Source organism: Poecile atricapillus, chromosome Z (assembly GCF_030490865.1).
Source record: "Poecile atricapillus isolate bPoeAtr1 chromosome Z, bPoeAtr1.hap1, whole genome shotgun sequence".
Classification (NCBI taxonomy): Eukaryota; Metazoa; Chordata; class Aves; order Passeriformes; family Paridae; genus Poecile; species Poecile atricapillus.
This window is the reverse complement of record NC_081289.1, coordinates 54,927,861-55,072,039: the sequence shown is the minus strand read 5'-3', so window position 1 is coordinate 55,072,039 and position 144,179 is coordinate 54,927,861. Positions and strand designations below refer to the sequence as shown.

At 36.8% G+C, this 144,179-nt stretch overlaps 1 protein-coding gene across 4 annotated transcripts; it reads left to right on the top strand.

Annotated features, from left to right (window-relative positions):
- The first annotated feature begins 50,147 nt into the window (after positions 1-50,147).
- LOC131573184 (protection of telomeres protein 1-like) lies at positions 50,148-109,337 on the top strand. 4 transcript variants are annotated; one of them, XM_058826891.1, is made up of 21 exons: positions 50,148-50,537; positions 51,168-51,253; positions 54,668-54,801; positions 58,959-59,031; positions 60,306-60,397; positions 64,167-64,277; positions 66,020-66,067; positions 67,215-67,329; positions 73,882-74,012; positions 82,766-83,056; positions 86,911-87,066; positions 93,029-93,189; positions 95,286-95,374; positions 96,488-96,532; positions 97,039-97,195; positions 98,449-98,654; positions 99,812-99,947; positions 102,520-102,614; positions 104,144-104,235; positions 106,386-106,491; positions 107,507-109,337. In XM_058826891.1, exons 3-21 carry the CDS (start codon positions 54,679-54,681, stop codon positions 107,617-107,619), a joined length of 2,340 nt encoding a protein of 779 aa, XP_058682874.1. In that variant the 5' UTR covers positions 50,148-50,537; positions 51,168-51,253; positions 54,668-54,678; the 3' UTR covers positions 107,620-109,337. The 4 variants fall into 4 exon arrangements, with proteins under 4 accessions (XP_058682874.1, XP_058682878.1, XP_058682875.1 ...); XM_058826895.1 differs by lacking the exons at positions 50,148-50,537; positions 51,168-51,253; positions 54,668-54,801 and adding an exon at positions 63,448-63,610 and having other exon boundaries at positions 59,016-59,031; positions 60,306-60,461; XM_058826892.1 differs by lacking the exons at positions 50,148-50,537; positions 51,168-51,253; positions 54,668-54,801 and adding an exon at positions 63,448-63,615 and having other exon boundaries at positions 59,016-59,031; positions 60,306-60,461.
- The last annotated feature ends 34,842 nt before the right edge of the window (positions 109,338-144,179 follow it).

Below are 144,179 nucleotides of genomic sequence, written 5' to 3'. Positions count from 1 at the left end.
GGTGAGTTCAAGATGAATATGCAACATATTCAGCATATCCTACAGTGATTTAAATGTTTTTGATAATATTATTCCAATTTCAGCAAAGAGAGCAATTAAATCCTACAAGAGAACAAGAACATCTTTTTCCTTTCTTTCTTTCCCTTCCCTCTCATTAATAATCTATGGAATATCATAAACATTCAGGCAGCTTCTCTTGTAGGTGCTCCCAGCTGATGTGGGACACCAAAGGACCAGCAGAGTTTTAGCCAAGTAAGAAAAGATGACCCTGGAATTCCTGGCAAATGCTGTGATTCCCCTGGGACACAAGGAGACCAATTTCACCTTAGAAAGATAGAATAATGATGCTTTCTGCTTTTGTTCGACATACAGACTTGTTAATTTATGACTGCTGAATGATCATTGAAACTCCCACGGTGTTGATTCTTTGCTCTAGATTTTCTTCTGCATCACCTGACTTGCAGATCAAAGCAGCTAAGGGAAAGCTATCCTAGAGCATGTTCAGATCTCTGTCTATGGAGAGCTCCGATGTTTATGGGCAGATGACTGCCATGTGATCTCCAAAGGAGATTCTAGGTAGATCAATTTTCTGTTCTACACCTCCAGAGACAAAAAAAAGGTTTTGCATTAAGGTTTTGTTCTCTGTGTGTGTTACTTTTCTTTTTTCCTTGAAAAGCAATTGTTAGAGAAAATTCATCCAAGACTTTTTTCCTTCAAAGGTAAAGGCAGGTCTTAAATTTAAAAGCTGAGTATACACTAACTTTGACAGAAGAAAAAATATAGATCAGTCAGCAATCAATAGAAGAGTCTGGCCTTCTGTATTTGAATCCTGTAAGGCACTGTTCCCAGAGAGAGCTCCCAGGTTTGTTAAAATATCTCCCTCCCTCTATTCCTTCTTACTTTGAAGTAAATTTCTTTCTCCTGCCGTTACTGCTGTCACTGCTAAATTATATATGTCTTCGTGTTCTAAAAACTCTGCATCAGGCGCAGTAGTCAAGCACCATTTTCTTCTGTAGCTTACAGCTCTGTGAAACCCAGGTTTTCCTCAGTTTTCAGGTAATTCTGCCTCCCTGAATGTCTCACCATTTATTATGTATCCTCTAAAAAGAAGGAATATCTTCCAGTCAGTGTGCTGGAATAAAGTAGACTTGTTCCAATTCCACAATATTAGCCCCCAGCATGTCTTCCACAACGGAAGGAATTTCCATGGTTCAGAATCAAATTTAGGAAAATCAATCCAATTAATCAAGGTACAGTTACACTGTAAAATTAGGGCTATCTCCTAAAATGCTTAAATCTGCTGCAATATCCAGCATCTCTTTGGAAAATATAAGTATTTTCATTAGCTGATTCTCAATAATATAAAACACTGAAAAAAGAAAAAGTAAAAAATAAAAGTGTGTTGAACTGGAAAGGAAGAGTCATCTTACTTCTGCCTAAATATGATCTCAAGGTAACCAGCTAAAGTCCACAGTAAGCAGTGTAACTTTGACTACATGAAGCGGACCTGCAATCTTAGAAATAGAAAAATGTTGTCTTGGTTTGGTTTTGTTTCTATTTTGGTCTCTTCTTTCTGTAGTAGTTCACAACATAACAATCAAATAAATACAATGTCTGTTTGTCTATAATCATGTAACAAAAGAGTGAAAAACAAGATAAAGCAGGAAGATAATGGACTTGTACTGAAACCAACCAGAATATTTTTTAGCAATTCTATTCTAGATTGCTGCAGTTTTCAGAGTTAAGCAACAAAATCAAAAGGCCCTTCACAATATAGGAGGATTCTGAAGTCTTTGAGAGGTGGTTTACTGGAAATTGGGCAATTCAAGAAGTTCTTTGAAAATAGATTAAATGTGAAGTGTCAGTATCCATCTATAGATCTGCTACTAAGGAGTCAAAAAGCCATTTTGCTGCAAAAAAACCCCTAGCAATGTACGTTTTTTATCAGATCTAAATTCCACCAAAGTCAAAGTTTTTTGCACTGTTCCAAGTAGGCTCCATATCGAGGCCAAAGTTAAGGAAGAGGGTGCAGTCAGGACAGACATAAATGCAAAGTGCTCATATTGGGGAAAGTGTTGGTTTGGGCATAGAGACTGTGTTAGTGCCCAGCAATACTCGAAAAATGGATGGGCATGAACACATATATTTCCAAATATTTCCAAAATACAGCCCTAGTTTGGGCTGAATAAAATAGCTTTTTCCAGCTCCCTTCCCAGACAAAGAGACGTCTTTCTTTACTTGCAAACTGTCAGTCATGCTGCAGTGAGCACAGACATCATGAGTCACTCTTCTTTGAGCTCTAATCTCTGCTCATAGTGACAAATAAGACTCAAAAATCAATATGGTTCTGACTCCTCATATCTTTGGGGATTTTATTACTATATTTTTAATATCAAGTAAAGGTATTGCATGTTCTAGGTACAAAACTAGAGGATATAAAATTGTGAGTATAATTAAATGAAATGTGAAACAGCCTAGAATGTACCTGTAATGGTGTTACCATCTTGTTATAAAAATGTAAGCTAACTCCCATATCTTTAGAGCCTTTTTTAGGTTACTCATCTAGGCTTATGGCAGTCTAGTTCTCACCTTTTATAGGCTACTACAAATTGTAAAGCAAAACAGTGCATATCTCTTCTACAAGTCAGAAGATACATTTTATAATGTATATTATATACATATATCATATACATACATAATATGCCTTGAACTATAGTAAAAGGATCTACAAGTAATGACTTAATGTACAATGTCATCTCCAAAGGGTTGCTATCTTCCCACATTCATTCTATTATTGTCCAAAATGTACTGAACAGAAATATTAATTATCTTGTATATCACCTGTATACCTATTGAGGTAGGGACTTCCTTTGCTACTAGGTTTTGTGGAGATAGCTATTCCACTAGTTTCCTTTAGTTTGAAGCCTTCCTCCAAAACAGTAAAAGGAGGTCTGCCAAAACAGAATTACCTTCCAGAGTGTCAGATTTAAATATCTGGGAGAAATTAATATTCCACATTCTAACCAATATCCTTGCTTAATATGAGAATAAATTTCTTTTCTGTAACAACCACTGTCATGGGATCCCATGTAGTCTGAAAAAATACATCCACTTTGATTTTGGTTGTAGTTTCAAGAAAGTCTTACAGATCACCATCAACTGAAATACTTTCCTCCTGAAAAATTTCACTGAAAATTTTAAGTCACATTGCACAATGCTGTAACAGAAAATCAGTAGTCCTAATTAACCTGCAGATTTGCTACTATTTTAACTACTTTAGTTGAGGATAGAACTGTGCTTGAGAATGGAAATAATTACATGACCAAAAGTGACACAATTCCTGCTTTGTGAACATCTACATCAGAAGAAAAGCATTCCTGTAAAAGTATTACTCCTTTTCAGAGTTCAGTGCACACTTGGCTGATGGTACACTTTTACCACCATGGTCACAATAGTACAGATGGAATATGGAAAGATCACCTTAGAAATGCAATGTATTGTTTCTCTATTCTCCTCCTAGCCTTGCTGTATAATTTGATTATCTATCTTACATATGGTCTTCTAAATAATCAGTAAGGAAGACAAGCTAATTCTAAAATCAGATTTGATTTATGGAAATGCATCAGTTTCAATTCGAAAGTACCATTTATAAGTACCAAAAGCTGCTTTTAATTTCCCCTGGGATTTGAGTAGCCTTCAATTGCATTATCTCTTCTTCAAATGAGCAAAGGAAATTAAGAAAAAAAATAGTGAAGTCTAGTACTTACATTGAGTGCAAGGGTGGATTTTATTTTTATGAGAGGTAATTACAACGTTCATGAAGTAGGAGAGATGCGTGAGAAGAGTGCAACAGCAAAGCTCGATACTGCAACCCCTGCCAAAAGATCCCTCCACCTGTTAATCATTCTGCAAGATATTTCTAGTTTGGGCAAAAAGAAGTGAGGTGCTACGCTGTGTGAGTTTGATATAACATTGCTTCAGACACTGCAAGAGGATGTGTCAGCACATATATGAAAGCCATAAGTAATAAAAGCCTCAAATAATAATATATGCACTCTCTCTGTCATCATTATGCACCATCATTTACGGATGTCACCATGCATTCTTGCTGAGTCCTCTGGCATATGTCCATTAGGGCCATTTCATGTCAAGTAAGCATTCTCCTTCGTGGCACTGGTGATCCTTTCATTGCTCATCAGAGAAACCCACAGAAAGATCCAAAGATGATGGGTATCTTGGAAGCTGACTGTAAAAAAAAAAAAAAAAAAAATCCTAAAAAAATTAAAAAGAAAATACAAATTATGTGCTTTTGGGCATTTTTCTAAATGAATTTCAGAATTTGGAATGCAAGCATGGACTTTCTTTTCACGCTAATCAGAGAAAAGCTCAAACCCATACCCACTGTATAGGTTCGGGGTGTATGAGAGAGAGAGCACTTGAAAAGTGGATTTAAGGAGGGTTGTCAGAACTTTTGGCTTGAATTGCAGTGCATAAACTCTTAAAAAATCAATATGGAGTGACAGTAGTTAAGCTCTGCATTCAATGCTGTAACTTCTTCTCTGAATGTTCCCAGTTCTTAATGTTAGCAGATACTTTTCTCTGTTCAAAGGGTTAAGAGAGAGAAAAGGTGACTCTCCAGCCTTTACCCCCTAATATACAGCACGGCTGTGCAAGGTTTTAGGAACATTCAGAGAAGTGTAATCCAAAAAGAAGATGCTGTAGGCTAAAACTGCTGTTGTCTACCACTGCAAAGAATTTGCAAAGTGAATAACCCACAAACTGGACTTGCTGTATTTTAACTGACACCAGGCTAGAATGTAAAAGCATTTATTGTATCATTAATCTCCATTGGTAGCAAATATCTCTCTGCATGAGAACAGTGGTGAAAACACAATCACACAATTAGCATCTTTGCAATTAAGACCTAAAGTGGCTTTCAACGTAATCCAGGCTGATTGACAAAGTCAAGTGAGAGCTACTGACAGACCGATCATATAACCTGATTAATTTTTGTACAGGCAAAAAAAATTTTCTTACAATAAACGAAAAAGGCCATCCTGTCATACCAAACAAATTTTGGAGGTCTACATTTCAAGTGCTGTGTCAATGTGAGAATTCTTCATTATATTATTCATTAACTTTCAAAAACAGTAGGAAGAATTATCTAAAGTAACAAAATCTATATTTTATGATTCCTCCATCCAGGCTTGACACTTATGAAAAAGTTATTTCAGTTTTAAGGGGAAAGCTAAGATACAGCATCAGATATAAAATAACAAAAAATTATTTTCACTATTCTTTCCAAGCTGCATAGCTGCCTGCCTTCAATTTGAACTTTATGCTTGTACTCTGTTGTGGCTGCATCTTACACTAAAGAAGTGTGAATCACAGCTTATATTAAACAAGTCTGAATCAGTGCTGCAAATAGAGATTCGATCTTTTCTTCACAAATTCTGTTAATAAGATTTCTGGATTAATTCTGGCTGACATTAGCTGTCCTAAAGTTAGTGCTCTAGTCTAACCTCATTATCTGTCTTTCCTCCATGGTCAATGCAGCAGGAGAGATGCACAGATACCTTCACAGGCACATTTATAAGGTTTTCCACTGTCACCTGTCTGAGGTGGCTTATTGTCAGCAGAAGAGAAGCCCACCTGCTTAGCAGTTGTCAGAGGTGTCAGTGAAAGATGTTTGATCTGACAGCCAGGAAGCTCTGCAGAGCCCAGCTACACAGCCTGCCACTCCAGCCTTACACCACTGAAACCAGGAACACAGAAAAAGGATTTGGAGTCCATTTTTCACTTACTTTACACCATTGTAAGTCCATATGTCTTAACTAAAGTGCTACTTCTGACCTACTTGGGAATGTTTGGAAAATTCAGAAGATGGAAGGAAAAGAGGGTTTAAAGTATAAGGTTAAAACTAAGAAAATCTGAAAATACAATTAATATATTAAGCTGGTTTTCAGATTTTGCAGCAGGATACAATTTTACCTGCTTAAAAATGTATTTAACTAAACCTTAGTTAGTAACAAATGGAAATAATTCTTAATGTTTTTCTAAATCTTTTCTATGCAACTTTTTTGCATTTTTTCCAAATACAAGCATCATGGTTTATTAAAAGAGCTCCATCTTCTGGCAGCTGATAAAGAACAATGCATCATATATGAAGAAAGGCTTAAAATCATTTGCAGAGTATAATGAAAAATTGATCCTGAATAACAAATGTCTGTAACTGCATTCCACAGAGACTTTGTGACATTTTGATTTTATACTAATTTGTTACTTGTTAACCTTGATTTCTAACCTTTTGTCAGGAAACTTACTCATTATCAAATTAAAATAAAAGGGTGACATACTAGAACAATCCTGAAAAAGGGAAGTAAATTTATAAGCAAAAAAGTACTGAAAATTTATTTCAACTTTTCAGAATTATAAACAAATTCTTTCACATTTTGTCTGCCTGTCTTACCAATAGCACAGTATTTAGGAAAGGCAGTCAATGCCAAAGGAGGAAGATGGCATCCTGCACTTTATCATTTTTTATACTCATCTCATCACTGATTTTATTACTGAGGGGCTTAACCTCACTTGTTTTGTTTTTTTCTTAAGAGGGTGTGTTGGAGGAAATGTAAGCTGAATCCAAAGGCTCTTCTCCCATGTTCCACAAACAATTGCACATCTGCTTGATGTTACAGCACCACAGATCTGAAGAAAAATCAGTTTAGGAGATCATTTATCCCTCTTTAGAGTTTTTATGAATAGAATAGTTGCATTAACAGGTTGAAGGTTTTCTGTAGTAAAAAGTCTTTACATAAAGAATAACTAAAATGGTGACTAAAGAACCAACATCCATATTTTTAATAATTTCTGTGTGGAAAGAAATAACATGAAAATGATGAGAGATCGACAGTGGAATCAGTTTTTTATATGTCTCTGTGAAACTTGTTTTGTGTAATAACTTCCAAAAGAAAGTTTAAATATTTTAAATATTTGAAATGGGATGTCTGTGATATTTCCTCTTGCAGGAAGCGCAAAAGGAAATTTTGCATTTAAATTTAATGCATTAAAATTTAATGGCATTAAATAAAATGCCATTTTATTTAATGGCCACTTCATCATTAGTAATTAACTGCACATTCTGACAAATAGCATAAAAAGTGGCTTTCAATGAAGTAATTACTGAATATTCACTCTGAAACAATATTAGGAAGAACAGACAGGGGAAAAATATGATGTATATAATTAATCAGATTTTCCTCCCTGTATTTTTCTTACCTTTATATTAAATCATCTTTGAAGCTGTATTTATTATAGATTTACTTTAGAAAATCAGCTCCTTCCCAGTGACACCTCTAAAATCACACTTAGACCTATTAATTATTGCAGATAAACTAGCAATAAGGAAAACAAATTCAGATGAAAGTTTTTAAAGCTCTCACCCACCAGTAAGCTTCACAAAAATGAATCTGAGTAAAATTAACTTGGTTATTCCTGTGTACATCAAAGATGGAGAGAAATGTATACACATTATTTTATGTACTTAAAATCTTTCAGTTGAAACAAGTGTATTTAAAGAAAAGGAATTTTACGTAAGGACATTTCTGTCAGATATTCATCATTTTCTCTTTCAAATGAAATTTGTTTTGGTTTCAGGAAGCTATGAAGGTCTGAAAACTGAATATCAGTGAAGTATGTAATCATCTGGAAAATACTGGTGTAATGAAGAAAAGACATATTGTTCCAATAAAAACTAAGACCCAGGGTACATGCAGCATGTAAGAAAAATCATGGTCAGGAAAACTAGATTCCAGTGTTTTCTCTGCTGGGTAATCACAGGCATCTATTTAATTTTCCTTGTTTCAGTTTCTTCCCCTTGAAAAATGTGATAACATCATTTGCCCCTCTAAAGAGAATTCTGCTTATAAAAACTTATCAGAGAGGTCAGCCTGACTTAGTAACTAGAATATCTGGCAGACCTGTGGCATGTGGCCATCATTCCTTACTTGAAGCTGCCCTGCTGTAGGGCTTCTATTTGCTGCTCTCCAGCCTGTTTACACTGTCCTGGACTGAGGCATTGTCTCCTGAAATACGGCTTGAATAGTCTCTGTCACTTACTGTGGAGCCACCTGGGTCCAGAGGGATATGCTTTATATTAATTGTAATACAAATGATGGACCAAAAGAAATAGATCACAGTGAAATTTCAATAATTTATCTGTAAATACAGTCAGAAGACTGAGGGAGTTTAGGTGGTCACATGGCTAAAAATCAGGAAAGAGGACATTTTATGGCATACCCAAAAATGTCAAATGCAAGAGAAACCTCTGCCTCTGAACATATTTTTATTAATAGCTAAAAATGCATCTAATGAAATGTGATTTATGAAAAAGTCATTACCATCATCTCTTTCTTTATATTGTAGTAACATAATTTTCCCTGAAACTTGGTTTCTCTTGCATTTGGCATTTCTTTTTTTTTTTTTTTGCAAGCTCTCAACTTATTAAATACATAATTTTTTTCATGCAAATTATCTTTCTAAAATATTGTGCTGTGTCTTAACATCTGATGATGCCATAAGAGGCTGACCTAGAACAAAGGCTAGACAGAGTTAAGAATAAAGTAGGTGTTTATTGAAAGACCATGAAGGATACACCTTGGGCAGTACAAGAGCCTGGCCAGGGCTACACACAAGATGAATTTAAAAAAGGTCACAAAATGCATCACTAGTCATGAGGTCCCACATTTTTATAGTGTTTTTTAATGTTTTGGTCTATTTGCATACCAGGGTTAATTGTCCAATCACAGCTTCGGATTGTGAAGACCCATCCTTGTTTTCTGTCTTCAGTCCATCATTTTTTATGCTTCTTTGTGCCTGAAGCTTGTACCAATTGTCCTTGGTCTCAGTCTAGAAAAGGAATTGTTTTGTCTGCCTACCCTGTGAAGAGAGCTCACTAACACTTCATATGAAGCTCAGAGCTACACACCTAGGCAGCACAGAATATGAAAAATATGAAAGCTAAAACTTAAGGCATCACTTATGTCAGTTCTAAATCATTGCTTCTAAATTTGGAAATGACTGTGGTAATGTTAATTCTCCTTACTTTCCAGTAACCCACTACTGCTACTGATTCCTCCTTACAGAGCTGTTAAGGTGGCAGGGGAGAGCCAGTGCTGGCCCTAGGCACAGGAGAGCTCTTCCAAAGCTATCTTCTGAAGGAGAATCTCTGTCCCAATGCTCTGCTCCATCCAGAACCTGGGAACCATCACCCTGTCACAGGTTTAGGCATCCCTCAGGTAAAATCTACAAGCAATTATAAATTAAAATAATATATATGGAGTGACACACAATCCCTGTTCCACTTTACAGGTACTTACACAAGCCTGCTGCAGCCAATGTAGAGTGAGCTCCCCTACAGAATAATCAGGCTAAATCATCAAACAGGATTGGATTTTAGTTTCACACAAAACAGGCTTTCCCAGATTCCTCTGTGGCACTTAGGTGTCACTCTGGCTACTTAGAGTCTTAAAAGCAGGTATGTGAGTGTCCTGTCTGGAAAGAAAAAACTATGGCAGCAAGGATTAAAAAATGGAAGCTTGAGTATCATATTTTATAGAACTCCCATACTAAGGCTTTCTTTAGTAATAGACAACTTCTAATTTGTACATCTTTGATTAAGTCAGTAGGAAATCCTAGAGAGAGAGAGATGTGTTCATGTGTTACATTACAGTGAAGTTTTGTATCACCATATTCCACCTTCCCTTTTGAGCTGCTGTGAACTGTATGTTTAGAGCTCTCAACATTCAGGAGCAAAGATGGAAGAGGACAAAAATATCACCCCAGCCAAAAAGACAAATAAACAGCTGTCCTGAATAGTCACTGAAGAGCAACACCTCTATGCATGTCTGGAATCACACATACTCTCCTGCATCCTTCAGAAACAACATAACAGATCCATCTACTGAAATTCAGCATTTCTTTTCCCCATTATTTATTTAATTTTTATTACTGAAGCAGCATAATAAAGACAAGTTAAACCTAGAAGCTTCAGGGACCTATTTCACAGTGTATCAAGCAATTATATATTGAAGAAGATGAAATAACAGTATCCTCAATGTAACTTCCTACCCAGGGCCCGCAAAAGAAACTGCCAGAAGTTAGAAAATAATAAAAATAAGAAAATTAGGAAGAAAAATAATTATAAAGAACTATCCAAGACTTCCTTGCTTTAATGTTCTTTTCTTTGCATTCGTAAGAGACCTGAACTCTTTGAAAAAAGACTAATAAAGATCAGGCAGAACTGGGGGATGAGAGAGAGGGGGTTGTCATTTTTATTAAATAGAAAAGACTTATGAAGGATTAACTCTGCTATTTGTTATGCATGTTACAATATACTTGTATGTTATAATTTAGTTTATTTTAGCTTTCCATTCTCTACATATCTCTTTCAGAGAGAGGCTGTATACCGAAGATAAACAGATTAGAAATACACAGATACTGCAAATAAAGTTGTGCATATATGAAGAAAATAAACGTGAGGTTGACACCAAGAGAAAATATTAATTTGTCAGTAAATTTGTAATTGTAACTAGCCACAGATTTGGCAAGCAGACAAGAAAACATCCACACAGAGGCATTTCATGGCAGAAAATAAAGAAACTGAACTGAACAAGATAAATTGCACCCCATCAGCAAGCTGGCCAGGTATAGAATAAGCTTGTGGTCTCTGGCCAGCAGGAACTCTGGGCCAGCCCACACATTTGTTCTACTTCTGACAATGGCACAACCCTCAAAGAAATCAGAATGCAATAAATAAATAAATTAACAAATAAACAAATAAACAAATGTTAGAGTTGCTGTCAGAAAACTCAGCCTTGGCATTTTGTTAAAAGAACATTTTAGTGCTCAGCAGAAGACAGACATGCTGCTGTCTTACACAGCCTTGACAGGTCTTTATAGTGCTTTGAACACCAATTTAAAGGAGAAAAGATATTACTTATTTATGACAGCCCCACTTCCTATTGATGTCTGTACACAGGAGGCACAGGAAAGGGTGGTGCCTGCTGGTTTCTGCTCAGCTGTAAGGTTCCAAGCCCCTTGGAATGGAAGGGGCTGTTTTCAAACTCAGACACCACCCAGTAGTACAATGTGTTGTCACCCCCACCTCAGAGCTGAGGAACCATGGCCCAAGAAGCAAGTACATCAGCAGCTCTTGGTGTTGACACCAGAATTTTGCAGCTATAGGGATATATATATATATATATATATATATATATATATATATATATATATACACATCCCTATAGGGATCTCGAGCTCCTCTTAAATATGTATGCCTTCAATTTACCTTTCTTCCTACTGCTGGCAACAAGGTTACCTCTGAAACCGCAAAGGCATTTTCTCCTTTTTGGTAATCTAACCTGCTTTTGCTCATAAGTAGCTACTCATCTCTTTCTTTGAGGAACTAAGACCAGTTTTGGGCCACGCATATCCCTACTAAACACTCAAAAGTGTAGAAGGTAAACAGATTAAAAAATAAAAATTATCAAAAGAGGAAAATAATCACAATCACCCACAATAAATTACTGAGCCCCAGCTATATGGGAGCATTATGTGGCTTTCCAAGGGCAATAAAATGTGCTGTGGAGCCCTGTACTACTTTCTAAGCTCCCATGAAATACTGGACTCTGGAACACTGTGAGATGCCGAATTTTGTTTTCTCTAACAGTTGAGGAAGTTAGGGTTGACCTTCCTGCCACGCACTATAACCACCAAAAGGAGGCCGCCAGATATACTTTTTACAGATCATCCGACTGAAAGACCAGTAGAGAATATTCTCCTTTTTAAGTGTGGTGAGTAATATACATTACTAGAATATGAGTCAATTTAGACATAGCTGTGTTAACTTGCAATGTAGGGTTGACTTTCACTACTGCTGTATTAGCAAAACTAGGCAGGATAGAGGACTGACTTCCACCTGCTCACTCTGTCTCCATGCAGAATTCCAATTTATATCTTCATTAGTAAGGAAATTCATACAGTGTTTGAGTCAGATAAGGAGACTAGCACTTATCTCAATGCTACTATTTTATCATATATATTATTGTTGTTTGCAAAACCTCAGGCATGGATTTCACTCATAGTTTATATTTTCACCAGAAATTCCATCTAAATGCAGGTCAGAAAAGGGAAAATCACAGGTATGGTGTATTAGTACTATTTTTCCCTGGATGTGCATTGTTTCTGCTTCATGACTGTGATGTCCACAGCAGAAAACAGAGAAAGACATATCAAACTTCAGGAGTCCACGGGTTGCTATCAGACTGCACATGTTCTGTGCATTGTAATATATGCTGAACACAGCTGAGCAGGACAGCAGGCCTAGAGGAGACATCAGAAGCCAAATTATCACTAGTCTGTGTCAGTAGGGAATACTCAGATGATTTCTCTGCAGGTGAAATGAAAATGAACTTATCTAAATTTTTAACACATTTTGCATCTCCCTCAGATAGAAGAAAAAGCAAATTTACAGTAAGAATCATATTGCAAATATTTGAGCTAAGCCAGGTTAGTGACTGAATTTATTGGGAAAAGATTTCATTACAGAAGAAAAAACAAACCCCATAATTCTTGTTACAACTCCTACAGTGAAACGATTGAAGCTTACATATTTCATTGTACAATTGAGGACAAAATTCTCTTATACTTTCATATTGCATCATCCTTAACCATGCAAGACTTCCTTTTTTATTCACCACCAACCTTTCAACTATAATAATCCATTAGGAGTGGCACAGGCTTCTGAAATGTCTGACGAGAAAAAAAGAACAAAAATGTATTGTGATATTACTAATTAAAGAAAAGGCCACTAATTTCTTCTCTATGTTAGCCTATGTTAACTTTATTTAAAAATCACATTAAATTTTTAAGTTAAGAGGAGGCTTAGATATGCCAGCTTCCTAGAGTTTTCCTTGGTTCACTTCTTTCCTTTTTCTTCCTTAGTCTATGACTGCACTTTCAAGAAGGCTACTTTACAGTAATATCCTTCTAATAAATGAACCCAAAACAAGCAACTACTTCTCAGATAAAACCCTTTCAGTACAAAGAAAATAAAGTAAAAGGAGCAGAGGTAGCAAAAGCACTTGCCATTTATTAATTGAAAGTTTGATGGCCTCGTTTTCCTTCAAGACCCCTTTTTTATCTGTGGATCAGTTTTTTTTATTTAGAGTAAAATTATGCTCTTGGAAATAATCATGCAAACTGTATTTACACTGAAGTTTTTGCAAGTATTATGTAGTATCCTCATTTCAAATCCTTCTAATATGCAGAGTCTCCTCTCCAGACTCTACAAGCATCAAGAAAGTCTTGAGATCAAATTGTCTCTCTATAAAAACAAGATGAGGCAGTTTACCCCAGTGAAGACATTGCAAAACTCACCATACAGACTACAAATACAGGATTCACATTTTGGGAGAAGGAAGCTCCAGTGCCCTTTGTGCAACAATTCTGGCCAAATCTAGTCCTGAGAAACAAAGTCTTCTTGAGAGATAGATGTGTTAAACAAGGTCATCTTGATCCTTGCCTAGGCTGGTATCCCAAGCAGTACGAAACATCCTCACAAGCCTTAGGCCAGATTTTTCCTGTTAGTATAGGCAGCATCCTTCCTTGTAGCCCCTTCCATTCTGGGATCCACAAGCAGGCTTCTACTGTCACCAATCTGCCCAGGGTCTGAATCTTGTGATATTCTGTGATTGCAACACATGAAAAAGTAGAAGGACTAAACTCTGCCCCTAAAGTATTTTTAATAAATAGACTTCTCAGCTTCAGATGCACTGATAGACAGCATACAGCTTTCATTTCCCAGTGTCTCTGGTGCTCTCTCTCCTTTCCAAGATTTATCAGTATCCCAGCCTACTCATGTCTAACATTTTCATCCAGTCACTGCCAAACTTCTCTTCATGTAAGGTGCTTCCAGTGCACCAAACATTTCACTGATCATCTTTCATTCATTTAAAATTTCCTTTCAGGGCAAAATTACATTTATTTGTCTCAGGGGCAGTTTTTATTCATCCTCTGCTCTGAACACTTCTGCTAGTTTTATTGTTTGATATTGCAAGTTCACCAGATCATATAGAGATTCTTTAAAATATCACAAGTTAATCAGGGTCAACAACAAATAACAGAATTCAAGAAGGACTGAATATTGGAGAAATATTCAGAATATTAGTTGAATTCAATGCAGGTTATTCATTCCCAAAATTAAAAACCAAAACCATGGGATAAAAGGGGAACCGGATGAGGAAAGGACAATCAGAATAAGAAAGAGATTTTGCTGGCTTGCAGGTAGTTGAAATCTGCACATTCTGTCTACCTGAATGTTTCAAACACAGACGTCACTATTCATTTCAGAGTAGTTTGATTTCAGTTTACACTATGTCTAGTCCCTCTGGTGACTGGTACTTGATATTAATTCAGAGAAAAATTGTCACTCTACTGCCTGTTCTTTGGTGCTGCATGCCAGCCTGAATTTGGTTGTACTTCTGTGGCAGGTGAGTAAATCCTGTTTACCTATATCTCCATGGATTTGTGATACCTAATTACTGCTTTAAAAGCTTTCATAGATCACTGATTTAAAAAAAAACCAAACCCTTCAGCCCTCCTAAGAATCATAATAGAGTTCTCCTAATAATATCTTCAGTTTGAAATCCCTACATTTCCTCTGAGTAGAGCTGAACAAGAAAGATATTATCATTATGCTTGTTTTTTTGTTTGTTGGGTTTTTCTTAAAGCATGTAGATCAGCCAATTCAACCATCACTGTAAAATATATCCGGCATAAACTAACACTAGTTTGTTACCAAAATAAGCCTCTGTCAGAAAAATGTATTCTATATGAAGTCTATATATGGACCACAGAAACACTTAAAGTCACAGTAATCTGGCTCTTAACAAGCTGGAGATTGGCATTTGTATTGTTTTTTTTCTATTTTGCATGCTGAAACCTCTCTGCAGCTGGGCTCCAAAAAAAATCCTAAAGTACTTCAAGTGGAATACAAAGAAAGTCAAAACTAGATTTTGGCTCCAAAGTTTTACCAGTACTCTAATGCTAGACCTCTTAGGCCACTGGAAGTGTTAAGAATTAACTTCCAAGATTTCTACTGGGCTGCTTGGGAAAGAGTGGAAGGAAAAAGGAAAAACCAACATACTTTTCTGTGCTCTACCAGAACAAGGAGCCTTATCAGCAAGAGAAAATACCTGTGTGTATCCCAAGAATTCTGTTCATGGAAAGGAACTAGACACCATCACATTGGAGGAACCTTGAGCTGCTCTGTAAGAAATAGTTTCAGTCCTTCTTTTTTTTTTATTTAAAAAAAATAATCTAAAATCATCTTGTTTCTTCCTTTTGCAGTATGTTCCATAGATTTTTTTTTTTTTCTGGTTGGTATTGTAGGTTTTTTTGCAGTTACTTTTTATGTCTCAGTATTTTCCTTACCAGTTGGTACTGATTTTGAGATAAACTTTCTCTTTTGCTGCAAACAAGACAGAGTACTGGAGGAAACACACAAGACTCTGAAACAAACTGGTGAATTGTGGTGAGCTGGAAACTTCAGTCTCTCAAATCAAAACAAGTGTTTTTAAAAGTGTTAATATTAATCTTGTAAAGAGGAGCGATGGATCAAAATTTATCATCATACAGGTATATCAAAAACACTTTTTACAGAAGCTCCACCTCTATCAAATTATCTTCTACCAAGGGAAAAGAGCTTCAGAGAGAAAAAAATTTGTTCTGCTGAGGAGTACCAAACCAGTAGAAAAAAAAAAAAAAAAAAGATACAGCAAGTGTTTCGAAAACTATAAAATAAACCCTTAACAGTTATGATTGACTAGATATCTCTGATGTTATCACTGTTATGAAACAAATGCTAACATTGTTAGCATGACATAGTCATCTACACTAATTTCAAGAAAAAAATCCAGACAAAGAAGCAAGTCAGAAATAGAAAATGAACAGTGACAGTGAGCAAGAACTGGGCATGTTTCTGAGTGTTATGCTTTATTTGTACCATAATAGATGCTATCTGCAAACATAATTGTGACTCAAATTACACTTTATTCTGCAAAAGTTCAATCCCTTTTACTTTAGTAATCCTATTTCCCTTCCTAACTCTGTTAAATTCTTTAATTTGCTATAGACATTAAATCCATGCCCCAGTCTGGCTGGTATACATCATATAATATGCTATTTTACAACTGATGGACAGAAGTCCTTTACTGAATTCATTTCACAAGATAAATCAGGATATTGAACACAAGGGAATGCTATCATTTGACAAAATTACTTTAGTAAATCCATCTAGCTCATCAGACACCAAAGATGGTCTCTTCCAAAAAAAAATGTTTAGATAAGTGGTCATGTGCTGGGCCTCAATCCCATGATAAAGAGCCAACTGCCCATATATCAGTGGCTATATCTCTATATCTATATCTATCCATACAGTGTCAGTGGCATATCCTTAGCACCTTTACCACCTCTTCATCACCTTCCTTTTCTTACTGTTTTCTTTTTCTTTTTGTATATTCAGTTGGTAAGGGGTTAACACAGCTAACACTGAAATCATGTGGATTTGTGCAAACAAAGTAAAAGATTAAGCTGATCATCTTTCCATATATTTCTCCGTGTGTGCCCTATCAAGGATGGATTTTCTGGGGAAAAGAGAAATGTGGAGGTCATATAGAACAACCTCACAGTGCTATGCAGAAGAGGGTGACATTCAGCAGTGTGTGTGTATGTGTATGTTTGCTCACTGCTGCATTTTTTTCTTAAATTTAACTTATTGGAATTGAATTACAGTGACCTTTCTCTAAGTCATTTCTGACTCTCCTCAGTATGTAATATATGTGTGTGTGTGTGTATATATATATATCTATACAGACAGATAAATATTTCAGTTCTAATAACTAGGAGAACAAAATAGCCACTTACACAATTCCATTCCATGCCTGTCATTTCAGAAATACAAACAGTATGTGTCTTTTCTTACTTTCTTTTTCTTTTTTTTTTTTTCCCCCCCCCCATGAATATAAAACAAGACAGAGGAAACACATTTCCACACTGCCATCCACTGATAAACTCCCTAGGACTGTTATTAGCCTGATTCCATTTGCAGCCTGTGTGGCACGCTGCTGGGAGAGCTGACAGCCAGAGGAGGAATGACGCTTTGGGGTCAAATTCTGCTCTGCTACCCAGGAGAAACCGTCCAAGTAACTCTAGTGACTGTGAAAGCAGAGTGCATGTGTTTCCACAAAATCCCAACCTACATCAGCACACAATGTAGCCACTGAGCAGAGCATTTCTCTTCAGTAGACACAAAATTAATGTTTTCTGAGAATATTTTACAAATCACACTCATTTTCAACTATATTAGGCCAGCTACAATGACTGCTGAAGCCCACTAGAGTCCTAAAAGAAGCCAGCTTGAATTCTCCCTGGCGTCAGTATGTTCTTATGTTGTAGGCTTTCAAATGTTTTTTTCCTGATTTCACAGGTCTGATTTTACATTACCAGTCTTATTATGAAAGCTGAAATAGGAACAAAATTATTGTATAGCTGCTGAATAAAAGAAAGTGAGTCAAAAGAAGCAACATTGCTCTTAGGTCAGATCTCTCTTGAAGTTCTTCCTTCTGTTCATTAATTTCTGGCACTATTTCAAACAAGGAAATAAATGCGAAAGATCTCTCTCTAGTAAAAACCTCATTTATAGTATAACCATGTACATGCTTGTTTTTCTACATTTCTATAATTCTTAATTATTCAGCCTAACACTCTCTGTTTAAATACATTTGTTTCAAACAACAGCAAAACCAGCCCACTACATTATCTTGCATTTCTAGTAGAGTTTTTTTCTTTTTCATTTACAGCCTGTTTTCTTTCCATGCCAAGATTTATCTACAGTGCTGCTTGCAATCATTATTATGTGCAAACATCAACATCCCTGTGGGGCACTGCTGTAATGAGGATCAAGAAATTCCACTTAAAAAATGGAAGGGGAGGAAATGGGAGGTATTAGCACCACATTTTACTTTTAAAGATACTCCTCTGCCAATCAAAGGAAATCAACCAATGTTACTTTTTGTTTCCAAAAATGCATAAAAATTAACTGTAAGGAAAGCCTTAATTTAAAAAAAGAATACCCAACAGATTTAATTATGAGAGAAGACTGTAACACTTACGGAATAAATATGACACTATATTCAAACCTTTAATATATCCTTCCTACTCTAGAGACTGCTGATCTGGCCCCACTGCCACAGAAGACTCAGAAATTTGATTCTTAATGTCATAATCACAGCAATTAGCACATAGTGTCTGAATTTTGACAGTTTAGGAAGAGGCAGAAGAGTCTGCTAAGTATGATCTACTGAGAGGGGGAAAAAAAAACAGAAACCAAAAAACCAACACACAAACCCCCCCTCAAAACAAAAGAAACCTCCAACAGAATTAGAGCAATCCTGTAGAGCTTATTGTACATATGCAGGGGGATTGGTTCCTCTAGGTGGCTCAGCTTCATGACCTGTAGTGTAATTAGTAAACCCTGTATCTAGTAAATTCTTTCAGAAAGAGTTGTTTAAATACTGAGTTAATTTTTATCATCTAGTCAAAATACATGCTTGGATGACAAGTTGAAAATTGCTTGCAGTGTTTCTTGTGGGAGAACAAGAGTTAGAGCCAAGGGCTGCTGAGAACTTTCCCTTTGGACTTGAGCTGGTAACAGGGAGTAAATGTCATTTTGCTCCCTCTTTGTTTTACTCGTTATTTCACCTGACAAGGTCAGTTTTTTCAGGGAAAAGGGAACTGCACTACTGAATATAAAATTTGTAATAGGATAAAAATTCCCCTTATTATCTGAATGACATAACAATTCTTAATGTTCTATGGTATATCATGAGTGTCATCAGCCATTCCTACTCTGCATAGTTATTCTCAATAAAAGAACCTGTCCAGTCTGTATTATAAATGCATTTTAAAGTGTTTCAGTTTAAGGGAAATTGAAAGAGATGTGAGTATAAAAGACCATATTGTCTGCTTCCTTCCATCCATTTTCTTCAGCATCAGGCAGAAATGTGGATATATATCCATTTCTTACTTAAACTTTCTGCAAGTTACCTGCTTTGTAGCCTTTGGAAGGCTACAATACTGGTGCAAATTCTTACTGGTTAACAACCTTTTAAGGTCTATTATCAACTAGCACAGATCATTTCAGGTCCAAGGTTAAAGCATGTTATGCAAAATCTGCTACAGAGCAGGCTCAGGAATCAGGGAAAGAATATGGAATCTTTCAGTCTTCCTTTTTTATCTCCTTCTGGGTGCAATGGGGAAAAAGGAGCAAGAGACCTGAAATAAAATTGTGTGCCATTAGCTAAGATTTCGTCTCCATTTTCAGCTGTTGCAAAGTACTGCCTTGTTCAGCTTCTGCTGTTCACTGGGAGAGGACTGAGTATAATTTGGAATCATTTAGGGAATATTTTAAAAGGTTTTTTCTTGTATGCTGGCAAATCTGGATAATCAGATGGGTTTCACGGTTAAAATATTAGCTGCTTTGAAGTTCATGGAATTGGATTTCTTCACTTGACTGGAGAAATGGGAACATGCTACTCAACATGTTAGAGTGCACAAGCTCTGCATCTCTTAATCATTCAGCAGTTTCAGTTTACAGCAGCTGTAGACCCTACTTTCTGTTTAACATGGGACTAAATTTCCTTTATAGTGGTAAATACACACATATTCAAGAAATAAATTCAATAAGGGGTTGTGGTGAGCATACATCTGGTGAACAAAGATCTCAGTACAATACATTCAAACTCATTCTGGAAGCAGAGTTAATAAAATTAAAATTTCATCCTTTCCTTTATGTGTTTTTTTCATTTATAACTAGGATTTATGTCACGTAACTGTGTGCCTAGCTTGGATTTGCCAGTTTGCTCTAACCTGTGGAGATAAATGAGCACACCCAGAGAGAATTAATCCCATTCTGCATTAGAAATCTATTTTTGGCCATAATGCCCCACACAGAAAATATCTTCACTGACTAAAGAGTTGTCTATATAATCACCTTAGGCTGAACATGTAATTTTCACACAACTAAAGTTAGGTGAGACATATCCTATTAAAGTGTCAATGAAGTTATGTTCATACCATTTTCTGGGATGAAAGAAAATGGTTATCCACAAAATTCACATGTAGATTTCTGTGTTATCAACAAATAACTTGTTTTTAATTAAAGTTTTCTCTAGTTATCAAGGAAATGTTGAGACACGTACTTTAATGCTCTCCTCCACTTTGGAGGTATGTAGCCCTGCATTAACAATAGCCATTATTCTGACTAAAGCAAATTTATAAAAATTACTGCTCTGGATTCTTAAAATGTAATCTGTACAGTGAGGAATCATAGCAAACAAGATATGGACTCTCAAAGGATGGCAGATAACGTAATTTTGTTGTTAAAGGTGGACCTTAATTACCTTCCTGTACCTCGTTCTGTATAGTTATTATGGAAAAAGTCTACAACACTTGCTTTCAGAAATGTAAGCCAGGCAAAATTAAACTCTTAATTTCCCTTTTAGTTCACTTCAGCATCTGTAGAACTACAGAGCAGAATACAAATCTATTGATTGCTAATAAAAAAAAAAAAAAATTATTCTGCTACTAAACCCTCCAAGTAACATACAGTAATTTCTAGCTGATAAGAAAATCCAGAGATATCTTTTTCAAGTGTTATGCAATTCTATATGCAAGCAGTGTGTGACAGTAGTTCATGGTACTTTTCTCTTATTGCCAAACACAAAACAAGCTTCTTTCATTTTCTCTAATCTAGTCCTAAATAGAATATCCTCTTAAATGGGACTAACACTATCTGAGATATATTTACATTTTTACCAGAAGATTAAAAATGTGATTTGTAAGTCAAAAGATTTTTTGAAATTATCCCAAACAGTGTTTTCCAAAGCCATCTCATAGAGATTATGATTCTATTTTTATGCCAAGCCCTCTGTCAAATCATTTACGGCATCACTATAAGATTTCATGCTGGAAAGGAAGGCAGCAGTCCTTTTTTTGTGTGACAGACACACTAAAAACCTGCTTTTTTAGCTAAAAAATGTGAAATGTTTGTCATGTTATTGGCATGAATGTTCCAGTCAACACAACTCTGCAAAGATGATAACACCTGATATGAACAATTTCTTTTTCTGTTATGTTTTCTTGTTACACTCAGGTAATGTATGTTAGGTAATGCTTTCTGTGTCTGATCTAAATGGTATTTCGAGTTGCTACAGCAGACATTTAAGATCAAATTGTGATGATTCATAGTCACATGACTGAAAATACCCAGTTTGTTTTTTAGTACATGAGGGAGTCATGGATGTGGCAACAAAGAGAAGAAGAGGACCAAGAACTGAGGCTTTGAGATTCCTGAAATGAAATATGGAAAGAAAGGGTACTCTTTACTGTTTAAAACTGAAAAAAAACCCCAAACCTGATTAGAGTGTTATTGTCCCCTTCTGTGCCTACTAGCACATTATGTGTAAAAGACTTACTGCAGTGAGAGACTACACCCAGGGGTGAATATCTTCTCTTATTCTTTTAACCTCATGTATCTGCTAAAATACTTACTATGTTAATTCCAGAAGACTGAAAACTCTCAGAAGAATGCTCATGCATATTTCAAGCCTTCTGTCAAGAGGTGCATCCTCTCTTCTAAAATTATGTGCCCTGAGCTACAGAAGTGCAATTTTCATTTACTTTGTCTGAGGTGTGTCAAAGCGGTATAATATTCCATAATGCAGAATGGGCAAGCACTGTATTTCATATATTCTTGCCATTTCATAGAAAAAATGCACACAGTAAATGTTTTCTGTTGACTCAAGACAGTGAGAGCAAACTAGATGGCATAAAAAGAGACAACAGTGTGAACACACATTGCTGAAGCTTGAAGAAACGGGTTCAATCAATTCTTTCCTTTTTATTTCCTGCTCATTATGTAAGAAGCAGACATACCACACAGATCAGCACAGTGTGAATGCTTGTATTAATAGGTTTTCCTCAAAGTATGCTTCCAAAAGTATTAATTTGCTCAAATATGTGAATAGGGTAAATCATTTTAACAAACTAAAATCCTTTAGATTTTGACTCAAAATCCTATCATAGGTCATATTCACAAGTTCTAAAAGGCATACAACTGACAAGAACAAAGTGACACCAGCTTATGCCTGTTGAGCAATAATATGATCTCAATGGATAAGGCACACCTATGTGTTATCAACTACGAACAGAAAGACACCTCAGCAGAAATCCCTTAGTGGTCACAGGAGGCTGAGCACACTTGCAAAGTCTTTTTAATGGCTAAAGAACCCTGCAATCAGAACAATGCCACCATTTTTAACTGTTTTAGCAAAGGAGACTATACTTAGTATAATGCTGGGTCACTAGTGCTTTCCACAAAGTTCATTATTTATTTGTAGCCATGTGATGCAGGTATCACAGAGTTTAATACAGATTAGAATTTAATTACTACTTCAGTGTTTACATGCTCTATTAGTTTTAGTCCATAGACATGAAAAGCATTTGAATGTGAAAGAGTTTTGTCGCTGTGTCAGATCAATAATATTTGTATTGTAATGTGCACTCCAGTCTTTTGCACCAACTGATCATTTTATCAGAGCCTAAAGGAAAGATAAAGCCATGATCTTTGGGAAACAGAAACATTTTCATTGAGTGCATTAATGCTAAAGCAGAGAAATGTATTAAAAAATAGCTTTTCTACTTGAATTTAATGATTTCCAGTAAGCTTTATCTACCTTTCAGGTTATTTTTTTTTTTTTATATTTGAAGAATATCTTACAATATTTTATAAGATACAAAAGCAGGTGGGGATGAAAAATATTATTAATAGTTCTAATTATTTCATTATTCATGTTAATTTGGATATTCCTTAAAGATATTAAATCTTAAATCAAATGACTGACAGTGAGAAAAAGAACCTGGTCTTTGTTCCCTGAGGCCAAAAATAAAATCTTCTCCATTTCCAGGTGATTTTTTGGTCACATCTGACAGTATCAATGACTCATTTCAGTTTGAAGATTAGGAATTGCAGGTGGAGACCATGACTTGAAAGCTGATAATATGTAAGAAATTTCTTGCATTTCACCACAGCTGATGGCCAACTCAACAATCCAAAGTGAGAGCTAAAATAATCTAGAGGGGGAAAAAAATAATAAAAAGGTTTAAAAATCACTCAATAGGTACCAGAACTAAAAGGATTTAGTGTCTGAGATCTGAATAGAGGATCAGCAAGGCTGCTGACACTTGGCAGAAGCATATCTATGTTTGTGAAACTTCATATATAGCAATATTTTTTCAGCATATCACTGTAATGTTTCTAAAGTTACTGATTGCTCACCATGACTGAGAATAGGCATCGTAGCTGGAAGGGCTGAAGAGAAAGATGTCCTGACTGTCCTTTCCACCACAGTGAATGACGGCCACTATCCCCCACAGAGGGTGCATGCAAGTTTACACAGACCAGCAGGAGATACTTACTGAAGTGAAGGCAAAAAGGTTTTTCTAGACGAGTAAGGACAGGATAATGCAAATGAAAAGGTGATTCAATCATGTGAAAAGGAGATGTCTTACCACTGGGAGAATTTATTGAAGGATTAATTCTCTCGACTGTCAAAATCTGTGTAAATAGCTGAGAAAATACATAGAAAAGACAAACGCTCAATTACTAAATTGCTGAAGAAAGCTGTGAAAAAATCATGTGGTGTCCATGCATTATTTTACTACAAAGGGAAAAGAAAATCAGGCAACCAAAGACAGAGGAAATAGATGGACTGCAAGAGGAGGAAAATAATAAGATTTATAGGCTAAAAGGTGCTAGGAATACAATCTTTGATAGACTGAAATCTAATATACTTAAATAATTTGGTGAGGGCAGTAAAAAGCTAAGAAAACTTGTATGCTTTTCCAAGGAACAAAACAGAAGAATCTGAATTACTGCCATAGAACATATAAAAACATTTTACAAGCAGCAGACAGATAAGAATAATAAAACAGGGCTTCTGAAAAATATCTATTATTAAAGAGGTAGAAAGAAAAAGTGCTGAAAAAACATTAAGTAAATAATGTTCCAGAGAAAAAGGATTGAGCAGATGAAACTATGTTAAGCACTGGAAAATCACATAAAAAAATTTATCCAAGGTCTAAAATTAACTTTAAATACTACTGCTGTCTCAATTCCTATGATAGTTCATTTGCATTATGCAGAAGATTAAAACAGTCCTGAGAACACAGGGTGGAACACAGATTTCCTATATTGCACTGGACCATTCAATTGTTTCTTGTTCACTTTTTTGTGCATCTGGTGTGCTCTGAGGATCTCTGACCACTGGTTAATCCAGGTACTCTGGTTATGAAATAGGCACAGTTTTCTCAGAAGCTGAACTGCTTCTGTGCATAAGAAGGAGTCACAGAAGTTCAGTGACAGAAGTTCACAGACCTGAGGAACTCTGAAGTTCATAATGTTGATGCCAAAAGTGACAAGTTTTGGGGCATAAGCTTTCTTAATTACATGTACATGGTCCAGCACCATGTTCCCATTTTACCAAAAATCTATCCTAGGTGCCAAAGAAAACTCTCTGAATGTTATCTGGACTCAGCAAGATTTTAAAAAGTTTGTTGAGACCTTCAGCTTCACAAATCTCTTTATCACAGCAGAGACATTTCTTATGGGCTTTTGGGTTTCTTTTCATCTTCTCTTACTGGAAAATATGAGGAAAGCCAGAACACATTACACTTCCATGTATAACTTCTGCCCTAAGTCAACCGGCTTAGGTTGTGGAGAGGAAGAGTCTGAGGCAGAAAGAAGACAAAACAAATCCAATTATTAATAGCACATTTTATTAGACAGGTTAAGGAAATCAGTCCTGCTTCTCAAATATCCTACCTTTCTACTCCTGGCCTATTTCTAATGGAACACTTTGATGATTTATTTTTCAAAACAGAAATAAGAATGGTATATATTTAAGAGTGTGGTGCTCCTTTCTAAATTCATTTACAAGTGCGTATTTACAAATTTGAAGATATGTAAACAACTGCATGTTTACCTCAGGTAAAGCTAATAAATATTTAATGTATTTTAGAGCAAAATAACTTTTTTCAGGCCAGTGCCACAGCTGAATCCAATCCTTACTGACAGACTGTATTTTCACAATTATTTTTAAAGGTCTGTTTCTCTTCATTTTATTAGTGCATGATAAAGTCAAGCCCTAAGGCATCCAATTTCTGAGTTAAATGATGAAATATAGAAGTTTCTGAAGAGGACTAAATTAAAAAGACAGAAACTATGTTGGGAAAGAAAACCTCCATGCAATGATTTTTCTAGAGACTTGGGCTCTTACAAGGAGTATATAATAACTCTAAGGTGACAGTATTTTATTGACAGCCCATATGTTTTATTTCCATTTCTATGCCTTTAGTTGTACTAAGTACATGTTATTACAGAATGTGGGACAGAATATTACTCCTCTGAAGCTGTACTGTTTAAAGTCAGTTAAGAGACTTGATGGGAAACCTACTGAGAAAGGCAACAAGCTGGCAAACCAGCAGCAGCTCTGCCAAGGGTGGGAGGATGCACCCTATCAATCAAAACCTCTTCATGTTAGAGTTGCAACAACAGGGACAGAAATACTGTCTATCAGTATCAGACAGAAATACTGTCTATCAGGAACAGAAAAGCTGTCTATCATTTCGAAATATACCTCTCTGTCTAATAAAAAAAATGAAATAAGTAGTTGTCCCAGTTATAGAGGTAGGAGGCAGAGTTTAGTACTATTCCACATCATCTACATCATCTTTGATGGGCTGTCTCTCTAAGCACAGGCAGAAGCAGAAGTGTGGCTGCTCTTCACTTGCCTGGAGCTTGAGGAGAGGCAGCCTTCATCCAGGACTGCACTGTCATGGCTGCAGGTTTGCTGTTCACCATTTTTCCGGCTGGGTGGAGCCCAGGCCTTGAAAAGGCAGCTCCTGTGTGGAATGTTGTCATGTGGGCAGCCCCAGGAACCAGAGCAGTTGCAGTTCCAGCCCAGGAGCCACCAAGAGAGACCCTGCAGACCTCACCGGATGGGCACAATGGCAGCACAGGCTCCTGCTTCAGTGGGTGCTATTTTCCCAGGTTTCTTTTTGCTTTGTCTCTGTCTCCCCATCATCTGTCTGGCAGGGGCTGTGCACTGGCCTACAGAAATTCATTTACCACACTGTCTTCTTAGCTCTCTTGACCTGTGTGGGCTAACGCAGCAGCCTCCCTGCTCCCCACCTCTGTCTCCTTGGGGCCATGTGCTGTGGGAGCAGCAGCAGTCTTAGCTTTGTCCCACTGGTAAACGCCTTTCTGTGGGTAGGGCACCTTTTTTTGTGTACTTTTGCTATGTCTGTTGTTGTCGTTACTTGTGGTTTTAGTAAATTGTTGTTTTTAATATACAGCCTCTCAGTATTGTCCCTTGTCAAGGGGGGGTGGGGGATAGGTGGTGGATACCCCCTGAGGGTACACTGCTAGTGACTTTCATCTAAATGGACTTTATGCCACTGATCTCAACCCTCTGGTGCTGAACTGGCTGTTCAGTGAGTTTTTAATCCTTCCTCACTCTGTTTTTACATAACACAGATTTTTTCATGGAAGACTCCCATCAAAAGCCCTACTAAAGTCCTACTAAGTCAGTTGACATTAGTCAACTTTCTCCCTTCATCTACTGACCTGGTCACCTCACTGTACAAGGCTGACAGGTTGGTTAGGCAGGATTTGTCTTTCATAAATACGCTGACTACTCCTGATCATCTTCTTATGCTTTACTCTTGTGCTTCTAGTGACTCAGCACTTGTGGGTGCAACCACTCAGGCTGCATGGATTTCTGTATGTTCAGCTGAGTTCTTCTTAACATGGTCCTCTTCTGTCAAGGGTTATTCTTCCTTACTCCAGACTTTTCTCTGGTCTCAGGGGCTTGTGATTCCCAAAGACTGGTCTTGCCAGTCAAGGGTGAAAAAAAGAAGGCACCAAGTACCTTCCTTTTTTCCAAACCCTTTGTCTGAAGCTCCTCTTCCCTGTGCAACATTGGGGCCAGGTTTTCCTTAGTGTTCCTTTTGCTGTTTATGTGCCTACATGATCCTTTATTTTTATCCTTCTTATCCCTTTGCCAGATTCAATTCCAGGTCAGACTTGGCTTTCCTAACCCCATCCCTGCATGATCAGACAACTTTCGCAGAGCAGCCCATTCATGCTACTCCCTGGCACAGTGCTAACTTCCAAAGATGGAGCAGGTTGCCCAAGGATTTGTGGGGCTTGGATTCTTCCACCCCTCTGTGCAACCAGCTCTTGAACTTAACTGCTCTCACTGTGAAGACATTTAATTACCTCCAAAGGGAGTCTAGCTCCATTGTCTCTAACTCCAGCAGGGAAGACCTCACTGAGCCTAAAAATTTCAGATTCAGACCCCTCTTCCTACACAATATTCCTCAGGCCCCCAACCCTTAGTGGCCTCCACCATCTTCTTTCCAGTTTGCTGATATTTCTTTTCTACTGAAGCACCCAAACTGAACAATTGCAACAGGTTAATAACAAAAGATTTTAAATTGCGATCACCTTCAAAATTTTCACCCCTTCTGAGTATTTATCTCTATTATCTTTATATTATCTTTATATATATATATATATATATATATGTATTTAATTAAAGAAAATAATTTCTGACATTACTAAAGGAAAAACAGTGCTGACAAAGAGTTAAAAAATAATTTAATATTTCTAGCTAGCCATCCTGATCTGAGATGACATGGTTTGGGACATTTGAGAAACAATTTAATCTGGCAGCTGAACCAACAGTTTGAGGAAACTGAAACTTGTTAATTGAATTAGGGTAAAGGTGAAATGCTCTTGTTCAAATACCTCTTCTGCCTCCTCAGACTGTGAAATTCTTGTGCATCTGTTTTGTTTATTCTTTCCAACAGCCAAGAAAAAAGGAATGGACTGCAGTGATTTGATCATTTTAGATGCTTTCAGCCAATGCTGTAGGGTTCAGAGTCAGAGTTTTTATTTCAGAAAAGAAAAATCCAATAATTTAAGAAAGCTTTCTTTTAACATGATCCCTTGGAAAGTTTGGGCTTAGAATTTCAGGCTAATTGCTGAAACTCACAGGAACAAAATAAAGGGAAAACACCCAAACCTATGTGATTTGCTTACATAAAAAGTACTGACAGCATTATTAGTAGTGCTCTAAAATATAGCAATAAAAATAAAATGAAGTCATAAAAATATATGTTTAAAGCTTTAGCTAGACCTTGTAAACAAGATGATGCAAGCTTTCACATATTTTCTTCCTACATGTTACATTTCCTAAGAGGAGCTGCAATATTTTACAGTGTAATAGGCAGGGATTATAATAAAATGGTTAAAGAACAGTGTTTAAAATGCTAATTTCATATTCTCATGCTTTGTGTGAAGTGGGAGCCTATGTATGATATGCTGATGATGAGAACTTCCTGACAGCAAGAAAGATTTACCTATTTTTTTTTCAGAGGTAATTAAGAAACAAAGCAATAAATCGAACAACATTAGTACTATGCAACATTTCCAGGCTCTAGTCTGAGAAGAGCAACTTCTTCCAGACTATAATTGTTATTTATGACTAATCTTTTTCCCATAGAGCATAGCTAGGATCATTGATTCACTTTAGAACTTACCAGTTAACATCTCAAAGGAAGACATTTAAGCCAACAGCAAACAGGAATGATGCTGAGATGGAAATTATGTAGAAGAATTTAAACCAAAAGGGCTAAACAAAAAAATATAATCAAAGGAAAAAAGGAGAGTGTGTGAAATTTACATATTTGTTCTCACCTTCCAACAAAAAAAATGTCATATAACACCAGTTTTAAAGTCTGCTTACTCTTCCCATTAGATTTGACTGCTTGGTTCTAAAAACAAATCTATTGATTCTATGCTTAGATTTTATTCTGAGCAATTTTTTTGTTTCTCATGCTACAGAATTGATAGCACATAGTCTGGTTAGAGGATACACATTCACATTCCCCCTTGTATTCGTCTCATACAAACTGAGGTTCTTCAGGTAGGATGGGGAAGAGAATTGGAAAAATGAGAACTTGTGGGTTGAAACAAAGAGAGTTTAATAGGGAACGCAAATGTCACAGGCACAAACAAAGCAAACCAAGGAATGTTTGCCATATCCAGGAAAGCAGGGCTCCATCACGCATAATGGTGACTGTCCAAGACAGATGTCACCACTCCAAAAGCTCCAGCCTTCCTTCCCCTCTCTCCATATGCTGAGCATGACGCCATATGATCTGGAATGCTTCGTGGGATGGTATGGCTCTCAAGTCCTGGCTCTATCTCTTCCCACCTTCTTTTGCACCCCCAGCCTCCTCAATAGTGGAGTGGTACATATAGCAGAAAGGCCCTTGACAATGTGCAAGCACTGCTCAGCAATAACAAAAGCACCTCTGTATTATCAACACAGTTTTCAGCACAAATACAAACCACAGCCCCAAACCAGCCCCTGTGAAGAAAATGAACTCTACCCCAGTCAAAATAAGCACAGACAAATAATTTTGCAATAAATCACAGGAATGATAGGCCATTGAAACAGAATTCAACAGGGATTTCATCTTAAAATGAAATGAGAGAATTTAGATTTGGGACATGTTCTCCTCCAATCCCTTGTCTGAATAGTGCTCTGGGAGTCCAAACGCTTTAAGGGTATGAGCAGATCTTCAGGGTGCTCCTGGCCATACAGCCTGTTGAATTTAGCTTAGCAAAACTGGAGCAGCTGCAGAAATGACAAAGGCTCCCAAGGCTAAGCCCCATCCCTTGACAAAGCTATTGCTGAGCAGCAAGCCAGGCTGTTCCACAGGCTGGGCAAACCTCAGCTAAGGCTACGCACAGCACAGGCACCACTGCATCCCCACCAGCAGATCCCACACCCACAGTGCCTGAGCAGGGTGAGCACAGCAGGGATACCCACAACAGTGGGGTCCACCCACCATCCAGAGAAAGCTGAAGTAATGACTCAGTCTAATATCAGCCCAGAAAATCTAATCACCAGCTGGGGAATGATGTGGACAGGGCTGGAGACAGGCAGATGAGGTGAGACTAGGGGCACAGGCTTGAGCTGAATGAGACCTCTGGCTATGGCAAGAGTGGGTGGGTAGGGGTCCAATGCAAGGCTTGACAGGGCACTAGAAATGTTTCATAATGGGACTAGGGAGGCCCAGAGGAGGGGGTTTCACTGTTAGCAGGAAGAAAATGCTTTCAGCAGGGTCTCTAAACTGTCCTCCAATGTCTGTAGCAAAACATCCCAGTGTCTAATTAGAGTTAGAATTACCTTGGGTAACCGACTGTGAAGGAAAAGTAAATGACTGTAGACAGACCCATAAAAACAAAGAAATAATTAAATAGGTCCTTGTGGATGAGGAGCTTTTCAGAAAACAGAGCAGTGGTTGAGCCTATTTATCATTTGGTAGATGGTGTTCTGACTTTACAGGAAGAATTAAAGCCTCTTATTACCTCTCCCATTTTCAGTATTGATCCTGGTATTGTAAAAAACAGTGCTTGGATTATGATGCCAACCGGTTCCTGGGAAAGTAGACAGTACACAAACCATAAATTTCACATTTCCTTCCTGATGCAACAGCATTTCCCATCTTGCCTGTTTCACTCATGATTAGTGTTAGTTAAATTAAAAACTATTAAAACCCTGGAAATAGAGATTAAAAGAGATCATCCTGCTCTCTGATTCTAGCCCCCTTGGTTTCTGTTCTGTAATATAATCAATAAATTACTTTGTTTAGAGTTTGAAGTAATTGGTGTTTTTTCCATCACTATTTTTTTCAAAGGCTATTCCAAGCATTTTTTTGCATAGCCTGTAGTCAGGATGTGAAACTGTCAATACTATTAACTCTTACAATCAAATGTTCCTGACATATTTTAAAAATACATGGCTAATTTTATGACTGGTAATATAATTTTATTTATTTTATAAACAAAATGTTGTCAATATCTGAATCTGTGACAAGGAAAGACCATTAAACAGCTGATAACAAGGTCCCATCCTGTCAGGCAGTGTTGGATGATCAGATCACCATTTCCACAGAAGCAGCACTAAGCCTCTTTCAAAGGTGTTTATTAAGCAAGTTGAAAAAATGGTCTGATGAAAATTAACATCTTCACTTGACATCCACATAGCACTGAAGTGTTGTAAGTAATTATGGTAGAGGGAATCTCCACCTGACAGAAATTCAAGAAGAGTGAGTGTTTTCTGCCTGTAAGTTTTGCAACATTCTCCATTCCTTTCCCCAACTTTTCTCCAGTCTGTGGCAGAGATATGCCAATACTTGTCCAATAATGGAAAAACCATTTAAAAGACTCCTGTTTCCTCCAGCTCTGCATTTTTCAAGTATCTGACCATTGCCACTTCCTATTTATCTTTATGCTATTGTGGCTACCGCAGTACTCCTAATAGTGAGAGGAGGTCACTAGGACAGCCTTAGTACTGGTACTAGGGCTCTGCTGTGACAGCTGGTCACAAGACCAAGGAATAAACTCAGTATGTGAGTGCTCAGGTGATGGAATTGCTGTGTAAATTTGGATAACCTTAAGCGACTCTTATTCATAAGAAAGATAAAAACTGGCTCTTTGCTTGCCAGTATTATAGAAACAGAAATCTACCTTGGACAGTGAGGTGCCTCAGGGAGGCAAAGATTTAGTTTCAGATAAGCACTGTTAAAGTGAGAGGCATGGCTGTAAAGCCTGGCTAGTGTGAATTCTAAACCTCTGCCTCAGGGTATGTGCCCTGTGAGCCCTGGAAGAGTTGCCCCACCCCAGACCCCTCCTGGGGTGTCAGCCCGGGGGTTCTGATTGGGTTTGAGCCCCTGGGGTTTTTACCTTGCTGTGTTCCTGGTGGTCCCTGACCTTGAGCTCCTGGTTCTGTCCCTCAAAACCCATCACCCTGCCTCTGTTGGGGGCTCTCTATCTCTGGATCTGAGTTTGTTCCTGTGCTGAATAAATGGTTTCATGAGCAGAAGCCGGTCTCGTTGGTGTCCCATGCTGGTTCCTGGTAACTGTACCTTCTCTGGACATGATCCTGTGGCTGTAGAATGCAACATTTGACCAATTCTTACCAGAACTCAAGGGAAGCTGTTTAGTTCGTTGCTCATTGGTCTTTCATTGTCCAAGTATTAGTTGATACAACTATACTGCATTTTTGAAAATTGAAAATCCCATAGAAAAAGGACAGATTCCTGTACTTCAATTGACAGATTTAACTTTGGATATTGTGAGCTGCATCCATATCTCTCTGAACACCTGCAATTACTTTTCTGTCAGGAAATCTCATGTAGTAAAAAAACCCAAGAATCAATCACTAGGCTACTCAGAAGGGCTTGTAATAATTTATTTCTGGTCCTTAATAAATCCCTAATGTTTCCTCTTAGTGAAATCACAATTTTACATCATGAGAATCTGTAAATTACATTTTAAAAACCTGAGGTGAAATTCTGAGGGGATAGTTTTTCCTTTCTTATATGAACTTTCACTAAAAGAGAGATGCCAAAAACAGTATCTTCTTTTAAGAGATCTGACTCTCTCGGTTTTTTTTTATTTTCTGGTCATGAAAATTTCTGATTTTTTTACTAAGTCTGCTCCATCTGACTATAGAATTTGAAAAAAAAAAAGTCTTCCTTTCCCTATGTGTGCTGCTGTTGCAATTACCAATGCTTATCCTTTATATCAGCCATCATGAGATGTCCTACTGATTTCACAAGGATTAGTTATGTCAGTAATATGAAATGACTGCCTCTGTGACTATAGAGAATTTAAAAGGATGTGGTACATTGATTACTGTATGCTTTTAAACACTTCTTCAATTAACTTTATGCACTTCTTGCATTTTCTGATATTTTGTTGCATATTTAATTTACAGCAAAGTCTATTGACAACATTTTTTCAAAGCATCAGTATATGGATTTGGGTGATTCATGAGGGGCAAAAATACTAAATTCCTATGCCTAGGTAGTTACAGAGCAAAGTTTGAACCCCTGAAATGTAACACTTACAGTAACTTGAAGCAATAAAAGCAACTTTAATTTATTTCCTTAATCTACCCTTCAGCCAATTTTCTAAATAGGTAAGACCCAACTCACTTTTCTGAATGCAGTCTCAGATATTCTAGATTGCAAGAGATTAGACAGAATTTGATTGAGATCAAGTTCAAGATTAAGAGAAAAGAAAAATGAGACACCTGACAATTATGCTAGTAAATTAAATTTACTGAGAGTATTCCTTGGTCTTGAAAGAGGTGGTAGAAAAAAGCTTGTTTCTACAGTAGTAATCACTGTTATCCTGGGAAATTATATGGTTGCATGCAAACTATCTATTGGCAGTCCTCATTGGAACCTTTCAATTCCAGCATCATACCCAGGAATTCTTTGAGTAAGTTACTCATGGCACATCAAAAAAACTCTGCCAAAAACTCTAGCTGAAAAGATAAAAGCTTACTAGCACTGGCAGTTGTGTTCCAACACTCAGAAGCATCATTACATAGTATATAAAAAGCTGGAATTTTTTTGTCAAGTATCAGGATTGTATGAAATATGCACATATAAAATTTTATATGTACATAAAATAAACATATAAAAAATAAATGCTGTAACAACCATATGATGTGGCAACAGCTCCTGTGGCTTCCTATGTACACTGCAGTCTCAAACACTATGTTTATTCATCGCAATTCAATTTTACATCATCACCTTATATTGGGTTGATCTAATGCTGTTTACTTATTCACTACTGATCTCACACCACCCTTCTGCTCCATGTTCCAGCTGAGGAGCCCCCTGACAAGGGAACCTGCTGCATTTTCACTGGAGCAAACCAACAGAGCACACACAAAACAGAGGCAAAGCACAACAATGTTCACACATTTCTTTAGTCATACATACTCTGACATTGTTTACAGCCATTCTTCAATAAAATCCTCTAGCTCGCCATATTAGATCACAGAGTACTCTCAAGATAGTTCATTATTCAGCAGAACAGTACCTCACGTGGACAAGGCTGGAGAATATGGAGCTGAAGACTGGTAGCTATTAGCAGGATCCAAGTAGAATCTGTGATAACACAAAACAATGTCCTGTCTAGGTGAACTCTGTTGGTGTAATGTTAGCAAATATTTGCATGCATGGAGCCCAGCTGGACTAGATATATAAAACTGTTTCCATGCAGCTCCAACCAAATCCAAACAGCCTGGCTACTTGCAGCTGACCTGTTCTGTTATGCCCAGCCTTTGGAAGGTATTTTGATTGCACAGATCATGACTGATACAGGAGACTTATTGCAGGAGACTAGCAAACACTCCTTGAAAATAGAAAGAACATTACAGCTCTTGTTGGTCAAACCCAGTCATGATCATTTCCTGTAGATGTTTCCAGGTGAATAACAGACTAAACACTTTCTCAAGGAACAAGAAATTTTTGAAGACTTTGCAAACAAACTGCTTCATAAGTTACAGGCTGGGATAAATGTCATGGACCCTAAAGAGTGAAAAACCATCCTCTTATTTTAAAGCATTTTTCATCTTGAGGACAAAACATCAGGTCTGGGGAATTTATAAATTTCCAGGTGAAACACACAAACTGATTTACGGAAAAGCGTTTTGAGCCACAGCAGTTAGATTCCTCAAATTTGGTATTTCTCTCTGCTGACAGAGAAAATGTCAGGTGTACTAGCACAAATCAAAGTTCCTCAAGCAATGTTTGCATTCATGTCTCAAGAACAAAAGAATTTTGTTGCTACCCTGGGCTCTCTGACATATAACTGCACAGCAGGGCCAAGCACAACTCAAGTTAGTGCTGAGACTTGAGTCAAAAGCAATTGTATAAAAGATTGCAAGCAATTTTTTGTCCTCTTTGTGCCATAAATTGTCCAAAGACTTCTATGACTTTGTGAATATCAATTACACATCTCTGCTCACACATTCAAGTAATCTCAAGCTCATACTCCTGTCAGTGCTTTGGCCAGCACTAAAAGATCATTTATTGTCCTCTGAAGCATCACCATATATACGTTCTGCTAAGGAAAAAATCTGCTTTCTCTTTCTTCAGAGCCTGCTTTTTTTTTCTAGAAAAACTCAACACAGTTTTCAAAAAACTGATCTCTCCACTTCATGCAAGAGGTTAAATCAGTACAGAAAACATAAAAGAATTCCATCCCTCAACATTTTTATGTCACATCATGACATGCTACTTTGAATAGGCTGTATCATTTGATAAAGTACACTGATGTGGACAAAACTTAATTCCAGTTTAGAATTACATACAGTCCCAATTGATTTATATCTTTATATTCTTACTCACCCTCTTTTCCCTCATGTCATGGTTTTAATCCTAGCTGGGTGGGATTAAATGGATGCAGTGGTGCCTGCACTGTGCGTTGCCTTAGCTGAGGCTTGCTGCTCAGCAATAGCTTTGTCAAAGGATGGGGCTTAGCCTTGGGGGCCTTTGTCATTTCTGCAGCTGTTCCAGTTTTGTTAAGCAAAATTCAACAGGTTGAGTGGCCTAGAGCACCCTGAAGATCTGTTCATGCCCTGAGAGCATCCCAGTGCACAGTTTAGCCACATCATGAAGCCTGAAAGATCAGGGTGGGAACATGTCCCAAATCTAAATTCTCTCATTTCATTTTAAGATGAAAAACCTGCTCAATTCTGTTTCATTGGTGTTTTCTCACCCCCCCCCCCCCCACTGCAGTAAAATAGGGAGGAGAATCAAAAGTAAAACTTGTAGGTTGAAATAAGAACAGTTTAAAAATTAAAAACAACCCAAAATATAATCATGATAGTAAATAATAATAATAACGGCAATAAAAAGGGAAAGAAAAGAACAAAAAACTTATTTCTGTACAATACAATTGCTCCACCCACTGATTGATGCCAGACCCCATTCCTGAACATGGATCAAACCCACTTCCAGGTAACTCCCCCAGTTTATATATTGGGTATGACATTCTGTGGTGTGGAATATTCCTAGAACCAGTGTTATCCATGCCATTCTCATTCCAAGTCCAAACTACAGCACTGCATCAGCTAGTAAGGAGAAATTACCTCTACCCTAGCTAAAACTAGGGCATTCTAGTAATTTACGCAGTTTAGCTTCCCTTAACTTGTGTCATCTGTTAAAACAATGTCTAAGGAATGCAGTGCTCGGGTTGTTTATCTGGCCAGCAAAATAAGTGGGGTTTTTTGCTCACCCAAGTGCTTAAAGGTTCTATCCTCATCATTTTTATAACTCATACTCTAATAGCTTATTACTAAATATTTTCTCAAGGGGAGCCCTGAGTTTCCCTAGACCAGTGAGAATTTTAAAACATAAATCTTTGCTGCACAGGAATCTCTCAGATGTTGTTAGCTAGTTTTTAATGAAGATCTGCTACCTTCCAAACCTCATTCTTCTGTTGGGATTTAAAAATATATTGCACTGTTTCTAAATTAGTAACACTTGAAGCAAACTCCAGGGGTTTCCTTGCAGTTCTCTCAGGTTGCATCATAGAAATGTTAACTTTATGAACTGTGAATGGATTTGAGAAACTGACAAATTTGTCAAGCCTGAATTGGAACATAAAGACAGTTTTTTGATGCAGTAAATCATGTGAAAACTATTTCCAAGGAGCCTCTTGACAAGCTGTCAGAACAGTGGTTGGACAAGCACCAGGTAGCATTACTCAGGACTGGAACAGCGACCACAGTGAGGAAACATGCCATTTCATCTCTATATTCCAGTTGTCATATGAGAGAAAATATCCTTTCTGTAAGATTGATTTTATGTGCTAGGGCTCTACAAAATAGCTGCTTTAAAAGGTGCACATTCCCTAAGTGTAACTTCAGGCACAAAAGCCTAAACTGGACAGGTTCCCCTTTTCCCACAGTGGGCAGAGACAAGCTTTTCCAGAGACTCCTGCAGAGATCACAGGTGAGGTTCCTTCCATGAGTTCACTCTACAATGGCTCGTCTCCTGGGTTCTTCTCAGCCCACTTCTCTAGCTAGCTGAGGTCTTCCTGAAGAGTAGGTAGCACAGCCATCAGCTGTTCCTACCAGTTTTGCATCATATTCAAACTTGCTGAGGGTGCACTCTGTCCCCTTGTCCAGGCCATTAACGAAAATGCTTTGGGCAAAAATAACCAGCAGTTGATACTGCTGGTTAATTCTAACAACAAGTGTCCTCCTGCAGGACTTTGTCCTGATGACCACAGTTGGAACAGCTAAGAGATTAATGTGTTTTCTTTTCACTCAGACCAATTTTTGTTTTTCCTGACTGTTTTCCTGTTCTTACAGTTAGAAAAGACAATGGAAGTTACTGATTCTTACTTTCTGAGGATGTTTCTCTTCTTTGTGAAAAATTGTGAACAATTTTCAGTACTATTTTTAAAAAGTGTAATTAAGAGTGCACTGATTTAAAGGAAAAGCATTATGTGAGACTCATGGCCCCACCTGATAAGCTCTGATGTTTCACCACACCTAACATCCTCTGTCTTTCATAAGAGCCTTATAAAATTTTAAAATCTACTGTAGGAATATTCCTCTTTAGTTATCAATAAACTTAAAGGGCTAATTTTTAGCCTCTACCTTGTTTCAGAGCTCTTAACCATCTTAGTTTATTCTCTAGGGGATATTGTATAGCTTACAATAAATTGTAGATGTCTGGTCAGATAGTAAAATGTTAATTGTATCTTTTATTGGTTTTATAGCTTTTTGTCTTCTCCAGTTGCTTTGCTACCTTGTTCTCTATTTCAGTTTTTCATAGCAACTTTCTCTGATTTTCTATGTAGAAATGCCTATGACAGTTAAATAATTCATATACGGATTTTTCATGACTTTCCATAAACATCCATTAATCTCTGAAATGTCACTCTCTATACAGAGTCCACATCAATTCTCAGATCACTACATGCAACACCTGTTGATACCAGAGGAAGCTGTGCTCTGTCATGCATTATCATTTGAGATGGTACTGGTAAAATTTCCATTTTATCAGTACCACCCAACAAGAATTTCCAGAACAATCTGATTCCTGAAATGAACATAAGAAAGGAATATTTTTAATATTCTGAGTAGTGTATTACTTTCTTTTACTAGCACATCATGTGGGAAATCACTCTATATTTCAGTGGTTATTAAGTTTAGAGTAAGATTATGGTAGCAAATAGACTACCTATCAATCAACGTCTTGCAATTATCTTGCCTATGAACTTCATGATTGCCATCTCTGAATCTTTTTACCAGTGAGATGTGCAGTGCACTAAGAAAACTCTGTAGAAAGTCCTTTCCATAGAGGCCAGAGACCCTGGATAATTTTCCTTCTTCTAATCCTAAGAATTTCATGAAACTGCTATGAAGAATGATAGACGAGAAAAAAGGCATTTAGGTAGTGATGGCATTTTCAAGAGTTTAAGAGATGTACAAAGTAATTATCCTCAATCAGTACTGCAATCCTTATTTGCCTTTTTTTATTTCTTTGTGATTTCTACCATCATTTCATGAAATATACTAGCTGTGAGATATTTGAATTCTCTGAAATTGTAATTGGCTATTTTTCCAATGAAGGTAATATTGTACATTCTTTATTATGTTCCATATTTACACCTTGTTTACCATAATTCATGCCTTTTGATTTCTTCTCCCTGTTGACGTTTTCTCACAAGTGGACACTGGCTTCTGTCAGACCAACAAGAAAATGGACAGATGACTCACTAAGTAATTGGACTGCTGACCATGGCAAAGCTTAATTTGCTCTGTGTTAAAACTACCTCTCATCAAGCTCACCTTATTACATTGCTGGCCTTCTCTTGTGCTAGTTGTAAGCACTTACTGTCATTGGCTGGTGTTCTCCTCAGGACAACGAAGTGTGAATTCCTGATAAATCTCCTACTTGCTAGAGTAATATAACTAATAAATAAGAATAAAATTTGCCCATTCTGAAAGAAATTTAGAATTGGATGTCAATACAAATGAAGTTATCATTGTCTATGCATAACAGTTTCTGTTGAGTACCCCATAAATCAGACTAATAGCTAAAAAATACACACTTTATATATTATTTGTTTAAATTAAAAGCTGTGAGGCAGGCTGAGAAGAAAGAAATTATTAAAGCTGATGAGAGCACATGAACTTCAGATTTCTGAATAATCTATTCAGTTCTTAAAGAGTGACAAAAGGATGTGGATTTTCTGTTTGAAAATGCAATGTGGATAAAACCATTTGTGTTGGTGTGGCAAGATTTTGGGAGTGAGTAGTTGCAGGGGTGGCCTCTGTGGAAGAAGGTCAGTGATTGTCCTGCACTGGACACAGTCATTTCCAGATAGCTCTCCACCCATCATAGGCCAAAGATGATCCCATCACTGAGTTTGGTGTTGTCTCTGCAAAAATGGAGACTCTTGAAAGAGGAGGAAGGAACATGGAGACAATGAGGGAACAGAGATAGGTGGAGAGAACCTGAGGGAAGCAGCAAGAGAATACTGAGGTCAGAGCTGTTCCACGGCAGAGCATATATTCCCAAAGGCACAGAGCCTGTGGAAGGCTCAGGCCAAAGCAGAGGAAAAAAACAATGAAAGAGGCACCAAAAGAAACCACTATATCCTGACTTGCAAACATTGCCACCCCTCCACCACTGGATCCCTTGCCTAACTGAAAGTACCGAGTGAAATCTGCAGCTGTAACGAGCTGGGAGGTGAGAGGTGCCTCATGTGAAGCTTGGAAAACAGAGTGGTATATTTTCCTTAAATGTTTTAATGATTTTTTTATTGTTTTGCTTTTGTTTCTTAATACCTGAAAGAGTAATTAATTATTTATACTAATTTGCAATAAAAAGTTTGCCCTGTTTGAGTCTACACTGTCTGCCACAGGTTATCTTGAAACACGAGCTATCTTCTGTTCTGTTTGCTCTTCAGCCATGCTGAGGGTGAGAAGAGTGAGAAGGAGCTGTAAGAATGCTTGGCTAACAGCCAGGACCAGTCCACTACAGACCTTTTTGGTAATTATACTTTCCATAATGTTGCTGACCTCCTCAGTAGTCCCCCTTCTCAAACAGAAATGAACCTTGTTTACAGTAATCCACCTAGGTCACCGAGAAGCTAAAACTGCCATCCTCACTGCTGTAAGTGCTTCGGAGAGAGCTTCATATTTGAGACGATATATTCAGATATGTAGTGTTTGATCAAGTGCAGTGTTCTGCAAACTGAATGACAAAGATTTGCATAAAAATAGCAAAGAAATACTCATATTCACCAAGTTTGAGACAAATGTGATCTACATGACTCTTCCTAATGTCTTCCTGGAAAGGTGTCCTGTTTTCTTAAAAAACACTATCTTGGACATCCTCTCTACTGTTAAAAATAACAGCATTAATAAATATATGCAAATAATTTGACCATCATCATACTATTTCTATTAGCAGAAGCTGCAAGCTCCAAATTCCGTGTGGTATTGTGCTCCTTCATGCTTGACTACTTTCTTAAAGATGCAGAAGTCAGTATCAGAAAGCTTTGTCTATATTCAGTGTCACAATGCAGCATCCAACTGCAATTTTTCAAAATAATTAGATGCTTGGTTGAGCACTAGTCTTAGTCAATTCAGTTGAATTCAATTGTAATTATGATATATCAGAAAACATTGTTTAAATGCTTATTCCTTTTTGCCTGCCAATAATCAAATTATCAAAGAAATTTCAATATCTATTTTTGAAACTTCTTTGCACTTTGTAGATTTTTGTTATCTAAAAGTTACAATTAAACTAATAACATTAAAACACACAAACCACAAAACTGATTGACATTGTCAATATACAAAAAAGAACAAAGAACTAATGTAGCATGAAAATGGGGCAAAACAATCAAGCACAATTGTTTAGAATAAAACTAAATGGCAGCTCTCAAGCTCATATTAATCACATCCTATCAAATACAATGAATACATACTAAGTCACAAAAAAGCAACAAATTGTAAATATTTCAGTCTGAATGCAAACAGATTTCCATCGTTGTCTAGTGATTACTTTGAGTTCATAAAAACAGCTGAGAATAATGCTAACTGAGAATAATACAGCTTTAAGAGATAAATAAATTTAAAGTAAGCAAAGGTTTCAAGCCAAATCTTAAAGAATCATAGAAGAATAGAGTTAAAACAACCTTCAGAAGGTATCTTACCTATCTATCCATCTACTTTGAGACAAATCATCTAGCTAAACTAAATATTTTATTAACCCAGCTCAAAAAAATCCATTCAGTAATGCAGATCTCAGAAGAATTATTCCATGCCTCAGCATTAATTTTTTTTTGCTCAGAAAGTCCATCCTATTGTAAAATACAAATAATTCATTAAAGAATTTAAGGTTATTACTTCCCCTCTGTACCATGGACACACACACACACAGACACACACACAAAAATACTCTTTTTAAAAAAACCATATTTCTCTTTGTATACACACATGACTCCACATTAGAAAAATTTTAGGCTAAATAACCCCAACTCTTTCCATCCATTTTCAGTGGTCATGTTTCATTCCTTTCCTCATTCACACTGCCATCCTTCAGAATGCCTCCAACGGATCTATCGGGTTCTTTTCTTCAAGCTCTATGACAGAAATGTGATGCATTATTTCAGCTAATCAAAATTCCTGAACAGGAAGGTTATTTTATGTACAGTTGTGCAATTTGTTAATTTTTTTGGTGTTTTAGAATAGAATGACATGTCTGACTCGTATGTGATTCATTCCTTTCTTCTCTAAAGAACTTCTACCTAGCCCATTGTTTGTCCTTGTGTATTTACACTGTGACTATTTTTGTGTAAGTGTAGTATTTTTTGCTTGTCCCTTTTGACTGCATCTTATTTTTTAACCATTTTCTTCAATTCAACAAAATACTTTTGCAGGACAATGAAGAATCCATATTATCAGTATCTGCTATTATTTAAGAATCTTCAATTTACTATACTTCCTAGGTGTGCAGTATTTTACAGAGCACAGCAACAAGACCATTGCCAAGGTTGTAAGAACATACCAGCATATTCTCATAATTCTGCAGGACCTGAACACCTGCCCTGAGATTTCTGTGGAAATTGAGCCCATGTAGTACCTTTCAAGAGCTCAGCAGTTTGTTGTATAAGGTCTCGACACAGCTGAAAAAATCCTGATTTCCACAAGATTCCACGCAGCTTTAAGTCCCATTGAAGTCCACAAGAATATAAAGCATCTAGTACAACACAGCTGCACTCCAAAAACTGTGAGCAGCAGTGGATGAAATCACAAGCACTCTTGAGTTATGCTGTCCTGGTTCTGGCTAGGACAGGGCTAATTTTTTGCAGTAGCTAGGAGGAGGCATGGCTGGGACATATGGTGAAATATATTCTATATCACCTCATGTCATTGCTGGGAGCAAGAGAAAGGGACTTTCTTCCAAGGAGAAAAAGTAACTTCTAGTCAAAAAAAACATGGCAGAGGGAGCCCACTGGTATTGTCTGTTACTAGTTCAGTTTTGGGTTCTTTTCCATGTGAATAGTTTCTTTTATTGCACCTTCTGTCATTAGTATTGTTGCTGTTACTGTCCATTTTTTTTGTTTCACTGCTGTTTCCAGGAAATTGCTCTTATCTCAAGTTATGGCCTTTGACTTTTGTCTCCGATTCTCCTCTCCATCCCACTGCAGAGGAGGGAAAGGGGAAAATGGAGGAGTGAGAGAGTGGAGAATGGCTTGGAGAGTCTCGGTGAGGGCACTGAATTGAGGATTACCATTCCCAAGCCATGACATAAACAAATTCTAGAAGTAAAGATGAGTGCAAACTCATCACTAAGATGTTAGATACTAACATGGGGTTCATTTCTGTCATGGTCAAAAACAAATGGCATCTTTTGCCTCACTTTGAATATTTTGTCTGCTTCCAAATGTAAATTAACATTTATGTTTATCATGTTTTGGAAAATTATATTTCTGGTTTTCTGTAACAAATAAGTTCTTAAAAGTAATCATCTAGCCCAAGAAAATAAACAGACAAAAATGTTTGGAAGACTGAAGACAAACATCTTCCAAGTTATAAGTGTTTTTAAATAAAGTTGTCTGTTATTCCTGGTAGAGCAAGTTCTGTTCAGTTTTTCACAGAATGCTGAAGCTAAAAAGGTTAAGAACATTGGAAAGTCAAGGCTTCAGCTTCAGGGTACTGAAAAGCACTTAAGACTCTTTGAGTTAAAACTGAATTAAGGATCTCTTAGAAAACATTCAAAATACCTCAGGATAGGAGGTGAACATGATTAGTGTGACTAGATAAAGCCATTCTGTTTAAGCCACAAGTTTCTTCCTCCTTTATTTTAATTTTAATTTCATTTTCCTTTTACTTTTATTTTACTGAAAACCAAAAGAAATGAATCATTAAAAATGCATTGATACAAAGCTGAATCAAGAATTAAATGTGCATAGGGAAAAAACATGAAAAAAAAATTTCGAAATATCCCACTCTAGTCAATGCAGACAGAATTATCAGAACTGAGCCCTAATAGCTAAAGGATTTTTAAGAAAGAGAATAAATGGGTTTTGTGTTTTTGGAGAATTTTATATATCCCAAAAGATTCATATTTTAGTAAATTATAATTAATTTTATATATGAAAATTTTCTCTAGGCTGGAGAACTCAATGATGTCTGGAAAACTGGCACCACCATCACACAAATGGAAGCTAAATAACTGAATAGAAATAGGCTTCCCAGTAAAATCTCTTCCCAAGTCTCCTTCAGCTTCTTGACATATTTTTTTGGTTTCAAAGTAAGGAGCTCACTACATATTAAATTAACTCCAATTCTAATTTTCTCAGTGCATTTTGACTGCAAACTTGGTGGGGTGAAGACAGGCTCTTTTGTTCGCCACTACACTCTTAAAGACAATGATTTCAGTTCATGACAACACCTATAGATTTTTACAGTGAGAAAAGTGATGCCTGTGATAATAACCATAGTTAGACTTTCATTCTTGAAACGGAAGAACTTGAATTTTCCAGGTAAACCAGATCATAAGGAATTATATCAAAAGCATATTTTCTAAAGAAAAAAAAACCTCAGGGTTTTTTTTTTGTATATGTCATAAAAAAAAATTTGCTTCAGTTATTGAAAATAACAGAAGAAACACTTTAATATTTTACAAGTGATACATAAATAGCTTTTATAGAAATAGTTCTGTTTATCTGCACTCACACAATGACACCCTTTAATAAGTTCTTTTAATGAGTTTTTTTGAAAATATATGCCTGGATTCCTGTCCACTGTTGTCTACAATGGATGCAGACATAACCAAAATTCACATGCAATGAATGGATATACAAACAAATGCTCTGATATTAAAAAATTAAATACTCCAGTGATGCCACTTTGTTTTTAATTACCTTGTAGTTATAAATGTTCTGCTTTTCTCACATAAAAATCTTAATACATCCCTGGTTTTATTTCTGTGTTTCCAAAACAGAAAAGAAAAAAATCCAGTGCTTCTGAAGTGTAGTGTTTCTTTTTGTTATTTTACTAGGTTATGTGTCACACTAACTCATCAACTCTTTGGTAAATTATATAAATAAGATTTATTTTTTTTGCAGTAGCCTTCTTAGCCAGTGTAAGCTTATAAGCACCAGTGAAAGAAGCACAAACTTCTATAGCTAGTCAGACATCTGAGGCTTTAGAATAAAGAATAGTACTCCAACATTCTTAGAGCTCATGAGTATTTCAACTGAAATACTGAAAAACTACTATGCAAAGAGATAATAAAATTTCCATCATTGATTTCTACAGAAGGCTTTTGGGTACATGCCTTATTAGAAAATAAAATCCTATTGTTAAGAAAATTAGCTAAGAACACAACCACTGAGCAAACAAACTTAATGAGTGTATTAAATTTAGAAAAGAAAAATGTCTCATTTTAAAGAAGCATACTTAATGCCTGAAAACAGACATCTAATCTGCAGTAGCTGTGATGATTCAATAAAAATTCAATAAAAAGGAAACTTTAGAACAAATGAAAAGGCTAACATTGAATTCAAACAGTTTTGTGTCAGCTTCCAAAATTTACACTAACTGTAATAACTCAATATATTCTCTTAGCATTTATCTTAATAATGCTCAAAACCCCAATAAAGTTTGAAGTCTCCAGCTGGCACAAAAACCCTTTGCAAGAGACTCCATGTAACACATATCACTTTCTTTTACAAGCAAACTTGGAGATTTTCAGATACACTTTAGAGTTGCTGAACTACAGAATTGCCACAAGCAGATGTGTGTCCAGGATCACATTAATGGAGACTTTCTCCGTCCCTTGCCTACATTCAATCTCTTGCTCTTCCCAGGATCCTCTCCTATTTCTTTTTCCTTATCTCCTAGATACTGAGGAAAATTGTCTTCTGCTCAAAATGAGTCTTTCTTTACCCAATACTCCATTAGTGAGTTATTTAAAGCTGGCATGTTCCGATCAGGGAGCCAGTCATGAATCTGCTCAGTGATTGAGCTACTGACATATCATTAATATTCTCTGAAAGTGTTCCATGCTATCATATACAAATCATAACCTATACAATTTGGTCTAATAAAAGATTTATCCTCCTCTGCTAATCTTGCTTCTTAAATTATGATAACATAGCCATTAAATACGTATAAACATATGCTCTATTTATTTTTACACCCACATAAGTTACAGCCATGTAAGTGAGCTTCAGTCACACAGAACACTAATATAAGACAAACAACAAAGAATTGCTTATTTTAGTACTTCATATATACTTATTTCAAAATACTCAAATTCTGGTCTCTGCATTTCAGATTTCCCAGCAGTTACAAGAAGTCATGGATCTGACTGTTCTTTACAGAAGGAAAATCCTTTAACCACAGTACTTTGTAATAAAAAAGCATGCCATAGTCATATGATTTTTATTGAGTGACTACACTTTAATTATTTCTATAAAGATGCAATTAATCAAAATTGATTCCTGGAAATCATCTAGAAATTCTTAAATATTTATGCTGTAATAATTTCTGTAATTTTAATAAATCTGCATTTTTGACTTCTCCTAGCCTATCAATTCTAGCAAGCAATACATAATTTCAGATGTACTGCAAAGGATCTCTACCTGAATTTGGCTGGTATCCATAAAAGTTCAAGTGAAAATCAAGTGCTATCATCAAAACAAAGCAAAGGTAAAGGAGTAGAAAGGGCTGCATTTACGCTGTGAAATGTCTCATACTGAACTTGGAAAACATTATACCAGGCAGCTGCTAATGAAAATAGCCTATTGTACTCCTATAGGACAATTCTTTTATTACTGTTTACTAAGATATCTGAGGGAAATAAGATTGAAGAGGTAGAATTTTCAATATGGCTTAAGGACTTGACTGGTACTGCAATGTGTGGAAAAACATACTTGAAAAGCTTGCCCCGTTTTGGCAGGGGGAATGGATTTGGTTTTTGAGGTTGTTTTTTGGGGGGTTTTATTATTGAAAAAAAACCCCACCAAAACCATTAACTCGAGGCTAGTTTCTGGAACCCATATCTAGTTCTTGCCTCATTAAGACAGCAGTCTTCAAAAGCTTCTGTGACTAGTTATTGATTTAATGTGTAAGGCTCCTATTCCTCAAAGCTTTGATTCAAGGTCTTATGTTTCATACAATTTTGACGCACAGGGGAGACCTTTTGGTCTTGCTCAAGTGAATGGAAATTTTTTAGTATTTTCAGTGAGATCAGAATTTCAGTTGCACTTGGGGATTTCCAAGGATTCCTAAACTGGTTAAAAGCATGTGTAATTTACATGTGGACCTCACCCCAAAACTTGGGCTCAAGAAATAACGCTACCATCTTATTTATTCAAGGACTTTCATTTTGTAGCGTAAGCAGTTTATTAAAAGCCTCAAAGAAAACCAACATTAAGATCAGAATTATGGTTTTGGTGATTTTTTTTCCCTCTGCAGAGATACTATTTTCTATTATGATACATCTAAATTGCAGCACATTTCAAGATTGCTCCAAGTATGAGCAGTAAAAGAATACACACAGTTACTGGAACATTAAAAATAACTTTCTGATGTAATTCATCTAACTTCTTAAATTTCTTAAATTAAAACTAGTAACTGAGGAAGAAGCAAGGTTAAAATTAAAGAAAAACAGACTTCAGGCTAAATTTCTGGCAGACCCAATCGCTTTGTTGACATATAAACTAAGGTATTCTTTTATCAAAATCAAAATTTTGCTTATATACAGCTTTCTCTCAGGTTTTTCTCTTTTGATTATATACAGGACAGGACATAAAATACTCCAGTTCTTCTAGGTTTAAGACTACTTTATGGAATAAATTTAATAGTAAATTTAGAAAAAGTAACTGGAAACAGAAGCAGCAAAAGAGAAGTAAGAGGACAAGATCAATCAACCATTTAAATGACTCTGGAGTGGAACTTGATGTTTCCAAATTATTTTAATTTAATTCACCTATAAGCTTTCCATTATTTCACTTTACTGTAATTTTAATTGCAAAACAGATCTTTTACAGACATGAAAAAAGAAACCTAACAGAAAAGAGAAATGCATCAGTGGGCCAAAGCACATTTCCTTGGTGTATTGTTTCAAATTGCCCTGTTTTTTACTAAATGACATGAGGCTCTAAAAATGTTTAGTTCCTGAATGTATCCTTTACCACTTCATCAACTTTTTTTTGCTGATGAAGTTTTCTTATTGTTTTCTATATTGAAAACTATTATTGTAACATAAAAATAGAGGACATAAAAGAAGACAGAAAATATTCCACCAGAAACGTTTGCTGGACAGAACTTAATAGCCTAAAGATAAGTTTGATTTCTCAAAATCTTTTGATGGAAATAAAGGATGTGGGCAAGTCACGCTAACCTCAGCCTATCTGCTATAGCTGGCTCTACAAACGGCAGATCATTAGACCTCCATGTAACCAGCTGTCTTAAATTTTAAATTCCCAGCTCTGTCTTAGCTCTGACTGTGGGCTACTTTTATCACGTCTGTTTAACAAGGTCTTAATAATATTTTTGCTCATAATCAAGCATGGTACATCAATACCCAATGGAAGGTACAGGATTAAAATTTATTGAGAACTGTGATGATCAAAGAAGAGAAGCCTGTTCTAGAAAAGGTTGTCAGCGGTGAAAATGAGTACAAAGCATAGATGTCCCTCCAGAGGCTGCCTGAACATGGATAGATCCAAGCTCCATTTTTTGAATTGGATTTGAATTCTAAGTGTAACTATAAAACGCTCCAGAGACATAACTAACAGAGTTCCAAAATAGGAGGAGGGTTGTGAAAGAAATTATTTGAAGGTAGAGAGAGGAGAAAATTGTTTCCAGTGGGACTTTTTAAAAATTACTAAGTGATGAGAAACAAGAAAAAGAAAGCTGTCCCAGTTATTCAGGACTGCAGAGATGAGAAAGGAAAGAGAGAACATAGACTGGCAGCAAACGCATCTCTGAGGTGCTGGAGACAGAAAGCTGAAGTCTCGAAAGGAAGAAGCATCACTGTTGAAACGCTGAGCCACGAATGCTGTAATTTTGAATTGGCAAGCACTGCAAACGGGATCTTGGCATGTGTCAGTGAGATCTTGGCATGTGTCAACCTGCAGCATCCAAACACCAGCAAGCCCCAGGGACCCCGTGTCGCTGTCAGCGATGAATACTGCTTTCCAGAGCCATTTCAACAACAGACGCCAGCAAGCTGCAGGGTGTTCTTCTCCCCCGTATTTTTTTAACTTTCTGCAGGTGGCGGCTTCTAAGTTGGCCTGAACACGGACGCAACATCCACGATTTACCGGCTACCCCACATGGGCACTGAACATCCCAGGGAGGCGGGGGAACAGCCGGGAGCGGGCCCGTGCAGGGGCACGGCTCCTGCACGAGGGGCGGCACCGGCCCGGGGCACGGCGACACGGGAACACCGGGGACACGGGGACACCAGGACACGGCGACACGGGGACACCGGGGCACGGGGACACCGGGACACGGGGACACTGCAACAATGGGACACGGGCACACAGGGGACACGGGGACACCGGGACACGGGGACACCGGGACACGGCGACACGGGCACACCGGGGACACCGGGACACGGGGACACCGGGGACACTGCGACACGGGGACACTGCAACACTGGGATACGGGGACACCGGGGCACGGGGACACCGGGACACGGGGACACAGGGACACGGGGACACCGGGGCACGGGGACACTGCGACACTGGGGACACGGGGACACCGGGACACGGGGACACCGGCGACATCGGGGCACGGGGACACGGGGACACTGGGGACAAGGAGACACTGGGGACACGGGGACACCGGGGCACAGGGGCACGGGGACAGCCCGGCCACCGACAGCCCGCGCTTTGCCGTCAGCGCTTCTCCCTCACCCGCCCCCGCCCCGCGCCATCCTTCTGAAGAGGAGTATGACTACCATTCAAAAACAGTATTAAAGAAAAACAGACTTCAGGCTAGATTTCTGGCAGACCCGGTTATTGTTTTGTCGACACATAAAACTGAGTATTTTATCAAAATTCTGCTTATTTTTTTCTCCTTTGATTACATACAGGACAGAAAACCGCCAATTCTTCTAGGTTTAAGATTACTTTATAGAAATAATTTAATAGTAAATTAAAAATAAAAGTAACTGGAAAAAGAAAGAGCAAAAAGGAGAGAAGTTAAGACGAGAAGATCAAGTAACCATATATTCACCCGGAGTGCAACTTGATGTTTCCGAATTATTTTAATTTAATGTACCTATAATGTATAAGCTTTCCATGATTTCAGCTCACTGTAGTTTTAACTGATAACAGATCTTTTACAGACAAAAAAAACAGAACCAGAAGAGAAAAGAGAAGAGCATTAGTGGGTCCGAGGCCGTCCCGGGTCCCGGTCCCGGGTCCCGGTCCCTGCAGGACGGGTGTGCCCAACGCCGCCGCTGCGCGTGCGCGCGCAGCCCGGGCATGCGCAGTGTGCGGGCGGTGCGCGGGGCGGGCGGAAGTTGCGCAGGCGGCGGCGGAGCGGGACGGGCACAAACAAGGAGCGGCGGCGCGCGGGGAGCGGCGGGTCTGCGGGCCCGGCTTTACCTCTCTCCGCCCCGCAGCTGCCCTGCACACGGGCTCCACGGCTTTGGAAGTTCTTTCCGGGCACTGAGTAAACCGAAAGGGGGTTTTTGTTGGTTGGTAATACGCCTGTGTTGACGGTCTTGGTTTTAAGGGTCTCGGTTTCTTGTAACTGGTGGATTCACTTTCTGAAGCGATTAATTAATACCGTGTGACGTGTGGGATCTGCAGAGTAGCCCTGTCCTCCTGAGGCCGCTGCTTTTCAGTGGGTTGCTGCTTTCTACAGCTGAAGTACTAGAGTTGAGATATTAATGACTGTGTGAGAATCCCTTTTCCTCAGGTAATGTTTGATTGTAGTCTCTTGCACAATGTCAGATGAGTAAATTTTAATCTGAAATAAATTTTGTTTTCTTAAGAAACCTATTTGTACTCTAATGAAACTAAGTATCACTTTTGTAATTAACAGTAAGTATAGCCGAGGATATACTTCCCAAATAAAGACAAGTGCCCGAAGATCTGCAGCAATAGCAGGCTGAAGCCCTGCAGCCAGGGCAATAAGATGTGTCACAGTACTGACTTAATTTCTCCTTCTATTTTAGTTAATCTGACATGATGCTTTCACCTCATGAGAATTCTCAACTAATAAATTACAAAATTAGACTTTTGAAAAAAGTCTAGCTAGACTACATGCTTTGTTCGCTGATGGTCTTCTTGATTTCATTAAGACTGCTACGTGACAAAAGCTTTGTCCTGTGATGGCAGGTTGGGTTTGTGGTAGTCTGTACTGCTTATTCTGCTCAAGCTGCAAATGTTCATTTTTATGGCAAGCGTTGCGTAAAATATAGCAGGAATGTATGGCTGTGTCTACAAATATGTGTGTTTTTCTAATGAAGCATGACTTACTTCATAATTTTTTTAACTTTTGCACAGTTAGCCTGAATATTGCACGGACTAGTATTTATGTTTGCAGGGACTTCAAGTACCTACCACTGTGACTGACCACATTAATAAGATGCTGATGCTCTTGGCTATTCCTTTGTTCTTCATGAGACTTCGGTGAGGTTTCCTTCTGAAGTCCACAAAGTCATGTGTTTTATTCTCTTCTGTTTCCCAAAATGACATTATTCTCTTCATGGAATTTTTGTGTATGACTGAAGTATTTCTTGGTAGTAGGGAAAGGATTAAATTTTCTAGAACATCAAGGATAGGGCAGAGCAGCCCATAAGAGTTAAGACCATAGCAGTCCTCAGTGTTATATTTCACTTGAGTGATGCATATTGCATTCTCTTTGGGGGTGTTAAATTGTGGGTTACATCCTATATACAGTATATAGTCTACTTTAAACAGTCTACATTCTTTCATATAATTCTTTGTTAAAATTGTTAAGCTCTCTGGTTGCTCACTCTCCATATTTTTGTCACTTTAATTACTGGAAAGCAAAAGGTATTTCTAGTTCAGTCTTCTTGTTCCTGCTGTGTGTATGTGTTGTGTCACTCTTCTTCAAGGAGTGTCCCATGCTGCAGTCTGCCTTTTGTGCAGTCTCTGTTGTTCCTGTTTGGTTTTTTTTTTTCAGTATCCATCTTTATGTATAGCTCTCTTTACACCATTTACGGGCTCCTTAAGCTCAAGTTGGAATGATTCCTGTCAGTGTTAGTCAGGCTTTTGAGAGCAACAAAGGTATTTGACAGACTTATTTATTTTCACTTAGCTGCTCTCCAGAAGAGTTGGGAACACCAAGGACAGCCCTAACAATATCTTCATGTAGATTTTGTGAGCCACTGCTCTATCAGTTTGTTTTGGAAAATTTACTTTTATAACTCTTAGAACTGGATACTCATCTTTGGTTTTTAATTGCTGAGAACAAGAATCTGAAAGCTGCAGAGATTAGCAGTTAGAACACATGACCTTAGTTTTATATATATAGGAGTTTAAGATCTGTAAAAACACCCCACTTGTTTTCTACTAGAAAGTTATTCACATAAATTCAAATTATAACAAAATATAATTTTGTTAATATAATAAATATAATGCTCTGTGTTCTTAAGACATCGTCATGGGGAAAATAAACAGAAAATACTATTTTTAACTGCTAAGTAATGTAACAGAGAGAAACAAGATTAAAAAATTGCTAATCTGTTATGTTGTATTGTATATATACGGCTAATACTGTTGCTGGGTGAAGACCAATATTGCTGATTAACTTTGAAGTTGACTCTTTCTAGGTGGAATAGATCAGCTTCTCAGTCTGCTAGAATAAAGTGTGAAGTAGATACTTTGAACTGAAAAGCTGTGTAAATCTTCTAGTTGCTCTTTTCACTAGAGACTTGAAATCCTAGTAGGCTAATGACAATGCTCTTGTGGTTTGATGCGTGTTTGAAAATATACAGACAAAGGCATCGTTTTTAGGCTCATTTAGTAATGTCTTACAGAAACCCTAACTTCTAATACCTCACTAATCAAAGCAGGAACAGCATCTGCACCTTTGTAGCAGGCTTTTACTTCTGAAACTCAAGCAGAAATTGAAACCTGTCTGGTGCTGTACATCTCAGCTCTGTGCTGTCATAGGTTGATCCTGGTTGGAGGCCAGGTGCCTGCCAAAGCCACTCTTATCATTCCCCCCAGGAGGACAGGGAAGAGAAAATACAACTAAAAGCTTGCAGGTTGAGATGGGGAGATCAGTCACCATTTACATGGACAAAAGAGACTCAAAGGAATTTAACTCGCTGGTCATCAAATCTAAAGACCTTTCCCTCACCTCTCCTATTTTCTGGGCTTAGCTCCACTCCAATTTCTCTACCAGTTTCTCCCCCTGAGCTGTGCAGGGGATAGAGAATGGGGATTGTGGTCAGTTCATAATGCTTCATTTCTGCTTCCTTCCTCCTCATGTAAATTGGAAGCTAGGAAAAAACAAAAGATAGTCATCCTGTGTGTGCCATTGCAACTGAGACATCCTCAAACCAAAATAAAGATATGTCATGAGTGACTGTGACTTCTTGCTTATATCTGCTAGACAAGAATAACAGCACTGGGGGGGTTTCTTGAAAAATGGGGGAGGAGAAAGAAGGGTTGCTAACAACCAGAGAAACAGTCATGAGTTATTAGTGAAGTCTGGTATCTTTGGATACTGGAGTAACAATAAGGTAGATTTTTGAATTTTCTGAAGAATAATGCACTTTTTAAAAGAATGCGCATAATTTTGCACTCTGCACCTCTATGTGCGGACTTAGGTTTGTAACTTATGATGGTCATAAGAGAAGGTCTTCACTGGTCTTTCCATTTTGCAATGCTTTCCCAATTCCATTATCACTGAAGATTTTGTAGGAATTCATTCTGCTTAGCACTGCAAAAGCTCTTTTGAGCTATAACTGAATGTAGTTTAAGCTTTTACTGAGTAGAATGCCAAGTTTTTGTGTCCGTTCAAAACTACAGAAAGTATTTTCTTTCCTGTTCTTTACTATCATATAAGAATTGCTAAAACTGTTTGAAATTATAGCTGTGGCAATAATGCTGCCATCTGGATTTTCAGAAAACAGAAAGCATTTTTTGCTTAGTTTATTAAAACTTACTGGAAACAGAAGATTGATAATGTTGTGACTGTTCTGTAGATACCCACTTGAAATAAAAATTGTACTGTAAAGACAAAGATACCCCCAGAAGAAATGAGATGACAATGTAATGAGAAAATACACCAATAGCTTCTTATTGCTAGATCACTTTTTTCTATTATGTGTAACTTCACTGCAATAGACTACTCTTTGAAGCTCTCCCCTATTCTCAGCATTATAACACTGTCACTATTAATTTATTTCATTGACTTTTAGCACAATGAGGGCTGACCATAGATGACACAGTCATACATTCCTTATCTTATTCCGAGTGCCTGCCATGCTTGGAATCTGTAGATACCCATCTTATATTTTTATTATATTTTTCATTACTTGATTCATTGATGAAAATTTTTTGATCTGTACATAAGCATCTTTTGTTCATTTTAAGTTAAAATGACAGATGTTTTAATTTCTTGCAGTCGAATTTTCTTCTAGGGAAGAAGCTATATATGGAGACTGTCTTTGACCTTGTGCTGGGGAAGGAGTCATTCAGAGTCTTTGCATGGTTTTTATCTGCATTTCTACATAAAATATTAACACTGTTTACATTATTCTTTGCATTGATATGCATTTCTATTTATTTATATGTAAAAAAATATTTTATTGCCATTTATGGTGTTTTGGAATGTTTGAAAAATCAAGTAATTTGGATGGCAGTCTATTTTCGAGGAAATGTTACTTTCTTCTTGGTTCTTACAATACTAAGAGATGAGCCCAGTCCACCTGAAATAGTTTTACATAATGAAATTGTCTTGTTATGAAATAGGAAAATATTCCCCTTCTGACTGAGGTGCAACTTCTAGTAACTCTTCATTTGAACAAAAGAAGGAGCTTCAGGACTCTTTTTCTGATTCTTGTTTAGATAAAGCAGCTATGCCTGTTCAGTTGCTGAAAATCATTAAAGGACAATCTGAGATTCCAGTACCAAGCCATTTGCAGAAGGAGAATTTGCAACATTTGCAAGAAGGCTGTGATCATGCTAACAAATACATTCAGGTAAACTGACCAGTAAAAAAATTTTGTCTTGCTTTGAAATAGCTCCTCTTAACATTAGCAATGCACTTTTGTATTCCAGCTCAGTTGGTGACTTTCTGCAACTTGTGTGTCTTTGTGTTCATCTGTTGCATGTCTTTTAGCAGTGGAAAATGATGACTGTTTTGAACCTCATTGCATGTTGCTTTTACCTTCATTGATTCACAGTCCTGTCCCTTTCTCTTATGTTATCAGACTAAAATTTTGTAGGAGTTTATCTTTTCAGAGTTTATAAGCTGTGGACCAGTTTAAAACACATTAATATGCAGAATGCATTTCTTAAAATGGAGGGATTGTGGGAAGTTAAGTGGTATTTTGTTTTAAAAAAACAGTAATAAGCACTTCAATCCTGTTAAAGATCAGAGTAAGTGAAATGAGAATAACTGATTTCAGAGTAAGTAAAAAACTTCTAAAGTAGTTTTCCTTTTGTATGAAATGATGCAATATCCAGTTTTATAAAAAATGTTTGTAACAACTACCAGGATCAAGGCACAATTAGGTTTTTTATCATTACGAAGTGTGCACTTATATTTGACAGTAATCTTAAATATATTTCGGATTGGAAATACAATCCTGCAATACTAGTGAAATGCAGAAACAACCTTTTCCATGCCTAAAATAAGTATTTTCGGTAAAATGCAGTGTCAATACTTGAGTGTGTTCTTTTTTTATCCTGTTTAACTTTTTCTTGTCTGTGACTCTGAGAATCATTTTAGGTATCACTGATGCTAATGTGTCAGGATATCAGCATTAATTCAGTCTTTCTTTCAATCTGTTAATTAAAAAGAAAAAAGGGAAAAAGTTAAGGCAATCTGGTTCTGTAGAAAACCTAAGTTGTCTTGAATCCTTAAAAAAATGGCATAAGCATTTTAAAAATACGAGCTGAACTGATCTAATATATTTCTGTATCCGAAAAAACATTTTTGCTACTACAGCTGTATATTCTCAGTTGCAACTCTAGTGCTTATGTGACCCTGTGATTGAGTCTATTCATGAGAAGGAAGCTGGCAGAAGACTATCCTTATTGCTGGAGAGAGGATAATTTTCTGCTGTTCTCACTCTGCACTGGTTCCTTGTGGTGTCAAATTGATGCCAAGAGTGGTGCACTTCAGTGTAGCGAAGGAGCAGAACTGCCCTGTCTGGCAGCAGGCAGCAGTTGAGTGGTGTAGGAGGTGATTTGATTGAGAATGAGCCTCCCTCAGGTCTTGTAAAGGAACAAATGGAAACATCAATAACCATTGCTGCTAGCAAACGGGGTTTATTCCTCAGGGTGTAGTTTTCTGTCCCTGTTCACCTGTATGATATATAGACTTTCCTGCTTTGAAGAACTGTGTCTGCAGGCAGCTCTGACATGGAAGAACAGGGATACTTGTTCAGAAGAAAGTAGTGAAGGAGACAAAAATGCATTATAAGTTAGAAAATCTTTCTGCCAAAATAAATATTTCTATTTGGAAAGCAGAGCAATTACTACCAGACTATGATTTAAAGCATACATGCCGTGCTCTAGCTGATTCTGAAGGGAAGAGTATGTAGAATGTCTTTCTCAGGCTTCTGCCTTATGTAAAGAGAACTTCATGCTGCTGCTGACATGGATTAGTAGGTGACTAAAACAGCTTGGCATAAACAGCACGACTGAGAGTTGATAAAGCTGGTGCTAATGCACCATTAAATGTGAAGGAAAATCCAGTTCTGCAGGCTGAGCTTGAAGTGAACCTTAGAATGCACTGATGTTAGGTTGTTTTTGTGGTGACACACTGTCACTCTAGACCAGCCAAAATAGGGATCAGGTCCTGCTTTGACGAGGGGGGAAGGGCAGGGGAGGATTTTTATGAAATGTGTTCTGGCAAAAGCAACAAAAAACATTTGGAATGCTTCTGTCTGACTTGTGTGCCTCAGTCCTTTCATTCTTCTGCGTGTTTTTATCTTCCTGGTACCTCTTTGAAAATGGCAAACTTCAAATTGGTAGAAAAACAGCATAAGCAATATTTGTACCTCTTCAGTCATCATGTTCATTAACTAAACATGATGCCTTCTCCTATTAGTTCATCATCCTCTGGATTTTGCTGGGGCAGATCCGAACCAAACCTGAAAATAAGCTGCCAAATCAGTTATAGAATCAAACTGAGGGAGAAAGGCCTTCTCGGGAAGGAGACACATGCAGTAGAAGAATTGTACATGGTTGGTTTGAGAGTGCATCTAGTGGCATGTGGAGTGTTTTGGAAAGTTTGCTTCTGAACTCAATAAGCAGTGCAAGATTTATGAGGGAAGAGTCAATCTGAGCAAATTTTGCTAAGGTAGGTTCTTTTGAAGTTTGAAGCTCGAGATATTCAGGCATGTGGGGAAGGCAGTGGGGCAGTATGAGGAAACGGGTAGTAGCTGGGGAAGAGAACTATAGCTTAGGTGTTTGGAATACAGAGGAAAGTGGAGAGGCCAGACCATTATAGCAAAGAATGTGATCCCAGAATTTGAAAACACTTTGGAAGATACTGGGATTTAAAGGAAAAATAAAAAGTAAAGATGGTCAAAAAGCAGTCACTATCGCATCAATGAATTCAACTTTTAAAGTAGCATGCTGGTGCAGATTGAAATTTCTTACTAAGAAAAAAATGCATACATACGTAAACACTGAGTGTTCCTGAGGTGACTGTTTCATTGCAAAGACTTTATGACAAGAAAAATTCTGTAGTTTATTTACCTGTGACAATTCACAGTTCACAATTTTATTTACCTTTACAAATCACAACAATCTCAGCAAGAACAAATATAGATATATGTGTGTGTGTGTGTATATATATATATATATATATATATATAGTGAAATTTTAAACAAAGCTGTAATTTTGAAAACAAGTAAGAAAGCTTTCTGTTTTTACAGGTAAGTTCCTACCTTTCACAGGGAAGACTAAAGAGTTTTATAAGGAGACGTAATTATCAAAATATTTTGGAAATCAGCATCTGTAAATAATGTTGAGGTTTTGTGGACTGGTATTATTTCTTTATAAAAGAGGTAGTAAAATCTTGTTGAATTTGATTTGAATTACTCCTCAGCACATTGTATGACAAATTTTACTGTGAAAGGCCTCTGGAGTAACAATTCACTGCTGCATATTTTATCCTGATTTGGTTTAAGCAAATTACTAAAGTAAAACTGTAATTTACCTGACTGTCCTCTTAATGTTGCATTTATTGATATATTGCCCTGCTCTCTTTTTGCAAGAAACCTTTTAGTCTATTTTTGTGTTGTTTGTTTAGCTTTTTTTAAACATTTTACAGAGTTTGTTTTCAATATTTTTATTTTTCTTTATTGAACCAATTTTTTTGGTTTTATCATTGAGAAGGTAGCAGTGCTTTATCTGCCATACTGTGAAAGAATACACTTGACTGACATTTTTGGTAATGTAGATGATAACCATATTTCTAACTAGAAGTGTTAGTTCTAAAGAGGTGTTAAATGTTAACATTGCTGAAGTTGCTGATATTTGCTTCAGTATAACTTCAGCTTCACAATATAAAGAATATTTTTAATTAATCATTAAATCATAGCATCTTTTAGAGCATTTGTATTATTGCCAAATAAGTAGGACATGACAGTTTCAAACCTTTGTAGTACTCTTCTCACAGCTGTATTTTTTTTACAGAACATTATATATCTTCGTATGCTTCTATTATATCTTGACTGTGATTTTGTTCTGATATTTATGTTGTAATCCTTTGCCAATATTTTTGGAGAAATTTCTCTATGTTTTAAGATTTTGATCACTACCTCTTCAGATGCCTTTCAGGTTTTGTACTAAAACTCTAGCGTTTTTTGCTATTTTTGTAATAAAAGTTGCATGTATAGTTCCATAGCTACTGTCTTATTTTACTATCTTATTTATGTTTATCATCTAGCTGTAGCATCTAAATAGTATTGACATGTAATACTTTGTTATATCTCCAGAATGTTGCTTTTTAGTGCTGTCTGTAGCAGTTGGTTTTTTATTAAGAATGTAGATGGCAATTTAGGCTTGTTCCTTAAATTCTGCCTTTATCTTAGATGTTTCAGCTGTGACCAGCATTTCAGTAACTTAGAGGCATAAAGTCTTAGTTCACAACATTTTCTTTTATTTTTTGCTTTGTAGGGAATAGTTACTCTTTCCTATCCATTAACAAAACTCAGAGATGGAACAGACTTTTTCAAGATTGTTCTTCAAGGTACTGCATTTAAATACACATTTTGAATTTATGGTATTACATCAGTAGTTCCTGTTTTTGTATAGTGTTCAATAGAATGTAAGATTTAAAATAGTCCCTAAAACTGTTCATTTTCTACAGAAAATTTTAAGATAAACTTACGCCAGGTGAGTTAATGGAAACAATACAGTCTTTATATTTCAGTAGGCTTCTTGTTGCATAACTTTTTAAAAGAATGTCCTGGAAATGTATTAGCTATATGTATAGCTTTAACAATGTATTTTCAAACTGCTTATCATAAGAAGGACCAAGGAAATTGCACATATAATAGTTACCATATAATATATATATAGCATATACTATGTAAGGGCACATTTAGTATAGGTCAGTATTTTGATTAGCAGCAAAATATTTGTGTTTCATTCTGTTTTAATTTAAGCACTTAAGGAAATTTCATCTGACTACTCAAGTATTTGAATGTCAGTAGCTAGATTAGCTCTTTGAAAGACCCAAATTGTTCATCATGTAATAAATGATGCAAAAAAATAATACATTCCCTTCCAGCCTTAAGCTTGTCATCCCCTCCAGTCAGGAAGGTGGAGGAGGTAATTTGTCAGGGGTCTGCTGCCTCCTGTGCCTGAACAGCAGTCCTGGGGTGTGCAGATCCTGCCTGGTTCTGCGTTTGTGGCTGGTGTTTGCAGAGGTGATGAATTTCTTGGGACCCTAGCCAGTCTCCCTGCTGGCTCCAGGGTTCTCAGAGGGGTGCTTAATCTCCTGCTTAACCTCCCTGAGTCTTGCTGATTTCAGTGACTGTTCAGGAGAGGAGAAGTTATGCACATTCTCCATGGAAACATAAGTTTGCACATCTAAATTTTTGAAACAGTAAAAAGTAGAAAGCTTAAAATAACAAAATGATTTCTGCTCCAGTCCTCCTGGGAGGCTATTAATTAATATTTCTGTGTCCTAGAATATCTTAAGTCTATAATAGATTGTACAATAGGATCTGTGTTAATGTGACTGCATAATATTTCCTTTCTAACACTATACATTGAATTATCCAACTGGAAGTTTTTTTAATTTCTGTTTAATTGTTCACTGGTGTACAACATTCACATTTTAATCCTTTTACAAAGAATATTCTGAGCTACATACCTGTAGTTAGTACATTTCCTGTTTGTACATTAATTGAAATGTGTTAGACTGTTGATCAGCTTGTTTTGTAAATCTCTTTCCACTGCTGTTTAGTTTTGGAGAAGGTATAGTGATTTGAATCACTTTTGCTTTTTTTCCTCTAGATTCGGATGACTTGTGTTCCCAGATCAACAGCATCAGTGTTTTAATATATGGAAAAATGGCAGAGGATTGTGCAAAAATTATACACCATGGGGTAAAAAAACCACCAAAACATATATACATATATATTCTTGTCATAGGAATTGTTTTTCACAGATGTATGTTGACTTCTTTTCTTGTCTTCTTTTATCCCTAAAATTAGAAACAGTCTGTTCAATCCCTTCAAATCTATAAGTACAAACTAGAAAGAAAAAAAATGTATTTGCTTATGTAAATTGTTTCTCACACTAATATTGAAATAAAACAATTCTTTTTATCAGTGCTGTTTACCTAGCAAGCAAAGGATCATGAATATGGATAATAGAGAAGTCACTCATTTATGTTCATATTTTGAATGTTTTGCCATTTGATAAAATATGTTTTACAATTAAATTCACTTAAAAGACAGTTATACTAAAAGATTTAAAAAAAAAAAAAATTCAAAACTTTCCATACAGAGTTGTTTTACTGACTTGGTGCCAGTGTCTTGCTTTGTCAGAAATAAAAGTTTGGTTAGATTAGCTCCAGGTAAAAGACTTAGACAAGTCAGCCTGTGAGTTTCTGAGACAGTGTTACCACTAAAGAAGGAAAACAAGATAAAAACAATTATCTCAGTCTTTTTATAAGATTGCATATCAGTTTATTGACATGTCAGTATTAGCCAAATATGAAATTTAATTAGTATATGATGCATTATGAGCTGATGTTAGTGCTTTTTGATTTGTGATACAAATTCACACTAAATCATAGGATGGTTTGGGCTGGAAGACACCTTTAAAGGTCAGCCAGTCACAACCTTCCCACCACAGGGAGGGACATATGGGCAGGGACATATTTCACCTCATTAGATTGCTCCAAAGCCCTATCCAGTCTCACTTGGAACGCTTCCAGTGATGGGGCATCTACAATCTCTCTGGGCAAATTACAGTGTTTATACAGGTTTTTTTCCAAGGAATTTTGAATTTTGATGGGGAAGCTGGGGTGGAAAGTTCCTGAACTAATTTGCTAAATGTGCAAGCTGCAGAATCTTTTTAAATTTAGTGAACAAATCAGTTTTGTCCTGATAAAAATACAAATGTTGAACAAGGCACTGAGCAGCAATTAGAAGAAAAAAAGATCATTACTAAAGAGCTGGGTAGAAAACTACAACCCACAGGCAACAACCCTTAGCTGAGGTGCGTTAAAATCTCAATTTGTTCTTCCCCAGTGAACTGAGCCTTCGTGGTCTTCCCTCATGTGTCAAATGAGATTTTAATTTTGGAAGAATATGAATATGAGACAATGATTTGGGAAGCTAGCAGAGTGTCATAAAAAGTCCCATTTTTTAGCCATTTGAAAATTACTTCAGTAAGGTCTAGTACTGCTTATTTGCTGTATGCCATTTCAGATTTTAGTATTTTTTTAATTTCCATATCATTCTTGGCATACTGGAAGAAATGTAGCTAAGTAGCTGGGGGAGGAGCTGGCAATTTCCAAAAATATGAGTAACCATATTGTCTCCTGGGAGTCTTCTCGCTCTGTAAGAGAATAACCATCAGGAAAAATATTGTCTTTCCTGTATTTCACACTTTCTGAATGAGGAAAATAGAAATTTTTTTGCCATTTAAAGATGTTGGTTTGAATCTCATCGTTTATTTATGCAATGCACATCTGTTGACATGAATATCCACCAATTTCTATAAATAGCTTTGATTCCCAAGCCAATTACAAGATCTTCTTAGCTAAAGGTGAAATGGAAACTAATCTAGTTTGAAAACTAATTAAATATCAAGGCACTGTGCAAATATTATGAAAATTTTTTTGCATGTCTAGAAACTGCAAGTCACAACCTGTCACAGTTGACTGTGAATTTGTAAAAAATCTGAGAGTGTATCTGTTCTTTCTACCTGTAGAACTAGATATTGAGGTTAGTGCTGTCTTCCTTATGGAATTGCACAGCCCTTTCACAGTCTGAGAGGGATTTTGTTTGGTTTTTTTAATGTGGTGCTACATATGGCGTATGTATTACATGAGAATAATCATCAGTGACCTAATACTACTCAAAATTTTTTTCGTTTATTGTCAGCCTGTTAAAGGGCTGAGTCTGTGTAATTCTGAAGTTCCTTCTGACATATGAGAAGTTACCTGTACAGAGCTCCAATCCTGACTCAACAGTCACGTCCCAGAATCTTGAGCAGTCTACGTTCTATTAAAATGCTGAAATGGGAAGAACTTATAAGCAAGGCATAACTTTTTAGGTAAATTTGATTTTACTGTTGAAGGAACATTCTAGTTAGCATCAGCTAAGAGTGAAAGTCATTGTACTAACATCTGATTTTGACAAAATTCATGGAGATTCTTGAAGTTTTTATTCACGTGTTTCTGTGTCTGGAAAGACTGAAACAACTTTCTTGTATGTTAGTAGGACAGTGTGTTAGTGGTACAAAAAGAATACTGAGTGTTCTAATTGTTTTGCCATGTTTTAACTTAGCTTTGACTTACTTTTAGGTTTATATGTTATTATTTAGTCAAAGTATACATTGTGACACTACCTGAAAATCACCATGCCCTAAGTAGTTTCATTGTGAATTAAACTGTCTGATTAAATTTATATTTTCTGCAGATTTTTTTCCCCTAAAGTTTTAATAACTACATATATCACTGTCACTTAATCTAGAAGCCTTTCTTTTTCTTGCATAAGACATTAAGGTTTTAGATCTTAAATCATTTAGCATAGCATTGTCAGATTGCTGAAATAGCAAAAAAAGTGCTGTTATAGTGCAATATTTGGCTAAAACTGTCAACTTTAATCAGAAAGCTCTTTTATTTGTTGTAATCAAATAAACACATGAAGAAAAGTTATTCAGTAAAAGTTTATGGAAACGCTTTTGGTAGAAGCTTAAGTAGAAATAGGCTTCCAAGTCTAATGTGTTTATTGGAATGGAGCACACTGGCACAGGCCAGCTAAACAGTTCTGATAACAGGGGGAGCTGACTATAAAGAAGCTTTACATTGTATCAGATAGCTATCTTAATAATCTCTGATTACCTAAAGATATTTAATGTATTTTCTATCTTCTCCTCCTTTTTAATTTTTTCTTTGTTTTTTTCTTTTTGATTTGGTGAGGTTGCTGCTAAAACCATGAGCTGCTTCTGGGACTTGCCATGTACCCTTTAAATCCTCTTTTTCTTGTTCATTTTGTGGTGTCTGAGGAACTTTGTACTGACATGAAGATAGAGTTACAATTGCTTCCTGTGCCAGAATTTCAGCAGTGATCCCAGAGAAGTTTGTAAGGTCTCTTTTGCTACCAGAAATCTGCCTCTCGATTGAACTACCTATTTAACCCTTAAGGAAGATGTTGGTCCAGCCAAAACGGAGTTTATAGGAGAGTTTCTTAAAAGTACAGCTGTAATTCAATGAGAAAGGAGCGCTAAGAAAAAATGTTTTATCACTGTTGGTCTGACGCGTGATTTCTTTTCTACTTTAATTAAGCTAACCAGAAAGGAGTCAGTCTTTAGTGTATTCAAAGAGGAATGATTCTCTTGCTTTATTCAGTGTGAATCTTCCTCCCTAGGCTTTGTCAAAAATAGCATTCAGTTACAGTAGCATCATGGGTGTGAAAATTTTAGCAGAATTAAAAAGGAAAGCTTTCTGGCATTTGTTGTAAATATAAATTCCATGAGTGAAAGAACTAAATTGAGAAACTTAAAGACAGATTTTACAATTTGTTCAGGATTGTTTCTTCAGTGTCTTGAGACTTCAGAGTGAATTTTCACATCATATAGTCTTAAAATAGAGCATGTGTTGGAGTCTGTAATTTTCTGTTTATTGCTCTGTTCCCATAGGAAACCATGATAGTTGCAGGATTTAAGGTGATAAAATTGCCTACAGCGAGAGAGGATGGTAGACATGAGTGTCATCTGGAAGTTTCTGAAGAAGCTGGATCAGCCATTTATGTATGTGCCCAACTTTTTTAATTTCCAAAATGCTTATATTGACATTTTGTTTTATAATAGAAAAAAAACAATAAAACCTATTAGAAACTGAAATGGTACATATTATTTTACCATGTTAATCAGGAAACATGTCACGTTTGTGTCTGTGTGCACATGTAATTTTACAATAACCCTAAACAAATTATTTTCCAGGTAAATTTCTACTTGTTGAGTGCATGAATTTGACTTTAGTTGACTTTAGATAGATTTCTAGAGTTGTTTCAACTACTCCTGTGCATAACACATTTCAATAATGCAGACAAGGCAGAGGGTGCAAGAGTGATTTCAGGTCTATAGTTTTTAGTTTTCTCTGACCTATGAGTTTGTACTGTTTTAACACAAATCATTAGTTGTTGCCTTTCAAATAGATGGATTGCTGTAATCTAAATTTTGTACAGAGAATTGTACCCGTTTGTCCTGAGTAGAATATTTGTTTTTATACCCCTCTCACATCAGTTCTGTTTAGTCTTATCTGTACAGGTGTTGTCTAATTAAATCCTAAATTTAAGGAAAAAAAAAATCTTTTTTTTTAAATCTCAGGCACTTTTGTTTTGGAATTGATTTCTATAGGTAATTAAAACTTGGCACACAGCTCAATGAGAAACAAAATTATTTAAAATGATAGTGCAGACTGATTCCTGCATTCATTATCTGTTGATGATGATGATATATAGGTAAAAAGAGTATTTTTCATTGAAGATCATAGATAGCAAAACCACCCTGAGTCTGAATAGGTGTGTGTAAACTAAAAGTGTCTAAATTTTAGAATCTACCCAAGGCCTTTAGCTGAGTATTGGCAAGACCTCAGACACTGTGCAGCCCCCTGAATGCCTGGGTTGTGCTGTTTCTCTCGTCATTGACCACAGAATGGAGCGTGTGGCACTTTGCTTGGTGAGAGGCGTATTGGATGCATAATAACATTCATACAAATGACTTCATGTCTGCTTCATTTCCTTAATCATAACTTTTCACTTGGCTGTTTAAAAGTAAAATCAGTTTCAGGGATGCAGCTGAGGTGGAGAGCAAAAGCAGATGCCCAGCAGGAGTTGGCAGTGTGGGGCAGGGAACAGCTGTAACAGGGGCTCTGTGGCAGGCTGGGAAGGCAGCTGAGCGCTGTGTTCCTCACAGAGAGTTGGGCTTTTCATCAAATCACCATGATTAGTGTAAGGTCTTTAAAAGACCTCACATTGAAGATAAATCTGGCTTACAAGTAAAGCTCAGAAAACTTAGGAACTATCTTTAAATACAATTTATCCCATTTTGGTGAATTTTTTCTCCCAAAGGAAAGTAATGAGTCACTGAGAATAGGTCTGCTCTAAGCATTCACATCTACATACATCTTCATGTACAGAACCTTAAACCCATTTCTGGTCTATGTTAAGCAAGTGCATTTTTAAGTTTGTGGCCTCCAACTTTCAAATGGTACTCTATTAATGTCACCTAGCATATTCAGCTACATGGCTTTAGAAAACGTGTAGTTTTTTTGAAGAAGCTTTTGTCTGAGTGTAATTGCAGTAAATACTTTCTTTTCTTCTGTAGCTAAAATTTTACTAGATTCACATATGATTCTTGTGGCAAAAATGGCTGTAGGGCTGGTTTGCATTTCCTTACAGTGTTGTATTTGCTTTAAAGTTTTCAAATGTTGTTATATTTGCAGTATTATCAATTTTGTAATCAGAAAGTTTGTTATTTTTTCTCCACAGATTTGCACTAAACCAGGAACAACTGCTGCTTCAGAAACTGCATCTGTGGTGAGTTTGTATTTGGGATATTTTTAAATCACGAGATTAACTGCATGTAAATAAAAAGGTGTGGAATTCATTTTTGTTCCTGTTTAATTTACTTCCGTTCTCTTATCCCAGCAGTCATTAGCTTTTACTTTTGCAAATAACATACCTGGAACACAAAATAACATTTGAAAAAAGTAGTACATTTTCTATACTTGCATTGTTCCCATCTTGATCTCCAAACGCACTTCATGTTGGTTTAGGAAATTTGAACTAGAAAGCTAACTATTGGTCTAAATAAGATTGTATGCTTGTAAAAACAAAAAAAAAGAAATATTAAACTTCCTTTGTTTTAAAATCAGACTTCCGATGCTGGTCTTAACATTTGTTTTCTGTTTGGAACAAGCCTTTATGTGTCTAAATTAAAATTCTACAATAAGTAGTCTTTTAAAGACAGAGGAACTGGTTTGCAAAATTGTAATGGTCTTTATCATGATTTTAAAGATTCAGTACCAATGGTGATAGAGCTCGTTTTGAATTTTTATTTACAGTCTCATTTTTTCAGTATAGTACTTGAGAACATAAGTTATCACTCAGTTTGAGAGAACTTGTATTCTTTAAAAGAGTCTAATCAGCATATATTATAACCTTAAGATGAGAGTAGTCCTTAAACTGTAGAATGTAGCCCTTAATTTCTCAAATTCGACAGAATTGTGGTTTTTTAATCAGATGTGCACAGTGGCTGTGAGACGTAACCCCCGCACCAGCCCAAGACAGGGAGTCTGTACAGTGACACTGCCAAGCAGAAATACAAAGCCGATTATGTATGTGCTTTAAAAAGTTCTCTGGATGGACATGTTAAAATGGATCAGTAAAAAAGTGTCTTTCATTGATCTTTATTCTAATGACTTCTACTCACCTGGTTTATGTATCGAAACTTACTCAATTAACTGGTTGGCTTATTGTAAGAAAGATGTAATCCCAGAAAGAAATTAAAAGTCTTGTGTGCTTTCTGAGTCTCAAGTGAATAAGATACAAAGAAATAGATAATCTTTATTTCTTTAAAATTCAATAACTATGTCTGAGGATGAATGATGTTAAAAGGCAAAATTCTCTGTGAATGTTTGAATAATTTTTTCTTTTGTTCCCTCATTGTATCATGCCTTTTCAGTCTGTTGCTCCAAAATATGTTTATACTCCCCTGAATCATCTAAAAGATGGAACTATAGTGAACTTGTATGGCATTGTGAAATTCTTCAAGCCTCCATATATTAGCAAAGGAACTGGTATGTACTACATTCAAGACATTTGAAATCTCCTCCAGCCAGAATTGTTCTTATTATGTTTGTTAAAAATGAACCAAAACAACAAATTCACATGATCCTTTAACCATAGTTTAGACCAGCTAATACCAAGGAAAGAGAAAAACTAATAAATAAGAGATACCAGTCAGTCCAGGCAGATAGGTGAAGACAGCAAATTAAGAATGTTTTTAGAGGAGATTTGTCATTTGTCCAGCTACTTTAACAAGACTTTGGGCAACTGAGGTTGTGGAACATCTTAATTAGACAAGTGCTGATTGCTGGAAATCGTTAGGGCAGCCATTCTTTCCAGTTATATAAAAACAGTGAAGTTAAATGCACCAACTTTCGAAGTAGCATGTCTCTGAAGCAGCTAGGAGAGATTTCTTTTCTGCTGAGTCATTTGCCAAGTTAATCACTTCAATTTCTTAAGTAGTAGAAATTTAATAAGGAAAATTATTATTTATTTAGCAACTAGTCCTTGCCTAAATGTAATTAATAACTTCCTAATATGTCTTCCCTGTATATTTTCAGTTGACATTATTAAAGTAGCACAGTGTAGCTAACACTAAAATAGTATCAGTAGAGAACAGGGATGCAATCTGATATTTCTTATTTATGAAGATAGTTGTAATTCACTTGCTACTTTATAATGGAAATCTCTAAGACAGTTTTAATCAGTCTGGGGTTTTGAGTAAAAATATTCACTAATCAGTCAAATATTTTGTTGTTGGTTTTTGATTTTTTTGCACTATCCAGAGTGACGATTGCTTGAGAGGGTACCAGATGGTCAACGATTGTTCTGCATTGTCAGGGCACAAAGTGGGTCTTGTCAGAAAATTTTGTGATTGCTTTAGATCTGGCCCAATCCTACACCAATGCATTCTCTGTCTGACACAGTAATAATAGAATCATATAGCTTTTAGCTGGTGCCCACTGGAAGCATGGAAAGTGGGGCCACTGTACTTTATCTACATGGGTCTTTATTCACTATAGAGGTACTTTCTGAGGTATAAGATGCTGCTCCTTCTTACACATATTAAGGCTTAAGGATGAGGCCTTGCTCTGTGTTCCCATTGAAGGTGGGTACCACTGGACTGGTGCCTAATTTAATTGGGTTGGTTTATATAATCTATAATTAAAAGTTCATCATTTCCATTGCCATGATTGCATTAGATGAATGTTAAAACACTGATGAATGAAATGAGTTTTCAGTACGTCTATAAATTATTTATTACAGATAAAGTTGTTTTAGCTAAGCATGCTTTTGCTTGAGGCATATAGTCTGAAATGTCTGTATATGAGAGCGTTATGAGTTCTGAAAATGTCCAAGAAAGTGCTTTGGGTCTTGCTTGGTACAAGAGACAGACGGGATTTTGTCTGCTAGAAGATCTGTTGGAGGTGTTCAAAATGATATTCTAACTTTCCTTCCCCAATAGTATAAGAGTCTTAAGATATTTTAAATTTTTAACAAAGATGATATTCTCCTCTCTCCCCTCCCTTAATCTTCAGGATATCTCAAGTACTTAACCTTGAGATTTAATGGAAAAGAGAAGTAAATAGAAGAAGAAAGAGCCTCTGTCTTTGTAGAGTCCAATTACATAGATTATGTGCTTGACCATGAAAGTTTTGGGACGTTACAACGTGACACCTACTGCTTCCCCAGCCCTTTTTTTCATGTAGATATTGATCAATATTTTCCATAAAGCAGGGAATAATGAAGAATCCTTGCTGCTGGTTAACAGTGTCACAGAATTCATGTCCTGTTTTTCTGAGGAAACCTCCATGTAGCATTTTATCATAGATGCATTCAGTATATTTATATGTCACGTATTCAGTTAAAATCTCATCCTACCTAGACATGCATGTAGATTGTAACTATTTTATGTTTATGAAATATTTCTTAGAATCAAAATTAACAAAGGTTAGCAAGTTGTAAAAGATACTTCTAAAAAGCTTGGCGGCTTCCAGGTCAACAGTTTTACGTGCCCAAAATGCAGGTTAAGAATCAAATCAGATTCTTAAAGAATTTTTGAAGCCCTAAGTTTTATTTTTATTTTCAGTTTTTATTTGATCTTGAGCCAAGTTCATCAAACAGCCCAAAATTTGTTTAAAATTATGTAGCTGAAAGAATGAACTCTAATTTAAACTATACCATTTGGTTAACTTGAACTACAATAGTCAAATTTTAGCAAGTAATAGCAAACCAACTTTACAGTGCAAAGCAAACCCATCACAGAATGTTGTGGTATCCATTTGTGAGGAAGCGAACTTAAACCTGTAGGAGTTCTTCCTTCAAAGTATTGTATTCCATCTTGGGGGGTTTCTTCTGAATCAAAATGTTGAGGATTTACTTAAGTTTTGCAGAACAGAATAAAAACAGTTGCAGAGGTAAAGGTAGCAATTTAATTTCTGGACCCCTAGAGATTAGAATAATGTTTTTCCTTCTGTTCATAGTGGTTTATATGCATTTCTTTTTTAAATAACCACTCTTTCTTATCTTCAAGTACAGAAGATAAATAAAAGATATTTAGAGGAATTAATAACAATAGTAAATAGTTGATTAAATAATTAATAGGAATCTCAAGACAGTTACTTTGATCTGCAGTTTAAAATTACAGCATTGAAACATCTGTTTAGCCAGATGCTTCTGGTAGTTACCACATTGTCTCTCTAAAGTGTATCACCATGTTAGAAATAACAAGCTCTAGTAAAACAGTTTGGTTCTTCAGGGCTTTTTGTTTTGGGTTTCTGCAAAATGTATTTGTATGTACATATATATACACACACATAGAAGTGTGTGTACGTTTTTATTATTTTTTCCTGTCTTGTTGAAGTATAAATGGTAAATTAACTAGGTCAGCTTCTTGGTGTTAGTGCAGGCACTTGTGTATTGAAAGGCCTCAGTAATTCTTGAAAACAGTATTAAATGTTTCATTTAGTTTTGAAGAGAGAATAATTTGCTACAATAATCTCTGCCTTTTTTGTGTGTATTGAAATAAAAGAAACAGAAGGCAATCTTTAATTAGAGTCTCTGACTGCTAACAACATTGCCCAAAACCTTTTTATCTCTTGGAAGGGTGAAGTTATTGGTTCAGGGTAGTGTGTTTTCCACTAAATGTTGTTGAGAAATAAATTTGTGATTGCCCAAAAGGGGATGTGTAATTAGATCAGTGCTTTCCACCATAACAATTTATACAAGCATATTAGTCAGGAACTGCTGAAGTCCTCAGTAAAACTATAATAAATATTTATTCAGTAAATTCTAAACAACTTGTTGGTCCTACAATATCAATAGCTACTAATCTGGAAAGCTTTTTTAGCGATTCTAGTTTTCTTAGGATGACTGAAAAATGAGTGTTTACGTGAAGCTGTGGGGTTTGGGGTTTTCATGTTTGTTTTTTATCTATCTGTACGCACTGTGGAGAAATGCTGGCTTTCTGCTCATGCTAATAACCAGCATAACAGAGATTTCCATAAACGATTAGAAATGCTATGGAATTGTGAAAGTTGCAACCTGAAGAATGAACCTGGACTGTCATGATAGTGGAGGCAATTGAGATTTTCAGTAACTGTTAGAGAGCTGCAAGAGATTCCTATTTCAAACTATTTAAAGGACATGGAAGCCTGACAGTCAGCATTCTCTATGCAGACAGTGTAACCTTCTCCTATTTGGTAATAGTTGTGGATTTTTTTATGAAATGAAATAAAGAACTCATTAGAAAATTATAGCAATTGTATTTTTAAAGAACAGTAAGGAATAATCTGGAAGAATATAAAAAGCATGTAAGACACATGCAGACTATCATGCTGTATTTTCATTTAAATTAAACATGAGTTATGTCTCCTTGTTTTTGTAACACCAATTGTGAGATATTACAAGCATTCTTACAGGTAGCTGTCCATGGCAGGTGGTTCCTCATGTAATGTTAAGCCTAAGTGAGAACACCCCTTCATAATAAATAAATATATTAAAAAAAAAAAAAAAAAAAAGTAAATGAAGTTTGTAGTTCTGTGTAGTGTCAGCTGAAATTCAGTGCTTTTACTGAGACAGTATAGTATGAAAGTAAAAAGTTATGTGCAGTAGCATATAAATTTGCTGAACTGTGCATCCATTGTGTAATATTTTTAAGTCAAGTTATTGCAAGTAACATCTACCAGTGGTAAATTTTTTTTAAAGAAAATCAGTGGATTTTTTTTAATCAGTGGAGTGAATTTCTGTAGTAAGGGAAAATTGACTCCAATATGTAAACTTCCGTTATTTATTTATTTGTTAGCTTGGTAATGAAGGGATTTTGCTTTGTTGGAGAGTACATTGAGAAAAATCAAAAGTGTGACCAATGGCATTATATTATTTTGTTTAACTCTAGGATATTATTTAAATTCAACAATTCTGTTTAGTGTTTGACTCACTATTTTTTCAGAAAATTAATTTTTTTCAGTGAATTAATACACTGATCTATAATGCTAGTGTGGAATATAGGAAACAATTTTTACATTTCAGCTGAAAAAGAAAATGTGGCATTTTTGTTTTAACCTTCAAAAAGGATTTTGCTGAAGGAGGATTTCATTTTAAAAAGTCTATATGCTTTGTTCTCAAAGACCTCTATTGTAATTAGGTTTATAGAAGTGATGTTTTGAGCTGAGAGTAAGGAATGGAAGACTAAAGTCACAGAGACAGAGAACGTCTATTATGTAGAAAGTGTTTCCTGGCTATGTAAAGCAAGTGTACTGTTTTATACTGCTCTGACTAGGATGATTATCAGTCCTATATGATTATGCTAATTACACAGAAAATTGAGGCAGTGTGTTAACTTCTACCATTAAATAGGCAACTGCACATGTATGAAGCTAACTAGGTTGTATAATCACAGCATCAAAGAATTAACCACAATTTTAATGTGGAATGTTTTTGCTGCTTTCGCTTGATTCTGATGTTGGATTATATCAGTGGACTGTAGCATGTGATTCTACATCCCCAAAGGATTGTAAATCTATGAACCATATGGGTTTTTCTTCTTAATTGCTCATTTTGCTCATATTTGCAACAGAACTTTTAAGTTAACCTCTAGAATTCATACCCAAAGAAATACATCAGTCTGTGGATTACAGTAGTAGATACTTGCAGTTTCGTTAGCCAGTGACAGAAGTTTATTCTTGACATTCCTAGCATAGAATTTCAAAATTGACTCTATGTGGACTTTGTGCCTTTGGTGGGAGTGTGGAAAAGAGTGATCTCAGCAACTTTTGAATGCAAAAGATGATAAGTCATCATTATTGAGTCTGTGTAAAAATTTTGGGAAGGATGAAGAGTACTAGTTTTGTTGAAATACAGAAGGTTTTTGTATCTGTAGGCAAAGTTTCATTTCTTGGTAAGCCTTCACTGGATTTCTTTGACCACTTAATTCACTCAAATCATTAGGGCATTTAAACTCTAAGCTTAAATGATAGGAAAATTTAAGGGGATATGTGCTGGAAACAGAGGAATATTTCTTTACATGCATGTATTTTAATCCAGTCTTACATACCTGTCTTTATGTTTAGGGAATCTATTCAGAAAATTTACATATAAAAACCATCTTTTTATGACTGCCTTCCTGTAGCTTTTTTATAAAAGGCAAATCTGTCAGTTTTACTGGACTGATAGCATTCTCTTTCAAAGCTGTCTAGCATCAACTTAAATGTCTTTGTAATGTGCATGATGGGCATTTTATTGACTTTGTTTTAGAAATACAACACCTTTGTTCAGTTCCTAGCTATATAAACTGGCATAGTGTCATTATCACTAGTTGCTTCATAGAGTTACAGCTCAGGGAAACTGGGGGTTTTGATAATTTAGATTTTTTTCTCTTCTGTTTGTGTTTTCTTTTTAAGAGATGGTTTCTCTATGAGAGCATACATGTTCTCTAAGCTGAAATGGAAAATACAGGTTTCATTTATGTCATCCACAAATATTGCTGTATTCTGGGCTGCATTGTTATCTTTGTAGCTTGTTTTGATTTTACCTTTTAGATCATTATTAGACATGAAATTCCATGAAGTTTAAATTCAGAAAGGCATATTTCATATTTTTACTCTGTTCTTCTGGTATATATGTCTATCTTGCATATTTTGTTGAAGTGAAGGATATGTAATTTATGCTTTAATTTCCTTGTAGAACTCATTACCTTGCAAAATAAGTCTTAGAAAATTATTTTATAAAATTGTAGATATGCTCCTCATTTTGTAGAACACGTAATTGAAACATGAAAGAATAGGATACCTGTTCCAGACAGAAGAAAAAGGTTTGTGTGTCTTTGCACTCAGAGCTGTGCTTAATCACACATTTCATTTTCATTTATTTGGGCTAATTATTGGCAAGATGGGCCACACTTCAGTTATTATGATACTGTAAAAAATTAACTTTGAAAAAGTTAATATTTAAAATGTCATAGTAGAAAAAAATTGCCCAAAAGGGTGTTCCTTCCAAATTTGGTGTCTATGTATTAATAATTCCATAATGCCTGTTACTCATCCAGACACTTTTATATTTTACAGATTATTGCTCAGTTGTAACGCTGGTGGACCCATCAAATGTGAAGTTAACATGCAATCTTTTTAATGGAAACGTAGATTTTCTACCAAAAATTTACAAAGTTGGAGATATTGTTCGATTTCATAGAATAAAGGTACGTACTAGGATGTGCAGTGTTTATGTGCTTGCTTTTCTGCAGTGAGAGGACCACAGTAATAATTTAGTTCTACACATGCAGAAATTAACTCTTGGAGACACTGGATAAAACAGCTGATTGTTAAAACAGCTATGGTTATGGTATGGACCAAAACTGAAAGTAAACAATGACTTTTTTTCAACAACAGTATTTATTAAACTACCTGACAAGAAATCATGTGGTACTTCTTGGTGGATAGAGTTTAACTGACATAAATTGGCACATTTTAGTCCTGTTCGAGCTGATAGAATTGAGGAGTTTCTTTAGGTCTTCTATTATGGAGTAGTTTAGGTCAGCTGGAGAATTACTCCAGTAAAGCAAATCAGTCTGGGCTTGTTAGTGTGCAGTGTGCTCCTGATGCTGCTTCAGTGTTACCCTGCATTACTTCCTATCTATCTGTATGGAAGGGCATACAGGAAACTGTTTATAGCTCTGATACTGCTTCTGCTGGCTGTTTTTCTTATGCCTGCTGCAACTGTATGGGGAGGAGGAACCATCCTACAGGGACTGAATGGAAGTCTTGTAGTGCTGGATCATACATAAAGAGGTGCTTAATAGGACTGAAGATGTGATTTTACCATTAATTATAGCAGAAATTAATAAAGATAATGAAAGAGGCCGGGGGTGGGGGGTGGAAACAAGAGCCCAGTTTGCATATCTGAACACTCCTAGTGTTCTAGGAAACTTGAGAGATGTAGGAAATTTAGGATTGTACAAAAGGATGATAAAAGGGATAAATATCCATAGTCCTAAGCATGTACATTTTGATATGCTGTAGCAGGAGAACAATGAACAAAAACCCATGACAATAAATGTAAAAAGTAGTAAGATTTAGCCAGTATTTGAGTTTCATACTGCTGAGATTGTTAAGAAAGAACTTGTTAAGATTCAGAAACAGTCCAAAGTTATTCCTCTATATTATAAATATTTACCATTGAGAGAGAAATTAGCTAACCTATTCTGAGTTAGTATAAGGTTTCTCTGAGGTCATCTGTATATATAGTAAGAGTAGAATTAAATTGTATTATTATATTTTGAAGCTTGTGATGCTAATCAGTACTTGAGATGTGTTATCAGTCTTGGAAGTTCATGAATTTGACTTCAGATGGGAAAGTCTTACACTAAATTTTAATATTTTCTCTGAATCCATCAGGATGAGTGTTATACACATACATTCATTTTAGAAACTCAGTGGAGATAAAAGCTTGTTTATTGCTTCTGAAACAGAGTATGTATTTTATATATGTGAAAAAAAAAAGTAGAAAGGAACTGGTCAAAAAGAAGAATTGAAAAGTTGTTTGGCTGTGGTAGGTCAAAATTGGATTTCTAAGTACACATAAAGAAAATAAACAAGACCACTGTCAGGAAATTGATGCATGCACCCTCTTTTATGCAAACATAGTAATGTCTAACTTCTACTATTTATTATTATCACAACCTTACTAAGGAAACCTACTGATACAGCCTGCAGGTAAGGGACCTCACTGTTCTGATTTGGCATCACTTTTTTAGGAGATCATTCTAGAATCCTTGTCAGTTGGTACTTATATCATTCTCCTGGATGATGTTCCAGTATTTAAAGAGAAGGTCTACCAATTTGCTTCTCCTATTTTTTTTATTTCATCCTAGTTGAGCTATTCTAAGTAGTTTCCAGTCCTAACAGACCTCTAGCTGCTCACAATCTATGTCTCTTCTGTATCTCTCTTCAGATGAGGTCAGAGCTTGTTTAATTACTTTCTAAGTGAAAATGATCTAGAGTTACTAAGATATCTTTTTCTGGATGGGAATGTTCTGGTTACCCCCAACAAAGAAACAGGTATTTTGGAAGTTTTCATATCTGATCTGAACAGGTGTAAATCTGACACAAAAGGCTGGTGTCAGCTTCTGGAAATGAACTGGGAGAGGGAGGACTTCTTTGTCTTTCATCCATGAGCAGCATAGTAGGTATGACTTCTAATTACACTTTCTGCAGTTCTTCCTTCACTCTTTCCTGCTTTTGTATTCAGGCCTTAATCACCTTCTCTCAGCTTGAATGGAAAGCAAGCCAGGGTAGCAGAGGCCATAGTCTGTCAAAGCTGTGCTTATCAGTGGGGACATAGATATACACAGCCTGGAGAGCATGTGTTCATGTTCTATCATTTGAGGGAGATTGAGGGAGCAGATGTGCTTTTGAGGGACTTCCAGGGAGTTGACAGTGATAGCAAACACATTTTAAAAATTACTGCTCCCAGTTAACACTATTGGCTTCTAATGGATAACTTCTCCTCATAGTAACAGAGGTGTTGACAAGATCTAATGGTCGGAGCTAATAAGAATTTAATGAAGAGGATTCTGCTGGAATTATTTGGGATAGAGGGTAATTTAATTTGCCTAATATTTGATGCAGGGAAGGAAAATTTAAGTGTGTCAGTAATAAAACTGGAAAATTATCTAGTTTTAATTACATTTTTGTTAATATTTCTTGAAGTGCATCTTTATGCATGGCATCATATGATGATTTCTCATGAATTACAGAATTTAGTGATTCACAGTACTGTACCCAGGCTTTCAGCAACAATCAATGCTCTGCAGAGATTGTGGAAGACCAGCCCCTCATCTCCCAATATAAAAGCCAGGCTGTGATCTATTTGTCTAGTCTCCTTCAATCTTCATGTCAAAGGAAGAGTTTTCTTAGGTTGATTTTTCTTGGACATTCTTGTTTATTGTTTACTGTGAATGCTCTTAGTATCTTAGAAGTCATGCCTAATGGTGCACTTAAACTGCGGGAAGAGGCAATCTGCTGGAACTGGCTAAACCTGCAGTATTTTACCCTTCCTTGACTTATGAATTTTGGCTGGTATTCTGCCTTTCATAAAATACTTCAAACCCTGCCATGATGATAGAATAGTTAATTTTCTCATTGGCTTTTCTCTAGTATTCCCTATTACTTCTGAGTGATTCACAAACAAGAACTTATTTCCTCACTTCCAGTGAAGAGAGCTGGTATTTGATTTCCATTTTAATGTTTGAGAATTGGAAAAAGTGAGGCACATTCTTATTTTGGCATTCATCTTGTTCGGTGTACTCTAGTACAAGTACAGTGTAATTGTTCAATGCAGTCAGGATGTCCAGGATGTGTTCTGGTCAATCTTTTTCCTGATTATGTGGCATTGCAGAGCTGTGTGGTTCATGTGTAACACTTAGAGAATGAAGACGGAGACAGTGCATGACTTCACTTGCATGACTTTCTTGGCATAATGCAAATTCTGTAGCAACTACAAACCCTTAATTCTCTAGCTTTTTGTCATAGTAATCCTGATGCTGTTCTCTTCTCCTACTTTCATTAACTTCTGTACATAGGCACCAGTTGCTGTAACAAATGAAGTAGAAATTGTAAAGTTGTTCCTCTCTTACCTAGACAGTACTGTTGCATCACCACTGCACTTCTCAAGTCGTGCACTGTGTAGGAAAATGTTCTATAGAAAAATAGGGTCATGGGGGTTACGGAACATGGTATCATAACATAAATGCATCATGAGCTGAACTGAGTTTGTACAGGCATCAGTAACTGTCATCTGCTAAACTTGGAATAATTATGGATTATAATCCTGTTGTTTTATCTTTGTGATTAGATGACAGAATAGGAGAATCATTAAGATTGGAAGTTAATTCCAAGATTATCATATCCAATCTTTTACCAAAAACCACCATGCCTAATGTAGCATCCTAGATCTGTAGAATAAAAAAATGCAGAAAAAACACCAGGAAAATCAAAATCCTTGCATGCTATTAATTCCATTCCATATTCATCTGATTTAAACCCTTTAGATTTACAATGTAAAAGCATAGTCTCTTTGAGCAAAAGGATTTAATAGCCACCATGTAGAGGGTTTTTCCTTTCATAGATCAGTAGATTGACAAGTATAAGATAGCTGTTTTGTTAGTGAGTTTCTAAGGTGTTTACCCACAGAGGAGGAGGAATCTGAATGTCGAGTATATGGAGCATGGCTTCATAACAGCATAAAAGTATCACACTCCCTTTTTTGTTATCTTTACCAGTTCTGTTCTGTCTCTCTTCTAGTTCATCACTCTCCTAAATATAGTAATATTTAAGATAGCATTCATTCCACTGTGTTACTTACTTTGATCTTAAACAATCTGCTGTTATTTCCAGGAGCACTCTTACTTTTTACTTAAAATGTACTTTTGCACTTAGCTAGCTGTTTCCTTGTCTCTTTATATTCTGTCCTTTAGTTTAATCCAGTTTGTCCAATGAAAGTTGATTTCTTTCCTTCTTTCTGCTTAATGAAATATAGAAGGTACTGAGAGAAATACACAGCTGAAGTATCTGCTCACTTATTCCTGGGCAGCTCTAGCTGTAGCTGTCAGGTTGATAAGGATGGGGGTGAAAGTCTGGAGCTTGGTTATACAGCTTGGTTATACAAATATAATGAACATTATATTTGGCAGAATATAGCTCCCAGATTCTTAGTGTCTTCTGAGTAAATGTGGTCCAAATATATAAACGTGGCCAAAATTAGGTTTGAGACTTTCTGCTAAAAAGGATTTTGAAGAGTCAGGGTGTTGTCTGTTGCACTGCTACCCAGTTTTCAAATTCTTTTCAAAAGAGTGGAAGGAATCAATTTTTTTTTTTAATAAGCAGTTAGGAGATTCTTTTTAATACAGAAAAAGACTTTTTTTTTTTTTTTTCTCAGAAATATCAGTATTACTATTGCTTTTGGCTCCCCTTCAAAAATTCTGTAAGGCATGCAACTCACTTTGAATGGAATTTAAATTTTAAAAAAGTATTTTTCCTATAGTAAATAATGTCAGGAAATAGTGACTGTAGGCAGGGATAAAGTGTCTCTGTAATTTGAAGTCTTTGCAATTTGCACATACGATTTTCATATCCGTATTTTTGGTCAAGTTACTGGATCAGGTTTTAAATATGCAGAAGATATTCCAAAATAATAATTTTTTAGAATTTCCGTAAATAAATTATGCCACTTTCTCTAAGGAATATTTCTAAAGCAGTATCACAGTGCCTTCTGGCTTTTTAAGTTATTAAACCAGAAATTATTTCAGCTGGCCTAAGGGTATAAACTATTGCATACAAGTTTTTCCACAAAATACTTGTATCTTCAGGTGAATTGAATTGGTAAACAAAATACAGTGTATTGCTCATTTTCTTCTTTCATTTGTGTTTCCATTGCTACAGATGTTTCTGACAATCTTATTTTACAGGCTTCAATTCAGGAATGCTAGAGGATAAGCTATCATTTATGGTTCTAATATCTAGATATGTTCATCATGTCTTCAAAAAATCATTTTACTTCCATTTGACTGTCTTTGTTAATTTTCTTTCAGAAGGTACCTGCAGACAGTTTTGATAGTTCAGTTTTCTTCTTGTGATACTTAAACATATTCAGAACAGTTTAATTTATACTTCAAATGACTTCTCTATTTCATTAGTAGCTCTCTGTTCATACAGCTGGAGGTACAAGTAAACCAGGATTACATTATTAAAATATAAGAAAATATAATCAGCATCCTGTATTATCCAAATTTGTTTAGACTATTTACTTAAGATGGGAGAACATTTGTAAAATATAATGAAATGTACCAGATGCATTCTAATGGGTTTTTTTCTGACAGGATACTTTCCTTCATACAAATATCATCAGTGACAATAATAAAAAAAATAAAGTCTTCCTTCTTAGTATAAAAACATGTACATTAGCTTGGTATATGTTGTTTCCCTAGGCATTTTTTGATATTCTAAGATGATCTGTGACTGCAGTGGTTTCATAATAGTCCTTTGCTTCTATAATTTAACAATCAGTTTTGATGGAAAACTACCTTGGAGATGCTATTATTCCAGCTTTATACACTACTTACTATCATACTTTTCCATTTAGTGAGATGAATAACACCATCTTCAGTAAAAAAAGAAAAAAGGATGTATTTTACTTTTCTGTAAATCTATTTATAAATATTTCAAGATTTGCTTCTTTTCAATAACCATATTCAGGATAGTGTTGTACCGCATAGAAATCAGTAGAGTTTATTGTCCATGCAGTTTGTTAAGGTGACATTTCACCTATTGTTCTTCAGTTTACAAAAACTATGCCAAAGACTCCTGCAATATGTACTGGAATTTTCTTGTTTAGAACAAGCCAAATGCATTTTATCTGCTCCATTGTTGTCCCAGAGGGTATTTTTATTTAGCAACCATTAATTTGAAATTATTTTAAAGTTTAATGGAATTTTAAGAGTGATACCTGTCTGCCCTGCTTCCCTGTTAACTCCCTGCTTCACCCTCCCCCACCAATTTTTTGAAAGATATATCCATATCCTCTAGAAATGACACAAAATCTACCGAAGGGGAATTGTTGTCATATGTAAAAGTCCCAGATTGACTCTTTCGTAAATTTAATTCAAATTCAAAATTGTTTGGAAGATACAACATGTTTACAGTATCAATGCTTAACTTAATCTGATATCTACTTAAGAGTGCCATAATGAGAGAAAATTTGTCCATAGATCTTGTTCATTTTACACTCCAGTGATCCCTCATCACTTTAGCAGTGATTTGTTTTTAAAGGACAGGCCCAGAGAATTTCTGTTAACCACCATCTGTTCCATGGGTCCAACATAAGTAATTTTCCAGCTGTGAAATACTTCTTTCTGTAACCTATTCTACATTTTCTATTCCTGTTTCTTCTGTTGCTCACTAATATTGTCGAATTCTGTTTACATTTGAGAGGACTCAGTGGCTTCTCCACCTGCCTGCGACTGAGGACATCTGGTTTTGTTAAAGATCACTGGTAATTTTTTCATCATGACAGTTGAGATTTACCTTGTTACATATTTTATTTCTTTTATTTTATTTTAGAATTGCCTTTTCCAACATTAAGGCTGATTTAAAATTCACTAAATGAGGATACTGGGAGATGTCAGAAGTACAGTATGTCAGCCTCCTGAATGCTCAAAGCATGACATGAAGGATTTGGAAAGAGAGGAAAATAACTTAAGGTGAAAGTTGTCTCCCTGGGTGGTAGCCCAGGGAGACACAGTATTTTCTTTCTGGTTTCGTGGAAGGCTTAGAGCATTCATAGGAGACTAGTACACAATTTTTACTAAGAAAGAAATCAATATATTTTTATGATGATTTAAAAGAACTAGTGAAAAAGTAAATAATAGGTAAATTAGAAATTAAAACACTTAAAGAAACATTTGACATTTCAGACAAGATACAAAAAATACTCTTGAAGTATATTTTGATACAGGATGAAGAGGTAAAAGTGATGAGAGTTTTCATCAAGTTTCATTCAATTGATAGCAACTAAAGTAAATCTGTGCACTTAAATTAGGTAACATCTTAGAGGGGAACATGTTTTTTTCCAGGTCATTGATAATGGGGGGCAAAATGATTATGAAACCATGCATTTTCCTTATTTGTCCTTTGGCTTTTCTTGTATTTTCAATATTTAAACATAAAGGTTAAAAGACTGAAGCTTTTCAGTGGTTCACTGAGGAAGAACTACATCCTGAATTGATGTGCTCCATTGGTTGAGTCTGAAGAATGCTTAAGTAAATCAAAGTTTATCTTAGAGATGACCCTTAATGCATTTATGCATTATGTCAGAGTAGCAGGGATTAAAGGAGTTCTGTCACCAGGATTGAACTGCTTTGTTTATGAATTTCCAAGGTCAATGAATGCCTGATTTGTGTGCTTTTAAAATTTCACTATGTTTATAAAACACAGGCCTAAATCATTGGCAATGTTTTGCTGTTTAGGACTTCTGATACATATTGCATGTTCTGTATTTCAAATCTGTGGGATTTTCAACCATTTGAAAACTGAGCCCTGGGAAGCTCATACTAGACAGTCTCACAATTGCTGTGTTCATGCGTGTTACTGCTTACTTGGTAACCCGACATTAATTGAAAAAGAATGGGTCAAAAAAGACTGTTTCAGATTTCAGGATAATGAGTCATGGAGTGCTTTGATATAGATAAATCTATAATTGCAGGGAGCAGTAAGACTAGACTGGACCCTTGAAGGAATGCTTCAGACTTTAAATACTATGTTTCATATGGCAGCAGATGCACAGCTAAATTAGCAGGATTTAGGAGACCTGCCATGAGCAGGGCAATAGACATTGAATAATTGTGATAGCTGTATTCATAATTCAAGGAATGAAAGCTCATCACTATTTGCTTTATAGAAAAAAAAAATACCTTCTTGAGCTGATATATTTTTTTTAGTTCCATAGTATTGGGAAGCAGTATTGGTGAGGGGCCAAAATCAGGAATCCAGAATAATTTTGCCATTACTCTGCTGTGTGGCCCCTAACAATTAATTTCTCTAGTGCTTTAGTTTCCCCTTTTATAAGGGCAATTCTTATCTGTTCCCCACACAAATACTTTGATGTGTGCAAATAAAATACTCTGCAAAGATGATGTAGGCATAAATGTTACAGGTAGTTATTAGTCTGCCTCTTCAGAAATTTCTTGTGTAAGGTTATATTTCTGCTTATACATTTTGTTTTCTTGTTAATATTAATTTTACCTTTTTGTTTTGTTTTTATTTTGACTCTGTTCTCCCAGTAGAACCAGGAACAGAGGTGATCAATGGTCCATTGTTCCATGCACATGATAAAGCAGAAATATATTTGTTTTTCCATGCAGTGCAAACTGTTTTTTTTCTCATTCATATTTTATTACAGATCAGGGAATACAATGGACAGATGCAGGGAATTAACAGTGGGGGATTTGCATCCTTAACATTTGATGGAACTGTAGGAGCTCCAGTAGTTCCTCGAGCTTCTAGCAGAGACTACACTTTTTTGGATGAAGAACGGAAAACAATAGAAGAATTACGTATTTGGGCAGCCAGTAATATTTCCATCTCTGGATCAGCAACAAAATTGTCTGGTGTTGAGCCAATGCTGTTCTTTGATCTCACGTGCCAGCTGGTAGGAAAAGCAAAAGTGGATGGATCTTCTTTTCTTCTAAAGGTAGACTTCCTTTTTAAAAATAATTTGTTAGGTTTATTAAGACATTGTGATATATTTTTTAATAAAACAGACATATTAATTGAAATAATATTATGTAGATAAATATTTTTAGTGTAAGCAAATCTGTGATCTTTGGCTATTTTGATTCTATGAAAACAAAATAGAAAGCCCAGTTGTCTTTGATTACCTTGTTTGGTTTTTTAGAGAGGTTTATTAAGATGGCATTATATAGATCAAAATTTCATGAAGATTTGTAGATAAATAAAACTTGTTTAAACTTGTTTTCTAGTTAGCAGCATTTACTGCTTTTTTTTCTAGGTTTGCTGGATATGATTAGTTCAATAAATAGCACTGCCTAAAAAAGAATGAATGGATTATGCTATCATGATGGATTTCAGGTAGCTTCTTTTAGTTACACATGAGCACTTTGGGCATCAATGGTCACTGAAAATACAAAATGCAAAGTGCCATGGAACAAGAGAGCAGATTCTAAAGGTGATCCTTCACATTAGCTAAATAGAAAGGAGGTCTCCATAATATTCCTAGTTTTCGTTCCAATGTATCAGTCTGGTGCTATTCCAGAATTCCTCTGTATTTATTTTTTACTTGACTGTTAAAACATGAGTAATTACAAGCGGTTATTTTCCACTTTATGGCTTCATAAAATAATGTATTGGTTCTACTGTGTTAAACTGTATTGTTAGAATATTTTTAGAAATAGCACTTGGCATTATTCCTTCATTGAAGCAGCAAAGATTTTTCTCATACAGAGCAATGCATTGCTACACAGAAAAAACCTTAAGTGCATGCTGTAACATATTCTGCAGCTGCTACAAATATTTCCATTTAATTATGCCTTTTGAAAGAGATGTCAAATGAGACCCAGTAAGTTTTCATTACTTTGTGGACTGTAATTAAGTTGTTCATTAATAAGTGTATCTTCAGCATTGAGGGACCTTCTGCAAGGACGGAGACAAGTCAATTTAATTCTTAAATTATTATTTTTTTTACACACTTTCCTGTGTTGTAACACCTGAAGTCGATTTTGTCACTTTTGTGTAGTAAAGGTGATTACTTTGGGAAATCTTAGGATAGACTTATGAAGGTAAAAGCTTGAGGTCAAATAATGGTACATCAATTTTTTACCATAAAAAATTAAATACTTAAATATGTATTAGAATACATTGGACAAGCTACATTAATATTCTGTTGCTAATTTCCTCCATTTTTCAGCAGTGGTAAAATCCATTTCTGATATCAAATACTGGTTGTGATAGAAAAGAAATGTTTCTAAATACTTGTAGACAGAGCTCTGATTATTTTCTTGATTTGCTAAATAAAAAAAAAATCAAAACAGCCGATTCAATACCAGCTCAAATTGAGTGCTCATTAAATATTGTTTTATTGTATTATTTTGTTATGCATTTTATAATTATTATTTGCATTTTTTTATTCCAAGTATATCAGGTAAATTAATGGTTGATTATACTATAAAAAAATCATTATTATTTTAAGCATTGATCTCATGTACCTAGTGGAGAGTGCTTCAAAGACAACTGAAATGAATTTCAGCATTTTTGTGCATCACCTGTAGCATAACTTTTAAATTACACTTGATAAATTAATTCCTATTTGCGAGGCAGTAGAGTTGGACAAGGCATAATCACTGACCTGTTACTGTTTACCATTTTATGAGAATTTTGTTATTCAGACTGGTGGAGACTAAAGAATACACACTAGGAATTATTCTGTCATTAATGCCTTTTATAAGAGTTTTATTATTACTCTTTTCTTCCTTTCTGTCAGTTAAATTGTGTACATTAAGGTAAGTTGTACAATGAGCATATTCTGCTGAAGACAGAAAGATATTTTGTCTCTCCCATTTCAGTGTTTTCCTACCATGGTGGTAAAATGTTACCACTAACTTTTCTTTAGCTCCAGTCTGTTCATGACATAGAACCATTTGTTGTTTTTCTTTCAAAATTAATTAAACCAGTTTTGGATTTTATTCCAGTATTTGTTTTTGAAACCAGCACCTTTTGAAACTGGGATGTTTTCATGTTTTGTGGAAAGTAGAGCTGCCAAGCTCCTGAGGCAGAGAGCTTTATCTGTTTTTATATTTGTGCAAGAAAAAACCCAAACCCACTAGCTTATAAATTCCTCTAAAAGGTGCCCTGGTGCCAACCCTGTTAGTTCCTCTGGTAAAGGACATTTTAAAACTAAGTCACTGTCCTTTTCTTCTGATCAGGGAGCATGCAGGTTGTTTTAATCCATTTGTCAGATCATCTCTCCAGTGTACAATTAACAAAGTGTCTCAAGTAAAGCCAGTTGAAAAATAATGGAAAACTTGACAAACATAAGATTCTTTACTTTGTCAGAGTGACTAAATTTGTAATATGTATGCACTAAATCTGTTTTCAAGCTGAGTTCTGGAAAAGATGTGATAATTCAAGCAATAGACAGCCTTTCTTTCAAAGGTGGTTTTAAGTATTTCATGGTACAGGATCAGAAGATAACAGGCTTTATTAAATCTATGGCAGCATACACCACCTCATTATCTGGGTCCTTCAGAATTTACTCTTATTTGGCAACATAATTTGATGTCATGGGTCATTTTCGCTATGAACAGTTTTCCCTTTTATATTTTGATTTTGGATGCATATTCAATGAGTTATTCTTAGTGCATTTATACATAGCTTTGCTGATTCTTAGATCTTTTCCTGTGGGCCTGTTGATCCAAAGCAGTTAAGCATAAGGGGAAGAAATCCTTTAAAAATTAGGCTTTAGTGTCTTTTTTTCTTGCCGTCTGCAGTGCCTAACTCGTGGGACAAAGCACCTTGATATCACAAACTATCTGATAACTGGAAAATAGGTTCTTCTGTTGAACATACATGTATGAAATCCTATGAAAAGTGGAATTTTAGAAGTATAGTCCAACTGCTTCTAGATTTTTGTTTTACTATGCCAGTATATCAAACCATTATTTTTGTGTCTTTGAGAAGAGTGTATTTTCAGCAACTCAGGAAATTAGGGTTTACAGAATAATGTTTAGGTTAAGAAGTAAGATTTTGTTTCAAGGTGTTAAGCCTGTCAGTAAACTTATGTTTTCACAACACTTTGATAGCTAAAAAATAACTACTGATGTTTCAGTACTTGGAGTGTATCAAGTATCAGCTTTATGCAAACAAGTTTTAGAATTATTGTTAATAAATACAGATTAAGTACTGATCTTTTTCTAATATGTTCTGGGTAACTACCAGTGTATACTGATATAGGGGTCAGTAAATGCTGTGTACTCAGTTTTCACATACTGTGGCTGGAGTGGTTAAAAAACCCTACATCAGGATTAAAATGTTAAGTGCAGACAGTTCTGCATATGATGAATTCTGATTGTTGTAACAGCTGACCCTAAGATTGTCTCAGCTGCTCAGACCGTGGTTCCGAGAGCAGCAAGGCTTAGGGTTCGATCCCCATGTGGAGCATTCACTTAAGAGTAAGACTTGATAATCTTTGTGGGTCCTTTCCAGCTCAGAATATTTTGTCATTCTGTGCTGATGATAAACAGCTGAGGTTTAGCTAGAGCTGTTATTTTTATTTTTTATTTAAATATTAAAAAATGCCAGGTCTTAGCAATTGATTATATTCTCTGTTGAGGTGATTTTATGCTGTGTAAGGAGTAATAAATTAAAAATCCCTTAAAGTCTAATTCAAGTATTTTAATGGCTTTTAGACTGAGACTACAACTAAGATCTCTTATTGTTAATAATTTTTTAATCAAAATAATAAAAAATAAGTTGTTAAAGTCTGACTCTAAAGTATTCTGAGCACATTGAAATAGTTCATTTACATTGCAGGTTTGGGATGGCACTAAATGTCCCTACCCCACATGGAAGGTGCCTGTGGAAGCAAAAGATCTGGAAGGGGAAAAAGTTCTTCTTCATCAGCTGAGAAATCTAGCAGTGGACATTCTAGTCTATGATAATCATGTACACCTGGCAGAATCACTTAAGGTAATGCACAGTTTGGTATTTCTCTCTTTTTGTGGCCTGTTTTCTGCTTAAAAGTTGCTTCAGAGAATGCATCAATTCAGTTCTGTTGTAATTAGTTTAATGTGCCTCTTTATCTTTTGCTGTATTTCCCATACCTTTTATTTGAAAGCAAAACTTCAACATGTGTTAAACAGGCTCATTACCCAAAAATTGCCATGAAAATAGTCTTCCAATTAAGCACTTTCCAGACAAGGAATATAATAGATAATACAATGAAAATAACGCACTCAGAAAATGTATTCTATGCTTTAGAATTATTTTTAAATTATACGATGCAATGTTAAACCTGTAGTCCTGTTAAACACCCTTAATTCCAAAGTCAATAGAAGATTTTCTGTTCTATAAGTTTCTGCAGTTTGCAGTGCAATCTCCATTTAGTAGGTCAGTAATGTTGATTGTGCATAGATAGAGAAAACAACAACATAATTAAACATTAGATCTTCAGCAATACTGCCATCTTGCTTCAGAATACAGGAACTTGGCAAAGAATGCATCTTTCATTTCATGCCTTGCCCTCTACACTCAAGATTGTTTTTAAGAAAACGTTTACTAGAAAATAAAGAGAAGCAATAGCCTTTTTTTTTATGCTGAGTCTATCAGCAGACATGAAATTATTTTGATACATTAACACCCATTCATAAGTAAATTACAGATAGCAAAGTAAGTGCAAAATTTTTTTGTAAGAATTCGTAACAAAACTGACAGCACTATTTCATTTCTTACAACTTCTCTTCCAGAACTTTTCTCCTGCTAACTAGTGTAAAAAAATGATGTTCTACTGAAATGGTATGTTTTGAAAATGAAGGAAGAAAGTATTTTAATGTTAATAAAACATATTTTCTTGAGTAGCTGATAATTCTTCCTTTATTATTCTCCCCCATTTATATTCAGGAATTGAATCACATACTGAATATGTGATACATGGGATATCTTCATTCTCTCTCTCAATTTTTTGTTTCCTATCCACTTGTTCTTTTGCATTTCTGAAGCATTTTTACCTTTGCTGGATACTGCACTGTATAGTAGAAGATTTAATAATTTCAAAATAAATTGCTGAGAAACCCCCTTTGACTTCTTGTGGGTGTTTTTCTCTTTCTGGCTATGTCCAAAGTTGCAGTAGTTTCAAATTAGATAATTTTTGTACACAACATTTTAGTTGCTTGTCTTAGTGGAGTTATCAAAGAAAAAGAGCTGATATGCTGACAATTAAATTTCAGAAATTTTTATTAATTGCAGATTGTAACATGTAGAATTAATTGTATTTCAGAGAATATTTTTATACCTATATATATGTATAAAAATGTATATACATGCACATATATATATTATAAAATTTGGGGGAAATTCTCCCTAAAATGCAGAGTTTTATTAAAGGCTTTTAAATACTAGTGGAAATCATGTCATATTATAAAAAAGCATAATGAAAATATGTATAATACTTTATTGAGTTCAGGGTCTTGTTACACAAAGCTATTTTAAAAAATTAATTTATGTAGCAGTATAGAACTGGCAAGTGTTTAGTGGATCCACATGTGCCTTCCCAAGTCTGATTAGATATTTTGCTAGTTTATGGTTTCAGAAACAGTTTATGGTTTCAGAAGCAGTAAAAAGTGCACTATTTTTTGGTCTTCTACACTTAACACTAGCTCAAAGTGGCCTTTTTCAATGTAAATTGTTACAAAATTGTTAGGTTACACTCTCACCTCTTGTTGTGAACCATTTACAATAACAGTTGCAGCTTGGAAATGATGTTTTATGTAGGAGCAATCTGTTTTACACAACCTTGATAACAAGAGGGCCAGATTAAAAAAAAACCAAACTGAAATACATGTTCTTATTTTAAAATTGTATCTGTAGGTGCATGTTCAAACAAGGAATCTCTGAGTAAGCACCACACCCCAGAGAAAGTGGGTAATATATTACAGGGAATTTTTGGCAAATCATGGAGCACAGTGCCAGGGATATTGCTGCAAGAGTTTGTTAAAAACTCCTTTTTTATATTGACTGTCCAGAGAATGCTGAAAATATGAGCACTTTATCTCATTTTCTAAGACAACTAATACTTTTAATTTTCAATGGAGGGAACTTTAGTTAAAGGTATGTTGAAGGTATGTTGCAGGTGATACTGTAAATAGAATTTTTTCCCCTAAATTTACTGGCCTCCCTTTCCTGTTGGGCAAGGCTGTGGTTTTTCAGCATTTGGTGCCATAACAGAGCACAAAGAGAATTTTCAGAAATCTCATCTTTGAAGCAGATTATTGCCTGGGGCATAAGGACAAGGCAAGACCTACAACTAAGCAAAGAAAATGGTGTTTACCAATTTTGCTTGAATTTCCCTCTTCCTCTGGCAATGTACCTGGAGTAGATGAGGCTTTCTCATTGCTGTAGGAACCCCTGGAACAGTACAACTGTCTGGAATGTGGTTGCTCCACATTGTTTAACCTCATGCCAGTTTTCCAGAACTTCTCAGGGTTCACTGACTTTACTGTGAAGTTTGAGAATAGGTCTATGACATGGGTTTCTCCATCTGGGGCATTTTGCTTGGGTGGTAAGCATCAAGATGAATGAGTGTTAGTGGTCAGCACAGTAGGGGTCCAGCAGCCCACAGCTGGTCAGAGGTTTCCTGATTTCTGGTTTACACTGAATATATGATCCAGTGCATTTCTCTTCTGGCTTGATACCATCAATTCTGTGTTGCCATGCATTTTATGGATAATGCAATTAAAACAAGTAACCTTGCGCATGCATACGTGTCCTAGTCTGTAGTTTCACGGTGTTTGCTTCGTGTTACATATCTTCAGATGTAGAATTTGTCTATTTTCAGCTGTCTCTCCTATGATATGACTATCATGTCATGTCTTTCATGATAGTAGTTTGACTAAACTAAGAAGTTTGTTTTCCTAGTGGTGGCAAAGTCACATTTTCAACACACAATTCAAATGAGTTGCTACATGGATACAATGTCTAGTTTCATATTTTTCAGACCTAGGTAGCATTCCTTCAACCTGTGAGTTGTATTCTCCCCACTTCTGTCTTTTTACTCATTGAAAAAGGAAAAAACTCAAAAGACATCACTCTTGAGTCCTTCAAACTCTTAAATGGATTTGTTATTTCTTACTGCCCAAGATGGTGCCTAAATGTCTCATTTGCAGAAAGTTGTGTGCTATTTACTCAGTAAAATTGGACTGTTGCTGCAATAAAAATGATGACAAATCTCACTGAATATAATCAACCATAAATATAGGCAAAATTGAGTGCAGGTGAATTTGTTGGGTGATTCCTGTAGATAAAGGCAGCTTCTTGTGTGCCTTTTTGGACAAACATGAATATTTACCTGCAATGACACATGCTGTTGTGAATTCACTGAATTCCAGTGTGATTATGAACACAACCCAATATGTATTGAAATAATTATGAGAATTTCCTATGCTGGAAAGTTGTTCTAGTTAACTAGTTACAGGGACCTGCATATATGATTTATGCATTTCAATTCTCTTTAGCCTTAATATGTATTCTTTAAATAGTCATATTTGAATTAGACTGAAAATAGGGTATTAGTATATTTTATATTACTGCAAGAAATGTTTTTATTCACTTTAATTTCACTTTTGAATGAACTTCCTCTAAACGAGGTAGGTCATAAACAGAACTGCTGTAAAGTCAAGTAGTAGCTGGGTTTGTACTAGATTTTAGCGATGGCTCTGTAAATCATGGTGTTTAATGTAGATCACAATTTCTTCCAGGTCTGGTATATAAAGAGTGCAGTCTGCCTGCATTCGGTAAACAATACAGAACATTTTAATACGGTAACATTTTTATCCATAGCAGCCACATTTGCTCTCTGCTGTTACAGTAAGCAAGGCTGCCTCCCAAAGGAATCCACAGAAACAGCATTCTGTCCACCCAGGCATCTCTGGGCTGACATTCAGAACCTTACAGACCTTTTTCGGTATTTGGCAATGCTGATTATTATGCATCTCTTTTTTGTAGTTCAAAGTGATATTAAAATACATAAAATAATAAAATTTTCAGAAAAGGATCTAATAAATATATTCTTGGCTTCTGAGCTCTCCTCTCTCTGATACTTAATTTTTTGTGTTCATACTAGAGAAAATATTTATTTTTTATATACTTTTTTTAAAAAGACAAATAAATTTGTCAATTAAACTTTTTTCTCTTAATATGCATATTACTCTTGATGGAAGGGAAGTAGTTTGACACTGTTTTATTTATGTATGGTTATTCCATAAGCATAACTTAGGTGAGAACTCTTAAAAAAATTTCTCCAAAAGCATTTCTCATAGTCATTAGTCTTATGATATGAGTGTCCTTTGCTTTTTTGGATATTCATAATTAAGTAAAATCAGCATCTAGAAAGGAAAAAACAAAAAGTCTTAGGATAAGCCTCTTAACTGCCATCTAAATGCACAGGCTGTCCTGGTGGTGCTTTGAATGAACAAAATGAGCAGCCTACTAACAGTACAGATCAATTAAAAGTCTGGTAAGAGCTCCATGCCAGAAGCAAAATAGGTGCAGACTGAAGTGCACCATTATGTTCCTGCTGCCTCAGTTGAAAAATATGCTGCCTTTTTCATGTGTGATTATTGTTTAAAAAAGTAGTTTGATACCAGCATTATGTAGTCATAGTTTGTTCCTTGATACAGAGGAGGATTCTAGACACAGGTTGCTGCTCCATCTGCTTTTATGCATATATACATGTGTTTAAAAGTGTTGTACTGTGACATGACCAATCCAATCTAATAGGAATATTTTTTCAGTTTCCACTGGTTAAAGTTGAGGCTGAAATACTACTTAATAAATGAACTGCTGTAATATTAATTTTTATTGAAGTAAATTTAAATTAATTTCTCATTCCTATCAGGCTATTTAAAAGATGTTTAGAATTAATATAAAACCAGGTTGTTGAGTGTATGTAGCTTGTCAACTATTATCTAGATGTCATATTATAAATTAAAAAAAAAAATAATTTGGTAACTGTGTAATTGAGACACCATGTTATGTGCCTTTAGAACATTTGGCTTGGTTTTGGTTATTTGGTTGGGTGTGTGGGCTTTCTTTGGGGGATAATGGGAGTAATATTTTGAAATAAAAGCAAAGTTATAAAATGTGTTCAGTGTCCACCACATCATAACTTCATTTTTAATAGGTGCTTGCATAAGTTAGCATAAGTCTGTTTGTGTAACTTGACAAAACTGTTTCAGAAAACACAAAATCATTCTAAGCAAAACAGGAAGCATATTCTCCACGTACCTGAGGAGATCTAACAGAGATAGAAGTGCCAAAATCTTTCCATTTCTAATGCATGTTTTCTTTTGTTCTGGTGCTAAAAAAATGTTACCTGTAATGTAAGAGTAAGATACGATGGAGAAATCTGAGTAAGCAGATATGTACATATACATGTGAACACAGTAAGCCATGCACGATGATGAGCAGGTCAATTGCTGAATGTGATCATTCCTAGGACAAATCACAGGATGTCAGTCTCTGTGGGGCTGTGTTGGGAATATAGAAGGCAGATTGTGCCCGTGGGAATGGAGTGTTTGATCTGTCTTCTGAAGTGTGTTTGAGAATTAGATTTACCAAGAAGGCTTATTCTGGTTCTGAATCACCCTTTGCTGCCAGTAATGTTTTCTGATAAAGCAAAATAAACAGATCACACAGAGAGGTTTTACAGTTTCCGTACCTGAAAATACTTAAAACCCATCTGGAAACAGTCCTAAGAAGTCTGCTCTAGTTGACTCTGCTTTGGGCACAAGAATGAGGTAATCGCCAGAGGTCCCTGCCAGCTTCAGTCATTCTGTGATTCAGTTAAAACAGGAAGGAAGCTTCATGAGCACTAGAATCTTCCACGTAAATAACTAACTTTGTGTTATCAAAGTGGTTGTTTTTTTTTTCCTTTCAGATTGGAAGTTTTCTGAGAATTTACAGTATTCATACGAAACAAGCAAGTGCTGACAATGAAGATGTCTCACATATAGAATTTCATCTTCATGGTGGCACTTGTTATGGTCGAGGAATAGGAGTCTTGCCAGAAAGTAACCCAGATGTTAAGGAACTAAAAGCGTAAGTACTATGTATGTGTAGATATTTCCTTTTCTCTAGGTTACTCTTGAAAACGCTAGGCTAATGTAACAGCTATAGAGTTTACAATTGTAAATGTATCTAAGAATCAGAAGCTCGAGAACAGAATGTCTTCAGCGCCACTAAGATGAACATATTTGGAGGGATAGGTAAGTCCCCCACTAAACCATATCTCTAAGTGCCACATCTGCATGACTTTAAAATACCTCCAGGGACAACGACTCCACCGTTTTTCCTGAGCTGCTTTTTTCAGTGCTTGTCAACCCTTTCTGTGAAGAAATTTTTCTTAATACCTGATGGTAAACCTCCCCAGGCACAACTTGAAGCCATTTCCTCTCCTTCTGTCACTTGTTGAATGGGAGAAGAGGCTGACCCCACCTCAGTACAACCTCCTGTCATGCTGTTGTTGTAGACATAAGTGATAAGGTCCCCCCTGACCTTCCTCACCTCCAAGCTATAGCATCCCAGCTCCCTCAGCTGCTCCTCACAGAACTTGTACTCTAGCTCCTTCACCAGGTCCTTTTCTGCTGAGCCTCTTTCCAGCCACTCTTCCCCAGCCTGCATGGGTTTGTTGTGACCCAAGTGCAGTTCACCTTGTTGGACCTCATACACTTGGCCTTGACCATCAGTCCAGCCTGTCCAGAGTCCTCTGCTGAGCCTTCCTACACTCCAACAGATCAACACTCCTGCTCAGCTTGGGATCATCTACAAACTGACTGAGGGTGCCATTCCCTCAGTCACCTTGTCCTCATCCTTGGTAGATACTAAACTGGCCCCTGTACTGACCCCTGGGGAGCACCATTTGAGTGGCCACCAGCTGGAGGTAACTTCATTCACCACTACTCTCTGGGCCTAGCCAGTTTTTTACCCAGCAGATATGCACCCATCCCAGCCATGATACCCAGTTGCTCTGTGAGAATGCTGTGGGAAACACTGTCAAAGGCTTTACTAAGGTCCGGGTGAACTACATCCACAGCTCTTTCCTCATCCACTAAGCAGGTCAGTTTGTCATAGGAGGAGATGAGGTTGGTCAAGCAGGACATGTCTCATAAACCCATGCTGGCTGTGTCTGATCCCCTGGGTATCCTTCATGTGCTACATGAGGACGACGTACAGAGGGTGATGTGCTCCATGACCTCCAGCACTGAGCTCAGGCTCAGTAGTTCCTATTGTAGAACTACAGGCCTGTAGTTCCCTGGATCCTCCCTCTGACCCTTCTTGTAGATAACCATCTGCTGTAATTTTCAGTCTACTGGAACCTCCTCACTTACCCAGGACTGCTGATAAATGATAGAAAGTGGATTTTTGAGCACTTCTTCCAGCCCCCTTAGTATCTGTGGGTGGATCCCAACCACCCCTTAAAGATGTGTGTGTTTAAGTGGTGTAGCAGGTCAGTGACCATTTCCTCTTAGGTTATGGAGGTTTCATTTTGCTCCCCATCCCTCTCTCAGCTCAGGAGTCTTGATACTCCAAGAATAATTGGTCTTACTATTGCAATGGAAGTAAAGAAGGCATGAAATACATTGGCCTTTTCCTCATCCTTTGTCACTTGTTGTTTCTCCCAACATCCAATAAAGGATGGATATTTTCCTTAGCCCACCTTTTGTTGATGATATATTTGGAGAAGCTATTTTTGTTCTCATACAGCAGTAGTCAGATTTTGGCACTTCTGATTTTCTGCCTGTGTAACATCCGTGTAATCCTCCTGAGTGATCTGCCACTTCTTCCAAAGTTATAAACTCTATTTTCTTCCTTAGGAAAGGCTAAGTAACCAAAGTCCAAATTCCATTATCAGGAATTCTGTTTCCAGTAGTACATATTTCTTTTGGCACTCTTTTGTGTTTAATGTTCCAGAAGTGATTTGGAAAGTGTCTCATCTGCATCATTAATATTACCTCCTGAAACTTCTGGCTCAGTTGATTTTTATGTCTCTGCTGGAACATTTATGTCTGAACACCTGTGTATTGATAATAAGCAGTTTTCTTGTAAGTGTCTGTGTAGTCCCATATATATATGTGTGTATGACAATATATAAAAGATTTCTCTAGTTCATAAAATATTTGGCCATTTATCTTTAGATTTTTAGAATCTGTGGATCTGACAGACAGTCAGGATATGGAAAGCACGTGTTCAATGGATGTGGACAGCACTTTTGGCAATATTACAGGTAAGAGCAACTGAAAGCTGATTTGCACTTTAATATATATATGGTCAAGATAAGGTCGCAGTTACTGCTTTTCTGTGTGTGTAATGCTACTTTCGCATTCAAAGCCTTAGAGAATTCCTTCAGTTTATTAGGCTGGAAATTTACATTACTCTTTCTGTCTTCCAGCACAAGCATTTCATATTACATGGAAAGATACTTTCATAGGAGTTAGTAATAAATTCTTAAACACAGATGGTGTTTTTAATTGTACTGTATTAGATCACAAAGCAGAGTTATGGAAGTGCCTCCCTCTAAAGGGGGATTCTGCAGGGGCAGGCACTGAAAATGCTACTAAACAGCTGCCTGTTGAGGAGCCCTTCTTAAGCCATGGGATGAAAAGTTGTGTGAGATGTATGTAAGGTGCACTTCCACAGAACAGTGATATCTTATAGACAGTTCTACAGACCCCACATTATTTTCTGAATGGTACTTTTAGCCCAGGATAAGAATAACTAAAAGGGAATTAAACTCTAAAGCTGGTTGGACATAGTCTGTATCTTTGCTTCTAGCTTTTAAAAAATCTGTGTTACTCAGCCATTATTAACATAGAAACATAGGGAAGTTCTAAAAGGATGCAAAAGTCAAGCATAAATAAATGCTTCATGTCCAGTCCATAACTGGAAAAAATTGCACTTATTTGCTGCACTCTCTGTGTGTAGTAGAGGTTGTTTAAAGGGACCAGGCAGTCTGTATTGGTATTAGAATAATGTATTTATGTTCGTGTCCAGAAAGATTACAGGGGATGTATACAATTTATGTCAGCAAGTCATTCACAGTGTAATTCTGAAAAGTGTTCACTGTAATAAGTATTCCTATTTAATGTATATGCTAACTTCCCCTCTAATATATTAACTCTTGGTATTCAGTGTGTGTCTCCTGCTTACTTTTGCTACTTTTTTTTTTGTTTGTTGTTGTATTGTTTTCATACATTATTGGGATTTTCATTTTCATTTGTTCAGCTTTTGGTTTTGTGTGTCTTTCTACCTCTTTATCTACCTACCTGTTTGTATGTGTCCACATGATAAAAAAGAAATGAATGGTAGAAAATAATTATGAAATTCTTCTTGATTATAGATCTTGAATTGCACTTACAGAGATGTCAGCAGCTATCTGTTACAGGTAGGTAACATTTTGACCTTAAGGTGAATTTTAACTTTTCTAGAGAACAAAAGTAGTTTTAAAACATTATCTTAAAGTTTATTATAGGATATATGGTTATAGTTAAATGGTTATCCATATATGGTTATATATAAAGGTTATTATAGGGTTATAGGAAGAGCTATTCTGAGAGTATAAATTCCAAGATAAATTCCATGTATATTGTATTTGGTTTATTTGTTATTTAAAAGAATAGAGCATATTTGTATATTCTTCTTTCATTTGGTTTTTCTACATGTTGTATTTCTGCACCCTGTACACCATACTCCCTCAGCCTAATGTGATTTATCTTACTGACTGTAATAACAAATTGTGTTGATAAAACTAAGGCTGCAGCTGGGAAGGAAAGAAAAGTTGGAAATTAAGGAAAAATGCATACCTGTGATTGCTATTTCCGGTATTACAAATATTACAGTGATTAATAGTATGCATGGTGCTTTTTCATCTCTCTTTGTATTGTTTTGCAGTATTAACAGATCATCAGGATTTGAGTAACACAGAACTGAAAACCATAACAAGCAGCACAGCGCCTCAACAGTATCGCATTAGAGCAAAGCTGAGAACTTATAAACCCCAAAAGCTCCATCAGTCTGTTAAACTTCATTGTTCCAAATGCAACTCTTTGTAAGTGTTTCACACATTACAAGTAACTAGGAATTGCTCTGTATGTTTTGGGATGCCTAGATTTTCAGTGATTTTTTTTTTTTTTTTGTAAAATGAGCTGAATGTAAATGTATATCATTTTGTGGAAAGATTTGAAATGCACTGATAATAAGTAGGATTTTTTTAAATAATGAGATGAGTTCAATTTACAGAATCTTTTGAGTGCTTTCAATACAATGTTTTCTTAATTTGCAAATGCAGCAGTACAGTTTTTTTCCATACTATAGCTGTATAGAAGTATCTCAAGTATTTCTTTATTGAAGTTTTAAAATAGGGTATTCAAAGAGGTATAATAGTCTCCAAATGAATTGATAAAATATTTTTGACTAAAGTGCGTCTTCCAGACAAAGCATCTTTTCTGGATCCAAAAATACCAGGGAAATCACACAACTTCAGGCCACTCCCGTGGGTCCTGTCACTGGTCACCACAGAGGAGAGATCAATGCCTGCCACTCCTCTTCCCCTCACAAGGAAGTTGTAACTACAGTGGGGTCTTCATGCTGAACTGACCAAGTGACCTCAGCTGCTGCTCATATGGCTTCCCCTTAAGGCCCTTCACCATCTTCATTGCTCTGCTTTGGACACTCGGAGATCTTTTATAACCTAATTGATTCCATAATATTTGTGTTATTTGGGTGGCCTGCATTATTGCTTCTCTGTGTATGACAAGTGGAAGTGCAGAAAAGGTGCATTCCAGCAGGACAGGATAGAAACTGTGTGGTGCAGAGTTGCAGATTTTCCCTTGGCAGTACTTACGTGGAACTATTCTGGTCCTGTCCTTTTTTTCTTTTTTCTCCATCGGTTTATGCAAAGTCAAATAGACTAAAATATGAAATTATATAAGTTGATGTAGTCTTTTCACTCTAATGAAGCAGTATGCATTTTGTGGCCCTTTTAAGGCCCAACTGAAATAACAGAAAGCTGATAGATTTGGCTTTCCATGGATTTTCATTAGTGTGGTATGTAGCCACTAGGCTGCCTCTGCTCCTAGGTAAGTTGGCATATTACTTAGCATATTTATTAACATGGAAAGCCATGATATACTACATAACTCTAAATGTTTAAACTGATAAAACAATTAGGATGTTTTTCCTGTATGTGTGTTAACTTATGACTGTATTCTAATATTTGTTTGGAGTACTGTCATCCTTGTGGGTAGATTGCCTAAGGAGGGGCTGTTATAATATACTTACTCAATTTGGAAATGGTTTTAGGCAAGAAGTTCCAGATAAAGATGACTTTGACTCCATTTTACGCGGCTCTGCCAGTACTGCCCCAAACCGAGAATTACACAATACATCCTGGTATGAATCTGTAACATGGACTACACAAGACCGGAAGCAGAGGGAAATAGCCATCCATTTTGTGAAGCATGATGAAATGCTTCAACATCCTGAAAACACCTTGCTTATGATAGAAGGTAAATTACAAATATACCAATTCTTACAGCACTGTGTCCCCTCTGTGTATGTACAGAGTAAAGATATGTTGAAGTTGTAGATGATCATAAAGGCATCTTCAAAGAAAAGAAAAACTGAGCTGGAACTATAAGTTGCTGTTGTGCAAACAGGAGATGGTAATCTGTGAAGGTCTTGTAAGATGATTCTGTCTATTTTAAAACTATGCCAATGTTGTTTTTTGTTGATTACACTGAAATTAACAGTGAATGTCTTTTTTTTTCTAGCTGTGCTTACTGGTTTTACAGTGCGATTTAAAAACTTGCCAAGTCTTCTAAACAGGCCTGTTTTTAGTAGTGGTGTGGAAAGTTTTGAAAGGCTTCTCATAATACAAGCGTCCAGTTAAATTTGTCAGCCTCTGGATGTCAGTGTTGTTCCAGATTAGTAGAGCTTCTCTCAGTGTGAGTTTTTTTGGTTTGGTGTGGTTTTTATCAGATTTTCTCAGGAAAAAGAAATAGCCACTGACCTTTAAACAAAGCAATTTATCAAGAGTACTATTAAGGAATTTTTATATAATAAAAATAATAAATTGCATATAGCACCATTCAGAGTTCAAAACAAAATCTTCAATTGTGCTCAAGTTAGTGATATGAATAAGCGAATGTAAGTCAGGTGGTCCTTTGTGTGAGGGTCAATGACAAAACCCCTTCTGTTTTCTGCTTTCTTTTATAATGGATTAGTTTCCATTTTCCTAGAACAGCTGAGCAATATAACTTGGTCAATCTATTTTCAGATATTAAAGTGTCAGCAACTAAGTATGTCTGTGTATGGATATGTGCATATAAAAGGTCAGTTTGGTTGCTTTGATTTTTTTTCTAAGAAAATGGCTAGTAAAATTATAGGGGTAATTATATGAAAGTGATGTTAACTAAATACAACCTCTTCATTGCAGTGTTAGCTATGAGGAAGATATTAAGGCATCTCCTTTGATAAATGTCTATTTTTGTTTCTTCATTGAGTCTGTTGTTGAGTAAAAGTGAGAAGGTATTGGGCTATTTTTTGAGTTTTCAGTAGTGATATCAATTATTACTGAAGGCCCTGAAATCAGCTGAGAAATGTAAGTTGTTCAATTTATTTCTGACTACTGTTTAAGAAACCATGGTTATTTGGTTTTTAATAGGTGGAACTCTGAAAGAAATCTGGAAGCTTTCAAAACGATTTAAGTGTGTTATCCCTGTGAGATCCACAGAAGATGATCTTGAATTATTAGATCTTTCAGCTCCTTTTCTTATACAAGGGAATGTCAAATATTATGGGTAGGTTAAAAGTATTTGTTGATATTTCACTAGCTGCTGTAATAGATAACATTTTCTTCACTAATTCAGACTGCAGTACTTGGGAAGCGAAGACTTCGATGTAAAATATATAGCATGGTCTACAGTACTGACATTGGGGATGAAATGTGGTATCATTTGATCCCTGGTATCAGAGGACTGACTGCAGTTTGGCTCTTGATCTGTAAATCTGAAGACCTTAATTACACAGCACTCCAGTTCCAGTCTTGTCTGTGGCGCATAGGCAGGGCAGTGGGCTGTAGAAATGGAAATGCACATGCAGTGCAAAGTACCTAAATACCTCTTGTAGTCCAGATCTTCCATTTTCTGGTCTCACTTGGACTAAAGTGAAAACATACCTTGTTTTCAAAACTGTATGTTGGGGAGTTTTAGATACAAATATATACAATATAACAGATAATATTTAAGTAGAGATACAGAAGATTATCTCAGCCTGTCAATCTACCACTCATTTTTAGTGTTGGGAAAGCTTAAGTTTTGGAAGCAGTAAGGGATTTTGGACAGCTTTTCGTTACCATTTGTAACTTAAGATGATCCACAGCACTGCAAAGTGCCTTACCTGTTTGTGGATGTCATTCACTGTAGAGATGACTTCACTGAGTTTCTGAATTCCACAGTTCCAAAGCTATGGAATACAGTAGCCACACCTAGGTGTGGTATTTGTGATCTGCCATGCAATGCCATGTTCCTGCTCAGTGGGAGCTGTCAGCAGTATGTTCCCCCAGTAGTGCCCAGCAGCATGCAGCTACTGAGCTCAGAAATACAGCCTCCTCCATGCAAGCTACTGAGTCCTCTATCTCAGCAGCTCAGGCAAAGCACAGTGCAGTGGGGCACTATGCTAGGTCTCCAGGCAGTCAAAAATTTTCTATGCAGAAATATTTCATGTTTCATGTGAACCCTAAAGTTTCCCATAAGGGCCGTCCATAAAATGAATATAGGTAATTGTTTCTCTCTGTCATATATAGTTTTGACCTTTCCAGATATTGCTGTCTACAGCTTTATTTAAATAAAGGCAGTATATGGGTACTCCTCTTGGGACAGGATCTTCACCAATACAAAGTATTTCTGCTTGCACTTCCATAATCCATGTATTTCCCCTGCTATATGCAACTCACCTTCAGACATTGTTCTCTCTTCAAATGGTTGAACTGTAAAAGTAAAATGGTTTATAAGATATTCCATGGGTTGCTTATAGGATATTTAGGAAAGAACCTCAAAAGTATGCTGACATTTCAGAGCTATGTTTCATGCATGTTTCTATTAGTGGCATATACTTTGCTAAGAAAAGATTCTGTTTGGTAGAATGAATTACATGTGTATGCATTTGCATGCATATTCATTTATATATAAAAATAAACACACACTGCATATAAAAAGCAAAATTTGCAGTTGTTACTTTATTGGAGTTTGAGTTTTTTAAAGGAAAAAAGTGACTTGACTATATCACTTAAGCAGTTTTATTGATTTGACATTCTTTGCATATAATTTTAAACAATAATAGATGTTTATTTCAAATTCTAACTGTAATATACTAATACAGCAGCTTAATTTAGAACAAATAGTTTTGTTCTGTAATTTCATTCCATGAGGCAAATGGGAGCAATTTTGAAAACAGTTCCATACTTCAATCCACTTGTAGCATTTGCTTACTATGTTACATGTAAAATTTATAATAATTGGTGAAAATACACCAGTAATAAAATAGACTTTTTTAACAACTCTTAGTTAATATTCTCAACATAGGCAAAGCTAAATTTCTCCTGTAACTCTGTAACGGGTTTAGAGCAGGCTACAAGTTTAGATTAATTTCTGCTTTTACAAAGTGAGAAGTAGTGGCATATGAGCGTATGTTTAGTAATGTAGTGATCTTAGAATCATAGAATGGTTTGGGTTGAAAGGGACCTCTCATGATCAGCTAATCCAACCCCCTGCCTTGGGCACAGACACCTTGCACTACACCAGTCTCGTCTTGAACACTTCCAGGTATAGGGAATCCACAGTGTTTCTGGACAGCCTGTTCCAGTGCCTCAACTTCTTTGTGAAGTGTTTCTTCTTTCTGCAAAATCTACATCTACACTCTTTCAGTTTAAAAATATTGCTCCTTGTTCTTCACTACAGGCCCTGGTTCAAAGTCTGTGTCTTACAGAAAGAGAGTCTTGTCTCTGTCTTCTCTCACTTTCTTCCCTTTTATATATAGAAAGGCCACAGTAGGGTCTGCCTGGACCCTCTGTTTTCAAGGCTGAACAACCCCAGCTCTTCAGCCTTGATGTACAGTTTTATTCCTGTCTGATTACTGAAGTGGTCTTTTCTAGATTTATTTCTCCTCATGGATAGTTCAAAAAAAGCATTAAGGGATTTTGTTTTGCTCCAAAGCTAGTGTGTCTGGTGAAGTAGTTGCTTCAAGCAGCAATATAAATACTTCTGCACTTCACTGTGCAAGAAAATCAGAGTTTTGGTTTTTTTCTGTGCAGAACAATTCTAGTACAAATACATCAGTGTTTGGTTAGTCTCAATATCTTGTTTTAAATGCTAGGTGCAAGCAGTGTTCAACTCCAAAGCCTATGAAGAATCTAAGTTCCATTGCAGCAGAGCAGCAACCATCATGGGAGCCAACTGAAATTGCACAAGGTAAGCTAACATGATACTGTCCTGAAATACTTTTGTGCCTTGGTTCTGGAGGGTCGATGTGAAGTAGTTTGACTCGCAGTTCTGGGTTGCAGTTTTGTACAGAAAGCATATAGTTATGGTCGTGTTGAATATGGTGCTGTAAAATTCATTCACCTTTTAGTAATCAAAATAACGTAGTTACTTTTGAAACTATTGCAGTATGAATTAAAGGATTTTATATGTTGACTAGTTTCTTCTACCATTGGCATCAGTAGTAACGCTTATGATAATACAGATGTCATGAATTTTTGGTTGTAGATGTTACTTTTAAACTTGCAGTCCTAGAACTTAATCTTGCTTTTCCTTTTGTAGATACTGTTTTTCTGACCTGAAGAAAAGACAGTCTTATTTAGTGACTCATGCAAGTTAGACTTTTATCTTCTCTAAACTTCATTTTCCAGAGAGTCTGCAAGAAATAAATGAAATATACCACAACAATTACACGTATTCTGTGCTTCATGTGTTCCTTGTGTTACTATATGAAGTCAACATGTTACAATGATGGAAATTGAGTTTAAAACTATACAATGCATTAAGGAAAAAGAATATTTGCATATTTATCAATTCATGTTCTAACATACTAAATTGGGATATCTAGCAATATATAAGTTTGATAAACACTTTCTAAAAGAAGAAAACTATTTGAACAATACAGTGATTTTCTCAAATAAATTTTCATAATTGTATCCTGTTAAATAATTGTAAAGTAATATATAACTGCCAGTGATTGACATTTAATTCTCAAAGTGAAAACAATATTAATTAATGCTTCCTGACAGTTACACTATGTTATGTATATCATTCTTCTATTAGCTGTATTTTCAGGCTAAAGTATAAACCTGCAAGTATATCAGATCAATTGAACATAAAATGACTACCAATTTAAGTAGGTGTACCTAGAAAAGACTGATGCTGAGCTGTACTAACTTTGACTGTTTCAGTTATTTTGTTTGCAGCATAACAGTTACTGCTGCCAGTGATGTGGTGACTGTAGTCTTTTACTTACACTGAAATACTTACAAAACTGCCAGCAAAGTTTATTTTTTTCTGAGCAAGCCTGGTAGCTTTTACTACATCATACCAAATAAACTCTTTTTCCTCAGAAAATAGTTTTCAGGTGGAATTTGTATTACCATTGAATTAAGAGCACCTCTCCTTTAATCTTCCATGGATAAAAGAACACAGGACTAGGAGGATCCTACTAAGGTGGGATCTAAAATCTAAGAAAATAATAGCTTTTTGTTTACTAGCATGGGAATAAGTACTTAAGAATCTTTGTGTTTTTATAGGCTCATCTATTAAGGTGTTTCTAGGAAAATTGCAATGTGGTCTCAAGAGATAAATGACATTTTGCTGTCAGACATCAGAGTCTCTCTATTTTGGTCTTTAATACTTCTAATGACAATATTCAAAGTCAGTTGCTATTAAAAGAGTTGCTATTAAAAGACTGCATATTCTCTCAGAGAAGTACCAATTTTTCTTTCCTTCAGTTTTAGGTATTGAACTGCTCCAGTATGTTTTTATTATGAAGTTTACACTGGTTGATGAAACAGGAGCACTAAATGCATACCTTTTTGATTATGTAAGTAAATCTAGCTAAAGGTAGACTCTATAGATGGAGTGAGTTTGGATTTTATTTGTTTTTAAAATGGCAAATGTATGTGCACAAATGTTCATTCTATGTTACCTGCAGTGTTTTGTGGGAATAATTACAATGCTATAAGGTTGTCATTAATACTGTACAGAGTATAGAATATTAAAGCATAAAGACAAAATTGAAGCTTGAAGATTATTTGATATTTCCATAAACTTATATATTCCTATAGCTGAATTTTTCTTTTATTGGCAGTGTTAAATTATGCAGCCTGAATGCTGTGTGAATGACAGGAATGTTTCAGGATTTATGCAGTTAACTTCTGCATCAGCTTAAAATCTCATTACCTCTTTTTTTAACTCTTAATAGAATCTCTCCTTTCCATAGTGCTTGATTTTTTTTGTTTCACATGAGCATGAGGTAAGGAGGCCCTCTTTCCCTGGACAGTTGTATCTGTACAGATATTTTTCTTGGATTTCAGAAGCAATTTATTCAACTACTTTACTAACCTTAGAATTAGCCTGTCTTCAGTTTTCTCTGAAGCAACTTAAGACCATTCCTGCTACCTGAGACACTGAAGATTGGATGATTTTCCTGTCACAGCAGTGTGGGTATGACAAAATGGGACAGAAAAACAATTTAGTGGGATTGTTTTTGTGCACAGAAGTGTTGTTTAATGTATATATATCTGCACATTTTCTGCCATTATATTGAATTACTTTGAATGGGACTTTAAAGAGAATACTCTTCCTTTTTTAATTTTAAGACTGTAAGTAAAATTAATATCAGAAAAAAAATGTGTTTTTTCTTAAAATACATGGTGTTTTAACAGCAAAGGAGATCTAAGACTAAAATCCCCACTCATCTTTTCCTTCTACTGTCTTTTTTTCTTTTTATATCAAGAAACTAAACTGTAAAAGGAGGTGGGGGACAAGATTTAAACCATCTCTTGATGCAGAGTTCCAAAAATTTTTACTTCATGGTGGCTCATTTTTTTATCAGATACTGCTCAGTACTACAGTTTAGCTGCAGGAAAATACCCACAGTTTCTTCTGAAGTGCCAGCTGCTTGCCTTCCTGCTGGTGGTACTTCAAAGACAAGCCAAGAGTTTCCAAGCCTAAACTCCAGTCCTTCAGCACCACCGCAGAAGGAGCTGGGCTGCTTTGAAGTGCAGCTTTACATTAGCTTCCAGTTGCACTTCCATAGGAGCACAGTGCTTCTCCTTCCTTCCCTCCTTACAGAAAATTCGGTGAAGGCAAAAAGCGAAAAAGTTCTGTAGTCAGAAGAAGACTGAAGAGAGAGACGAGAAAGTTATCTGTGCCATTTTTGCTGCTGGATTATCCCCTAACTTCTGATCATTGTCATTAACCATGTCATACAAAAATTATACAGAGGCAGGTTATTCTGTAGCTGTATCTTTTAACAAAAATGAGAAATTACTACCACAAATCTTAAGCTCACTCTGAGAAGTTATAAGATGATGAGCCTTTAGGGATCCAAAATCAGTCAACAAAGTTGGAAAGAATAAACTTGGAGTTTTTTCAATCATACTGTATGTGGTTTAATAATACACAGAAAATGTTTAACATTTTAATGTTCCATATATTTTTTTCTGTCTCAGAAAGTGCACTTCTGGTTAGTCTCAGTATATTCAGAAGTGTACCCCACAGTATAAGCCTTTTTCTATAGTTTCTAAAACTGCCTAAATTTCTAAAAATGAAACTCGTGCTAAGAGAGTTCCACAGATATAAAGCCAGGCTGCAGTGCCCCTTGTTTTAAAGGGATCTTGTTCCTCTCAAGATGTGAGGGACTGTTGAGGGAGCTGATCCTCTCTGGCCATAACATTGTCTGATATTGTCTGGTTATGTTTCATGAGGAATATCTGCCAGTTATGTTGAGTGACTAACGTGTGCTTTCTGGGTGGCTGTAGTCCCTAAAAACTCAGGGAACTGAAAAACAGACTGATCATTTTTTCAGACAGTTTGGGTTTTTTCTGTATCCGGACCGTTTTTTGAAATAATACAATTCTTTTCTTGTGTTACCTGATTTTAAGCTCCTAAAAGAACATGCAGTCAAGGTTCTGGTTAATGATTTCTTACACCTCTTTCAACACTTCATATTCTTTTGTTCTCTTTCAGGAGAAGTTTTTCCAAATTCCTGCCTCTGAAATCTTAACTAGTAATTTTCTTCAGCAAAAGATGCAAATGACCATGAATACACTCTGCCCTCCAGGAAGAAAACTAGGTCAGCTTGCTGTTTTTTTAAAAGGGAGTGGGAAGGGGTGTTTTAATCTACTATTGCGTATGCAAAGTCTTAGAATTCAACTTACACTGGAAGTTGAAAAATGCTGGAGCCTGAAAGCAGAGTTCGTATTAATTTGTTCTGAATCATGTCTTTCATATTAACTCTGCCTTTGAGAAAGAAAATAAATGGTTCAGTAAATTCTCATGTAGCATGCAGTGGTGTGTGAATAGAGTCATGCCTGTGCAGGCACTCACATGCCATCTGTAGTCATATGAAGGTTAATCAGAACACCCTCATACTGAATGTCACAGCACGTTAGGGAAAACAGAAAGGAAATTCAGTGTATGGCACATGCTTTGGGTGATACCCTGCTTTTGATTGCACATGCTGCCTTGGAACATCCCTTGCCATGGGAAGTATCCATGGAAATTGAGCAAATGCTTAATCCAAATCCATTTAGAGTTTTTTGTGCAGTGTATGTGTTGTGAAAGAAAGTAGGTCTGCCTGAACTACACATGTCCAAGGTAGATGGATGTGTAATATGCAGCTCTGACCTCCAGAGCATACTCCGGGTACATGGCTGTCAGTGACCACTGCAATCACCCTGGAGTCTTTGCCATACTTACAAAAAGTTGTCCTGTAATAAAGATTGTAAAGGATTTTCCCTTTGAGACCAATGAAATTGTCTCATTGAGACACATGGAGATGAATTTTTATTATTGGAAAGCCTTTACATATAGGTATTTTATACTGTGTCATGACTGCTGGGTCCAAGTGTTCTGTGGAATGCTGGTGCAGGGAGGACGAGTCTTGGAAGGTTGTCACTGAGCACCATTTCAGATCTTGTGGGAAATTTAAAAGATACCAGTTGGAATTTCAAAGTTAACAATTCATTTTTCTTATTATTAACTGTTGTATAAATTTAGATATCCTAGTTAAGATCTTGCTCAAGTTATACTTGCCTGTTATAAAAATAAGTAATTATATTGAACAGTAATTTGGATTTTGTTGATAGGTGACTTGCCGTGGCTGGAGTGCTTCATCAGATCTTATAATGTCAGAGATGCAATGAAAAATCAAGTTTATTACCAAATTTTTGACACTACAGTTGCTGAAGATGTTGTATAGTCATGTGTTGCTAATTGGAAGTAATCCAGTAAGAATCAGTTTCTGGGAGGGTTATGGGATCAGAGATTGTATTAAAAAAAAAAAAAGGTTGTTCCTTTCTTAGGAATTTAACCTGGTTTTATGAACTTTTAGTTTATGTATGAATAGAAATGGGAATTATACTCTGATATGTTTGCTTTTTTCCTGGCACACGACTTTGTGATCTAAGGCCAAGTGGAGGTTCTAAGTTTCTCTCACTGGAAGCTGCTTGGCTTAGGCTGATGGAAACAATCTACTTTCCATCTATCCTTCATAAAGGCAGTGATGAGGTTACTCTAAATTTGTGAATTTTACTCAGAAAAATGTAGTCATTGTGTGTTCATTTTTGTATTAAATTGTTGTATTTTTGTATTAAATTATGTCAACAGAGGCAGACAGAAAGAGATCTTCGGTAAACTCAGACTGCTTTGTACAAGCCAGTATTACTGTTCTCAATTTGACAGGGAGGTTGGTTTTTAGAGACTTCTTTCATTTTGTACTGATATGTACATTTAGACAAACTCCTCCCATTACTCAAACTACTCCCAGTTACTCAGGTAACTGCTACATGTACCAGTTGCTGCAAATAATGATGGGGTCGTGAACATGGCCATGTAGTGATTACCACTAAAATTAAAGTCAAGCCATGAAAGTAAACTAGTGTAAAATTGTAAAATGAATATTGACATTTAGTAATGATTCTGAGGTGGCCTGGTTGGGTACCAAAGTTGTTTGCATGTTTATTAGCTGAGTCTGTGTTTTCAAAGGCTCGATCTGCCTTTTCCATCTTACATAATCAGATTGTGTGCCTAAATTAGAGATACAAAACAGATCTGGTGCTATCATGGATTGAAAATTCTGCTGACTAGAAAACTATATGGTGGTTTTACTTTGCATTCAGAAGTCTCTAGGACAAGTTCAGAACATGTTTCTGTAAGGATAATTAATGTAGAAATCCCTGTCAAATCAAATGCTTTCCATCAGAACAAAATTACTTCAGTATTTAGAACAGATGTTTTTAAAGAACTTCAGAAGCAAGATGGGATATTTGTAAGTAAATTATTGTTTTGATAGTAGATGACATTTTTTTTTTCTGTTTTTGAGGGCCATTTAATAGATTATGCCATTTGTCTTAAAATTTCATCAAATATCCTCCGGTAATTTTCTTGTACTGTAAATTATACTGTGTTTAAATGTCATAAGCCAGGATATTGTTCTTTGTTGATTGGTGTATAGGGGCAAGCAGTATTAAAAGTAGTGAGTGCATATTTCCTTTAAAAATTTCTAAAAAATAAAAATATTTTGGAATTGAACCAGCAGTTTATCAAAGAGTCTACTGATTCAAGAAAGTTTTCTTGAATTTTTGCATAAATGCACCAACAAAAAATAGTTAGAACAAATGAATATTATGAAACTTAAGACACTGGCCATACCCAAATGTTTTCACAAGTTAGAAGTTAAATTGAAGGCAATCTTCTTTGCTTTTATTTTATATAGGGTATAAAAACATGAATTTCTATTTTTAGATTTTTGTTAACAGCTCTGAAAGATTCTGATATTGTACAGTTTTTCTAATTTGTCTTTGTAAAGTAATAAATAAAAATATGTTTTGAACTTCAGTGTAAAATAAGTCAATTTCACCACGTCTTTCCTGAGATCCCTGCCTAAAAACCCTACATGTGCATCACATAATTTTTTGACTACTGAATATTTTATTAAATTTTTTAATAAAGATTTTTCCATGTAATGAGGTTTTTCATGTATTTGACTTTTAATTTCTGTTTCATAGGCGTGAAAACTTTGTCATCAGTAGCCTTCATCCAACATAGTGTTCCAAATGAATGTATAGTTTGTTGGATTAAAAGGTACATGTTTAGTTCTTTTTCTAAATATAATGTGTAGAAATAAATTAATAATTATATATTTGTTCATACTAAAGATCACTGTATAGGAAGGAATTACTGGACAGACATTTAAAAATGGCTCTCATTGGTAGCCTTTGTACAGAGCAGTGGAAGTCACTGAGGTGGGACTTGAACCTTAGCTACCTAAGATTAGGTGCCTGGTCAGTGCTGAGAGTGTCTGACTGGAGGGTGAAATCCTGAGATTGTTGTGTCCTGAGCCTGCAGCACCAGCAGGCTCTGGTTTCTGAAAGATGAGCATCTCAGGCAGCAATGACTTTTAGCCATTACTTAAAATTTTCTTAATTACAAATGAAACTCTTATTTCCTTTGGTGAGTTTCTTGACCAGGTGTATGATATCAGTTTCTGAAACATTTTAATAAAAGTTCAAATGTCTACTCTAATAGTTTTTTAATTACTGAAATATATATTTAAAGACACTCAAAATCTGACCCAGTAGGAGGAGATGGGGTTAATACTTGTACACTAAGATCCAGTGAGAGCTCCAGGCATGTCTTGCTGGTTCACGTCTTCCTCCACATTTTTCAGGAAAACTGAATCAGAACAGCACCTTCCTACTAGAAATGGAAAATATGCATGGAATGTGAAGTACATCACACACAGAAACATCATCAAGGAGGAAGAATATCTGAATATAAAAGGAGGAGCTGTGAGGGAAAATAATAGAAATATAAAAGACCAAGAAAAGATCATAAGCCTATTCATTGTTCCAATGGATAAGTGCAAAAAAAAATGATAAAGCTGTAATTTAAAAAGGCTTTTTCAGGGAAAAAAAAGAAAGCAAAATAGATTTGGAATAGTGTTTTTAGGGATGCCTGTGTAATTTGTTTCTTTGAAGTCTGTGTTTTAAGGGAATTTAAAAACTTAAGGATGTTGGAAGTCTATCCAAATTGAGTTGAGTTTAAGCTCTTGGACATGTCATATGCTTGAAGCTCCAGCTGGAAAGAGAGAATCTAAATAAATAACATTGCAAAAACAAGGAGGCATTCCTGTTAGGTTTTACTGCTGTTGAGTAGTGATTGAACTTTCTCATCAGCTTTTGCAGTTATGGGATCTAGAGATTTACAGACAAGGCTTTGAAATGCTTAGCTTAATGCTAATCCTTTGGCTACAGAGCTGCAGGAAGTGGGATTGTGAGAAGAACAGTGGAGCCCAGAGGATGGATACAAGTTGAGGCTTGAAACAGGAGGAAGGGAGTTTATTGTCTTAACAGGGATGAGTGCTTAGCTTTTCAATACCACAGCATTTTAAATCATGAGAATTTATGCATATTAGGTCACCTTTTGACCAAGCCATTGCATTAAGATGTAAAACTGGTAGGAACTGGGATACTACCCTATAGGGAAAGGCCAAATATTTAAATGGAGTTGTGAAAAAATTAAATATATGTTCAAGTTCTTCAGGTGATACATATTTTCAATTTCTTCAGGTGCAAAGGGACCATTGCAAAAAAATTTTGTTCACTGGAGGGGAGAAAAAAAAAATCCAAATAAGAATTTACTTCCAGGTATTTTTCAAAGTGTACAGTGAACGTAAAAATTGGAAACAAAAAATCAGCATAAAATGGAGACAGAAGGAAAGAGCAGTTCCAGAGGATAGTAATAAAAATAAGAAGTGATGGACAGTCTTTATGAGACAGTTTGCTGCAGCTCCTGTTCACAACATTTCCTATACGTGAAATTCCCAATAAGAACTGTTGTTTGGGAAAGCATTCATCTGATGATGGAATACCTGATCCAAAGTGCTTAAAAAATGTAGAGCGGAATTATGCTACAATTAATGAATTCATATTTGTGGTAAAGATATGGGTGGACTTCACCCCAGAATAATGTGTTACAATTTTTCCTTGTTTTCTACTGCAAGGGTGATACTTGCTATGGAGGTATCTCCATAAAACTGCGGTATTGGTACCATTTGTCTACATAAACAGAGCAGACTGAAAGTCAAGGAATAAATCTACATGTAATAGATACTTATTTTAATTTGTTTTTACAAGGATGTATGCTGAATGGGGAAATCCGTGCCAGCAAAGAAGAGGTTTTGGTTTTGGTTTTCTATCAACTGTTCTATTACATATAGCTTTAAGCATAACTTTGTTCTGTACCTTCTACTCTGTGTGCACAGCCTGTGGACTGACACTGCTAAACTGACACAAAAAAGTGCAGTTTTGTACAAGCTACACCTTTAGAATTGAGTTCATATTCAGCTGTAATTTCAAAGGCCAGCTATCAGATAGCTTTGAATTATGGAGGTGTTTCTTCACTGAAAGGAATTATCTGAACAATGGCAGTTTATAAATGTTGCTTGAATTTTTTGGTTAAATAGCAGCAAAACTGAAACTGAAATCTGCTGCTGGAACAGATTTAATTACAGATTTTATTTCTTCTTGTGTCTACAAATGAGACCTTAAGCAACTCAAAGCCTCTCTGAAGCAATGTTTGAAGTGACATACATGATCAGTTGCTGACAGGTTGTATATTAACCAAAGGGGCTCATTATTGTTTTTAACGGGGTGAGAAAGGGGCTTTCACCACACAGCTGTCTTAAATGCTGTCACTGACATATATTCATTTGCTACTCCATTTTGAAGGATACAGTTTTCCTTACATATTAACCATGCCAAAGGAGTAAAATCCCATTTGTAAGAATGTAAACATTGGTGTGATTGCATTTGACATAAGCCTGGGATATCGAGGTGTCAGAGGCCATCTAGACACGCTGCCCTGCGGTCTCCCGTCATGCAGAGGTACCTGGTACATGTAGTGTGGTGGTGTCCTGGGTCTGGTCAGGACAGGGGTAATTGTTTTGCAGCAGCCGAGAGTGGGCATGGCTGGCATGCAGAGCTTATTCTGTACACTTCACATCACTGCCAGGGCTGGGGGAAAGGGACCCTCTTGTGGAGAGCGGGCCCTCTATTCTGCTTTAGGGGACTTTTTCCCATGTGCATCATTTCTTTTCTTGTACCCTCTCTCATTAATATTGTTGCTATTACTCTTCATTTTCTTGTTTCATTGCTGTTTCCAGTAAATTGTTCTTATCTCAAGTTGTGACCTTTATCTTTTTTGTCTCCAGTTCTCTTCCCCATTCTGCTACAGGGGACAGGGAGGGGAAAATGGGGGAGTGAGAGAGAGCAGAGCATGGTTGGAGTGTCTTGGTAGGGGCACTGAATTGGGAACTGCCATTCCTAAACCATGACATACGTGTAAGGTCTCACTGCCCAGAAAATGGCATTTGACTTAAAGGGAAACAGCTGTTTCCATTACTTGCTGTTTTGTTGAGAGTAAACCAAACAGCCTTAAAAGTAAGGAGAAAGGTGAAGAATTGCTTTTTCCCTACAGGTCAGTTCAATGTATTTGTTTAGCAGTGTGCTGTGGCTTGGGTCCTTCTTGCGGGAAACAGAAGCAGAAAAGAAAACTTCAAATGCTTTGTTTGAAGGGTTGAGAAAGGACAGAAGTTACACATGAAGGAACAATGAGGAATGAGGAGTGAACCTAAGATATCTAACCTGGCAGTTCTATAATTCAAATATTGTACTTTGCAAATCTTAATGTAGATCTTTTGACTGCTGTGCTCTATATGATTGGATAATAAATAACATCTTGAATATTATTCCATTCTGTTCTAAGTGATTAACTAGACTAATTCATAATTGTATTTCTATACAAGTTTAATTCCTCTGGGTCCAGTTACTGGAATTTGTTTTTATCCTTTAAAAACTGAATGGAGGAGGAGTTGGCAAAATGACAGTATTTGTCTTCACCAAGTGCCAGGACCTACTCATATCAGATCATTTTTTCTAGCAAAGATGATATTCCACAATGATACCTTCTAAGTGTACTTTTTCGCAGCAAGATTATCAAGGCAGTTTAAAAATAGCAATAATTTTCAAAACTCTTTTAGCTCTGCGGTAAGGCCTAGAAAGATATGAATGTCTGGCCTACTTTTCAGTCTGGATAAGGAGGTAGCTGATGTGATGTGATGGAGCAGGGAATCCTGAACTCTCTGCTTAGGGGCTATGGCAAAGGTACTCAAGCCTCATCTTAAATATCGAGGTCATTGGCTAATATGTGTCAGAAAAGCACAGAGCTGTACCAAATACTCCTGTCAAGAGCACATGCAACAATGCAAATCAGAATTGGAAATAAATTATAATTTAAACTGACACATGGAAAAATGGGACAGTGATAAATTCTGCTTTTGGTAATTTAGCTTGGGTAAAGAATTTTCATCTGAAACTTAAACCACATAGTAAATAAAAACTTAATTTGATGAAAAGCACAAGACTACCTGCACAAATAGAGCAGAGGCCCCAGAGGAGGCACTGAATTGAAAAGGGATTTTTTTCTTATAGATACCATACAACTGCTTTATACTATAGCATAACTGATCAAGGTATACATAATAAATTCACAGTATTCAATATGTTTTCAATCATAATTATATGAATGCACTTCTTCGGGAACCATATCTTTATTGAGCTGAGAGTATTGGAGTGTAGTATCCCCAGGACTCTTCAAAGCTGAGTCCAGATTCCAAATGTGACAGCTGTCAGTGGCAGATGAGCCTGTACCTGGGAATGCCAGTGAGCCCCAGCCCCAGCAGGACACCATGTGCTGTGCTGTGACCCATAGGGAGGGGCTCCTCTGACTGCAACAGCTGCATTTCTCAGCTTCAAAAGGGACTCAGATTGCTGTCACCTCCTCTGCAATTTCCATACTTAATAAATCATCTATCCATCTCTGAGTGTCAGTGCCTTACTTACTGGGATCCCAAAAGAAAGGGCACCTCCCCAGTATAAAACACTGTCAGTTTTCAAACAATGTATCAGTACTCTCCTGTTGGTCCTCAAATTAATTTTGAAAGGTTAGATATTAAAAACTGCAACAGTTGGTCTAGATCTAAAAGAGAGCACTGACAAGTTAAAATAGAAGCAGCAGATTAAATCGCACTTTACAATAATGTGTGTCTGAACAGTTTCAAAGCACATATGGACAGGTGTGCATCTTGGCCCAGTAGAGCTGCTAACTTTGCGGGCTCAGGAGCAGATGCTTGCACTAAAACACTGATGTCTGGCTATTGCTGCCTGAGATGTCATGGTCTTAGTTAAGAGTGTGACAATTGACAACATAATAACTTGGAAAGTTGGTAATCCTAAAATTCTGGCACTGTTCACTGATGGGGCAAAGTCAGACCCTTGATGAGATGTGGGATTTTGATAAACACAAATAAATTTGGTTATAGTCCATAAATGGTTTGGTTTCCCAGATTAAGAGCAGGAATATCATGGGGCAGAAATGTGCAGTGTGCTACCCTTCTGTCCCCAGTTGTCTGACAAACACATTATTTAACACTCAGGGTTGTATCCTTCCCTGTACTAGACACGCACATCTTCACTGATAGTAATAGAGGTCTTGGGCATTTTCATCAAGAGGAGAACTTAACACTTAAGGCCTAATTGCACAAACAACCCATCTGTTTCATATAGTGCAGAGCCACAGCCATATTTTTAAGGCTAAATCAACCCCTTAGTAGATAGACAATCTGTTTCAACTTCTACCCAGCTGTGCTTCAAGCACTGGCTCTATTATCTATTAATTCTTCTAGTACTAAGAGACATGCAAGTGGATGGAAAGGGCTTCAGAAAATTGAGCAAATGAGTATCACATCTCTTCTTTTAATTGTACAGGAAGTACTGCAACCCAAAGATGTATGTGCTCATTGAAAGCACAAATGTTTTATTTATCAATGTGTAAAAAGGAATTGCAAGATTCTTCACAGATTTCTCTTATTCTGGATATTATTATTATCTGCAGAAACTGGAAAATAAGTGCTTTCCTTGTAAATAAGATCATCATGACAGGCCCTCCAGCCTGAGCCTTTTACTCATCCTCTGTTTTGTAATGGGAATCTCTTTGGCATGTATCTGGAGGATGTTTAAGCTTTTCATGTTCACCCTTATTGTTCTGGCAGCATCAGGATGCTTTTAAAGGGAAATCCACTTAAATATACACAAATTAAGGATAATGACCAAAAATTTGTGGTAGTGAAGAGACAAGCATAGATGCAAGCACAATAAGTCTTCCCTGAATCCTGCACTGCTGTCCAAGAAAATGATGACATTTATTTTTTTGCATGAGGCTTGCCATAGGCTTATTCATTTGGCTGGCCATGTGTCCACTTAGGCAAAATCCAAAGCTCAGCCTGGCAAACATATAATCTTATTAGAAGTACATCTGAAGTATTTACTTCTTTGTCTTTGTGGACAGAAGATATCTGACGAATACATAATTTTTAAGCCAGTCTTGGCAGAAGCCACAGCCAGATTTGGGAATCACGTGCTATGGCCAAATGGAGACTGTTGTAAGTTGTGTGTGCTTGTGATGAGCTGCAACTCATAAATGAAACAGATGAATGGAGGGTATGTGAATAAAACATAACATGATTTTTTTTTTTTTTTCCCCTTACCTACTGTTATTTAGGCATGGTTGCCCTGAGAACATACAGAGAAAGAGGTTTCATCTTTAATAAATCTTGGGTTCATTCCTCACCAAAACCTGTTGGATTATTTCTTGCTTCCAGAAGTCATTAAAGGCCTGGCACCTGTTCCTGACTGTCCTGTTCTGGAAATCCTTTCTAAATTTTGAGAATTTCACAATCAAAAAATGCTAAAAGAGCTTAACTGAGAATTTTCAGTTTTTAAATGATAGTGAGTTAGAGGGAAGCAGCTCTCATTCCACACAAGCTGCAATTGTACTGGCAGCAAATCCACTTCCAGGTTTACATTTGTACCCAGCTGTGTTTTCCTATACCCCCTCTCCAAAAGTCTCCAAATCTCCTCTGGATTTGAGCATGGCAGCTCTCCAAACAAATTGTAAATGTCCTGGCCTAAAATAAAAGATTTCCTTAAAAAGAAATGTTAGAAAATGATCACTTAGTCTGCATTATTCCACAAATGCACCTGTGAAAAGAGTCACATGAAAAGTTGAGTTATCAGAGCTAAGAAGGAGTGGCAATAAGTGACAGAAATGGTGGATGTAACTTTTTGAACTGATTTGCTGATGAGCATTTAGTGACATGTAGCCACAGCTCAAAAGACCAAGTGGACAGGGCAATCCTTCAGTAGTGTATCACAAAGTATTTGTACTTAATTTTTTGAAAGCTGTTGTATTGGAAGACATCTGGAGATCTGTTCAAGTTTCAGAATTGTCTCATAATTTCAGACTACCTTTTTAATATAATATCCTTAGACAATATCAGCCCTTCTTTTCAGACTAAAAAAAAGAAGCATTGTACACAAGTGCACAAGCTATACCACCCTTACACTGAGACACAGGAATATGAAGGATCAGACCTAGCTTAGAACTGTACTAACCATGCCAACATGGATTTCAGTCATCTCTGAGCAATTCAGAAGAGTTTCTAGCAAATTTCTGGTACTTTGTTGTCAAGTACCAGTGAAAGTTTGGATATGTTTTCATGTTTCAAAATTAAAATTTAAAAATCTGTCTTTTCTTCCACTTAAAACTTTTTCCATGTCACAAGTTTCTGAACCATGTCTGAACTATAAAGTCCTCAGCTATAAAGTTACATTCCAATATTGCTATTAGTACATTGATAGGTAAATAAACATACCTACTTCCTAACACAGAACAATGACTTCTTTACGTGGAAAGCACAATTGGACTGAATTCCAAACCAAAATGTTAACAGCCAGTGAAAAAGACAGAACAGTTGCAGTGACCTCAAAACACATGGCAAAACTCTTACTCAAAGGGTACTTTTGGCTATTTTCTAAAACACAGGGGCACATTTAAGAATTAGAGAGTGGAGCAGAGCTTTGCATGTAGCCCCATATTCCTTCAAGAAGAGAGAATGGAGTTCTACTGTGGGTTGTTGACACAGCAAAAATCTAGGCTGGGATGTGGCAAAAGCAGTCTTAAAGTTGTTTTATAAAATTAAAAATTACAAGTCTAAATGCAAGCATTTTTCAGAAATGCATCCTGTTCAAAGCCTTCTGCTGGAACGTAGACTGTGCTTGGTTGGAGGCCTGCCAGCTCCCTGGCAGCAGCAGGTGCTGAAGAGCCTTGTTTTTCAGGCTCTATTGCTCTAGGGCTGTGTCACCATGTGGATGGCTCAGGGCCTGCAGGGCTCCTAGGTCATCTGCTTCCCATCGTGGAGTCTGGAATTCAGAACCTGGATCTGAGATCAATGTGTGAAGGAAAGGCTTCTCTTGCCACTCCTTAGCAGGAAGCTGTCCATCCAGAGCATCTGCATTAAGATTCACTTCAGGATTTCTTCTTAGGTTTAAGTCATGGTTTCAGAATTACCAACACATCTGAAAAACTCAGTTTGCTTATAATAAAGAGATACTTGCACCAGATCTAGTCTAAAAACCAGATTTTTTAAAGGACACTCTAGCCCTTCTCCCACTCCAGTGCAGGACTAAACATTTCCTACTGATGTTTGCTTTGGGCAGATGCAGCTTACCTTGCTGCCCATGGCAAAGGCAAGGAAAGGACTTGGGCAGAGACTGCTGTGGGGAGGAGTTTTGCAGCACGGCAGGAGCTGGCACGTACACGTGGCTGTGAGAAGCACAGCACCTCTGGAACTTCCTTAAGTCTATCCCAGCTGCAGAGCCAGGAGGAGCTACACCTCATCCACACAGCTTCATATTTCTGTCAGGAAAGACTGAAATAGCCACCTCTTAATGCCATGAAAACTGTTGGGCAGGAAGTCTGCAATATGGATGGAAGTTTATAACAAAGATAATCCTTAATTCTTAATTTTGTAAGTAATAAGTACTAAGCAATAATTAGCTAATTAAAAAGTCACAAGGATGAGGGAAACGAAGATGGAAGCACATTATAAAATATGAAGTGCTGAAAAACATTTTAATAATCAGTGAATATTGCATGTCTGTTTCTTAATAAACCAGGATGAACTTATATATGGGTTTCATTAACATGCTGTAAAACTTGGCATATTATAGGACATTGTTTACAGAGAAAAAGCAACCTTAGTATCTCTCCCAATCTGTCACTAACAAAAGAGGCTAAATCACTAAACTAAGATCTGGCTTGGGGAGCTTTGCTGCCTATCTAACCAACAACGTTTATGACTGACTCACATTTGAATAATTTGAGCCTTTTTTTGTGAGACAATCACTACACATTTGGAAGTGAAAATAAGAAAAATATCTGTGTTAGCAATTTTCATAAGCTCTTATTTCAGGCCACACAATGCAAATTTATCAATTTTCATAAGAAAAAAACACAGATTGACATGGATATTTTGGGAAAGTAGCAAAAAGCAGGAACACAATAAGATAAAGTCATACCAGCCATTTGTATTTACTTTAACTGTGTCAAACCTTCCATCAAGTTAGTAATAGGCATGCAGGTCATTAAACAGCTTAATTGAATTTGAGTGACATCTGCTTTTGAACAATTAGATGGCGCAGCATATTTTCATAATGAAAGAATTTCCTTAATTTTCATCTTCTTTCACTGAAGGGTTATTAAGTAGTTCAGCCATTAAAGTGCTTATTTATTAGTGAAGCCCAGATGGCCAAACACTATAAGTGTAAATAATAGCTGAGCCATGTCAGACATTAATTAAGAGATTGCAAATTAGAGGAACATCATTCAGATCACAGGGGTTAACATCACACTTCGCTGCTATTAAAATTCCATAATGGTTTGTGCAGAGAAAAGAAAACCCACGTCCTAAATATGATTCATCCAGAATGCAATCTGAGGTAAGGAAAGGTAAGGAAAATGTGTGATACCCCTGGTGTGACCCTATACCAAAGCTCTGTCATTGATTTTGTTGAACTTGCAGCCCCTGAATAGTCCTTCCTTCATGTCTTTGCAAGGTGCTATTACTCCTGTATTTCACATGACCTCGATGGGAACTGAGGGTGTTCAGAAACTTAAGGATTAGGTGAGAAGTCTGTCACACACATTTAGTTATAAATCTGTCTTGTTTTCTCATTCTGAAATGAGCATGAAATAGCCACATAATTTTTTTGTCTAAATGTAACAAGTGGCTAAGGATTGCAACACAGTGTGAGGCAGACATCTTTCTTCTCCGAGTCAGCTGGTAAATTTAACACATACCAGCTCCTGTGGGACTGTTTTCTTGGGTGAACATAAAAGTAGAGACCCAGAGCCCTCCCTCCCAGGACCCATTTTGGCTGTTGTTCTGTCACAAAATACCTTCTCACACGGGATGAAGAAAGGATTTCTGATTTAGGCTGTAATGGATTGAGTTTTCTGGTGATCCACACGTACCACTCTGGCCAGTTTTCTGCCAGCTTTGCACAAAGCTGGTGGAAAAGACCCCAAAAGACCAAGTGTATTGACAAAGGATCATGGCAAATTTAAGCCCTTTATAGATACAGATTTACGATTCTCACAAAATGTGCTTTATAGCAGCTGGGTTTTTCTGTGTCTCAGCTTCTGTTTTCATTGTTTGTTTCTAAGCTGAGTACTTGGGCAAAACTATCACAGTTTAAATAGCAAAGGCAAAGTTTTTTTTGATGCTTACAGTTCCCAATTAAATTCACCTCTCAGAATCACAAGAAGAGTTTCCTTAACAAAACATAATTCTAAACCAAGAAGGGAACTGTTGCAACCCAGGTATTCAATTCTGCTATTTAAATAACTGTAGATACTCATTAGATCCATTGTCCAGGCCAGTGCTCAAACACTGAAAATCAATTTAAGCTTAATGTTGCACATAACTCTTCCCAGTGTAAAGACTGTGAAAAATCCATAACATACTTCATTTCTCCTGTAAACATTTAGGAATTTTCTGGATGCTGTCATCAACAAAACAACTAGAAGACACCAACTTTTAGTTGAATGCAGTCATGTCACAAGCTCCCCATTCCTTTAACTCCCCACACTGGGTCCTTAGTCTATGCAGGGCCACAGGAAATTATTTCTTGGCAAAGCACAAGGGGTGACATCATTCTAAAGTTCACCTCATTCCTTCTGACTTTAAGTCTTTTTTAGTCCTAAAGGCCACAAGCAATGAAGATCGCTTTGGTGGCAAGGTTGGTGCTACCCATTGCAACCACACCAAGGCACTCAATCAATAGAGCCATGATTTTACGCCACCAGTTGAAACTCTCAACATTTTGCTCTTGTGGATTGAAAAAGCTGCTGGTTACACAGCCTTTCTAGCATGAAATAGAGGTGATAGTCCCAGTGGCTGCATTAAGGATGAGAAAAGCAAACAGATCAAGGACAAACTGGCTGGCAAACTGGTAAATGATGCAGTCAATACATTGCTGATGCTGCTGAAATCAATAGGTGCATTTTGCTTTCCATTTCAGGAAGAGTGGGATTTCACCAAAAGTTTCCCTGTGCTTAATTCCTGATGGGTCTATACCCACAGTTAATTGCTTAGCAGTTCCTGCTTCCAGGCTATTCCTGACTAATTAGAAATATGAGCTCTCTGGCACAGCACACCCCTAAACCACTAAACCACATCAAAGGACATTATTCATCAGTGCTGTTTCATATACTCTTCCTCAGCTTTTGTCAGATGAGAGACATTTTCCTAATGTTCAATCTGAACTTCTTCATTGTTGCTGGTCCCCAAAGAGAGGAGATAAACAGCTCTGACCCTCTGAGGAAATTGTAGACTATAATTAGGCACCCTCAGCCTTCTCCAAACTGAACCAACTAAGTGACCACAGCTGCTCCTTGTAAGTCTCAGCATACTTTAGTATAGTTTAAAATTGTTCATTGGCATGAAAAAGAAAATAATTATCTTAATGATATTTTACTCCTTTTTTTTTTTCAAACTATATTATTTCTATAGTTAGCAAACTAAATGGATATCCATCTATTCAATCTTACTTTAAAAATCTTGCTTTGTATTATAATATGGGTCTGGCTTCTTATATCAATAGCTATTCTCACTATTTTTATTTTGCTAATGGGTTATCTTTGAAAGACCAGCACTGCAAGCTATGTGTATATTTATATATTTATTTGCATACTGTCTCCAGCTGTTGGCCAGTGTGTAATTTGAAAGAAGCTGGGGCATCATAATCAGTCTCAGTAAGGTTATGCCCTTTATTGTGGCTGAAAAATGTGGCCAACAAAAGAGTGCCAATAACAACCAAAACGTAATTACAGGTTTTAAAATATTGGATGAATGAAAAAAGGAAAAGGAAACACAGGACAGTGCATCCGGAATCCCATTGTACTAATGCTGCCAGGTTTATTTCTCATACTCCAGGAACAGTTTGGTAATGACTGTGATCTAAATTCCTATTCCATCTTTATATTCATCAGGAAGCAAAGGAAAGACAGAGAATGGCAGATGTCAGCAGTGACAGGTAGAGACCTGAAGTGCTCTGTACCCTGTACCTGGCCTGGTATCCAGTTCTCACGGGAATGAGAACATGTAACCTGTGACTGGCTCTGGCTGGGATGGAGCTAATTTCCCGCCCAGAGCCCCCCCCAGAGCTGTGCTTTATATTGGGACCTGGAAGGGTGTTGGTAACACCCCAGTTTCTGGCTACTGCTGAGCAGTGCTGGCACAGCATCCGTGCCCTCACTCCAACCTTCCAACACTCCACTGGGAGACTGGGGGTGGGCAAGGTCTTGAGAGGAGACAAAATCAGGGCTGCTGTCCCAAACTGACCAAAAGGAAATTTCATACCGTATGATAAATATAAAAGCCAAGAGAAAGGAGGAGGAAAGAAAGGCATTTGTTATTTCCAGTGTTTGCCTTCTGGAGTAGCTACTATGGGTGATGAAACCTTTCTTTCCAGGAAGAGGCTGACATTTTCTGCTGTTGGAAGTAGAGAATAAAATCTTTTGGTTTTCTTTTTGCTTACACTTGTGCAATCTTCACTTTTTCTTTTGTAAATTACCTTTTTCTCAAACCACAATTTATTTTTTTTCCCCATCTTATTTTCTCCCTCTGTCACACTGAAGAAGGGAAAGCTAGAGCAGCTTAGTGGACACCTGGTGTCCAGGCAGGGTAAACCCACCACAACCACTTAGGGCAGCACCATCTTTTTATTGTTCTTACAATAGTCAGTTTCCTCTTGTCAACTTTACCTACATGTGTATGTTTTTGTACATTTTACCAACTGATAGAGTGACCATTGCTAAAGACATGCTGCTTAATAATAATACTTTCAGAAACAAAAGAAACATATTAGTGGAAGTAAAAATTCTGGGCTCTTCGGTAGGTTCTACAGCGCAAGGTTAAAAGTCTGTTCTACAGACTGGGCCTGCAAAATACATAGGATGTGAAAAATTTATATTGATTTCTTACCAAGGTCAAACATAAATTTCTTCATCCAGTTTTAAAATCCAAGTCTCTTATCCCTGCCAACACTGTGCCAGAAGGGGACAATTTTGATTCTGGGATGAGCATGCTTTCGTGCCAGCACAGCTGGGCCTGCCCATTAAAAGAGCTTTACAAATTTACTGGATAACAATAGAGAAGTTTATTATTTTAAATATAATTTCTATTTTTTAGACCTATTTGAATGTTTCTTATCATTTCATACTTCTAATACTAGGACAAGGGAAGAAGGGGACTTTGATCAATGTTCACAATACATTTATTACTTTTATTGATGTTCTATCCAGGGGTCTCAATTAGTATGGCTATTCCTAAATAGCAGTTAAGCAAATGCAAGCAGAAAAAATATTATCTAAATCACTTTCCATCTTTGGTAAACCCACTAATTTTCTTATTAGGCCATACATCTTCAGAGGATGTGTAATCTGTTAGGGTACGTCACATGTTTTTTTACAAAAACCTGACATATTACAATTCATGAAAATGAACTCTAAAGTTTAATCCTGCAGGAAAATGGCGGTTTGAGGGGTTTTTTTTGTAATGGAAAGATTGCTGTATGTATATGTCAATCTTACACTGTTCTCAAAGCTTTGGATATCAAATACTTTTTGAGGACTGACCCAGCATCTGCAGTTCTTGTAGTATTTGCATTCTGACACTATTATGCTGTCTATATGATGATTATGAAACAGATGCTTCTTTTATCTTCTTTTTGTTGAAAGACTGTGTAAGCCCCCCAATCAGAAAAGAAAAGTCTATAAGAAGAGTTTTGTTTTTTCTAGGGAAAAATTTCCTTAATGAGCTGCTTCTACCATGTTTTTTAAAGACTCTTATTATATTTCTAAATGAATTTACAGCCTAGATGTCTGAGTGAAATTCACAAATTACACAGTAAATATAGTAAATACTGCACAAATGTGTCAGCAAGTGCAATTTACCACTGCAGTCCAATTAAATGGACTGATTTTCCCTTTAACACTTAAGGAGTCGGTCCTCTGTGACTTGCAGCAATACCTTATCTTTTGCAGGGGAGGGAGCTATTCCCTACAAATTTTAGGATGTAGATCTGTAAATCAGTGTGCTAAGGAAAAAATATGCAGCAGGCACAACTATGCGGGGTTTGTTAGGGGTGCCTGGGAAACATTTCATGCTGTCTCCAAGATTAAAAAGATAAATAAGATGATAATAATACAGGTAATTGTCTTTCCTGCAGACCTTCACCTTAACAATATGTTCCAACCACTTGCTTTTCCCTATATCCCCATCTCATCTAGGGAGGAAGGAATATCTAACTGCGGATTCAGATCTCTTTGTAGGTAAAGATGTCTGCATACATTTGATGACATTAATACCTAACTTTTTTTCTGTCTATATAAACAAAATATTATGTTAAAACACAATATAATTTTTCTACCAAATCTTGGCTATTTGTTGGCATCTGGCAGATTTCCATCTCAGCTTTATGCCCTTTCAGCTGGTATGGCTCCAAAGTGAAACTGCACTAAGGGGCCCTTAAAGTATGAATTGGGAAGTCACAAAGGGCTGAAGGAGAATCTGTTTGTGTATTGGTAATGTCTTCATCTGCAGTATCAGTAGCACACAACTCTTTGGGTATAGGACAGGTGTTTCCTGCAGGGCAGGCAGCCAGAGCCCTCTCTGCAAGTCAGAATGTGGCACCCCTGGTTGTGCTCTGTGGCTACATCGTGTGGTATCTGAGTGAACAATGTCTGAGTAAAAATGGCGTCCTGTTTTATCCATACATAGCCCCAAACTTGTATTTAAAATTGGAGCAGTATTCGTTAAAAAAAATAAAATAAAAAAATAAAAAAAAAATTGAAATATTAATAGTGACAGCTGGAATTATCTCTGCATCTGCTCATTTAGTTCCCAATTCAAATTTCCATGCAGGCTCTATTTATGCTGCATAACAGTTAACACTGTAAATTGATGCAATTTCAACACAGCCTAAACCACACAGATAAAACATATACAGAAACATATTCTCTACATTAACCAACAACATCAGTCAATCGCTTGCACTGTAAATTGAAAATCACAATAGGATAGATTGTATCAGATAAATACTTTCTGAAAAGCCCTGATCACCCTCTGGATGGCAGGCAGGGGAATGGAAAATAACTTCTTGGTGTTTATAACATCACCCCAAACTTGCCTTGCCTTCCTAAGGTTGTGTTCATTAGTATAACATGTACACAGGGAACTGACTATTCCCTCACACCTGCTTTTTTCTACAAAAGGTCAAGTAAAGACTCAAATGTGACTCAAGCTCATAGAACAACTGCAATTTCAAATTAGGGAAACTGATGAAAGTGGCAGGCCTGAAATGTAACTTCCTTTTTATCTCATTTTTGCTTTGTAATCGATAAAGGAATTTACAGGGTTTTTGTTGTTTTGGTTTGAGGAGGGGAGATTGTTGTTGTTGAGGGTTTTTATTGTTTGTTTTCTGTTGGTTGGTTGGTTAGTTTGGGTTTTTTTATATATATACAGTTTTTTTAAAAAAATTTTCTCTTTAGGTTCCAAAGGGAAAATGAGTGCCAAAAGCCCACCAGTCTATCTCAGCAAGCTAACTTGGACACAAATTGGAGGAAAATAATTGTGGTAAAGAACAGATCCATTTTCACACTGTCTGGTGATTTTTTTGGAACACACAGAAAGAACAAGTTCTACAGCAATAGTCATAACTTTGAATGGCATCCTTCTCCTGTATGTCGTTTTTCTCTCTTGGGCAATTGTACTTACAGATGTTAGAAAGATTTTTATTTCTGTGCAAATTCTCCACCTGCAAAAACAGCTACAAACACCAGTATAAATTGCGTACAGAATCCTCTTTAAAGCCCTATTTGTATCTATATAGAACAACATTGTTGAAGAGAAACATTAAAATCATGTTTGTTATAACACAGGATACAGAAATAGCCATCCTTTGCTTCTGTATTGGATTCTAATATTTTTCAGCACCTAATAATACTCATTACCTATGATCAAATAATTTTGATGTAACCTTAGATTTTAAGGCCAGTAATGAGAAAAAAAAAAAAAGTTATATTATTGTAAGACAGATTCATGATCAATATTTTCATTATAAAACCTATATTTATGCACCATTTTTGATACAGTGTTTTTCTTCAAGTATTGTTTAATTAACTCAGTTTCATGATTAATATACTGTAACAAATTCTCCCACATTTCAGTTTTGTATTGGAATTTCTCTTGGCTCAGAAAAAGGAGCTTCAGGGTTTCAAAGATGTGGATCCTTTTTGCTTGATACTCATATGAAGCTCTATTTGTTCCCTTCTGTCAATTGAAGCAATAACAATAATAGAATAAAAAATAATTTTATACATCAGGTTCAGGGTTCCACAAGATTGATTAATTGCTAAATATCATTGCTAAAAAAACATCCTTTTGGCTAAACTTGAACATCTTGGCTCCGATTTCACTCATGGTTATTTGCCTCAGTATAAAAAAGGAAAAATAGCCTGGAGGTAGTGGAACAAACAGGTGTCAGATCAAGTGTCTGATCAGTCAAATCCTTTCCTTTTTTGTATGGTTTTTCTGGGTCTGGGAAATGCCTGTTTAGAGTGACAGGTCCTGAGTTCAAGCTAGAAACAAATACCTGAATCTTTGAATGGGCCCTCAGGAGAGCACCAGTAGCCAGCAGACCTCCCTCATTCGCAGGGTGTCAGGACTGCCAAGATTGCAGCTCCCCATTTCAGAGAGCAGCTGACAAGGTTTCTCACACTCTCCATCCAAATAATTTCCCTTTCCCATCCACATTAAGAGTTACATTGTCAGTCCTGCTCAAAAAGGGCTTTCTCCTCCCAGTGGATGCACAGGCTGTAAACTGCTCAGCCACTGCTCAGCCACCAGCAGGTTTCTGTGGCGCTGGTTTTGCCCTTGGTGCTCGAGATCACTTCTCGGTGAGTAGGGAGTGGAAGGTGCAGCAATGTCCTGGGGAGCAGAGATGGGGACTATGTTCACTTGCTTCCCAGGAAAATCCTAGCCCTAGGATGCCAAGTAGGCTGAGTCAGGTGTCTGAATGACCCCAAGCAGGGAACTGAAGGTAGGCTGTTATTTCCCTACGGAAGCTACTAGTCTCTAACCTGTAATTGAAAAGATGAGTGTGTAAGCCCTCATTTTTGGAGCCACTATTTCTTCCTTTGTTTTCCTGAAATTCCCACATTCCTGACTACACAAAAGAAAAAAAAAAGCTCACTGGTCTGGAAATGGTCATCTTCTGGCCAAGAACCATAACCATTAGAATATAATTGAAAAATTGTCTGCTACTACTACAGTATCATCAACTTCCATTGGTTTGGATGAGTCATTTAATGCACTGCTACCTGTCAGCTTCAGAGCAACTTAAATCTCTTGTCCCTTCAATAATTAATTCTCTTTGCTGCTTCATTTCTTCAGCCATCCATTAAAGCTGCCTCAGCATTCACACTGCATGCTTCTCACTCATCTCTCAAATACCTGTTGTTGCCTTCTGTTAGTTACAGCTATGAATTTCTATACTGCAGCAAATTTGAATAGTTCACTTGATATCTCATTGTTAAACACTTAAGTTACAGCTCATCAGTTTAATTTTTATGCTGCTACAGCAGGACTGCTGAGTTTTCAATGGCAGTAACTGTAGCATCCTTAGAAGATTTTCAGAGATGGCTAATGGTACTCAAACTTCATCGGTTTTGCAATGAAGTGAGTATATTTCTTTTGAAGTGACAAAGCACATGAAACTTTCTCTTATTAAAGCACATGTCAGCAGACATGGTTAAAACCTCTCACTCTAATTCTGAGTAAGGTGCTGTGGTATTCAAAACCCCTTGTGGGTTAATGTGGTCTGATCCTAGGATAAGAGAAGACACACATTACTCCTCCCTTCACATTTTACTACTATTTTTATGTCAGACTTATTTTCCTTAGTTCTTTTTTCAATGATGACAAAACATTTTAGGCAAAAAATTCAACAGCATAATCACTGCAAGTAGGATAATCTTCCAGTAGCCCTCAAACATCCTTGATTGCTTGTTAAGAGAGAGATTCTCTCTTTTCAACTTATTGTAGCCTCAGGAAAAAGAAAACAAAAACCACATGTAGGATGAAAAAAAAGACTTTTCTGCAGGTGTATTGTTCTCTCACAATTGTTCTCTGTCATGATCTGACTAGTAAGAAATGCCTCTACCCAAATTAAGCTGCAAAGGAGACCATATGGTGAAGTCAATCATACGGAATTTATTTAACAATAAAATGTGGTGGGGAGAGAGAAAGAGAAATAGCAAGGGGTGGGGGTGGGGGTGGGGGTGGGGTGGGGAAAGAGAGGTATCAAGCAAAACATAGTCAGAACCTGTGGATCCAGCAGTGTCTCATTGGTCCTTCTTCATCCTGGGCTTCTTTGTGGTGGGGATCCTGAGGACATTCAACAATTTTTGCTATTTATAGATTTGTAGCAAACAAAGGAATTAATGCTCATTGGTTACACAGTTGTCTTAATATATTGGCTAAATTATTCCCTCTCTTCTAATGCTAAACAGTCCCATGTTCAGTGTTTCTTTTCTTTTGAGTTGACGGATTGTGAGTCAGTGGGTTTCTGGAGTCGGTGGGTTGTGAGTTGGTGGTCACAGTCTACCCCCACCAGAATTACCTTTCACCCAATCCGGGCTAATTTCAAAATTTCAGCACAGTTGCTGAGTTGGGTTTCCTTGTGTCCCATAAATTCTGCCATTATCAGTGATATATTCCTCTCCCTCAACTTCGTTAACCTCCCCCTTGGTTTGAGATAACACCAGGGCAACAGTGCCACCTTTACCTTCTCTCAAGCTCCTGTCATGGTGCTTAATTTACAGTCCATGTTTCAGGTATGCATGGAGGCTTACTCAGGGGGGCTTCAGTGGTCTTCAGTATACACAGGTACCATCTGTCCCATAAATTGGGGTGATCTTGGTTTAACCACTGATATGTGTACCAACACTTGCTTCTTTACACGGTTTGCCACAGTGGGAATTTTTGTCTGGATGTGTTACCCAGGAGATGCTAGGCAGACCTCATCAGACCAGAGCCAGCACCATCCTGCCACTCCATTCTGTGCTTATCCCATGGCAAAGTCCTTCTGCATCCTAAACCATGTTTGAGACAGGTAACTGTGGTCCTTAAGTGCTTGCACTCCCCTGTCTCGATCATTACCTTGAAGCAAACTAGAACAGGCTCTCTTAACATCTCAATCTAAAGCAAATCCTGTTTTCTGAGGCTTGCTCCCATAGAGGCTGGGAGGTCTTTGTTGGAGAATTTTATAAACATGCCTCACAAGCATCTGCTGGAGACAGTTGTTACTTAACCCAGAAAATTGCCGGCGAATGAGGTCTGTTTGAAGATCTTTCTCCAGACCCCAGATCTAGAGAAGAGGATACTACAGTGATATTCCATCATAGCAGTTTAAGACAACAGTGCTGTGTCTAGTCTTCCCTTACACTGTCTAGATATTGAGATGTCAGATACAGCAATATTCTGGTAACAGGAGACAAAAAAAGAGCTGCTTCTTCACTTGTTATGATTATATGTGGCAGGGGAAATCAGCAAGAAAAACTAGGAATTTGGGTGTCTTAGTTATACAGAACCACCCATGAGTGACATAACAAGTCACAGCAGAAATATGATAGACATATTTCTGAAGAGGCAATGCAGCATTCATAATTTTGTGTGTGTTTGTGTGGGGTAAGCAGCTTCCTTAAAAAAGAAAGCACTGGGGAACATGCTAATGAAATTACATTACCATTCCTAAAAGTCTTGCCTCTCTGAGCTGGGTTGTCTGACTTGACAGTGACTCTCTATAATAACAAATTACTGCAGACACTGCACAGTTGGTACCAAAATTTATCACCAAATATAATTTTAGAAATTTGCTGTGAAGCACATAAGTAAAAAAGCACAAGTGTTCTGAAAAATATGAATTCAAATACAGAAAAATATTAATTCAAATATACTCAGTAATAGTTTCAGCTGAAACACTTTGTTACATGAAGGTACAATATATTTGCCCTCTGGCTATTCTGTGAATACACAATTAACATAATAGAATTCTTGTATTAATAGGCATAGATAATTTTCTCAATTGTGGTCTACTTGCTCTGATAATCTACCAAGCTATTAGTCCATGTCAGTCTGATATAATAGGCATTCCAGAACAAGTGGACAGAAATATATCAAAAAGTGGTAATCACGTGTTAGACTGAAAATGTAGTCACTTATTTAACAAGCTGGTCCATAAAATATTAGCAAGGCTTCTCTTATTTTATCCAGGATGCTCTTTCAAGGAAGTGCTGTAGGAGATGTTAGCATTCAGACTTTTAAACACTCCTCGCTGCAGGCAAGGTTCTGCTGCTTCTCCTTCGTGCTGACAGCCATGGCCCCTCCCTTCTCCTTCACTTTGTGAATACCAATCATTTAGATGCAAGAAAAATATCTTTAGCAGCATATATGGCTGAGATCAAGAGGCATTTTGCTCAGAAGGGGCAAGACCTTATATCTGACGGCTCACAAGCCATTTCAGTGTGTTTTCACTGTAAGAAGCAGGTACAGGGTGAAGGAGTTGCTGCTATTGGAGCCTTTGCAGTTCCAGCAGGGCACACGGAACAGCCTGCACACCTGTGCTGCAGTGCTCACCAGCATCACCTCCTCTGATTTCCCCTGCATTCCTTCCTCCCCTGTCTCTGGTGACTAACAATTGCTATCATCTTTACCAGCAGACACACGGAGAGAAAAAACACATCTGTCACTTGCAGAGAGAAAAAACAGCCCCAGCAGAATAAGATTTCACGGAAACAATAAAAGGGAACCTCCTCTTTCTTTGCCCAGTTGCAATACATTTCATTTCTGCTTGAGAGCTTCCAAGGGAAACAGGTGTCAGCATTTCATAGTGATCAAAACAATAGATAATTTCCTTAATTCTCTACCTAGGAACTTTTCAATAAAATTATATAAAAATTCAGCAAATAACCTTATTCTATTTCACCAATTTCTAGAAAATTGAAAAACTCTAGAATTAAATTTGAGGGAATCATCAGTTACAATTGTCACTACCTGGACAGTTCCTCAAGAAGTTCAGTGTTGTTTAGTTTTCCCCAGGATTCTTAAAAAAATAATATATCTAATCCATAATATTTCCTTTTACCAGACAGAGGAAATGGCTGGTGTTTCTAAAGCAGTTCTCCAGCAGTCTTGCTCACTGCTCATTTGAAGGAACTGCATGCAAGAACCATGTGCTTGGAAGTGCATGCAGGTCCAAACAGCATCAGAACATTGTGTGCCTGATTCTTTGTAGGTGTTTAGTGTCAACCCACGGGCCTAGAAGTATCAAGAAAATTAGAAGACCAGAAATAGTCATTCTCTTGTAAATAAGGAGAAAATAGTGGCCAGTTGAAGAACTTACTAAACAAGCTCTCTCAGAGACAGCTACTGTATTTCCCAAGATCTTACATGTAAGAGCATCCTTCCTCTTCCAGCTGTCTGAAAAATAGGAGGTAACTGGCTCTGCTGGGTAATTATGTGTCAGAATAAAGGAATTTGATATGTGACACCCTTCAAGGCTCTTTTCCTTTCCCATTTCCCATGCTGTAAATACCAAATCTCTAGGTGAGATCATTACTGAACACAGGACAGAGTATTACCAATCATGCTGATGATGCAAGATCTTTTCCTGGCTTTGTAGCTGCAGGGCCTGGTCCCTTGAAAATTTTGAAAGACAGGTAACTGAATGTACCAGAAGTTATTAGTGCCCTGTGATCTACTTGCTCTGATAATCTGTGGAGGTCAGATGCCTCAAGAGGGTACTCAGAAGTCTCCAGCCTCTTGCCACACTGACAGAGCCTTTTTTATTATTTTATTCAGTTGCATCATTCCAAGACCCCATCACAGGGCTCTCAACAGGGCAGCTGACATCATTGCAGCTGTACATTATCTCAGTGTGATGGGCTATTGTGACACATTAGGTCTACCAGCAATTTTTTTATTTTTTTTTTCATCAGCTGCTGCTTATTATTCCTAAATCTTTCATCAGGCTATGCTTCAGCTATATTTAAGAGATATTCACTGAGCTCTAAACTGGTGTGACTCTGTGCTCATACACCACCCACTGCTGAAAGTTTCTACCACTGAAATGAAGTCAGCTGGATAGCTTAATTCTGTTATGACAGCCCTCCAGAATAAAATTCCTTCTACATCACATCTGTTCCCATTACCCATTCCCAGTGTTATGAATTTAGACTGAAAATATGCCTCTACGTTCTTGGTTTTAACATTAGCATACAACACAAAATAGAAAATGTGACATATACTTTAATAAGTGTATGACAGAACATGTGTTTGTGTGAAACAGTGCACGTGCATATGTGTAGTTACAACATACAGGTTATAAAAATGTAATTAATATTAAATTGGAATACACAATATGTAAAGAAATCATTTCAGGATATCAGTGTTTTGCATTTTTATATTTCCATAATAATTTTATAATTATAAATTAGTATAAATAAATACATTTTATTATTAAAAATATGTGTAACTTTTCTATTTGCCTCTTCTGTGTGCACAATTGCATTCCAAATACCATTCAAGACTATAGACTCTTGCACTCTTCAGATGTCATAGAACATGCAAATATTTCATTGTACAATGTGCATACTGTAACTTGTGCCCCATAGGGTATTTTCTCATTAATAATATAAGGGCTTGATGAAGATGTTTAGATTTCATGTGATTTTATTTATTTTTGATAGCATAGCAGGAAAGCTAGTGTGCAGAGGATAACCTTGATGGATTTGCTATGACAGATTTGCTGCTTATAAAATCTTCTGCCCCACAGAAATCTGGTTTTCCTGCAATGATGGCTCATGGGAAACTCAGATCACTTCCATCAGCAATGACGCATTGGTAACATTACTGTATTCAGATGTGGAAAACTCAGCTTAAGATTTTTACACTGAACACAGAAAAAGGAGGGTGTTTACTTGGATGGACTCAGAGCAGCTGCTGTGCATTACTTTCCAGCACAAAGATACCTGCAATATTTATATTTTTTCCTTCCATTTTTCCAGCCTTCCTTTAGAGTTGCTCAGTCAACTCTTTGTATTTTTCAGGGAATAAAGCTACTCTCATCACCAAGAACACTCCAGGGCCTTCTGACAAGAAACCCCCTTCCCCCACATATGGCCTCTGAGTCTCACATCTGTCTGTCTGAAGTCATTAATCCAAAGACTTCTATGGAGGCGGGAATCTCACGCTAACAAGCTGGCAGCTTGGGCTGTGCTCTGTTTTCTGGCTCTGGCTAAAGCCTTCCTTGCAAGAGGTTAGAAAGAGCAGCCCTTCATTTTAAGCAATGCTCCAGTGAGTGACTCGAGCTGAACGATGAGTGCTTTTCAGACAGGCTCAGCCTGAAAACAGAAGGATCTTCACAAACATAATAGCACAGCCCTTTCCTATTTAAAATATTAATTAAACACATTTTGAAAATTCTTCACATAAATCACTGCTGCTGCTCCTTACCTTTATAGGGGATGTGGCAGAAACCTTAGCTCACAGCAACATACAATTCAACCAGGCTCATATATGATACATGTGTGCCACATGAAATGAATGTTTCACTCTACAGGAAGCTAACATTTTGCCAGCACTCAGATGAAATACGGTTTTACAGTGGATGCTAAGGGGAAAGAAAAAAAAAAAAAAGGCATCATCAAGAGATAATATTCATTTCACAATTAGACTTTAATAACCCTTAACTTTCATTCTGGAATGAAAGGTAGAGAGAAAAATAATTGCCATTAGCTTTCTTTCAAACCATAGTCACTTGAAAGGGTATTCAAGATTATTTAATTTGGAAATTTGAATTACTATTTTTTAAAATAATTGCAATAACCTCTTCCAGCCAGTAATATATTTTTCTTCCAGAAAACATATGGCTTTCTCTGCTGTTCAGGCTTCCATGGAATTAAGTTCTTTGGGAGGTCAATAACATATTTCTAAAGCTCTTTACAGTGATCAGACTGGATCCTTGACCTTTTTTCTCTGGTCTCCTTGTGCTATGAACTACATATACTAAAAAGCAGCTAAAACAAGGCAAGTGAGTTTTCCCTGATTTAAGAAAGTTGCTGATTGCCAAACATCACCTAGCATGGCTCTGTGACACCCCTCAGGAGGAAAGAGGGCTGCAGATGACAGTCCAGGGTACTATTTCTTTGAGCATCCCTGAACCTCAAAGCATTTTTAGAAGCTTTAGAGTCAAAGTAGCTAAAAGGAAATTTACTTTAACTCTCTGTATCTTTGCTGGCCTGGTGAGCAAAGAACAGCCACAGCCAAAAATGTGTCACACTGTACAAGTAATTTACTTACCACTGAAGTGAAGACATTTCTGCTACGGGAAATGACCATGCTCTCAGTGTCAAGATATTTTCAGTCTTGTAGAAAGTATCCTAGAATTTATTACTGGGCACAAATAACAAGTGCCTTCTAATGATATTTTACTTGACAGACACGTTCTGTTACCAAAGGTCATTTCTTAAATTAGGGTATTCACTGATGTTTTTAAGAGAAGAATATACTAACTCATGCAGCAAACTGAGGTTTGCACCTATACAAAGAGAAGTGCTGATGCTATTTATGTAGAAAAAGAACAGCCTAATTTAACATCACCACAGGCAGCTTTTACCAACACCCTCAGATGCCTTCTGTGGTCCTGGACATCTGTGATTCAAAAGACCAGTGACAGAAGAGCTGGCATCCCTGACTGCTTCTTCTCCTTAATGACCTGCTGACATTACCAGTGACTTTATACTATGTCCTCATTAACAGATGCTGGCAAATTGGAACAATGCTATAGAAGGTAAGGATTTCAGCCTTTGAAACAAATACAGAATTTTTTTTAATACAGTATATCTACAAGAAGTTGCAGAAATGTTTCTCACAAGGTCATAACATAAAAATGCACAAAAAGTACCACCAGCTGCTGAGATGCAGTTAGCTGATCTTCTTATTCCCTGTCATCCTTCAGAAGCTATCAATTCATCATGGGATACAGAAGTGGGAGAGAGGAAAAAGAAAAAAAAATAGGAAAAAAATAAAATAAAAAACCCAAAGCAAATCAAAACAGAAAAGAGAACCCTAAGCCAAAATATGACATTTGACAAGTAAGAGTGCAATAAAAATTAATTGTCTACAACTTTAACTGACTCCAGATCTGACCTTAATAGAGAACAAATAAGTCATGAAAGGGAAAACGTGTATGACATTTATCACAGTTTTAAGTAACTCTTCTCCCTAGGGTGCTGTGATTACTTATGCAGATAATACATACAGTGGGCTACTCTTCAGGAAAAAGATGAACTGTAGAAGAGATCTTGTATGGGCAACAGCAAAGCATAAAATCTTGTGCTTAACTTGAATATATGAATATTCCCAAAACTGGGGAATATCCAAATTCCTGCAGGATGACTTGGGCAATGAAAAGGAAATACATTCTTACAATTACAATAGACCTCTGTCAAAGTGTTCAATGGCTCTCAGGATAAAGCCAAGAACAAGTTAATGATACCAAAGAGGATTGCTAAAATATATAAAATTAATGCAAACATGGTTCAAATGTAGGGCTACTTTGGTGGGAGAGAGGTGGGAAAAACTCACATTTCCCACATGTATTTCTTATTTGTTCTCATTGAAAGCAAGATTGACTGAAAAAAAGTTTCACGGTTTAGCCACAGTTGGCAACACAGTCCCTCACTCTCTCCCAGGCCTCCTTCCCTAGTGGGATGGGGAAGTTGATCACAAAAAGGTACAGCCTGTGGGTTGAGATAAGAGCATTTTATTAATTAATAATAATGATATAAAACCAAGAGAGGAATAAAACCCAAGAGAAACAAGTGATACACAAGACAACTGCTCACCATCCACTGACAAATGCCCAGCCCATGCTCAAGCAGCTCTCAGGAAACTTCTCCCAGTTTCTACAGAGGGGTGATGTTCTATGGTACAGAACACGTTCAGGTCACCTGTCCTGGCCATGCTCCCTCCCAGCTTCCTGTGCAGCTCCTCAACACCAGAGCAGGAGCACACTGAAAAGCCCTTGACTTAGGGTAAGCAGTAATATGCAACAATTAAAACATCAAAGTGTTGAAACAACGTTCTTCTCCTACCGAATCCAAAACACAGCACTACACCAGCTTCTAGAAAGAAAATTAACTCTATCCTAGCCAAAACCAGGACAAGATAATTAAGTGTCATAGAGTTCCTTTACCTTTAAGAAAGTTAAAGTTGCTGGGGTCTCCTGGGAGTCTTTTCTCTTGACCAATTATCGGTCATTGCTGAGAATTGACAGCAGTTTTAGCCATTGAAAAGTGAACCCCACCTTAAAGTGTACACCCAGAAGTCTGTAGTTGTTCTTTGTTTCCTGGCTGTGAAGGGTGGCGGAGCTCCAGGCCTCCCGTTCTCTGCCCAGGCCATGCGGCCTGGGTGGAGAGCCGGGTTCTCCCGGCCGGGAGATGGGGCCGGCGGGGGCTTGCCCCGGGCTGAGCCGGGCCAGGCCGGTTCCTGGCTTAGCTGCAGGTTTTGCTGTAATAGAATTTACTAGAAAACTGCCGAGTAAAGAAGAAAAGCTCTGGACCTGCGGCAGGCTGAGACAGCAACTACACTGCAGAGCAGCCATGAAGAATCTTCTATCGAAGACAGCTTCAGCTGCTGCTCCGGCAGAGATCACAGAACCATCTACAAAAGCCTGGGCAAGATTTTAACTCTTTCTTATCCAGATGAAACTTGCGGATTAATCTTTTCATCCAGAGAGAGAAAAGGAGAGTGATCCACATGAAAAGAGACTTTATAAACTACTAGTAGCAAGAAAGAAAAGAGACTTCAAGAAAGGTAGAGAATTAAGGAGATGCTTTAATTAAGCTGAAATATCTTTCTGTTAAAACTATGGAAATGGACAATGAAGTCCTGAAAAAAACCCCTTTAATTCATAATAGAGTATGGAGAGGAATAAGGTGTTCAAAGTGTAAATTTGAGTAAAAAGTGAAGTAATTGTGGTATAGTGAAGTGCTGAGAGATTTGAAGCCTTGAGAGGCAATGAGAAAACTGTTTCTTAGTGAAGCTCACAGAAGCAGATGAAAAATCCTTTTTTGCCTTTGACTAACTTATCCTTAAAAATGCTATCTTCAAACTCATGACCCATAACACATTTCAGAGTGATGTGAGATGGGAGGGGTGGGCTTTAATAACAGTAGCTCTGAGCAGCTGATGTCAGAGAGACAGAAAACTATAACAAAGTAGCTTTCTTGTAAGAAACTCCATAAATTAACAGAAAGGAACTTCTGTTTCTCTACAGAAACTGAGGAAAAGACTATAGAAAGAATTAAAACTGTTTAAACCATCAAAATTATACAGTTTTTGTCTCTGTTGTCATGTGAACAAAAGAATAGTGAGCAGTGAGAAATGAAAAGGTTTTTCTAAAAGTTTATTCTGGTGTTCTTATTCTTGTAGTTTGTCAATAAACTTTTCTTTATTCCTTTTAAGTTTTATGCCTGGTTTGCTCTTATTTTAATCCATATCTCACAGCAAGACATAAATAATTCTTTTTTTTTCCCCTTTTTGTTAATTACTGGTTCAAAACCACGACATTAAGTCTATCCTAGCCAAAATCAGGACAAGAAAAAATTTCTATGGATAGCACAAAAGTAAGAAAAACAGTTGTATCCAGTCAATTAGCCTATGTTAAATGCATTCCTGAGTGCACAATGAAAAGAGTAAGCCCTCAAAAACTATTTGTGAAAAGTCATATGGCATAGGAAATACAGCCTCAAACATCAATAAAGGGAAGAAGTGTGCTTTATTAAACAAGGAGTTTAATTTCAACCATATTCTGTAATGAGAAAGAACAGAACATTTGCTGAGGGGAAAAAGAAAATAAACAGAAAAAAGAATCAAAACTCATGACTCCAAAATACTCTTCTAAACATTCAAAGGATAATGGTACAATGAGCAATAAGCAGCATGGGTTCATAAGGAACACGTTGTGCCAAGGAAACGTGATTGCTTTTTTGATAGAACTGCAAAAATCCTGGATGAGAGATACACAGCATGATTTTAATAAAGGATTCAATACAGTGTCTTACTAAATCTCCCAAAATGAATCCAAATTGCTTTGGACGTAAGCACTGTCATGTAAATTGAAAACAGGCTGAAGGATCACAAATACTGGCTGATGAGAAATGGCAGGAGATTGCACTAAGTTGTGGGGAAGTAGGCAGTGGATCTCCTGCAAGGTATGAAGTGGTTTCTTATTTTAATAACTTCATTGATAAGCTCAAAGAAAAGGTAAACAATATGTAAATTACCTTGACAGATGAAACAACTGAGAGTAATGTTAAAATGGCAGGAAATAAAAACCTAAAGTCTAATTTAAAAAAAAAAAAAAAAAAGAAGAAAAGAAAAAGAAAGAAAAGTGAAGTACCAAGCTACTGCATTGGAAAAGGAAAAGCCCACAGCAGAAAAAAACAAGCATCTTCTACACTCAAAGAAACGGCCTAGACTTAGCCTAGCAATGAAGGGGTAATTAATATATGCTACTTATGATACAAATGGCTGTTTGCAGTGCACTTCATTGGACTCACAAGTTAATGCATGTCCAAGCCACATATTTAGTAGTTTAATGTGGCACAGGAAAGGAGAAAATCACCTGACAAAAAACATAAGGTTTTGTTAACTATTAAATACATTTTAGCATACCAAAGTACAGAAAAATCTTGAAATGCACATGTAAAGGAGACACAGGAACCATAATACCAGGAGGTAATAACAGGGACTATGGACAAACAATCTAAAGATGTCTGCTCCATGATTCCAAGGGACGAAGCAGCATCTATACTACAGTCCTCCCTTTTCCATTTAATTCTGTAAGTTCTTCTTCTTTTCCTCACATTCTCTCAAGAGAATCCCTTCTTCCTTACTCATGACTTTTTTTTTCTGCTAGCCTTCTTGACTTCTCTCCCTCTTTGTCTTTCAGAGTCTTTCTCAGCTCCCCTTCGTCTTATTTTTTAAATTTCTCTTTATAGCTGCACAAGGCTGCTTAAAACCAGCTACTGAGATGCCACTCAACTACCTCTGCTACTCTGAGATACATGTGATCACCCACTCTTGGCTGGACTGCAGGCTGGATGAGAGGAGGTGCTGCTGTGCTGGGCAATCCTGGCCATCCCAAGGACAGCAGTGCTGCCAAAACCTTTTGAAATTCTTTGGAATTTGTCACTATGGCTGCAACTAGAAATGGTGGAGTTCTCATTCTTCCATCAGTTTCTCCACAACAGCCGTGAAACCTTTATTATGACCTCAAAGATCTTCCACAGTTCATGGAGCATAACTAAGAAGTTACCACAGTTCAGATCTTAATTTCCCTTGAACTTCGGGTTTGCATTAAATAACAAACTAGGGCAAGCAGTGACTCACAGGAGCAGTGGTTGTGCTGAGTATCTTTATCACAGTGGCAGTCTGACTTGAAACTTTGAACAGCAGTTTGTGCTTTTTAGGGTTTATGGCTCCAAATTGGTTGAAATAGTCAAACTCTGGTAAATGTAGAAAAAAATAGTTTGTATAAAGCAGCTAGCAAAATTAAACAAAACTCCACGCAAACAATCAAATTAACAAATATCTAAGAATTCTCTGAAACACAATGATCCAAAGAATTTCACCACGGTGGATGCTTAAAGAAAAATCTCTCAGGCTGAACATGACCCAACACTTTCAAAGTCTGTAAAGGTTTAAACTGTGTCTATATGACTCTTATTGCCTTTTGACACTTCTTACCAATTACAGAGTAAAAAACTCAGAAAAGCTTTTAAGAAAGAAAGGTTTCATTATTTTTTTCAGTGATCTAAATTTCATTGCCAGGCAAAGAAAAAAAAAGTCTTTGCATCTCACCTTTAGTATTGAGATCTTTACTGTCTGAGCACTTATGATCATCTTGACAAGTTGATGTCAAGATGATCATAAGAATATGATGCTAACAGAAGAGACTGAAACAGAATGAATTGCTGAATTTTTGTGGATGCATATCACACATTGGCTTCTCCCTCATTTCTTAAACTATGTTCTAACAAGGATAGATAACAGTTACTCTTTCCCACAGTACTACATCATATAAATGTAACTTATTCTGCAAGTCATTCACCATGAAAAAAGAATTAATGACTTCTCAATCCCATGATCACTGTTGGCAGTCAATACATCACTCTGCTTTTTTGGATAAAAAAGGACAGAAAAGCAGCAAGGCGAGTATCAGCCACATCACAGTTTTCCATGTAACATATACACTTGCTTTTTTATTACTAATTGTAATTGAAGAGTTGCTGAAACTTCTCTTTTAAATCCAGGATAACTTATCAAGCAAATCTATTTGGACTGTGTGACATGAGCACTGACATATATTCTTTAAAACAGAATTCAAACTTCAGCAAGTGAGAAAGGTTAAAGGGAAAAGCATTATCATTTAAAACGTGAAACTAGACAGAAAGAGCAATCTATACTCAGGAGTTAGCAGAAGGTTTCCTACTAGATGTCAATAAATGCACAAAATACTAATTAAAAGAAACTTACATTATCATTAAACTTAAAATTATTTTTAAATTTCAATTGCAAATTTTTCAGCATTTGTTTATTGTTACGGAGCCTGGCCCAACCACATGGGAAACTGAATTCAACAAAAAAAATTCCTCCAGTTGATTAAACTATGTTTATCTGTCTGAAATAAAAAGCCCAATGATACCAGATTACAGCAATTATGTTCTCTTCAAATTCAGATTACTATAACAGAATACACAACAAAATCCAGTGAGATGCAAGAAGATAGCATAAACAAATCTACCTTTTTCATAGACAAAAAAGTTGTCCTATTAAATCTGCCTAATCAAGAAAGAAGAAATGAGTGTAAAGTTGCTAAGCACACTGTAGTTCAAAACCAAAAAGACAGAAGTTGTTTTGGGAAATACACTCTTTCTTCTTCAGTGAAGAACTGCTGAGCACTGCTAACAGTATTCTGGGCTGCACCCAAAGTGTGGCCAGCAGCTTGAGGGAGTGGATTCTGCCCCTCTGCTCTGCCCTGGTGAGTCCCTACCTGGAGTGCTGCGTTCAGTTCTGTGGACACCAACATAACAAGAATATGGGCCTGTTGGGACTAGTCCAGAAGAGGGCCACAAAGGTAATTAGAGGGCTGCAGGCCCTCTCCTACCAAGACAGGCTGGAGAAGAAAAGGCTCTGGGTAGACTTTAAAGCAGCCTTGCAGTACCTAAAGAGAGCTGGAGAGAGACATTTCACAAGGGCATGTAGTGATAGACAAGGGGGAATGGCTTCAAAGAGAGTAGTTTTAGGTTTGATATTAGGAAGAAATTCTTTACTGTCAGGGTGGTGAGGAACAAGTTCCCCAGAGATGCTGTGGATGCCCTGTCCCTGGAAACGTTCAAGGCCAGGTTGCATGGGGCTCCGAGCATCCTGGTCTGTGGAAGGTACATGGCAGGAGGGCTGGAACCAGATGATCTTGAAGGCCCCTTCCCACACAAACCATTCTGTGATTCTATGAACCCTGAGGAGAGGCAAAAAGAACAGCAATAATCCCTTCTCACTGAAACACAATAACATGTTCAGTATTACTTATTCAGGTAATGAATACTGGAGATGTCAAAAAATCCAGCAGTGCAGGCATTGAAAGCCTATTGATTTTTTTATCATAGATGAAATATCGTAGAACGCCAACAGAACAGAATAAATGTATTTGGAAACCTTTCAATTTTATTTTTTTTTTCATGTAGGAACATGCTTATTGGTGTTCCTTTTATAGATTTTGGCTGCAAAAACATCTATGAATTTCAGTTCCCCCATCTAACAGAGAAAAATGTTTTGGGTTGATTGCATTTTTTTTTTTCTTTAAGCATGTTATAAATATAAAAGTCTGCTTGTGCTTTTCAAGATTGTTTCTAGGCTGATGCATGAATTGGTAGAAAGACTGTCAAAACATTCTTCAGCAGAGTTGTGAAAGCCTGAATGAACTGTAGGCTGTATCAGAGAGTAATGGAGTAGGAGCTTCATCCTAAAGAAATATCATAAGAAGTAACAGAATTATTTGAAAGACATGGGACAAATGCACCATCAGCCTCAAAACACCCCACAATGAACTCCTTCCTTAAAAATACTCAAACAAACAAAACCTCAGAAATTACATGGACTGCAGCAAAATTTCAAATAAATATTTTGGACCAAAGATATTTGAAAAATGTAATTTTCAGACACTAACTTTCAGTATTTAACAGAGCAGCAATAGTAAACATGACAAATCAACTGTTTTTAAAGCCAGCAAAAGACCCTCTTAGTTTGGCTGAATACAATCAACAAAATCCAAATTTTCTGTACGTGCTGTTCTTTGCAACAAACAAAATATTTAATGAACCAAAAGAAATGTGACAAAGATAATAGTGTATAAGACTTTTCTCTGTCTTCAGACATATTTTTTTCTCCATTATAAAGCAGGTGATATGCTGACACTGGAAAACCTATGCAGACCTCAGTTCTTATCTCACCGTTACAGGATCAGTGATGTCAACCAAACATTGCTTAACCTTCTTGATGATCCATATTTTTGCAGAAGTATGTAGAAGGGCAGTATGTCTGCTAGCTCCTGTCTGCTTCTTTCACATAAAAGCCAGCAGCAATAATCCCCAGTACCCTTTAAGAACAAGCAGTGAATTTATCATATCTGCTTGTAATGCCCTTTGGGACTCTTCAGGAAAAAAGGCACTGTAAATGTAAGCTCATTATCATCATTAACTCCTTTTATACACCAGCTGAGCTCAGAAGGAACAAATGGGAGAAAAATGTAAGGGGAAAAAAGGTTAAATACATTTGCCATTCTCTTCTTTTCCTGGTAGATTTTAACATTTCCCAGTTACTTTTTAACATTCATAGATACCTTTATTAGACTAAACTTATTATTTATTAGGAATTCTTAAAATTACCTTGGCCACTTTTTTTCATGAGATTATATTTACATTGCTGAAGAAGAAGAAAATGGCTTGACTTGTATTTAGGGATCAGGAACACAGCAGTGCCTAAATTACTGCACACTCCCATAAGCTTAGAAACACTTTACAGTTTCCACAGTTACACCTCACCTACATAAGAGAGAATGGTTTGAGAAAAGGAAGAACTCTCTGTTTATCCTGTTTGTGTTTTCTGGGTAACTGTCATGGACATTTTTCAAAGGAAAAATAGCACAACGCCTCAAACTGTTTTGTGGGAAAAACATTAAACTTTTAAACTAGTTGGGCATACTTTACACAAAAGCGCCACAAAATGGCAACTGGCATGGGTGATGGAGAATCCTTATAGACACTTATAGACTTACTGCATCAAAATTCGGCAAGCTGCCACCCGAACGAAATAAAAATCAGAGAAACAAGAAGAAAGAACTATGAAGTTTATCCGACGGTACAAATGCAAGAAAAAAAACCATACACAAATGCCCATAGCAGGAAAGAAACCTGTGGAGACGCTTCTGATGCTATTCTGATGATGTATGAACACCACCTCCCTTCGCTCAGCCTGCTACTTCGCTTTGCGCTCTCCCAGGGGAACACGCTCCCCTTTCTCCCCGTCCGTGGCCTCTGCCCCTGCAACAAGGCGCCCTCACGGCCCCTCTGCCGTCCCGGTGCCCTCAGCTTCCCGCGCCGCCTCCCAGCCACCCTCCGCTCCCATCGCCCGCGGTTCGTGCCGGGCCGAGACTCCTGGTGCCAGGGCAGGGCGCTTTGCTCGCCTGCCGCCTCCCTCGCCCCCGCTGCCACCCGCGGCCCCGGGAGGGCAGCCACACGCTGAGACCGGGGCGCGCCGGGGGCTGCGGAGAGCGGGCGGCGGGGATCCGCCCGCAGGCGCCACATCCCTGCAAGGAGAGCTCGGGGTCTGGCGGAGAGCGCACGGCCCGGCCCGGCCCGGGTCAGCTCAGCTCAGCTCGGCTCGGCTCGGCCCGGCTCCTCACCCGCCCCTTGCCCCGGCCGCCCCGGCGGGCGGTGCCTCGGCCCCGCGGCTCCGCCGGGCGGCGCTTGCGCACTGCGGCCGCCGCGCCGCCTGCCCGCCTCTCCGGCGCGCCCCGAGAGCCGCGGCGGAGCCGGTCCGAGCTCGGCGAGCCGCACCGGGCTGAGCGGGGCCGGAGCCGCGGGGAGGCGGCAGCAGGAGCAGAGCCCGCCGTA

What these genes read in the sequence shown, in the direction of transcription:
- LOC131573184 (XM_058826891.1), top strand. Translation starts at nt 54,679, where the DNA reads ATGCCTGTTCAGTTGCTGAAAATCATTAAAGGACAATCTGAGATTCCA. An exon ending in CTTCAGAAACTGCATCTGTG is followed by an intron (nt 66,068 to 67,214) that starts GTGAGTTTGTAT and finishes ATGCCTTTTCAG; the next exon opens with TCTGTTGCTCCAAAATATGT. An exon ending in ATATATTAGCAAAGGAACTG is followed by an intron (nt 67,330 to 73,881) that starts GTATGTACTACA and finishes TATATTTTACAG; the next exon opens with ATTATTGCTCAGTTGTAACG.